The 144,179-nt window shown below is 44.8% G+C and overlaps 1 protein-coding gene and 3 pseudogenes across 2 annotated transcripts; 3 read left to right on the plus strand and 1 right to left on the minus strand.

Annotated features, from left to right (window-relative positions):
• The first annotated feature begins 18,820 nt into the window (after nt 1-18,820).
• On the plus strand, nt 18,821-22,577 carry LOC144783341 (uncharacterized; annotated as a pseudogene).
• Nucleotides 22,578-22,779: 202 nt separating this feature from the next.
• LOC144783342 (uncharacterized) lies at nt 22,780-30,662 on the plus strand (annotated as a pseudogene).
• Nucleotides 30,663-30,864: 202 nt separating this feature from the next.
• On the plus strand, nt 30,865-34,950 carry LOC144783343 (uncharacterized; annotated as a pseudogene).
• Nucleotides 34,951-45,994: 11,044 nt separating this feature from the next.
• HYAL1 (hyaluronidase 1) lies at nt 45,995-99,068 on the minus strand. 2 transcript variants are annotated; one of them, XM_078661265.1, is made up of 4 exons: nt 98,983-99,068; nt 62,321-63,262; nt 48,232-48,321; nt 45,995-46,720 (listed from the first exon to the last, which is right to left on the minus strand). In XM_078661265.1, exons 1-4 carry the CDS (start codon nt 99,013-99,015, stop codon nt 46,409-46,411), a joined length of 1,377 nt encoding a protein of 458 aa, XP_078517391.1. In that variant the 5' UTR covers nt 99,016-99,068; the 3' UTR covers nt 45,995-46,408. The 2 variants fall into 2 exon arrangements, with proteins under 2 accessions (XP_078517391.1, XP_078517392.1); XM_078661266.1 differs by lacking the exon at nt 48,232-48,321.
• Nucleotides 99,069-144,179: the final 45,111 nt, after the last annotated feature.

A 144,179-nucleotide genomic window follows, 5' to 3' on the forward strand; every position in this document is an offset into this window, starting at 1 on the left:
GAGTACGTTTAGTCAAATGTATATGTGTATGTAATATATTTTATTCATTTTAAAACATCTTATGGCTTAGAAACCATATCAATGTTTTTACAGTATTATTTTATACTATTGCTTTTAATGTATGCACTTTACTTAACTATAAGTATTGCAATAATATCGATCCATTTCTCTTGTATGAGAAAAGAGACTGATCAATAAATAACACCTTTTTATTGAACACGCCCGTCTCTTCCTTTTCTCTACATTCTGATGAGACTAAGAATGCACGTACTGACTGAGTAAAATAAATTGCCTTTTGTTCACACGACTCTCGAGATTTACTCTTGATTAGGGGAGAGCAAAGTTGTCATGTTCTATGGTTGTCAGAAACTAAATCCCTTCTTGTCTAATCAGGGAAGTTAAGTCCTCCTTGAACATTCGAGAAAGTTTCTAGTGAACTCTGAGCTAAGCTGGCAAACCCAAAACTTTAAGTCTAGTATCGACAGTAGTAGACCTAGTTAACGTCTGGCCTAGGCCTTTACTGCTGTAGGTATTATTCCAATGCGCAGAGCCTATTGGGATGATAGGAACTACACTACATGGCGCCCAACGTGTTTGGAAAGGGCGATAAAACTAACGTAAGACATTTAGAGTAACTCAGTCGTGCTTTCTCACTCAGACCCCTTTTCCCACAATACTCCAAAGACGTCTGGAGTGGGTGAAAGGTTATATCCGCCAGACCTCGCAGGAGGGAACTCCTATGTATGGTTCTTGGTATAGTCAACGTTGAAGGATACACTGTTCCAAAATATTGTGCATCTAATCTTTGTTTCCATAAGAAACCTGATCTGCAAACAAACAAAATAACCTTCAGGACAGTAAAATGTCAGACAATGAAGAAGAAAGAGAGGCAGTTAGATTAGCAGCTGAACTCGCAGCGGCTGATGCTGCAGCACTAGATGCGGACGGGGATATAATACTCATCCCGGTCATCAAAAGGAGATCTATAACCCTAAAACTTATAGAAAATGGACTGACACCTAGAGGTGGCACAGTCATATTCGTAATTGAGGCACACGAATATCGGCAGACAGAGGTATACTATTCATGGATACATTTTCCAGCAGCAAATGCTGTAACAAAGTACTTCCACTATTACAAAATAGAGGAACCTCCTAATGAGTACACTCCTTTCGAGGAGGTGGAAGTACCACTCAAATTCCAAGAGCATTTGCTCTTATTTGATGGCGCCCTAAAACACAATAATCACATCACCAGGCTCGGTCCTTTAGGTAGACCAGGAGCAACGTGGCCGGTCCTAGCCGGATACACACCACATCCAGACATCAATGGGATGTCTGTAGCAGAGCTGTTAACACAGCTAAAACAATTAATAAAAATTCATAGACAATTAGTACAGTATGTGATGCGGACTTCAACAATTCAGCCAGCGATTAAACTTCCACAGCTGACCCCTCACCAGGGGAACACAAATAAAATTACACCACAGAACATCCAGTCTTGCCTAGGTAAAGTACCGGCTAAACGGGAACAAATACCATTCTGGTTGGCACAGAAAATTACCCAAATAGAGGCGGTGTTTCCTGACACCACCCCGCTAGAAAAACACAGGATTCTGACTATCTGTCTTCCAATGGGAATCGCACCACACATTGAGGACTGTGACACTTGGGGTACAGTCTTTGCTTCCATCTACACAAAAACGCACGGTGTTCCATCCATTTCGGTGATACCAGATGTGCTAAAACAAATTCAAGACGAATATGGTCCGGAACCCGCTTTAACTCTTGGTATGAAATTACTGAAAGACTTCAAGCAGGTCTCGGCTATATTATTAGCCAACATAAAAGGTGAAGCAGCAAACGTGGCGATCCGCCAGAGGTTAAAAGAGACAGATATAGCAGACCAACCAGCTGAAATTGCCAGAATCATAGAAAAATCCTATGAGGAACTAGGTAGAGATAGTTTAGGTGGAATACCAGTAAAACCACAACTGATTGAAAGTCCAGAAAAAATATTTTTTAATAATAATTCACCAAAAAAGAACTGGGATGGAAACAAACAATCCAATCCTAAAGAAAAGAAATTCCAGTCCAGAGGAAGGTCTCCGAGGCGAAGAGAAAAATCTCCGAACCAAAGACACAGGTCACCCCAGAGTGACCCCTCTGGGAAAAGATATAACCTTAGAAATAGGGATAATATAAAAAAAACCTGATAGATATCAAGACATTGATACACGTCCCTCTCAATCTTTTCAGAATTCCTCGCAGAAATCGGAAAGAAGAGGACGATCAGAACAGAGAGAAGAGCACGCCAAGTCCAAAGACAAGGAACCTGCTCAGCTAAAAAAGAAATTACAATTTCCAAAAAAGAAGGTAGCCAGTATCAAGGTAGTTAACAATGCCGAGAATACTGAGGACACAACTGAAAAACGGGGAATGGGCTCAGACAATTCTAGACAGCGCAGCAGAAGTGAGCATAGCTCGCAAAGTCCTTATGAATCATCTGGAGACAGTGGACACGAATGAATATCTTCAAGTGGAAACTGCAGACACCAGGGTTAGCAAACCTCACAAGATATACGAAATAACATTACGTATAGAGGGAGATAAGACTAGGAAAATAAGGGGACTATTTTGGGATAACCTCTCCGAGGGCTATGACATCCTTCTAGCTGAAAAAGACTGGCCACCAGAGTTTGTCAGGGAGTGCCCTCATGGCGAAGAAATAATTATGCCTGCCTTCTCAAATCAAATTCCAATTCATAAAAAATACACACTTGCTAGAAAGTGGGCAGTGGCTCTAGCTCCTGCTTTATATAAAAATCACGTGGGATGGGATGAGGACTCTCCTCCTCACAAAATCCAGTTAAAATCACAACCTACTGCACAAAGGCAGTACCCAATTAAGCAAGAAGCTAAAAAACAGGTAAATGAAATACTAGATCAGCTAGAATACCAGGGGGTGATTGAAACTTGCACCTCACAAATGAACAACCCTTTGTTTCCGGTCTCCAAACCAGACAATTCATATCGTCTAGTTTTGGATTACCGACACCTTAACACATGTTGCAAAACTTTTGCAGTGCAAAACTCACATAGTGCTGCACTAATGAATAACATAGTGCGCAAAAAATACAAAACAACCTTAGACATCTCTAATGGATTCTTTTGTCAAAACATAGCACCAGAGAGCAGATATTTAACTGCATTCTCAGTAAATGGCACTCAAAAACAATTCTGTCGGTTAGCCCAGGGGTACAAGAACAGCCCGGGGGTATTCTCAGCAAGAGTAACAGAATTACTACAACTATATGATGATGAAGCATTATCTTATGTCGATGACATTTACTTAACAGATGATGACTTGGAGACTCACTTGAAAAGAGTGAACACCATAATTCTTGGGTTCGCAGCAGAGGGTTACAAATTCAACTTTAAAAAATCCAGAATTGCCCATCTGACAGTCCTATTCTTAGGATATGAGTTATCGAGTGAAGGCAAAAGCCTGGCTGACAATTTCCTAGAGAAATGTGCCGTACTCCAAGCACCTAGAACACTAAAAAACTTACAGTCGATTCTAGGCTTCCTAAATTTCGGAAGAACATACATTGCAAATTACGCAGAAAGGGTCAAACCCCTTTATGATCTAATTAAACCAGATTTTAAAAGATCCAATTGGACTCAAATACACACAGAAATTTTGAGATCCTTACAAACAGACATGCTAATTAAAACAAAATTAGAAACACGTGATAACACACGCAATCTTGTGATTCGAGTCATCCCAGGGAGATGCGGATTCACATACCTGACCTCTAATGAGGGAGAAAAGGTACCAATTGCATTCAAATCACACTTGTACACTAAGGCTGAAATGAAATTTAGCCCAACGGAAAAAATTCTTACGGCAACACAGACAGCTATAGCAAAAGAACGAGCCCTGGCACAAGGTAAACGAATAATAATCGTGACACCAATACCAGCCCTAGAGGTGGTAACAAAGGCAAGCATTCCAAATGCTAAAGCACTACATCCGAGATGGATACAATGGGCTAATTCTCTTGCTGCAACAGACGTGACGTACGAATTTGATCCTTACTTAAAAACACAAGAATTTCTCCAATATGAATTTGAATGTCCTCCGCCGACCGAAATTCTGCCTCTAGACCACTACGGCTGTATAATATATACAGACGGATCAGCACAACCCGCAGTGGGGGGTAAGCAAGCTTACAGTGCTGCGTGCGCGATCGTTAAAGGTCGCTGGCACGAAGGAAAATTTAAACCAGCAATCACTAAAACACAATCTTTGGGAGATTGTACAGCTCAGCGGGCTGAACTACTGGCGTTCAAGATGGCGCTTGAAAATACCGATCGAGAATTCCCCACACTCATAGTGTGCGATTCGTATTATTGCGTTCAGTCTTACAATGAATACTTGCAGATCTGGCTTCAGAATGGTTTCAAGGATGCGAAAGGTGGCACAATCAAGCATAAAATGCTCTGGGAACAAGTAGTTCTTTTACAAAAAGAACTACCAAAGACTCACGTGATACATACACTGAGTCATCAACGTGATGGCGTTCACGTTGCAGGGAATTCATTGGCTGATGAGGCCGCGAAGGCAGCTGTGCAAACGGCTTCCGTAGCTGCCATCACCCGGTCAAAAACTAAAATAGACAGCGAAATATTACAAGCTGTCAGCGCTTCAGAAAAGGATTCGATAGAAACACTCCCGAAAGGCTTTCCAGTAAAATACTCATACATAACTGATGCAAACAATGTTCCTTTTGCTCGAATCCCTGGAGTGGGGGATAGGGCAATTCCAAACATGGAACATAGGTTAGGACTAATAATAGCGGCACACGAAGGGCTTGCTTCTATCCATGCTGGCGTCTCAGCCACAGTATCATTATTAAAACAGAGATACTGGTGGCCACAAATGAGAAGACAAACAAGGAACTATGTTCTAGAATGTGAGATATGTCAAAAAATGAAAGTATCAACTGTGAGACGACCAGCTCAGACGCCCCTTCTAATCTCGGATAAACCATTAGCCTGTGTTTATCTAGACCACTGTGGTCCCTTACAAAGGGATGGTAACTATAAATATATCCTGGTCGCAGTGGATTCATGCACGAGATTCATATGGATGTGGCCCCAGCGAACGGCTGACGCCAGAACTGTTATAAAAGATTTGCGAGTCTTTATCGGCACATACGCAATTGGCATGCTGCATTCAGACCACGGTCCTGCTTTTAGCTCTCGGGCTTATAAGGAGGCCATGGTCAGCATGGGCGTGCAATTGCGGTACTCTTGTCCATTTCACCCTGAGGGGAACGGAATTGTTGAAAGAAAAAAACGTGACATAAAGCAATCTATAACGGCGAAGGTATTAGGTTCGGGAGCTGGGTGGGTCAAACATCTAATAAGTGTCCAACGTAGTCTCAATAACTTGCCAAGAAATTCTCTGAAGGGATTCAGTGCGTACGAATTATTATTTGGAACTAGGATGATGATCTCTGACATTGATAGTCAGACTTCAGTGGTGAAAGAAAAAAGCTTTGATATCAAAGACCGTTTGGCTATTTTGCAGGACTTAAACAAAACAAGAAAAGACCTGAGCAACATAAAGTTGAAACAGCAGCCAACAACCACTGAAGATCCACCACCTGTCCCAGCAAGACCTGTCTGGATTCCAAAAGTCGGGGATCTAGTCAGGGAGAAGATCGCGGTAAAGAAGGAATTTGGGCCTTCTTACAGAAAAGCAGTTCCTGTCTTGTCTGTCAACGGGACAAGATCAGTTGTACTACCGCCACTTGCTGGTAAAAAGGAGAACCGAGTTGTATCCATCGACCTGGTAAAACCACAACATGTGGCCAATAACAAACAGTAGGCCAAGTGGACTCCCAATAAGTAGCAGAACACCAAGGTTTGCTACCAGTACAGAGGTCCTAACAAAGAGGCTCATCACATTCGAAACGCCTACAGAAGAACAACAAGGACTATGCAACAATGCAATAGAACTCAGACCTCTGAAAACCCAAATAAAAACATTTAGCAGAGACACACCAATCTATAATGAAGTACCAAGTGAAAATGCAAGAAAGAGAAATCCTGAACCAATTGGAACAATTGACAGAACTGCATCCGGCTACTTCATCAACTTCGATGATTTATCTGAAGGCTTCAGTGAATCAAAGACACAGCCATCATCAAAAACCTTTAAAGATAAAGCTAAAGAACTTTTGAAACAACTGAAAGAAACATATCTGATTTCTCCATGGATTGAATTTTGGGTGGGTTTTGGTGCATTTATCCTCATACTTTGGCTCATCATGGTACTTACTTTGGGACGCTTCATTGAGGGAAAATATGCTAAAATGGACACAGCAAGTCAGAAAATCAACTTGATCCTCAAACCACACACATCTTCACACATCGAGAAAAGAGAACTTTCTTCAGTCAACTTCACAGCCAATCCGATACCTGGTGGGGTAGCCTGGGACAACACTGACTATGAAATTTATGGTCCGGTCGAAATCCTGAAATATCCACACCAAATTAAGATCTCATTGAGTGACTTTGCAAAACCAAACTCATTTGCTGATGATTGGGACTTCGAAAGCATTAATAATATGATGTCTGACTTAGTAATGTCTGCTAAATTTACCAAACATGATTATTTGCAGGGTTCTACAAATTATGATAGTATGTATTGCTATAACCACTATGGTAACCATTTTTTACATAGATCTGCACAACCTAGAAATGTTTTAAATTATAATCAATGGGAACATTGTGCTACACCTCCAAAAGGGAGCTCAAGAACCGTTTACGACAGATATTCATATTTTTCAGGTTTTAACACAAGTAATGCTGAAATATTTTATTTTAAATTATCAAACAAGACAGGAACCAAGACCATGATAACCAACACAAAATTGATATATTCAGACTCATTTTTTGAAAAAATGAATACTTTTGGTTTTGATTATTGGGACAAAAATGTTGAATTGAAAAGTGTTTGGGGTACAAAAGAATGGCAAGTACAGGGTATAGAAGCTTTGTTTAGAGCCTGCATGATCCCAGAACAAATGATATTTTTAAATGACACTGTTCAACAAACCACCTGTCTTGGCTTAGCCAAAATCAAAGATTTAATTAAACCGTCTATTCCAAAGCCAATAATGTTTAGCAATAACTCTGATACAGATGAAGAGATAGACGTAAACCATATATTAAACCAAAACAGAACACATCCTGATTGGAAACAGTGGTTGATCTGGCCAACAGATACAAATAACTGTCAAGACAGATTCCTGAACAAAACACAGGGGTTCAAAATGACCAGGCCAGACCCTAGATATCCTCAAAGACATCACCCAGGGATAATAACAACCTACAGTGTGGGCAAATTATGCCTTCAGTGGCTACAAACTTCCACACTGGCAGAAATTAAGCAACACCTAACTTTACTTACTGATGGTGCTGACTTGCATGATTTCATAATGGGACCACGCAAACAGCGTCAATAGCGTTTCATAGCAGCCTCTGTATATGCAGCATACAATGAGGCCTGGAAGGTTACTCAAATTGAAACAGCAGAGAGAATACGGGAAATTGACCGTATTAATTTGGAAAAATCACTTTCTGTAGTGGACAATGGGTTAATGACTCTGTCCTCCAGAATTTTTTCTTTGGACAGCATTGTGTCGTCAGCAATCGATATATTATCGCAAGACTTACTGTTATTACAACACGGTCAGTCACAATTGCGCTCTATTGTACAGCTTGGCTGGACGTTACAAAATCTGCGTTCAGGCTATGTGCCTTGGCGTTTAATCAACACAACGTCACTATTCCAAATCTTTAACCTTACTGATAGACAAATCAGTATGGCACAAAAGGGTGCTGATTATACAATCTTGAGCATTGAAAAACTAGAAAGATTACCAATGACAATGTCAGAACGACCTGTCAGTGAATGGATAATACATGGAATAATAAATATTCCAATCTCAACCTTCAGGTTTCAATACTGCCAAAAATATATACAGGCTGGCATGTACGAGAAATTGGGAAAGGGGTACCTTAAAACAACTTGGAACCTGCCCTATTCACATGCATGTGTCAGTAATAAAGGACAGAAAGTGTTTCTTAGTGGCAACAATTGTGCGATGTCACTAAGTGGCACACTTCTGTGTAACGGAATTAGTTTGCATGGAGCCTGTGAAAGGGAATTCATACAACCTTTCATGTCACCAGCAAGGCGCACCTGCAACAGAAATAGAACCATTCTTTCAAAGACTCTATAATGGGAGTTACATTCTAATTGTAGACCGCAGATGTTGTAGTCTTATGTCCGGGACTCCTTATCTAGTAACTACGACTGCGAAGGTCAAGTGCTGTGGACGCTCATTGTTCCCCAGCTCCTTCCCAGACAGGAAGGCAAGGGCATGGCCCGATTTGAAAATTACTTCTATTCGAATAGATACTTTAAGCAGAATGAAAACAGTGCTTCTTCAGATGCCTACCAGGCTCTCGTCATCAAAAGAAACGTATGATCTACAAGTCGCAAGGACGACTGCAGAGATACATACATTATTATCAACTAATTCCCCCGTACATTTCGCGGAAATCCTGATTGAAATCTTAAATATTTCTGATACCAATGGGGTCTCAAAGGTATTTAAGACAGTATTTTCGATGGCATTAACACCATTCAAAGCCATACTGGGTATTTTTCCAGATTTCGTCCATTCGATTTTTGGCGGACTTCCCCTGATCTTGGGACTAATTGCAGGAATCCTATTCTTAGTCCTTATTTTTCGTTATGGCAACCCATGTCACAGACAAAACTCTTGCGACAAGGGAAGAAACAATCCTAGCCATTGGATACCGGGACCGGATATCAAAAATCCTGGGACTCTCCCGGCTTAGAGACCTGAACATGACTTGGTTTCTATCATTTCGACCAATGTGGCAAAGATGTGTTTTACCTGTATTGAGGTGTCTGCTATGCGGAGAAGAATGCGTGTTAGACACCTGTCTGATGCTACAATCGGATGCGCCAATGGATGCAGAAACATTGTTGAGCCCGATCAAGGTTCATGCTTTGTGCTGCCCTCAAAGGCTACCAATCCTGATGACGGCATTCGTGGAAGCTTCACCACTACGATTGATGGGTAGTGAAGTTCAAGATGAAAGCAGCATCGAACAGGTACGACCTTCTGTCAGTAATACAAATCAGAATGTCAATGGAGACAATCATGCGCATGAATGCATGATTACACCTATTTCCGAGTTAGTGGAACTTTCCCAGGAAGCTGTTGACAGTTTTTTCGAAAGCCTAAATAATAGAGACTTTTGAGCAAGCTCGCACACGGCGTTCCCTGAATTCGGCCTTCAACTTAAAAAATAAAGTCACATGAACAATTTTCACTCCAGTTCACGGACAGCAGTTTTTCCAGCAGCCCCAAATATTTTTGCATATTTTTCGGGACACTATCTTCTGCTTAAAGTAAGAACTATTCTTAGAGAACTAAGGTTTCTAAATTTTAGATAGCTTATAGACATTAGCTGCCCGCTGGTATGTTCACAAATATTTTATTCTGTGATGGAATGGTCTCGAAACTTTTTTCTGTATTTAAGAAACCATTTCATGTGTAATTCTCATATACCAAATAAGCAATAATGTATACAAATGCGTGATTACTTTAGCATTATTCTACAGCTTGAGTGCATACAATATATATGTCTGCAATTTTTCAGTATATTTGGAAATTTCAAAATGCATTTATGTATTTTGGGGTGGTAAGGTATACACACTACTCTATAGTATGTTGTACTATGTTATACTATGCCTAGATTAGTAAATATGACCATAGTTAGCGTGGAGTGGGTGTCATGTATTCCTATAGGTCCTGAATCGATCCCCCTATTCCTGACCCTATTCTAGTTAAACAAACTAACAAGTTAACTAGCAGTCAGCCCATGAGGCAGAAAATCCCCATGATGCAGATACCGTTATCTGACGCAGTCACACTACGGCACAGGAACGTGTTATCTGATTAGGTCATAACGCTTGCGATCTAATTAGACAAGCGATATTCCTCCAGCCCCTGATAAGGCATACGGAGTTCTCATAACAAATCAAACCTATGACAACCTGGGCAAAACCCTGCGGCCATTGTTTTGATTTCACCGAGAACTTTAGTAAAAGAATGTGCTAACGAGCAAGTCGTATGACATCTTTATTGACGTATCTATGTCCATCCTTACGTCAATCTCGGCACCTTAAAGGTATAAATATTACCGATCTTGCCCTATGCAAACACACGCGTGGTGACGAGACGGAGCAGCCATACTTGCCGAAGCCAAGAGCAGAGCAGACCCCGCTGGCAGCAGCCCCGCCTTCCTGACGCGCTGAGAGACGCGCTGCTTTCTCCTGCCGAGAAATCCAGCCCCGGCGTTTCTGGGTAGCCCTCGCAGGCAGCCTGGAATATCGAGACCAGAGAGAGAGATACCATTCCTCATTCATCCTAACTTCCAGGTACAGAACTGAATAACCCCTCACAGAGAATTCTTTAGTTATTCACTTGGCAAAAACAAACTTAACTTAAACTGTAACTTTCTATTCCCGCCCACGTATTAGACTTAGGTCAGGTACACGGGGTAGGCGTATCTAGAAACACCAGTTGAGTACGTTTAGTCAAATGTATATGTGTATGTAATATATTTTATTCATTTTAAAACATCTTATGGCTTAGAAACCATATCAATGTTTTTACAGTATTATTTTATACTATTGCTTTTAATGTATGCACTTTACTTAACTATAAGTATTGCAATAATATCGATCCATTTCTCTTGTATGAGAAAAGAGACTGATCAATAAATAACACCTTTTTATTGAACACGCCCGTCTCTTCCTTTTCTCTACATTCTGATGAGACTAAGAATGCACGTACTGACTGAGTAAAATAAATTGCCTTTTGTTCACACGACTCTCGAGATTTACTCTTGATTAGGGGAGAGCAAAGTTGTCATGTTCTATGGTTGTCAGAAACTAAATCCCTTCTTGTCTAATCAGGGAAGTTAAGTCCTCCTTGAACATTCGAGAAAGTTTCTAGTGAACTCTGAGCTAAGCTGGCAAACCCAAAACTTTAAGTCTAGTATCGACAGTAGTAGACCTAGTTAACGTCTGGCCTAGGCCTTTACTGCTGTAGGTATTATTCCAATGCGCAGAGCCTATTGGGATGATAGGAACTACACTACAAGCTGAGACCCGTGGAGGCGACCGGAAGCGTGGGGCACGCCATCTTGGAAAGACCACGAGACGCTGACCATGCAGCCCACGAGTGACCCTCGAAGCTGTACATCGGGGTTTGAGAAGCCCCAACCCTGAGCCACTCTTGCACCGAAGTTCACCCCTCTACACTCGACGAGTGCTGCGTGGGGCCCTTCTGCTTCTTTTGGCTCAACGCGTTGGCCCGGTCACTTGCCAGCTGGCTTGTGGCCCCTGTGCCGACGAAACTTGAAATACGACTTGCGATTCTGGTTACTTCAGATTTGCACCAGCTCCCCTGAAAAGGAGCCCCCATTCTGACCCTCCTGGTCCGAGTGAGAAGCAATCTTCCGGTTCCGCGTGGATTGCTTTTGCCAAGTGTTGTTTGCTCCAATCTTGAAGCCGACAGCGCCGACGGCGAGAGCCTACGTGGGACAGATCGTGACCTGCTCCTGGACATCGCAGATGCCCCAGAGCCCACGTGACAGCGGAGAGAAGCTCCTCGACAACCACCTGATTGCGCCCGACATTGCCTGGTTCCGTCCTGGTTCCCCCCTGGTCACTGCTGAGTGACCCAGACTCTGTCCCTTCTGCTTTCAGGTACTTTTCGACTTCGATCCACCCTTGGATCCCACCGGACACTTCTCCTTCACAGCGCCTGCAGCCTCTTCAGCTTCAAGCACCAAGAACCAGCGTGACGAAACCCGACACTACTTCGACCCTGTGCACCCGCTTCCTGTGGGTGAGGTAACATTGCAACGCCGGTGTTCCCACACTGGTACACACCTCTAGGGTCTGTGTCTTAAGTTTTGTCCCTCTAGGTTCCGCGGAAGTGTCTTTAAACTCTATTTGTGTAACTTTTACGCACCATTGACTAACATTGGTGCATGCGTGCGCTTTCAGCGCTGCACCCGAATCCCGCGTGCTTTTCCCGACTTCAGCATTGCTTGTCCCGACTGCTCCCAGCGATTCCCTAGGCCCTAGGCCTAACCACTGTTCGATTGGTATCTCTTATACCACTTGTTTAGTATATGGTCTGAGTGGCCCCTCGCCCTCATCCATAATTGTGCAACTTTGTATGTTATACTGTGCTTTTGATTTAACGCTTGTGCCCCTTTATTCATAAAGAGTACTGGGGATTATTTTGAGTAATAAATACATATATTTTTATAATATATACTTGTGTGGTGTCCTTTCATTTGATATTACAGGATTGTGATTGGTAAAACAGCTCGCTTAACACGACCTCTTGAGTTAAGCCTTTAAGGCTGCTTAGTCTATGCTACCATTAAGATAGCTTGTCTATAAGGTTGATTTACAACCAGACACCATAAGGGGATATTTGGACTGATACAAGGTGGTTCCAGAATTGGAAACATCATATATCAGGCCAACTTCTCACACAGAGACTCCTGGATTTTTGAAGGGCAGTGTGTCAGTGGAGTCAAGCGCCAGTCCACAGAAAGTTCAGGGGAACCATCCAGGGCCCACCAGCTGGTCCATCGCCCAGCTTTTTCACAGGAAGCATACGGAGGCCAGCACCACTGGCCATGGAGAGCCCATCCTAGTCCAGGGGGTCAGCTGGAATGAAGGTCCCATGTGCCATTCTTGCAAGCATCAGGTAGCTTCTCCTTCCTGCTGAGCATTCTTTTATTGTCATCGCTCCTAGGACAGGTGTCCTCTCATCTATCTCTACCATATGGAGGGGTGTTTAAGTGAACAGTTCTAAAACTGTTCACACCTGGCCAGTCCTAAGGTGCTGCACCATCACTACACCCTTGCCCAAACCATCTGGTACAGCATTCAGGGACAATTCAATAGGGCAACTTCAAGGTGTCTATGTAAAGAGCTGCCCCGAGAGCCTCCGCTTGTCCTCTAGCTAACACAGCTACCAGATCTCTTACGATCAAAACTTCATAGGCGAACCATTCCTGTGTTGGCTCCTGAGGACAGATCCTATTCTTTTGTTCAAGTGGGCCTGAGCTGTCCGAGCCAAGATGCAGTGTGACAAGTTAATAAACAAATTCAGGTTTCATTCACAGCCCTTCCTTTATAAAAAAAACAGTATTTATATACTCACAAAGAGAAATACAGTACACACTAAGTAATAACTGACTTTGTAAGGTCTGTATTCTAGCCTTTGTCCACACGGGCACCAGTGTCCTGCTCTTCGAACTATGGACTGGGGTTATTCTCCATTTCCTTGAGACAACATCCAGGTTAGACCCAGCTAGAGTATACCAGTCTTTGAAGGCCCACAATGGCTATTTAAAGTCAAAGTGTATTCCAAAGGCCCGGGATGTTCAGCAGACCTGGGTCACGGTCAACATTTTGGTGGGTGCCGGTGATGAGTCGTAGTGTTGTTGCGGCTGGCACATGGTCTGGACCTTCATGGCGCTCCTGTTGGCCTTCGCTGGCAGACTTGTGGTATTGCTCAAGAAAGGTAGCAATTAATAATGCTAGCTCGAATTTAGGCAAAAAATATATATATTTTTGGGTGCCAGGTATGCTTCAATGAGTGCTAGCATTTCAGATGTGTCCTGGGCCGAACTGGGGAATCAAAACCAACTCTGTTCATTCCGCCTCTTCGTTCTCTCTTTTTATCTTCCCATCCATATTCTCTCCCCCTAATCACTTTCTCTCTACCTCCCTCCCTTCTTCTCTCCTAAAGCCCCCCTATGCCTTCCTTAATTAAGGTCGGTAAAGCTGGGAAAGTGACAGAGGCACCAGCAGCAGCCTTTGAAGTGTAAAACCGGCTCCAGCCCACTGGGGATCTGCCTGGTGGAATAAAAGGCCAGCCCAGCCTGCCCCTGTCACCAGAGTCACTTCCTCACATAACTAGAAAATATATTAGGGGTTGTGCCCAAATTACCCTCCCGTACCTGAGCAGGTGACATCAAAAAGATGAAAAAGTAGAAGAAACTGGTACTGCGGTATCAATCAACCATTTAATTACAAACAAGAAATAATTAATTATCCTGTTGTTTACCAATATTATAAGGCATTCATATTCAAAATTTCAAATAAACATATACGCAAGTCAACAAAAAGAGTGTCGCCAAAGATAAACACATATGAAAAAAATATATAACATTACAACATACACAATATCTACAAGTCACAATTACAAACTGTACATTACAGATATAACAATTTATCTATACATACATGTACCCTAAAAATATGTACAAAATTTATAACAGTATCCACTCCTAGCTTCGAGTGGAATACATCCTAACAGGGAAGTCCCACACTATGCAACAGAGCTATCAATTCTCTACCTACAATATATTCATCAGGGTGCAAAGAAACTAAACTTGGACTAAGTTATAGAATGATGGGGACTCCTCATGAACAAGGTGTCGACGCATTCGCGGTCGCGTTTCAGCCAGATGTCTTTAAGGCTTCATCAGGACATGGGTACTATAGCACACAGGACAGCCAGCAGAAAAAATATATATATATGGAATTCCAATCCCACAAGGGGCTGGGTAGCTACTTCGTCCACAAGGGACCAAACAAGTCTGTCAAAGGAGGACTGCAAACGCCCAAAGGTGACGTCCTGTCATGTCTAATGGTCTAATCACAGATATCCACTGGGAAAAGTTCAATTTAGTCTCCTGCCTCTGAATGGGGTCAGGGCACGCCAAATTTCATCAACGGGCATTCGAAACGGCCCCCGTCAACAATCCGTGTGGTCGAGCATAACAGCACACACTTTAGCTCTCAAAACACTTCAATGAACATTCTGGAGGTGCCCATAAACTTCTGTGGACCACTATCATCTTAGTTCTGATACCAAACCCAGCTAATGGGGATTCCTGCAGCCAAGGGTGGTGACAATGTATTTATAAGAAAACCAAGGAAAAGGTACTGCCTCTCCAAATGCCCTAGAGGAGACAGAAGTATGAATGCAATCCAGAGTACAAAGGGGCTGGCTCTAGAATAGTGTAGAAAGTTGAAGACAGGGCAAGGCAGCTTGTAACATAACACACTGCTATCAGATGCATATGTGAGGGAGAGAGGGACTTTGATCGAGGAACCTCTGCAACCCTCCACGTGGAGTGACTAGAGAGAGCTACAAGAAAGCAAAGAAGTCCTTTCCGGAGGGAAGTACCATTTGAGCTAGAGCACTTGAATAATCTAAAAAAAGATAATAAGAATTCAACAGTGAGATAGATGCAGAGCAGTGGACAGTCTTCCACAATTGGTACAAGGAAGCTAATAAATGCAAATATGAGCATAATTTTCATGGGAGAAAAGAGACCCATGTAAAGACTCAAGTTTCAAATTTCCCATTTGAGGGTCAGGGCTAGGACCAGCGTCCATACTGCCCTACCACAGAGCAGGTAGAGCATTTATTACATGTTTTGAGTTTTCCCCATCCAGCTGCAGATGCCTGGCAGCACTATCCGATGAGCCAGCTTCAAGGGTGCCAACTAACAACCTGCATGCAGGCGCAGCGAGCCAGCACAACTAACAGTGAAGTATGATGCAGTGCAGGCAAGAAGAAAAGCTGATGTCACAACATGCTCTTCTTCTAAAAATCTCTCTTGCTTAGCACCCATATTGGACCGACACTCGTATCAAACAGGCACAATCATAACTTGAGATAGTCTATTGAGGAGTGACAGAACTCAAGAGGAATCCCTGAAATGATTTACATACCTCCTCTATAAGTGATTCTGATAGTGCTAATCTTCAGGATGCCCTTTTCCCTTTGAGACAATACCCAGGACAAGAGTTGGCGGGGGGGTGTGAGGGTAGGGTTACCATTCATTCTGTTTGGCCCCTGCAAACCGTATCAATATTAAGAAACAATTGTTTACCATTTGCAAGAAGCCCGTGAAATTCGTTGAGAAAGTTGAAACAGTGTTGAAGGCTTACACATCTAGTTGGGCTGATGTAAAGAGGCATGGTGTGCCAAGTGAAGTTGAGAATTGAATAATGGAAAAGAGTAATTGGCTACGACATACGCCTGAATATGTTGACACTCATGTAGCCGCTATCAATGCTTTACTAAATGCTGTAGCGGAGATATGTCCAGTCAAGGATGACTGGACCAACATTTTGAACTGTACCAAAATAAAGGAAAAATTTCCTGATGGCTAATTAGATTGATTAACGGCTGTAATTAAGAGGAGCTGTTATTTCCCAAACAGCTGAAAATGCGCTGGAAGCGGTGGGTGCTGCGTTTTTTCAGGGTAGGTTGCAGACTAAAAGAGAAGAATGGGAAGGGAATGGACAGATGAAAGTAAAAGGGTGGAAAAAGAGAGTGACTAAATTGCCCCTCCAGAAGGTTGTTGTTTTAGATGCGGACAAATAGGTCACTGGAAACGGTGTTGCCCAATCCAATTTCTAATGTAATTTCCCAAGCTGATCAACCAGAGTGTACTCAAGTTCTTCTTAGCCAATTTCTCCCAAAGTGTTTGCTTACTGCTCTGTTAATACCATGATCCCCATAGACCAAAATAGCCCTTATGTTTAATGTGTGATAAATGGAAAACCTATTTCAAGCCAAATTGAGACTGACCCTAGCCAATCAGCTATGAAATAACCGGAGTTCCCTTCTTTACCTCTCTCTCTCTCTCTCTCTCTCTAGTTGGTCCATCAATGCTGTTCGCATTTTAAATAAAAGAGTACCATATCATATTACTGATCCCTTTTATCCCTTACTCTAGGTCCCATTACTGAGCAACATGCCTGTTTGTTGAGTCCTACCTCTCCTGAAAATCTATTGGGTAGGGACTGACTATGCAAATCGAACTTTTAAGTGAACTAATCATGGTGTTTCTTTGAATGTGAATACAAATAAAATCCAAGCTCTTTTATGTGAAACTACTGATTTGGGTTATGATTTGAAATGTAAAGCTGGTCTGCTTATATCTATTTCTGACATATTTGATCGGATGCCTTCTACTTTGCTGTCTGAACATGCAAATGGTGTTCGTTGTGAATTATCGCAGACCTAGTGAAGATAGAAGTTAATCTAAAGAAGGAACAGTCCCCCATCCTTTAAAAACCCATATGCGCGGTGGCAAAAGTTGGAATTCACATGGTTATCTCTACCTTAATAAACCAAGAGGTCCTTATACCCTTAAAGAGGCCTTACAGGGGGACATGTATAGATGTGTGCAAGATCTTATAGCCATTAATGCTATTTTAACAACCTGTTTTCCTGTTGTGCCTAACCCAGTCATATTGTCTTGTATTCCAGCCACTGCTAAAAGGTACAGTATTATAAAACTCAGTTCTGCCTGTTTCTTTGTCCCATTACTACAGCAGTCATTATTTATTTGAATTCTCATTATATAGGGTGCAGGAGATGTGGTGTTGACTCCCACAAGGGTTTTTTGAGTCACCATCAACTTACCTCAATCCTTAAAGGAGACTTTGGAAATAATTTTACTGTACCTTGACGGTACTCTTGTAGTTTCCATGTAATCATTATGTAACTTATTTAAACTCGTAACTTGCAACTCGCTGTGGTGTAACCTAATGTAAAGCGCTCTGATACCTACGGGTCTAGCCAGCGCTATATGAAACTCATTAAATAAATAAATTTATTAAATAAACTTGTATTGCCAGGAGGAACTATGGTTCAGTATGTAGATTATCAATACAATTCTGTTCTTTCCGTATTTGCTATTTAGGTCACATTATCTCAGCAGGGGAGAAAGCCTTATCTGCAGACTGGATTGAAGCCGTTCAGAAGTTACCAAGTCCTGTCACCATCCATCTTTCAGGTACACACTTTGATGGGGAGGAAATTAAATGAATGAATGAAATGAAAAAGATATTTATATAGTGCAACTAATACCCAAGGGTGTCTAGGCGCTGACTCATGGAGAGAACCGCAGAAGCCGACCCACAAGATCAGAGGTTAAAAAGCCAAGTTTTTAATGCTTTTCTAAAAGCCAGCAATTGGGTTTCCTTTTTTTTTCTAGCAAGAGAGAGTTCCAGAGTCTGGTGGTTTCCACCAGAAAACTACTGCCATCCCATCTAGCTTTTTTAAATTTGGGAACAACAAGGTTGTAAGCTGAGGTAGACCCTCAGCATCCGAGCTGGAAAGTACCATTGAAAATTCCTTTAAAAAAAAGACCAGGCCCATGCTGTGTACAGCTTTAAACACATAGTCTAAGGAAATCTTTTTTCTTACAAATCACAAGGTATATACATTACTGGAAATAGAACTTCATTTCATACGGACCAGAGACCTGCATACGTGGTTAAGGTTGGTTGTCTGCTCCCTCACCAATTTATGCTGCGAAGATCTCACCTCTGTTCTGGAAACAAATATCCCTGGGCATAGGACTACATACGCTCCCGGATTGTGCGTAGTTTGCGCTACTACGCACTATGCAAATTGCACATAGCACAGTGCAAAAACGCGTGTCGGGCATTTTTTGCTTGCTCGCGGTCCTCAACGTCAAGTTGGCGACTGCGAGCGCGCAAAATTAACATCCCGGCGAGACTTTTTCCTCGTTCGTGATCAGCAACATCAAGTTGCCAATCGCGAGCGTGGAACATGAACCTCCCAGTGAGATACTTAACGCGGGGAGGTGAGGTTTCTCATTGCGAGTGGGCGCATATGCTAGCGACCGCTCGCGATGAGAAACTACCAGTACGCGTTGAGAAAGCTGCCGCTCGAGTACAAATCTACTCGAGCAGCAGAAAACGACTGCTTGCACTGTGCAAGATGCCGTCTCCAATGATTGCACAGAGCGGACAAGCATCCAGCACTGTACAATCAGTGCGAACAGCATTTTCCCTACCCTACGCCCAGGGTTAGAAACAAACACATCTCTCACAGAGCTCAAACTAAGCTGGAGTAAACTGGGAGATACTGGAGTGAAGAAGATGTGTGAAGGCCTAAAACATCCTGGCTGCAGACTACAGACACTGGGGTTGGATGGCTGCTCCTTAACTGATTCAGGCTGCAAAGATCTTGCCTCTGTCCTGAAAATAAACCCTTCTGTCATAATACTCAGCTTGTGCTACAAGGAGCTGTGAGGCACTAAAGTGAAGAAGTTGTGTGAAGGCATAAAACATCCTCGCTGCAAACTACAGACACTGAGGTTGGGTCAGAGTTCCTTCACCGGTTCATGCGGCAAAGACCTCGCCTCTGTCCTGGAAACAAACATATCTCTCACTGAACTCAGCCTGAGCGGCAATAAGCTGCGAGACACTGGAGTGAAGAAGTTGTGTGAAGGCCTAAAACACCCTGGCTGCAAACTACAGAAGCTGAGGTTAAGTTGTGTGAAGGACTAAAACATCCTGGCTGCAAATTACAGAAACTCTGGTTGGAGCGCTGCTCCCTCATGGTTCATGCTGCGAAGACCTCGCCTCTGTGCTTAAAACAAACACATCTCTCACAGAGCTCGACCTGAGCGGCAATATGCTCCGAGACACTGGAGTGAAGAAGTTGTGAGAAGGCTTAAAACACCCAGGCTGCAAACTACAGAAGCTGAGGATGTATCAATGCTCCCTCACCGATTCATGCTGCGAAGACCTCACCTCTGCCCTGGAGACAAACACATCTCTCACAGAGCTCTACCTTGGCAGCAATAAGCTGGGATACATTAAAGTGAAGAAATTGTGTGAAGGACTAAAACATCCTCCCTGCAAACTACAGACACTGAGGTTGGGTCAGTGTTCCTTCACCGGTTCATGCTGCAAAGACCTCGCCTCTGTGCTTAAAACAAACACATCTCTCACAGAGCAAGACCTGAGCGGCAATAAGCTGTGAGACACTGGAGTGAAGAAGTTGTGTGAAGACCTAAAACATCCTGGCTACAAACTACAGAAGCTGAGGTTGTATCAGTGCTCCCTCACCGATTCATGCTGCGAAGACCTCACTCCTGCCCTGGAAACAAACACATCGTTCACAGAGCTCTACCTGAGTGGCAATAAGCTGTGAGACACTGGAGTGAAGAAGTTCTGTGAAGGCCTAAAACATCCTGGCTACAAACTACAGAAGCTGAGGTTGTATCAGTGCTCCCTCACCGATTCATGCTGCGAAGACCTCACTTCTGCCCTGGAAACAAACACATCGTTCACAGAGCTCTACCTTGGCAGCAATAAGCTGGGATACACTAAAGTGAAGAATTTGTGTGAAGGACTAAAACATCCTCGCTGCAAACTACAGACACTGAGCTTGGGTCAGTGTTCCTTCACCGGTTCATGCTGCAAAGACCTCGCCTCTGTCCTGGAAACAAACATATCTCTCACTGAACTCAGCCTGAGCGGCAATAAGCTGCGAGACACTGGAGTGAAGAAGTTGTGTGAAGGCCTAAAACACCCTGGCTGCAAACTACAGAAGCTGAGGTTAAGTTGTGTGAAGGACTAAAACATCCTGGCTGCAAACTACAGAAACTCTGGTTGGAGCGCTGCTCCCTCACGGTTCATGCTGCGAAGACCTCGCCTATGTGCTTAAAACAAACACATCTCTCACAGAGCTCGACCTGAGCGGCAATAAGCTGCGAGACACTGGAGTGAAGAAGTTGTGTGAAGGCTTAAAACACCCAGGCTGCAAACTACAGAAGCTGAGGATGTATCAATACTCCCTCACCAATTCATGCTGCGAAGACCTCACCTCTGCCCTGGAGACAAACACATCTCTCAAAGAGCTCTACCTTGGCAGCAATAAGCTGGGAGACACTAGAGTGAAGAAGTAAGTTGTGTGACGGTCTAAAACATCCTGGCTGCAAACTACAGAAACTCTGGCTGGAGCGCTGCTCTCTCACGGTTCGTGCTGCGAAGACCTCGCCTCGGTGCTGAAAACAAACACATCTCTCACAGAACTAGACCTGAGCGGCAATAAGCTGTGAGACACTGGAGTGAAGAAGTTGTGTGAAGGCCTAAAACATCCTGGCTACAAACTACAGAAGCTGAGGTTGTATCAGTGCTCCCTCACCGATTCATGCTGCGAAGACCTCACCTCTGCCCTGGAAACAAACACATCGTTCACAGAGCTCTACCTTGGCAGCAATAAGCTGGGATACAATTAAGTGAAGAATTTGTGTGAAGGACTAAAACATCCTCGCTGCAAACTACAGACACTGAGGTTGGGTCAGTGTTCCTTCACTGGTTCATGCTGCAAAGACCTCGCCTCTGTCCTGGAAACAAACATATCTCTCACTGAACTCAGCCTGAGCGGCAATAAGCTGTGAGACACTGGAGTGAAGAAGTTGTGTGAAGGACTAAAACATCCTGGCTACAAACTACAGAAGCTGAGGTTTTATCAGTGCTCCCTCACCGATTCATGCTGCGAAGACCTCACCTCTGCCCTGGAAACAAACACATCGTTCACAGAGCTCTACCTTGGCAGCAATAAGCTTGGATACACTAAAGTGAAGAAATTGTGTGAAGGACTAAAACATCCTCGCTGCAAACTACAGACACTGAGGTTGGGTCAGTGTTCCTTCACCGGTTCATGCTGCAAAGACCTCGCCTCTGTGCTTAAAACAAACACATCTCTCACAGAGCTAGACCTGAGCGGCAATAAGCTGTGAGACACTGGAGTGAAGAAGTTGTGTGAAGACCTAAAACATCCTGGCTACAAACTACAGAAGCTGAGGTTGTATCAGTGCTCCCTCACCGATTCATGCTGCGAAGACCTCACTCCTGCCCTGGAAACAAACACATCGTTCACAGAGCTCTACCTTGGCAGCAATAAGCTGAGATATACTAAAGTGAAGACATTGTGTGAAGGACTAAAACATCCTCGCTGCAAACTACAGACACTGAGGTTGGGTCAGTATACCTTCACCGTTTCATGCTGCAAAGACCTCGCCTCTGTGCTTAAAACAAACACATCTCTCACAGAGCTCGACCTGAGTGGCAATAAGCTGTGAGACACTGGAGTGAAGAAGTTCTGTGAAGGCCTAAAACATCCTGGCTACAAACTACAGAAGCTGAGGTTGTATCAGTGCTCCCTCACCGATTCATGCTGCGAAGACCTCACTTCTGCCCTGGAAGCAAACACATCGCTCACAGAGCTCTACCTTGGCAGCAATAAGCTGGGATACACTAAAGTGAAGAATTTGTGCGAAGGACTAAAACATCCTCGCTGCAAACTACAGACACTGAGCTTGGGTCAGTGTTCCTTCACCGGTTCATGCTGCAAAGACCTCGCCTCTGTCCTGGAAACAAACATATCTCTCACTGAACTCAGCCTGAGCGGCAATAAGCTGCGAGACACTGGAGTGAAGAAGTTGTGTGAAGGCCTAAAACACCCTGGCTGCAAACTACAGAAGCTGAAGTTAAGTTGTGTGAAGGACTAAAACATCCTGGCTGCAAACTACAGAAACTCTGGTTGGAGCGCTGCTCCCTCACGGTTCATGCTGCGAAGACCTCGCCTATGTGCTTAAAACAAACACATCTCTCACAGAGCTCGACCTGAGCGGCAATAAGCTGCGAGACACTGGAGTGAAGAAGTTGTGTGAAGGCTTAAAACACCCAGGCTGCAAACTACAGAAGCTGAGGATGTATCAATACTCCCTCACCAATTCATGCTGCGAAGACCTCACCTCTGCCCTGGAGACAAACACATCTCTCAAAGAGCTCTACCTTGGCAGCAATAAGCTGGGAGACACTAGAGTGAATAAGTAAGTTGTGTGAAGGTCTAAAACATCCTGGCTGCAAACTACAGAAACTCTGGCTGGAGCGCTGCTCCCTCACGGTTCGTGCTGCGAAGACCTCGCCTCGGTGCTGAAAACAAACACATCTCTCACAGAACTAGACCTGAGCGGCAATAAGCTGTGAGACACTGGAGTGAAGAAGTTGTGTGAAGGCCTAAAACATCCTGGCTACAAACTACAGAAGCTGAGGTTGTATCAGTGCTCCCTCAACGATTCATGCTGCGAAGACCTCACTTCTGCCCTGGAAACAAACACATCGTTCACAGAGCTCTACCTTGGCAGCAATAAGCTGGGATACACTAAAGTGAAGAATTTGTGTGAAGGACTAAAACATCCTCGCTGCAAACTACAGACACTGAGCTTGGGTCAGTGTTCCTTCACCGGTTCATGCTGCAAAGACCTCGCCTCTGTCCTGGAAACAAACATATCTCTCACTGAACTCAGCCTGAGCGGCAATGAGCTGCGAGACACTGGAGTGAAGAAGTTGTGTGAAGGCCTAAAACACCCTGGCTGCAAACTACAGAAGCTGAGGTTAAGTTGTGTGAAGGACTAAAACATCCTGGCTGCAAACTACAGAAACTCTGGTTGGAGCGCTGCTCCCTCACGGTTCATGCTGCGAAGACCTCGCCTATGTGCTTAAAACAAACACATCTCTCACAGAGCTCGACCTGAGCGGCAATAAGCTGCGAGACACTGGAGTGAAGAAGTTGTGTGAAGGCTTAAAACACCCAGGCTGCAAACTACAGAAGCTGAGGATGTATCAATACTCCCTCACCAATTCATGCTGCGAAGACCTCACCTCTGCCCTGGAGACAAACACATCTCTCAAAGAGCTCTACCTTGGCAGCAATAAGCTGGGAGACACTAGAGTGAAGAAGTAAGTTGTGTGACGGTCTAAAACATCCTGGCTGCAAACTACAGAAACTCTGGCTGGAGCGCTGCTCCCTCACGGTTCGTGCTGCGAAGACCTCGCCTCGGTGCTGAAAACAAACACATCTCTCACAGAACTAGACCTGAGCGGCAATAAGCTGTGAGACACTGGAGTGAAGAAGTTGTGTGAAGGCCTAAAACATCCTGGCTACAAACTACAGAAGCTGAGGTTGTATCAGTGCTCCCTCAGCGATTCATGCTGCGAAGACCTCACCTCTGCCCTGGAAACAAACACATCGTTCACAGAGCTCTACCTTGGCAGCAATAAGCTGGGATACAATAAAGTGAAGAATTTGTGTGAAGGACTAAAACATCCTCGCTGCAAACTACAGACACTGAGGTTGGGTCAGTGTTCCTTCACCGGTTCATGCTGCAAAGACCTCACCTCTGTCCTGGAAACAAACATATCTCTCACTGAACTCAGCCTGAGCGGCAATAAGCTGTGAGACACTGGAGTGAAGAAGTTGTGTGAAGGCCTAAAACATCCTGGCTACAAACTACAGAAGCTGAGGTTTTATCAGTGCTCCCTCACCGATTCATGCTGCGAAGACCTCACCTCTGCCCTGGAAACAAACACATCGTTCACAGAGCTCTACCTTGGCAGCAATAAGCTGGGATACATTAAAGTGAAGAAATTGTGTGAAGGACTAAAACATCCTAGCTGCAAACTACAGACACTGAGGTTGGGTCAGTGTTCCTTCACCGGTTCATGCTGCAAAGACCTCGCCTCTGTGCTTAAAACAAACACATCTCTCACAGAGCTCGACCTGAGTGGCAATAAGCTGTGAGACACTGGAGTGAAGAAGTTCTGTGAAGGCCTAAAACATCCTGGCTACAAACTACAGAAGCTGAGGTTGTATCAGTGCTCCCTCACCGATTCATGCTGCGAAGACCTCACCTCTGCCCTGGAAACAAACACATCGTTCACAGAGCTCTACCTTGGCAGCAATAAGCTGGGATACACTAAAGTGAAGAATTTGTGTGAAGGACTAAAACATCCTCGCTGCAAACTACAGACACTGAGGTTGGGTCAGTGTTCCTTCACCGGTTCATGCTGCAAAGACCTCGCCTCTGTCCTGGAAACAAACATATCTCTCACTGAACTCAGCCCGAGCGGCAATAAGCTGCGAGACACTGGAGTGAAGAAGTTGTGTGAAGGCCTAAAACACCCTGGCTGCAAACTACAGAAGCTGAGGTTAAGTTGTGTGAAGGACTAAAACATCCTGGCTACAACCTACAGAAGCTGAGGTTTTATCAGTGCTCCCTCACCGATTCATGCTGCGAAGACCTCACCTCTGCCCGGGAAACAAACACATCGTTCACAGAGCTCTACCTTGGCAGCAATAAGCTGGGATACACTAAAGTGAAGAAATTGTGTGAAGGACTAAAACATCCTCGCTGCAAACTACAGACACTGAGGTTGGGTCAGTGTTCCTTCACCGGTTCATGCTGCAAAGACCTCGCCTCTGTGCTTAAAACAAACACATCTCTCACAGAGCTAGACCTGAGCGGCAATAAGCTGTGAGACACTGGAGTGAAGAAGTTGTGTGAAGACCTAAAACATCCTGGCTACAAACTACAGAAGCTGAGGTTGTATCAGTGCTCCCTCACCGATTCATGCTGCGAAGACCTCACTCCTGCCCTCACTCCTGCCCTGGAAACAAACACATCGTTCACAGAGCTCTACCTTGGCAGCAATAAGCTGAGATACACTAAAGTGAAGACATTGTGTGAAGGACTAAAACATCCTCGCTGCAAACTACAGACACTGAGGTTGGGTCAGTATACCTTCACCATTTCATGCTGCAAAGACCTCGCCTCTGTGCTTAAAACAAACACATCTCTCACAGAGCTCGACCTGAGTGGCAATAAGCTGTGAGACACTGGATTGAAGAAGTTCTGTGAAGGCCTAAAACATCCTGGCTACAAACTACAGAAGCTGAGGTTGTATCAGTGCTCCCTCACCGATTCATGCTGCGAAGACCTCACTTCTGCCCTGGAAACAAACACATCGTTCACAGAGCTCTACCTTGGCAGCAATAAGCTGGGATACACTAAAGTGAAGAATTTGTGTGAAGGACTAAAACATCCTCGCTGCAAACTACAGACACTGAGCTTGGGTCAGTGTTCCTTCACCGGTTCATGCTGCAAAGACCTCGCCTCTGTCCTGGAAACAAACATATCTCTCACTGAACTCAGCCTGAGCGGCAATAAGCTGCGAGACACTGGAGTGAAGAAGTTGTGTGAAGGCCTAAAACACCCTGGCTGCAAACTACAGAAGCTGAGGTTAAGTTGTGTGAAGGACTAAAACATCCTGGCTGCAAACTACAGAAACTCTGGTTGGAGCGCTGCTCCCTCACGGTTCATGCTGCGAAGACCTCGCCTCTGTGCTTAAAACAAACACATCTCTCACAGAGCTCGACCTGAGTGGCAATAAGCTGTGAGACACTGGAGTGAAGAAGTTCTGTGAAGGCCTAAAACATCCTGGCTACAAACTACAGAAGCTGAGGTTGTATCAGTGCTCCCTCACCGATTCATGCTGCGAAGACCTCACTTCTGCCCTGGAAACATACACATCGTTCACAGAGCTCTACCTTGGCAGCAATAAGCTGGGATACACTAAAGTGAAGAATTTGTGTGAAGGACTAAAACATCCTCGCTGCAAACTACAGACACTGAGCTTGGGTCAGTGTTCCTTCACCGGTTCATGCTGCAAAGACCTCGCCTCTGTCCTGGAAACAAACATATCTCTCACTGAACTCAGCCTGAGCGGCAATAAGCTGCGAGACACTGGAGTGAAGAAGTTGTGTGAAGGCCTAAAACACCCTGGCTGCAAACTACAGAAGCTGAGGTTAAGTTGTGTGAAGGACTAAAACATCCTGGCTGCAAACTACAGAAACTCTGGTTGGAGCGCTGCTCCCTCACGGTTCATGCTGCGAAGACCTCGCCTCTGTGCTTAAAACAAACACATCTCTCACAGAGCTTGACCTGAGCGGCAATAAGCTGCGAGACACTGGAGTGAAGAAGTTGTGTGAAGGCTTAAAACACCCAGGCTGCAAACTACAGAAGCTGAGGATGTATCAATACTCCCTCACCAATTCATGCTGCGAAGACCTCACCTCTGCCCTGGAGACAAACACATCTCTCGAAGAGCTCTACCTTGGCAGCAATAAGCTGGGAGACACTAGAGTGAAGAAGTAAGTTGTGCGAAGGTCTAAAACATCCTGGCTGCAAACTACAGAAACTCTGGCTGGAGCGCTGCTCCCTCACGGTTCGTGCTGCGAAGACCTCGCCTCGGTGCTGAAAACAAACACATCTCTCACAGAACTAGACCTGAGCGGCAATAAGCTGTGAGACACTGGAGTGAAGAAGTTGTGTGAAGGCCTAAAACATCCTGGCTACAAACTACAGAAGCTGAGGTTGTATCAGTGCTCCCTCACCGATTCATGCTGCGAAGACCTCACCTCTGCCCTGGAAACAAACACATCGTTCACAGAGCTCTACCTTGGCAGCAATAAGCTGGGATACACTAAAGTGAAGAATTTGTGTGAAGGACTAAAACATCCTCGCTGCAAACTACAGACACTGAGCTTGGGTCAGTGTTCCTTCACCGGTTCATGCTGCAAAGACCTCGCCTCTGTCCTGGAAACAAACATATCTCTCACTGAACTCAGCCTGAGCGGCAATAAGCTGCGAGACACTGGAGTGAAGAAGTTGTGTGAAGGCCTAAAACACCCTGGCTGCAAACTACAGAAGCTGAGGTTAAGTTGTGTGATGGACTAAAACATCCTGGCTGCAAACTACAGAAACTCTGGTTGGAGCGCTGCTCCCTCACGGTTCATGCTGCGAAGACCTCGCCTCTGTGCTTAAAACAAACACATCTCTCACAGAGCTCGACCTGAGCGGCAATAAGCTGCGAGACACTGGAGTGAAGAAGTTGTGTGAAGGCTTAAAACACCCAGGCTGCAAACTACAGAAGCTGAGGATGTATCAATACTCCCTCACCAATTCATGCTGCGAAGACCTCACCTCTGCCCTGGAGACAAACACATCTCTCAAAGAGCTCTACCTTGGCAGCAATAAGCTGGGAGACACTAGAGTGAAGAAGTAAGTTGTGTGAAGGTCTAAAACATCCTGGCTGCAAACTACAGAAACTCTGGCTGGAGCGCTGCTCCCTCACGGTTCGTGCTGCGAAGACCTCGCCTCGGTGCTGAAAACAAACACATCTCTCACAGAACTAGACCTGAGCGGCAATAAGCTGTGAGACACTGGAGTGAAGAAGTTGTGTGAAGGCCTAAAACATCCTGGCTACAAACTACAGAGGCTGAGGTTGTATCAGTGCTCCCTCACCGATTCATGCTGCGAAGACCACACCTCTGCCCTGGAAACAAACACATCGTTCACAGAGCTCTACCTTGGCAGCAATAAGCTGGGATACAATAAAGTGAAGAATTTGTGTGAAGGACTAAAACATCCTCGCTGCAAACTACAGACACTGAGGTTGGGTCAGTGTTCCTTCACCGGTTCATGCTGCAATGACCTCACCTCTGTCCTGGAAACAAACATATCTCTCACTGAACTCAGCCTGAGCGGCAATAAGCTGTGAGACACTGGAGTGAAGAAGTTGTGTGAAGGCCTAAAACATCCTGGCTACAAACTACAGAAGCTGAGGTTTTATCAGTGCTCCCTCACCGATTCATGCTGCGAAGACCTCACCTCTGCCTTGGAAACAAACACATCCTTCACAGAGCTCTACCTTGGCAGCAATAAGCTAGGATACACTATGGTGAAGAAATTGTGTGAAGGACTAAAACGTCCTTGCTGCAAACTACGGACACTGAGGTTGGGTCAGTGTTCCTTCACCGGTTCATGCTGCAAAGACCTCGCCTCTGTGCTTAAAACAAACACATCTCTCACAGAGCTCGACCTGAGCTGCAATAAGCTGTGAGACACTGGAGTGAAGAAGTTGTGTGAAGGCCTAAAACATCCTGGCTACAAACTACAGAAGCTGAGGTTGAATCAGTGCTCCCTCACCGATTCATGCTGCAAAGACCTCACCTCTGCCCTGGAAACAAACACATCGTTCACAGCGCTCTACCTTGGCAGCAATAAGCTGGGATACATTAAAGTGAAGAAATTGTGTGAAGGACTAAAACATCCTAGCTGCAAACTACAGACACTGAGGTTGGGTCAGTGTTCCTTCACCGGTTCATGCTGCAAAGACCTCGCCTCTGTGCTTAAAACAAACACATCTCTCACAGAGCTCGACCTGAGTGGCAATAAGCTGTGAGACACTGGAGTGAAGAAGTTCTGTGAAGGCCTAAAACATCCTGGCTACAAACTACAGAAGCTGAGGTTGTATCAGTGCTCCCTCACCGATTCATGCTGCGAAGACCTCACCTCTGCCCTGGAGACAAACACATCGTTCACAGAGCTCTACCTTGGCAGCAATAAGCTGGGATACACTAAAGTGAAGAATTTGTGTGAAGGACTAAAACATCCTCGCTGCAAACTACAGACACTGAGGTTGGGTCAGTGTTCCTTCACCGGTTCATGCTGCAAAGACCTCGCCTCTGTCCTGGAAACAAACATATCTCTCACTGAACTCAGCCCGAGCGGCAATAAGCTGCGAGACACTGGAGTGAAGAAGTTGTGTGAAGGCCTAAAACACCCTGGCTGCAAACTACAGAAGCTGAGGTTAAGTTGTGTGAAGGACTAAAACATCCTGGCTACAAACTACAGAAGCTGAGGTTTTATCAGTGCTCCCTCACCGATTCATGCTGCGAAGACCTCACCTCTGCCCAGGAAACAAACACATCGTTCACAGAGCTCTACCTTGGCAGCAATAAGCTGGGATACACTAAAGTGAAGAAATTGTGTGAAGGACTAAAACATCCTCGCTGCAAACTACAGACACTGAGGTTGGGTCAGTGTTCCTTCACCGGTTCATGCTGCAAAGACCTCGCCTCTGTGCTTAAAACAAACACATCTCTCACAGAGCTAGACCTGAGCGGCAATAAGCTGTGAGACACTGGAGTGAAGAAGTTGTGTGAAGACCTAAAACATCCTGGCTACAAACTACAGAAGCTGAGGTTGTATCAGTGCTCCCTCACCGATTCATGCTGCGAAGACCTCACTCCTGCCCTGGAAACAAACACATCGTTCACAGAGCTCTACCTTGGCAGCAATAAGCTGAGATACACTAAAGTGAAGACATTGTGTGAAGGACTAAAACATCCTCGCTGCAAACTACAGACACTGAGGTTGGGTCAGTATACCTTCACCGTTTCATGCTGCAAAGACCTCGCCTCTGTGCTTAAAACAAACACATCTCTCACAGAGCTCGACCTGAGTGGCAATAAGCTGTGAGACACTGGAGTGAAGAAGTTCTGTGAAGGCCTAAAACATCCTGGCTACAAACTACAGAAGCTGAGGTTGTATCAGTGCTCCCTCACCGATTCATGCTGCGAAGACCTCACTTCTGCCCTGGAAACAAACACATCGTTCACAGAGCTCTACCTTGGCAGCAATAAGCTGGGATACACTAAAGTGAAGAATTTGTGTGAAGGACTAAAACATCCTCGCTGCAAACTACAGACACTGAGCTTGGGTCAGTGTTCCTTCACCGGTTCATGCTGCAAAGACCTCGCCTCTGTCCTGGAAACAAACATATCTCTCACTGAACTCAGCCTGAGCGGCAATAAGCTGCGAGACACTGGAGTGAAGAAGTTGTGTGAAGGCCTAAAACACCCTGGCTGCAAACTACAGAAGCTGAGGTTAAGTTGTGTGAAGGACTAAAACATCCTGGCTGCAAACTACAGAAACTCTGGTTGGAGCGCTGCTCCCTCACGGTTCATGCTGCGAAGACCTCGCCTCTGTGCTTAAAACAAACACATCTCTCACAGAGCTCGACCTGAGCGGCAATAAGCTGCGAGACACTGGAGTGAAGAAGTTGTGTGAAGGCTTAAAACACCCAGGCTGCAAACTACAGAAGCTGAGGATGTATCAATACTCCCTCACCAATTCATGCTGCGAAGACCTCACCTCTGCCCTGGAGACAAACACATCTCTCAAAGAGCTCTACCTTGGCAGCAATAAGCTGGGAGACACTAGAGTGAAGAAGTAAGTTGTGTGAAGGTCTAAAACATCCTGGCTGCAAACTACAGAAACTCTGGCTGGAGCGCTGCTCCCTCACGGTTCGTGCTGCGAAGACCTCGCCTCGGTGCTGAAAACAAACACATCTCTCACAGAACTAGACCTGAGCGGCAATAAGCTGTGAGACACTGGAGTGAAGAAGTTGTGTGAAGGCCTAAAACATCCTGGCTACAAACTACAGAAGCTGAGGTTGTATCAGTGCTCCCTCACCGATTCATGCTGCGAAGACCTCACCTCTGCCCTGGAAACAAACACATCGTTCACAGAGCTCTACCTTGGCAGCAATAAGCTGGGATACAATAAAGTGAAGAATTTGTGTGAAGGACTAAAACATCCTCGCTGCAAACTACAGACACTGAGGTTGGGTCAGTGTTCCTTCACCGGTTCATGCTGCAAAGACCTCACCTCTGTCCTGGAAACAAACATATCTCTCACTGAACTCAGCCTGAGCGGCAATAAGCTGTGAGACACTGGAGTGAAGAAGTTGTGTGAAGGCCTAAAACATCCTGGCTACAAACTACAGAAGCTGAGGTTTTATCAGTGCTCCCTCACCGATTCATGCTGCGAAGACCTCACCTCTGCCCTGGAAACAAACACATCCTTCACAGAGCTCTACCTTGGCAGCAATAAGCTAGGATACACTATGGTGAAGAAATTGTGTGAAGGACTAAAACGTCCTTGCTGCAAACTACGGACACTGAGGTTGGGTCAGTGTTCCTTCACCGGTTCATGCTGCAAAGACCTCGCCTCTGTGCTTAAAACAAACACATCTCTCACAGAGCTCGACCTGAGCTGCAAAAAGCTTTGAGACACTGGAGTGAAGAAGTTGTGTGAAGGCCTAAAACATCCTGGCTACAAACTACAGAAGCTGAGGTTGAATCAGTGCTCCCTCACCGATTCATGCTGCAAAGACCTCACCTCTGCCCTGGAAACAAACACATTGTTCACAGAGCTCTACCTCGGCAGCAATAAGCTGGGATACAATAAAGTGAAGAATTTGTGTGAAGGACTAAAACATCCTCGCTGCAAACTACAGACACTGAGGTTGGGTCAGTGTTCCTTCACCGGTTCATGCTGCAATGACCTCACCTCTGTCCTGGAAACAAACATATCTCTCACTGAACTCAGCCTGAGCGGCAATAAGCTGTGAGACACTGGAGTGAAGAAGTTGTGTGAAGGCCTAAAACATCCTGGCTACAAACTACAGAAGCTGAGGTTTTATCAGTGCTCCCTCACCGATTCATGCTGCGAAGACCTCACCTCTGCCTTGGAAACAAACACATCCTTCACAGAGCTCTACCTTGGCAGCAATAAGCTAGGATACACTATGGTGAAGAAATTGTGTGAAGGACTAAAACGTCCTTGCTGCAAACTACGGACACTGAGGTTGGGTCAGTGTTCCTTCACCGGTTCATGCTGCAAAGACCTCGCCTCTGTGCTTAAAACAAACACATCTCTCACAGAGCTCGACCTGAGCTGCAATAAGCTGTGAGACACTGGAGTGAAGAAGTTGTGTGAAGGCCTAAAACATCCTGGCTACAAACTACAGAAGCTGAGGTTGAATCAGTGCTCCCTCACCGATTCATGCTGCAAAGACCTCACCTCTGCCCTGGAAACAAACACATCGTTCACAGCGCTCTACCTTGGCAGCAATAAGCTGGGATACATTAAAGTGAAGAAATTGTGTGAAGGACTAAAACATCCTAGCTGCAAACTACAGACACTGAGGTTGGGTCAGTGTTCCTTCACCGGTTCATGCTGCAAAGACCTCACCTCTGCCCTGGAAACAAACACATCGTTCACAGAGCTCTACCTTGGCAGCAATAAGCTGGGATACATTAAAGTGAAGAAATTGTGTGAAGGACTAAAACATCCTAGCTGCAAACTACAGACACTGAGGTTGGGTCAGTGTTCCTTCACCGGTTCATGCTGCAAAGACCTCGCCTCCGTCCTGGAAACAAACATATCTCTCACTGAACTCAGCCCGAGCGGCAATAAGCTGCGAGACACTGGAGTGAAGAAGTTGTGTGAAGGCCTAAAACACCCTGGCTGCAAACTACAGAAGCTGAGGTTAAGTTGTGTGAAGGACTAAAACATCCTGGCTGCAAACTACAGAAACTTTGGTTGGAGCGCTGCTCCCTCATGGTTCATGCTGCGAAGACCTCGCCTCTGTGCTTAAAACAAACATCTCTCACAGAGCTCGACCTGAGCGGCAATAAGCTGCGAGACACTGGAGTGAAGAAGTTGTTTGAAGGCTTAAAACACCCAGACTGCAAACTACAGAAGCTGAGGATGTATCAATACTCCCTCACCGATTCATGCTGCGAAGACCTCACCTCTGCCCTGGAGACGAACACATCTCTCACAGAGCTCTACCTTGGCAGCAATAAGCTGGGAGACACTAGAGTGAAGAAGTAAGTTGTGTGAAGGCCTAAAACGTCCTGGCTGCAAACTACAGAAACTCTGGCTGGAGCGCTGCTCCCTCGCGGTTCGTGCTGCGAAGACCTCGCCTCTGTGCTGAAAACAAACACATCTCTCACAGAGCTAGACCTGAGCGGCAATAAGCTGTGAGACACTGGAGTGAAGAAGTTGTGTGAAGGCCTAAAACATCCTGGCTACAAACTACAGAAGCTGAAGTTGTATCAGTGCTCCCTCACCGATTCATGCTGCGAAGGCCTCACCTCTGCCCTGGAAACAAACACATCGTTCACAGAGCTCTACCTTGGCAGCAATACGCTGGGATACAATAAAGTGAAGAATTTGTGTGAAGGACTAAAACATCCTCGCTGCAAACTACAGACACTGAGGTTGGGTCAGTGTTCCTTCACCGGTTCATGCTGCAAAGACCTCGCCTCTGTCCTGGAAACAAACATATCTCTCACTGAACTCAGCCTGAGCAGCAATAAGCTGTGAGACACTGGAGTGAAGAAGTTGTGTGAAGGCCTAAAACACCCTGGCTACAAACTACAGAAGCTGAGGATGTATCAATGATCCCTCACCGATTCATGCTGCGAAGACGTCACCTCTGCCCTGGAGACAAACACATCTCTCACAGAGTTCTACCTTGGCAGCAATAAGCTGGGAGACACTAGAGTGAAGAAGTAAGTTGTGTGAAGGTCTAAAACATCCTGGCTGCAAACTACAGAAACTCTGGCTGGAGCGCTGCTCCCTCACGGTTCATGCTGCGAGGACCTCGCCTCTGTGCTTAAAACAAACACATCTCTCACAGAGCTAGACCTGAGCGGCAATAGGCTGTGAGACACTGGAGTGAAGAAGTTGTGTGAAGGCCTAAAACATCCTGGCTACAAACTACAGAAGCTGAGTTTGTATCAGTGCTCCCTCACCGATTCATGCTGCGAAGACCTCACCTCTGCCCTGGAAACAATCACATCGTTCACAGAGCTCTACCTTGGCAGCAATAAGCTGGGATACACTAAAGTGAAGAAATTGTGTGAAGGACTAAAACATCCTGGCTGCAAACTACAGACACTAAGGTTGGATCAGTGTTCCTTCACCGGTTCATGCTGCAAAGACCTCGCCTCTGTGCTTAAAACAAACACATCTCTCACAGAGCTCGACCTGAGCGGCAATAAGCTGTGAGACACTGGAGTGAAGAAGTTGTGTGAAGGCCTAAAACATCCTGGCTACAAACTACAGAAGCTGAGGTTGTATCAGTGCTCCCTCACCGATTCATGCTGCGAAGACCTCACCTCTGCCCTGGAAACAAACACATCGTCCACAGAGCTCTACCTTGGCAGCAATAAGCTGGGATACACTAAAGTGAAGAATTTGTGTGAAGGACTAAAACATCCTGGCTGCAAACTACAGAAACTCTGGTTGGAGCGCTGCTTCATGCTGCGAAGACCTCGCCTCTGTGCTTAAAACAAACACATCTCTCACAGAGCTCGACCTGAACAGCAATAGGCTGTAAGACACTGGAGTAAAGAAGTTGTGTGGAGGCCTAAACATCCTGGCTGCAAACTACAGGAACTGAGGTTGGATGGTTTGCACCTCTCATATGAGTGCTCTGGAGAAACACGCAAAGCTCTTCTGAAGAAGCTGTCACAGGGGGGAACTCAAACTCTACTCAGACTGAGAAGCTTCAGTGACCGAGGTCTCTACAACTGAACACCAAAGAGGCACCACACGCTTCTTAGGGCGCAGAAAGGCGAAGGAAAGGCCAATAGGATTGAGGCCTGATGGAAGAGGACTTCCTCAATGAAAGATACCTTATCTGAAATTTCCTGAGTAGGGGAATAGAAAGAGAGAACGGGATAGAGCAGGAAACTGCGAATGAAATTGGTTGCGCTGTTGGCAGGCCTAATAGATATTGAACTAACGGAGGAGTTACATGAGGTTGTAACAGCTGATAAAGAGTGTCAAATAGATGCCTGGGGTTGGAAGATAGACCCTTCTTGTAATAGTGAGTGTCTCCCTGAAAAAGTTCCATGTGAATAGGGACAAAACGCGTAGGCTGTTTCCATCTTGAACATCTTGTTTTATCGGAATACTTAAGCACTTTACGAATAATGATGGAAAAACAATATGAATGTGAAAGAAATGTGCTTTTTATATGACTGCTAGAATTGTTTTGCTGTTACACGTTCGATTTCCAGTAATGTATATACCTTGTGATTTGTAAGAAAAAAGATTTCCTTGGACTTTCTGTGCTCCTCAATGTGTGTATTTGTATGTTTATATTTCTTTTTTTTTCGGTTGACCCAGAAGAGTGAGCACAAACAGGACTTTTGGGACAGATGGTGTGCAGGAGAAATTTAAACCATAACCGTTGTTCTGTTGTGATACAGCCCAGGGAAACACCACAGGAGAGTGTGAAAGTGGGTGACTTAAAGTAGACTAGGGCCACAAATTGTTCCTGATCAGTTAACAATGAATAAAGCAATGTCAACTCTCTCCCCTTTATGCCTAATGCATCTAGACGATCTAGCAGTTGTTTATGATTGATAGTATCAAACGCTGCAGAAAGATCCAACAGCACCAAAGCTGCATTACCCCCTGCATCAGCTGTTTGACTGACCTGTTCCGATGCTGTGATCATCGCCAGTTCTGTGCTGTGATGTTTCCTAAACCCCTACTGAGTAGGGTCAAGATGTCCAAGCTGCTCAACAAAATTTCTATATTCATAGCTTTCTCTACCATTTTCGCAGGTAGGAGGGAGTCTGGAAATGGGGCAATAGCTGTTAAGGTCAGTGTTGTCCAAATTAGTTTTGTTTAATAGTGGAACAATTGACGCAAACATCCACGTATTGGGAAAGATGCCCAAAACAAACATTTGATTGAAAATAGATAAAAGATGTGTGAAAAATGTTTCTGGCAATAGATGGAAATTCGTAGGAGGACAAGGATCCAGACGAGAACCAGATTTGGTGAGAAGAAGCACATTTTTAACTTGATCCATGATCAAGTGCGAGAAAGATGATAAAGTAGGGGGTCTTGAGGGATTCAGTTGGTCTCTTGAATGTCATCGTAGATATCAGCTGTAGCCTGTGAACACAGAGGGAACTGGTCCCAATGACGGGGTCCTTGCAAAATTGCTGTAGACTCCCTTTATCTGATCCTGGAAGAAAGTCGCCAAAGAGTTGCAGAACCCTTGGCTCGCATTAGTGTTTGTGACCTCTGAAGGATTGGCTAACTTTCTCACTGTACCGAACAGTTCCTTGGAAGAATTTTATGATGCTTCTATAGACATAGTATAAAAGCGAGTTTTTCCCTTAAAAATTAGCTCTTTATAGGTCATCAGACTGTTTGTATACTTCCTTATCACTGGAGCCATAATGGAGTCTCCATTTCCTCTCCAGTCAGCGGCACGTTTGTTTTTGTGACTTGAGGGTTTCTGAGAACCATGGTTCTGAGGGTTTAACTCTTTGGTTTACATGGTTGTTTTGGGTTCTAAATGGTCTATTGATCTATGTAACCATTGATCAATAGCAGCTTCATTTGGGTCATTGCTTAAAGACAGAGGTTTCTGGGTCAAGGGTCTGTCCAAGGCTTCTCCAGTGTAGTGTTCCAAGGGCGTATTCATTTGTGGGTTGCTGCCTGACACCATTTGGTGGTAACATATGGGGGTTAAGAGTAAATATAACCGTTTTATGGTCAGACCAGCGGAAGAGAGGGTAGAATCTGGAGGGAGTCATTAATCGAGAATACCCATCCTAAAGATGGCCTACTGAATGTGTATCACCAATAACATGTTGAGTAAGTTGAGTTGAGTATTCCCTATGCTTTCCGTGACATCCATAGGATGGACAGCATCACCATCCTGAGTGTCCTCTAAGTGAAGATTGTAATCACCCAGAAATGTGAAATCGGAAGACTGAGTCAGATGCTGGATAGCCTCCCCCAAAGTATGTAAAAATGCTGCCCAGGGGGCCGATAGATAAGCATACCATTAAACGAATATTGGTTATGAAGTTGGATCTTAGAGGACAAAGCTTCTAAGACTTTGGTATTAATTTGATGGCTATTGCAGACAAAGGATAATGTCTTCGGCTCTGGGCTAAACCTCTCCAAGAATATGTCAAGAAAGTCACCCTAGCATCTTTGCACATGACTAGGGAAGCAGAGAACACCTTTGTAAATCTGAAGCAAGCTGTCGCCCCTGCACTGGGTCTCCTAGAAGTACTCAAACCAGGTAACTTTATACTGGCATGAGAAAAATAGGTTTGCCTCCGGGATTATCGGTGAAGGATCACACAAATCAAAAGAAGGCCTTAACTTACCATTCTTCTGCACTCGATGCAGGCAGCTGGTCTTTGGCCATATTTAAGAGCTGTAGCGGCTGCTGCCGATCTTGTAGTAGCCTCTGCAAACACTGTCCTCATTTCTACCCTCATAGTGGCTGTGCCCCGGGCTGTGCTACCCTTATGCTCTCAATTAAAACCCAATATTAATGCACAGCCAGATAGTCATGGCATAAAAGTCTTCTATTATCTGTCTCACATTACATTGCATTCACATTTTAAACCCAGCTTCCTTCTTGCAGAGCCCAAGACCAGGAGGCCCGTAATTAACTGCCATCCAGCTAAATCCCATATTGATCGCTCTACTGCACCAGTACCCAACTATGATCTCACATTTTTTCTGATGGTTCATGTCTCAGAAGTGATTGGGGTTCGCTGGAAGCTAGTTATGTTGTATGTACATTATATAAAGTTGTTGAGAGTCGATATCTACCTTAAGAGCACTCAGCTGAAATTGCTGAATTGATTCCCATTGCTCATGCTTGTATACGCTTAGCTCAAACGATTGTTACCATATATATATTAACTCGTAGTAAGTTTTCAGAGAGGCTTATGATTTTGGACATTTGGATTCAATGGGGGTACCCAACTTCAGTGGAGACTCTGAGTCCGAATAGCATTTACTTTTGGATTTATTTTAGTAGTTTTGTATAGCGCTAGCTAGACCAAAGGGTATCAGAGCATTTCACAACAGATACATCATATACAATAGTGAACAGACATGAGATCCAGGAGAGTGGGGGAACATGTGGGTTAGGGCAGACGTGGGACTAGCAAGTGGCTACTGGGTAGACGCGCCGGGGGTAGGATCTGATCTTCAGCCAAACCAGAACGAGAATCAAAAAAATAAATAAATAAAATACAATTTAAACATAGAAGGGTTTCTTGAACTGCTTCAGATGTTAGGGTCTGATATTCAACCATACAAAATCGGCCATCAAAATGTTTGTACACAGAGGATATCTTGAGCTGCGACCGTGTTGTCGGACTCGAATTTTAGTAAAGCTGGAGTGACAATTGGGGGACTGTCCAGGGTCTGTCAGTTCCCTCGAGTACGGTCGAGGAAGAGGTCTTTGAGTAGACTCTTGAATTTTGAAAACAAGGGGATTGTTCTAATGTGGGGTGGAATGGAGTTCCAGATTTTAGGTGCGTTACCAGCAAAAGATTTGGCTGTGGTTCTGTGCTTGCGAGTTTTTGGTGGGATGAGCAGTAGAGAGCTGGAGCTCCTGAGGTTTCTGGACTGGCCTGCCCTATTGAGTTTGGCGGCCAGGTATTCTGTTTTGCCTGTATGCAGGGCTTTGTGTGTGAGGCAGGCTGTTCTAAAACTGGCTCACAACTCCACTGGGAGCCATCTGAATTCTCTGAGGGCTGGAGAAATATGCTCACATTTCTTAATTCCGGAGACCATTCTTGCTGCTGCGTTGAGTGTAGTCTTCAAGGGGGCAAGGTGGGTTTTTGCTGTCCCTGTCAAGGTCGCGATCCAGTAGTCTATTCTGGAGAGGACTAATGCTTGGGTGGCTTGTTGAAGGTCCTTGGGTGGGAGGAAGGGTTTTATTTTGTATAGTAATTTTAGGTTGAGAAAGGCACTTTTAGCAGATCTTGAGATGTGTTTCTTCATGTCAAGTTTTGGGTCTAGGGTGATCCCTAGAGCTTTCACTGAGTCTGCCAAGGAGAGGTTACCATTGAGGGCATCGATGGCTTTGAGCCATTCTTTGATTTGAGGGTTAACATCTTTGTTGGAAATGAGTAGTATTTCTGTTTTATCTTGGTTCAGTTTCAAGTGATTGATTGTGAGCCAGTCTTGGACCTCCTTGAGCGTGTTGTTTAGTCTCTGGATGTCATCAATTGAGGTAGTTTCCAGATAGAGCTGCGTGTCATCCGCATATAGATGAAAGGGGATGTTGGATTTTCTGAGTAGAGAGGTGAGGGGTTCAATGTAGATGTTGAAGAGCTGTGGGGAGAGTACAGACCCTTGTGGAACACCTCTGATGACCAGGTGGAGGTCGGATTCGAAGTTTTTGATTTTTATTCTCTGTGATCGGTTGTGAAGAAAGGAAGAGAACCAGTGAAGGACCGTCTCTTGTAGACCAGCTCTTTCTTGAAGAACCCTTAGAGGCAGATTGTGGTTGACTGTATCAAATGCAGCCGATAGGTCTAGGAGGATGAGAAGGCAGCATTGATCCGAGTCGAGTGACTTGAGTAGGTCATCTATGACGTTGAGGATTGCAGATTCAGTGCTGCATCCCTTTCTGCATCCCGACTGGTAGGGGGTCTAGAAGTTTGAGTTTTTCTAGGTGAAGGGTTAGCTGAGGGAGTACACATCTTTTCATGATTTTGGCCAAAAATGGAAGGTTCGAGACCGGTCTGAAATTATTCAGATCTTCTGTGTCTAGACCTGGTTTCTTTAATAGTGGTGTGACTTGCCCTACCTTGAGGCAGTCTGGTACGGATCCAGAGCTCAATGAGCTATTGATGATCTTGCACCCTATTGGAGCTAGGACTAGCTTTAGGTCTTTGGTCAGGAGAGGCGGTAGCTGGTCCAGGGCGTGAGCTGAGGGCTTGGCGTTGTAGATTATATTGACTATCTCTGCTTCCTAGATGGGAATGAATGATGACCACTGTTTTGGAGATTTTACGGAAGCAAAATCTGAACCTGCTGCTATTTAACTTGCGGACTCTGCTCACAGATTGGCATGTTAAACTCATAATAGCAGCATCTTGGTGTGATGTAGGGAGTGTGACTTCTCTCTCTTTGCCCACCCAGATTTTGGACTCAGTTATTGTCAGCAGTCCTTTATTCCTACACCGGATCTTGAGAAAGGGTCTGAGATTCACAGACTATTGATTTTTCTTTTTAGTAAATTTGTTGAGACTTGGAGTAGGTGTGTGAGCAGACTTTTTCGTTGACACGTTTCCGACCTCGTAGTACCGCATAATTGACTGACTTGCAATGGGAAAGAAACAGATGGGATGCATGTCCATGGAGATGTGACAAATCATAATGGTTTTACATCAGAATAGAGGCATTCTGGTGACTACTGGTTAACCACATCACATTGGGTTGTGCAAAGAGTATATGGCTCTCACAGACCCAAAGCGGGTATTATCAGTAGGAGCTATAAACACAAAATGGAGCTTCTTAATAAATAAAAGAAGGGGTCTAACTCTCTCACAAAGGTGAAAGTAAGAAAACTAAATTCTTATATAACAGTGATTCTAACCATTTGCCAAAACTATGTTATTACATTGCATGTACTATTTAATAGGACAACATGCAAATCCTTTGTTCATACTTCAGAAGAGCCTCCACAATGCTCATCTTAATTTGATGGATCGGTCACTCGGCAATGACACAGATAGCATAGTAATAACTGCTCAACCAGAGATGAGTCTGCACACTTGGGTACTTGGCAATCAGTTTTCTACGGCTATATTTAAAAACTTCTAAGCCAATTCTATTTTAAAATTAAAAGAATACAGTGGATCCCGAATTTAATTTAACACAGGATACTACAAAAGGCATTCATGTTGCCTTCTTTACTTGCAAAGTGCATTAGTGAGAGGAGTATCTGTCCTTTAGCACATTTGCTTCCTGAAACCACTTAAAAGTGGACAAATCAAACAGTGGATGATTTGCTGGGATGAGCCGTGTGATGTGGCTTCACTGGGCCTGCAACTGGGACACAGAAGCAGATGATGATTGATAAGTACTTTTACAGTCGCATGTATCCTTTCTTTTCTGCATTTCTCATGATGTTGACTGATGATAAAGGCTTAAAGTGGGGTCCGTGAGACTTGCAGAATATTTGCAGTCAACACCTGTACTGCAGAATGTGATAGATGGACCTGTTGAAGCCCGGTATATGATTAGATTGACTAATGAAACATTTTCTATTTTAGTGGCATTAATGGCGTTAAGTAATTTACGAATAGTGAGACAGCCACCCCGGTTTCCGTAGAGCTCACAAGTTAATACTTGTATGAAAGTACCATGGTAGGCGATAGCGTCCACCCCGCAAAGCGAACGCACCGTATAAATGTAGCACTCTTTGTATGTTTAAGTTCTTTGTTGGGCGCAGCATAGTTCAATGGCTGAGCTGTGTATTGTTCAGGGGGAATTCGGGGGTTCTGGCCCATGATTAGAGATTGGTTCCGAGAAGGGGATCGCAGTAACTACGCTATTGACACATGCACCACAACTCCACTATTCTAAGCTCCTATAGTTTAATCACTTGGAATGTGCGAGGGCTCGGTTCTGTTCACAAGCGGCACAGGGTGCATGTGCAGCTGCTTAGACGTAAGGCGCAGATAGTGTCCTCCAAGATTCACACCTCACCGAGTCAGAAACCGGGAAAGTTTGCAAGAAATGGAGGGGACAGGTCTTCTCTACTAAGTATTCAGCCTTTGCGAGAGGGTCAACCATACGGATTAGGCATGGGGTTTCATTTATAGAGCTGGAACGGCGTACCGATGACCAGGGTAGATACATACTGCTACGCGGGACACACTACGGCTTGCCAGTGGTATTGGGCAGCACCTATGCCCCAAACTTTGATTAAGACAAATGTTTTAATAGATTGAGCACAGTGCTGACTGGGTGGGACCTGTACCCATGGCTTCTAGGAGGTGACTGTAACTCGGTGCCGGATGTAACGCTGGACCGATCACACCCTCCCCTGAACGGAGTAGGAATTATAAGGCAAGCCGAGGCCCATTGCAGCTGGACTGTTGGGTGGGCACTGGGGGATGTATGGAGAATGATGTATGCAGCAAGTAAGGAATCCTCCCTTTTCTCACCTGTCCACCAATTATATACACGCATCGATAGAATGTTTTGTTCCCTTAGTATCGCAGCACAAGTGACTCATGCTAGCGAAGACCTTCTCCATTCATAATCCCCTGGAAATCAACGTTACATGGGGCAGAAAGCCAACCCCAGTTCCCACTTGGAAGCTATGGCCCCAGATGCTAGAGGATGCCCCCTTCCACAGCACGTTGTCCATGACTATCACAAACTACTTCCTAGAAAACTGGAACACTGCCTCCTCTAACCTGATAGAAGGGGATGCGCTCAGAGTGGTGGTCAGGGGAGCTGCGATCAGGCCCCACCGTGGGGGCCAGGCAGGAGACACATAAAAGCCTTGTCAGAGTAGAAAACACACTGAATGAGTTGGAGCAGGCAGCAGCGAGCGACCCAGCCAAACATGCCCCACTACAGGAACTGCGCATACAGCATGCCAAATTGTTAGAAACCCTCTGGGTCATAGACCATAGAGGGTACATACAGCTGAAACACACTGATGCTGACAAATCTAGGGCATTATTGACTAGAATGTTGCGGGATGATCCTACGCCTCCGATGATTCATAACATTAACGTTCGAGGGTTGGGTATGGCCAGCTTGCACCAGGATATAAATGGCGCATTCTGCAAATACTATAGTGCTCTCTACAGCGAGCCAGGACACATTGACACTCCGCTAATTGACACATTTCTGGAGCGACTACCTTATCTGAAGTTAACTGTGGAAATGCAGAAAAGCTTAACAGGTCCAATTACAAAAATGGAAATAAAAGCAGCCATCAAAGGGCTTCCACGAAATAAAGCCCCAGGCCTGAACGGCCTGCCAATAGAATTTTTTAACTCCTACTCAGAGGCCTTGGTCCCTAAATTGAAGGAGTTGCATAATAAAGTGCTAGAATTAGGACACCTTCCGCATAACACAATGCAGGCGTTGGTGGTATCACTTCCTAAGCCGGGCCGGGTCGGCTCAGATCTCTCGGGCTATCGCCCACTCTCGCTCCTAGCAACAGAATACAAGATCTTAAGCAAGATCCTAGCTAACTGACTTCAACCTCACTTACACACATTAATACACAAGGACTAGTGCTGGTTTCTACCGGCGGGCAGCACGTCATATAATATCAAGCGGCTACACCACACCATGGCCACTACCCCTGCAGAGTATGGAGTGGCTGGCTGCATAGCACTAGACCTGCGCCAAGCTTTTGACACTCTCACGTGGGGCTACATGTTCAAAGCCATGGAGAAGTTTGGGTTGCCTCCGGAGTACCTCGGATAGATGCGACTGTTGAACACTGTCCCTACTGAGAGAGCACGCACCGGCAGTCACATCTCACAAGAAAGACAGTGCAGAAGGGCACGAGACATGAACGCCCCCTATCCCCCTTGCTATTTGTACTGGCCATAGAGCCGCTGGCACTTAAATTGCGACAGGTGGCTGGCCCATTAGGGATCTCGATAAGACGATGCAACACACTTGATATCAGCCTATGAGAATGACATCATTATATATCTAGGGGACCTCTCAGGCCCCTTGGAACTGCTTCCTTGTATTTTCTCCAGTTTTGAACAGGTTTCTGGTCTTGCCATTAATGAAGGAAATTCCAATGCCTTTTTCTTGCATGAAGGCACCCACCCAGATGAAATTAGCCGTGGCAAATATATTATACCAGTGGCACATAGCACATTTAAATACCTAGGTAAACATATGTACAGGACACAAGAAGATCAACTTGACAGCAATCTGATGAACGCAATACGTGCAGTGCAGTCAAGGGTCGTACTTTGGTCGTCATTGCCACTATCGGTAATGGGGGTGTGGGGCATATCCAAGATGGTGGACCTTCCCCGATTGTTATACTACTTCGCTAACCTGCCAATATTACCCCCCCCCCCTTTGTATTCCGTACCTTAGACACAATACTGCTAGATTTAATATGGGGCAATGGGCGCCGGAGGGTGAGTCTTAAAAAACTACAACTGGAGCCACACAAGGGAGGGCTGGAAGCTCCGGACTTTAGAGCGTATTACTATGCTGGTCAGTTGCAGTGGCTGTCCTACTGGACTGCGGGCAGGAACCTGCAGGAAATAGGGTACACTACCCGGGACATCGACTCAGGGACACTCCATACACTGTTACTGCCAAAAAGTAAACTTCCCCCCTGTACACCACCACTACTTAAAACCACGCTTCAGCGTTGGAAGAAAGCTTTGATGCACACGCCCGCTCTATTCCTTACGCTGGTATGCTGGACAAGCAGCGAGTTGGGCGGGCGAGAGGGGGGTTAGGAGCATAAGGGAAGCAGCGGGGGAATAGGGAAACAATAAAAAAGACTTACCTGCAGCCATCCCCATTGCGCTCTTCTCCTCTTTACTGCAGGATGGCATAGACTCCCAGAATGCCCAGCTGGCAATCCTGAAGCTGCTCTCACGAATTACAGCAGCTTCAGGATTGGCCTGAGTGCCGTCAATTTGTGCTCCAGGACAGACTGGGAGTCTGTGCCTGCTCTCTCCAACCCAGCTTTCACTGCGTATGACATGTGCAGTTAAGGGAGAACACTACCACTCCCCTCAGAGCAGGTCACCCCCAGGCCCCGCCCCCAAAACTCATCAGGAAAGGAAAAATGAAGCAAGTCTGATTTCCCCCTATCCTGCCGTTTTTTGGGGGGGGCAACACTTCTCCGCCAGATCGGAGGAGCCGCCGCTGTTATTAGTGCTGTTATAACAAATCATTAGACTAAGTTTATGATGATCAACTGGATATTCAACAGTTGTACATCATGAACAAGTCATGGCCAAATAAAGAATAATAATAAAATCACCACAATTCATTAAAACAGTGTAAACTGAACCTAAGAAATGCAAAAACAGTTCTTAATCTCCCAGAAGTACTCAGTAACCCTCTCTTTCCACCTTGCATTTGCAAAACACTTCATTCTTTCATATAGGGGCTTCCCTTTACAGCCCCATAGAAACCACTATGTGTCCGTCATCATTCTTACTGCCATGGCAAGGCCCTCCAAATCTACAACCTTTTTGTGTACGGCCCCAAGACAGCATGAGCCAGCTGCTCAGCCCTCCGCAGCATGAGGCCAGTAAAGTTCCCACCGGACCAAGCGAGCAAGGTCCAGCAGCACTGGAGGGGCCAAGAAAGAGAGACTTTAGAAGGAATTGTTATCTTTGGTGGCCAGCAGTAGGGAGAAGCTTACCGCCTAAGAAGTTGGAAGGAAAGGGTTTTCTATAGTTGCTTACGTCACTCTCTGCAGAATTGGTCTTCCTTTAAAAAAATAATAATTTACAAGATGTACTCCGATGTCGTGAGGACAGCAAGCAAATGTCTCTGTCTGCTCAGGAATCTTGTGTATTAAACTGAAATGTGTTAAATAATAACAAGATTTGACACCAGTTTCCTGTTTGCAAAGTACAATATTCCTATTGACGCTGGACCATTAAGCTACAAAGTATGGATTCGTTTTTAGAACAGCGAAAATGATCCCCATTTCAGCCTAAACATCCTTTAAGTTTTTCTCCTGAAATATCAAAATGTTGACAGCTAGCAGCTTGTTTGAGGGAGATCATATGAAAACAATAATGCTGGCCAAAGTAAATGTCAAATATTGTGTTCTTCTGGCCTGCTGGTTTCCTCATACAGACTCTTGTTCTTCCTAGCTTTGCATTTCCCAAGAGAAAGCCGGAAGCATGAGATAACTGCTGTGAAAATATCCAGCCGTGGTGTTGCGTGGTGCAATTTCAGTCAAATTGTCTCATAAGAACGCTGCACTATGACACATATCACTATTCAATTGGCATGTCCAGCTCTCTCCTTTAGGATTTGGCCGCACACGCTGTCCCTGACCAGCCACTATAACACTGGCATTCAAACCCTTCGGCCATCTTGGTAAGGTCTTCCTTTGTCGGATTTCCCTGTAGCACGAGTCCCCTTCTCCCGGGGGCACGTTTGATGCTGAAGGAGTCAGGGTGGAGGTGCAGGAAAGCAGTGGAGGTGGTATTCCGCCTCACGCAACGCCCATGCCCAGAGCATATTGCTTGGCTGCAAAGAGTGGCGCTGCTGGTCACATTGAGGATGTAGGGGCCCAGAATATGATCCACATACATTTTCACTGCCAGGCAGGACTCCTATAGGAAACAAAGAGAAAACCTATTAATAACAGAAGTGTCTCACATCTGTGAGATATGCAGATTACTAGAAATAGAGGCCATCTTCGACTTACAGAGCATTTTATACCTGCACAGCTCTGGACATGAGCTACTGTGTTGGGGGCAGCTGTCTGCTCGACCTAAAATGCCACCAGACTGTGCAAAAGAGGCCTGTAGAAGGTTCTTGCTTTCTTGGTGTTAGATTATTTGGTCACTTTAGGAGTGAGGTTTAGCTTATTGAGGGCCAGATTTACTAACCTTTCACACACCATAAAGGCAACTTGCTGCAATGTACTGCGTTGGTGAAAGGGAGAGAGTCGAAATGTGCAGTATCTACCAAGATATGGTGCACTTCTCTCTCATAGCGCTGGTGTACTTCAGGCAGCCTAGTGCCAACCTAGGAACCCTTGCACCACAGTGCAAAGGTACCTGTATTACAAGGAGAAATGTTATTATGCAGGAAGGGATAACGTTCTGCACAAAAACAATCTCTTGAGTGAGGCATTTCCCCTTTCTATGTGTGCTACAGAATACAGCAGACATGTAAATAAATGTAAATAATGAGGAGAAAAAAATATTTTTCTCCTTTTTACACCATCTGGGAGGAGTTGCGATTTCACACAATCCCAGGTTTTTGTGTGAAATCCATGGGTGGATGAACTGGAACACCCATGCTCCACCCATAGTATGCCTCACAGCTCGAAATGTAATGCAAGGCAGTGCAAGCAGTTGGGTTCCAATTTCTTTTTTTTTTACAAATCCAGGGAATCCGGCCCAAATAGCCTCTTGTGTGGCTTTGTAAATGACTGCTAGCGTTATGCATCGTGGCTGTGCCACAAAATAAGGACAACCAAGATGCACAATGTTAGTAAATCTGGCCATGAGTTTTTACTGAGGCAGCCACTGTACTGGTGGGAGAGCTCCAAATCATCATGGAGCAGACCAGTAGGCTTTGATGCATTCAACAACTCATTTATTTATTTATTTATTGTTATTTGAAAAGTACATATTTAGCCCTGGGGCCACTTACAAGTGCTTTCTAGGGAAGAAAGAGGAGAAAGGTTACTGTAGATTCTGAGGGGAGAGAATCTGGGAACGTAAATTTCCCAACGATAACGGGTAGGGAAAGAGACAGACCTGCCCTTTGCTACATTAAGTCTCCTTCATGGCAGAGGTGCATATAAGAAAAGTTCACCCACAGAACCACTGCACATGATGGAGTGGGTACAGTTTGATTGGGAATCGACTTTACATCATTAGTCAATTGGTACGGTGAAGACAGTCGCATACTAGTAGATCTTCTGGATTTGCAATAGGTTACACATTTGTGCACTTGTGCATCATTGTGCAGAGGGGTTCAAACAATCACATACTATTATGAACTTGAGCTGGTACAACAGGAACCATATTAGTTGAGCAGTCAGACTTAGCCTTTGTGCAAAATGACTGAAACCTTCTGAGTGCAGAGCTGAAACCTTCTATGCACTTACCTGTGAAACACTGTAGTCCTTGTTCCCCCAGAGAACGATCCCGGCTGCACCCAGAGCTGCACTCTCGCCGAGTGTGTACACCAGATCCTCCTACACGGGGAGACATTCCTGTGAGTACAGAATCCAGAACAAGCTTCGACTGCACCCTGCCTTCTGAACCACTGTAGTCCTGACTTTTCACTATACTAACAAGGATAGTTAAAATAAACAAGCACATGCAAAGCAAGAGTTGGCTGTTAAAGGAGTTTGAGGGCATACAGAAGTTATTGTATCAAAAGATTTTTCACCACAATGAGAGCAACGTTTATTGTTCTAGGACACTTGGAACAATGAGATGGAAAACTCCAAATTTTTGATCCCTTCAACATCTACAAATGTATGCTGTGCAATCACCACAGACAACCCTGAACAAACAAGCCTATTCCTTTCAGCATACTCTATAAATATGATGTGCAGACAAAGAACATTTATCAGGGAGCCCTATACATTTCTAGCTCTCAATATCTTACGCAGACTTCATGCTTTCCCCCCTATATTAAAATAATTATTTACCTGGTTTCATGTAACTTTTCCCACCTTCCTATAACCTTACCTACAATTTCCTTGAATATAAACTGAAACATGAGTAACTGGTGGATTCCACCAATATACCCCCCCACACAATATAGAGTTTTAAATATTGTCTTGCTAGAATATTGTGACTAAAACACCAACTGCCATATTGTGAAGATAAGGAGATATATACATCTCCCATCCTAAAAGTGTTCGGAGGCAATCATTGGCAAAAACATGGTGTAATTCCAAGGTGTTGGAAACCTCGAGACCGCTGCAACCGAATGAAGCAAGGTACTGCTGTCAAACAAACAGTCCGCGACTTCACCGAGAAACGAGTTCACTGTATCGACGTCTCCGGGATGCTCTAATTCGTTATTTGGGCTGGATGTAGGGGCCAAGAAATGAATTTATTGCTTAAATTGATGCCGAGGCAATGAAGTGAACTGTGTAAAGGGCGTGACCAAGTTTTGAAATAACAGCCCGCACTCACCATGAGAACAAGAATTAACGGGGTTGATGAGAGACATTTCCGCAGTTCACAAACAAGATGCATACTGGGAACTGCAGTTCGTGATAAGGCGCAGCAAAAATGTTCTCTCAATTGACTTGGGTCAGCTGTGCTCCCACCAATAGGAGTGAGGCAGCACGTTAAAAATGATGGACAGCAAAACCTCCGGTATCAAAGGCATTTGAGAAAGGCACACCCGCCGAAACGTGTCATGCCATTTTGCAAATAAATGGATTTTCTTGGAGACCCTCTGCTGTGTTCCCTTGTCTGCTTCGTAGTTGGAGAGATTTAGTTTCATATCTATCTATCTATCTATATATTCACTGAAAAAACCATAGGTTTAACACTCGTTATAGTTAGGAATTAGCATTTAAAAAACCTTTGAAATTCACTGAAAAAACCATAGGTTTCACACCAGTTATAGTTAGCTGAACATTTTACTCATACAAAACCATTGAAATTCCCACGTTATAGTTAGTTGGACTCACTATAACTCGCGCGCCCGCAATCCACTGCTGATGATGTCACATATTACATCATTCATGACATGGTCAGTGACATCACTGATGACATCACTGAAGGAGCAACTGCATCGGTGAGGCAGCGACCAGAGCAGCTGATCCCAAATATTCAGCCTATTTTTAATGAGGCCTCCATTAAATGCAAACATTGTGATGCCCTATTTTGTTACGGGGAACAAAGTATTTTGATCATTGCTCGAGCATTAGAGAACCACCGCTGCCGTCCCCAGCCCTAATTTTGATTTTTTTTTCTCCTGTTGAGCAGTTTGCCATTCCCTGTTTTTGTTTTTGTTGAAAAAAAAGAAAAAAGAAGAAAAAAAAAGTTCTTTTTAGAACTACCTCCAATTCTCAAAAAAGAGCTGTATTCTTAAAAAAATGAAAAAGAGTAACTGAAGTGGAGTGCAGTGAGAGAGGAGAGGAAAATGAGTGAGAAAGCAAAGAAAGGGACGAGAGGGGAAGGGAAGTGAAGTAGGGGGACTGAAAGAAGGTGAGTGTGGGAGGTGAGTGAGGAGAAGGAGAGTGAACATGGGGAATGAGGATAAGTGAAGAAAATGTAGTAAAGGAACGGGGGTGTGGAAGGGTAAGAAAAGAGCAGTGATGTTTAGGAAAGAGTGGAGATACAGACTGGATAAAGGCAAGTGAGTGTGAGACAAGGTGAGTAAGGGAGTAAAGTGACAGAGAAAGTGAAAGAAAAAGTGAGAGTAGAAGACTGAGGACCTCATTTATGAGGCCATGCGTCACTTTTACGCTGCCGGTGCGTCACTTTTTGTGATGCAACAGTGGTGTAAAAAAAGGGCCTTGTAGAGTCATATTTACAAAGTGACGCATCTAGGTAGATGTGTCACTTTGTAAACCCCTGCGCCATATTATACCTGCGCCAGGTATAATGTATGCAAAGGGGGCATATTGACGCAAGGAAGGGTCGTAGAAGTGATGCAGTGAAATCTATGAGATTTCACTGCGTCACTTTTAGGACGCCGTTGCGACAAAATCTTGCACCTGCCTCACAGCAGGCGTAAGACTGACGCAGGCCCTTTCACATGGGGCTTGCGCCATGTGAAAGGATGCATTGCTGGAGTTGCGTCACTTTTGTGACACACTCCAGCAATGCGTCACTTTTGCGCTGACAGATACGTCAGAAATACTGACATATCTGTAACTCCTTGCGACATGATGCGTCATACATTAAACATGACGCATCAGGAATGTCTTAAGGAGAGCGCACTGAGAAGTGACGCATCACTGCTGTCACGCAGCGATGCGTCATTTCTCATAAATGAGGCCCTGAGTGAGGGAGGAAAGAAACATAAGTGAGGGAGTGTGGCTGTGTTATAGGGAGTGAGCGTGATAGAAGAGGAGTGACAGACTAAGGGGTCAGAGAGAATGAGGCTAACACAGAGAGAAAGAGGGAAGGGGAGTGTAGAACTAAGAGGACAGAGGGAGTAAGAGAAGGAGTTAGTGAAGTGGAGTAAGGGGAGTAAGGGAAGAGAAAAGAGTGAAGGAGCAAAAGAAGGAAAGAGACAGGAAGGAAAGTAAAGGTTAAGGTCTGAAAGAAGGTGAGTGTGGGAGTATGGCTGAGTTATAGGGAGTGAGCGTGACAGAAGAGGAGTGAGAGACTAAAGGGACAGAGAGAATGAGGCTAACAGAGAGAGAATCAGTTAAGGGGAGTGTAGAAGTAAGAGGACAGACGGAGTAAGAGAAGGAATTAGTGAAGTGGAGTAAGGAGAGTAAGGGAAGGGAAAACAGTGAAGGTGTAAAGAAAGAGAAGTGAGAGGAAGGAAAGTGAAGGAGAAGGTCTGAAAGAAGGTGAGTGTGGGAGTATGGCTCAGTTATAGGGAGTGAGCGTGATAAAAAAGAGTGAGAGAATAAGAGGACGGAGAGAATGTGGGTAACAGAGAAAGAGTGAGAAAAGGGGAGTGAGTAAGTTAGAGGACAGAGGGATTAAGAGAAGGAGTTACTGAAGTGGAGTAAGGGGAGTAAGAGAAGGGAAAAGAGTGAAGGAGCAAAGGATGGGAAGAGAGAGTAAGGGAAGTAAAGAATAAGGTTTCAAAGAAGGTGAGTGTGGGAGTATGGCTGAGTTATAGGGAGTGAGCGTGACAGAAGAGGAGTGAGAGACTAAAGGGACGGAGAGAATGAGGCGAACAGAGAGAGAATGAGGTAAGGGGATTGTAGAAGTAAGAGGACAGAGGGAGTAAGAAAAGGAATTAGTGAAGTGGAGTAAGGAGAGTAAGGGAAGGGAAAACAGTGAAGGAGTGAAGGAAGGGAAGAGAGAGGAAAGAAAATAAAGCAGAAGGACTGAAAGAAGGTGAGTGTGGGAGTATGGCTCAGTTATAGGGAGTGAGTGTGATATAAGAGGAGTGAGAGACTAAGAGGACGGAGAGAATGGGGGTTACAGAGAGAGAGTGAGAGAAGGGGAGTGAGTAAGTTAGAGGACAGAGGGATTGAGAGAAGGAGTTACTGAAATGGAGTAAGGGGAGTAAGGGAAGGGAAAAGAGTGAAGGAGCGAAGGATGGGAAGACAGAGGAAGGAAAGTAAAGGAAAAGATCTGAAAGAAGGTGAGTGTAGGAGTATGGCTGAGTTATAGGGAGTGAGCATGATAGAAAAGGAGTGAGAGACTAAGGGGACGGAGAGAATGAGGCTAACAGAGAGAGAATGAAGGAAGGGAAGTGTAGAAGTAAGAGGACAGAAGGAGTAAGAGAAGGAGTTAATGAAGTGGAGTAAGAAACTGCACATTTTAATTGCTTGTACTTTTGAACACTTTGAAAGTCACATAACATTCACCCATCCCCCCAGTGCTCCTTCCCCTGTTACCATGGTAACTCCCTCCTCACCCAGCACACAGTTCAGAAGTACATCATACTATGTTGAAAAAAAAAAAAGCAGCAAGGGTGTTTGACCACTCAATGTACCAGCTAATCATGTGCAATGTTTCTTGAAATGACTTTTCCTCAACCATTGAAATGACTTCTTTCAAAAAACAAAAGCATACACCCTAGTTTTCATGGAGAATGTTAAGAAAGCACCAATCATTTTTTTGTTTTTCAAGTGCACTGATCTCAACCACTTTTTTTCATAATCAAACTGCCATTTCATTTCCACAACTCATCTGACTAGAAGCACATCTACCTTCAAGATGCCAAAAGTCTGGTTTGTGGGTCATAGCTTTGTCCACTCAAGTCAAAAATACGCAGCTAACAGAGGTATTTACAACCTTGATTTAACAAATGTGGACATTGTATGGATTGGACAGAGAGGATTGACGAGTCACCAATTGATACCATTAGTAAAATCCTTTATGCATCTTCCACACCCTGACCTTATAATTGTGCACTGTGGTGGAAATGCCCTGGGCACTTTGACTGGGGTAGGTCTGGAAATGCTTTTAAAGGACATCTTTGGGCAATTGATGTCACTTTTTCCAAAAACTGCCTTGGTATTTTCTAATATATGCCAAAGGCAAAAATGGAACTGGTCCAACCAATTTGGTCCACAGATTGAGAAAGCAAGGAAGCATGTGAATACATCTGTTTCTGCTTTCCTCAGAGACTATGGTATGGGTTCCATTTAACACAACAACTTGCGTTACAACATGCAAGACATCTATAGGAGAGATGGTGTGCATTTTACAGATGAGGGGAATAGAGTTTTCCTCTTGAATATAAGACTCTGCATTCGTACCTACTTGTAGGTACAAAAAACACCCACATAACACAACAGCTCTTTTCAGAGCTACCCTACCTCTAAGCACTCTAAATTATTTTTTTACTATAATTTTTTACACTGTTTTTCCCTGTGGTGCGCTCAGGGTGCACGTACCGGAGAGCGCACTTGGGAGCGCACCCAGCGCTTACCCCGCGAAAATTTAAAAAAAAAACAGTTTTTTTGCCCTTCAGGGTCCTTCTAGGCCCTCCTCAGAAAACCTAGGGGGCCAGGGGGTGTCTACTCTGCCCCCTTTTAATTATTTCCCCCTTTCTTTTTCACCTCTTGTGTCTCGAGTCTACCGAGACACAAGATGGCGGACTCTCCGGACTGTTTAGAATGTTGACAGACACCCGACAGCCAATCAGCTTTTCGTTCGCGCACTACCGTAGCGCGCCGGGTGCGCTCCCCGGTACGCGCACCTGTGAGCGCTCGGAGCGCGCCTATAGATATATATGTGTTTTTGAAGTTAATTTTCAAAAAAACCACTGGAGCAATTTTCACCAAATATAGCAAAGGCACATCTGCGTACCAGTCCCTAAAATTTTGCCAAGTTGGCGTAATTCCGTTCAGCGGTTCGGGCTGTAGACTTGTCAGACCGTCCTATGGAAATTAACATGGGGAAAACACGTTTTGGGACCCCCCTTTTTTCTCAGCCCCCACTTCACGAATCCCCCCGAAACGTCCAGGGAAGGAGCAGAGCGGAGCTGGCCAAAATTTTGGAAAATTACACGCAAATTCCTCAAGCGGCGCCAGAGTTATTCCCAATAGAATGTTGCGGATTTCCTATGGTAGCCAATTCTAACTATAACTACCTACTGGCGACCACCAGTAGGTAATATATATGTATGTATATGTATATATATATATATATATATATATATATATATACAGAGAGAGACAGAGAGAGAGAGAGAGAGAGAGAAACATTTTAATACACACAAAAGGTCATGACCTAATTAGGGGCCCCATTATTAAATAAAGTCTCAAAAGTGCACCCATGTCCTTGCATTAAGCGCAGATATACTACTTTTGAGAATTCACAAGAATTTACACAAGTAGACCAAGAAATAGTACTCCTAGAAAATATTTGTGAACTGCTTTTCAGCATGAGCAAATATCCAGGTGTAGATTTTTCTCATGCGAAAATCTGAGTGTTTGCAAGTTCACTTTTCCTCCAACCTTTTCTTTCCCAAACACTGGAAAACGTTTTATGTCTGCTATAGTCAGGAGTAAATTTCCAACCTTTCTGAGTATGGGAAAAGATTAGAGAAGAGTTGATGAAAACCCTTAAAACATGCAAGTTAGTTGGTTTGCACAGACTCAAAAGGGCATTCCAAACCTGAACTGTTGCTTACCATTACCTTGAGCCCCAGTATATAGATCTGCAGAAACGTATCACCATAAGGGAATTGCTAGTATTCAAACCCTACTATGGAAGGAGCCCTAGCATAATAAGAGAGGCTATTTCAGAGCTTTTATATATAATGAGATTGCTGCCATAATTTGTCATCACATTACATGGCACAAAAGGGACAAGTAGATTTTGTTACAGGACAAGTAGATTTATGAAGCAACCTGCCCCATGGACAGGAAGATCTTTTATTAAATTCCAGACCCCTGCCGACCAAAGCTGCAGTTTAGCACAATAGTTTGACAGGGTGGGTAAAGAAGGGAGGGCCAATCAAAAGAAGAACCTCATGTACAAAAAGCCATGGGCATCGCGTATAGACCGGTATAATGCAAGTACTTTTAAGAGTCCCTGTAACAAGCAAGACAGACATTCTACAGATGCTATGGCACAGAATTAAGGGCTATGTGGTAGCCTTGACGGAGGTAATTGCCGTAGTCTAATCTAAATGATATTATAGACACTGTGTGAGCTGATATTTGGGCAACAAGAAAAGCTCCTGACAGATTTGGACAGGAAATGTTAGCAGTAATCTGGATCCTCTAGTTTCACACCATTTGTAGCCATGCCTCCATTATCAAAAAGTTGAAATTGCAGAGCTCCTGATTATCTTCAGTGTCCAAAGGAAAAAAGTTACTTACCTGTAACAATAGTTTTGCAGCTTGTAGTGCTGTTCAAATGCTGAACACATTTCTAAAAACAAGCATTTGCAATGCAATAGGTCTCGCATTAGGAAAGTTTGAGCTATTGGTATTGTAAATGGCAAAGTTTTTATTTATGTTTTTTTTTTTTAAATAGCTAAATTAATAGCTTTGTCATTTACAATGCCAATAGTTATAACTTTCGCAAATATGATACCTATAGCATTTGTAAAGCAATATGTTTTGTATTTACATGGTCGCTGGAGATACGAAACACCAAGCCCTCAGAATTCATGCAAACGGAAAAGCTCCTTAACTGCATTTGATATGTTATCGCCATTCATAAATTGAGGGCGAGCATATGGCAGGGGGGGAAGGCGCTTTGAAATGACTGCTTTAAGTAACAGCTTTAACTGGGTCTCTGCTGTACCAAATGAGCTCGTCGGCTTAAATCGCTGATTGATGATTTCAGTAAGAGTATTTGCCAGACGCTCGAATGCGTTCATTAGATGTGCGCGTGGTGAGCACATTTTACCCGGAATGAGGAAATGCGGCCATTAGTGAGGGGGTTATACGCTTCCGTTCTGACTGGTGGATTTGACGAAGGCTCGAGACTCACGCGCTGAACCAGAGTAGTCATGTGGTGCTGGGGCATAGAAAGGGCCGATTGTGCTTGGACTCCTACTTCAGCAGATGGGCATCAGGCGTGCAAGGTGGACAAAGTGCTTATGAAAACCGGTGCACTTCAATCGAATCGCTATTCCCCGTCCTCTGCTTGCGAATCTATGGGTTCACAAAATGTTACGGAGCGGAGGTCCCTGAGCTAATTAGCAGAGACAACATTGAATGAATAATTAATGCCAAACTTCATAATGGGTGAAAATGAATGCCAAACTTCGTGAAGGACGAACACTTAGTTGGATCAACTTCTTCCTTGAAGCTAATTCTCATTACTCTAAAAGGCCACAATTCTTTTCCTAAACTCTCTTCAATGACTGCTGAGAATTCGCAAGCCTCCTGAAACGTCTCACCATAATAGTCTTTTTTTATATCTTAATTTCGAAAAAAGGTTCCAACACTGCACAGTAAAATCAAAATCAAAATAAACACCATAAGCCTACTGAAGAAATGACCAAACAGGAAAAGCGCGCTTGGCATTGGCACGTAACTCATGATTTTCTGAAACCTGTAAGCAGAAGCAATGGCAACTGAAACACACAAGGATACACATGTTAGAGCCCCCGATTTAAACAAGTTAAGCATTCGTTGCAGTATTCTCTTACCTTACAACAACTGCGAGGGCAGGGAAATCTTCGCGTGCTGCAGTCCGTCCAGAGCTCGCGCCGCCGGCCTGCGACCAGGAAGTCAGGCAGGCCGGGCGGGACAACCGGAAACAGGAAGTAGGAGGGCGGGAGCCTACCCCGCCTCCCACGGAAGAGCCGCGATTGTTTGGAGCACCGGAGCAGGCAGGAGCCTACTCTGCGCCCCGGTGCCGAAGAAGGGAGGAAGAGTCCTGCTGCCGGTGAGAGCCGCTGCACCAAGGAAGCCGGTGAGTGGGGCTTCGCTTTGTTGCTGGCCTGCGAGGGCGGGGGGGGCATGTGTGTGCGCGCGCGGCGGCGGGCTGTGTATGCGTGCGTGCGTGTGTCTTGGAGTCTGTGTGTATGCGTGTGTGACTGTGGGGGAGGAGGAGGGGGTTGCCTGTCTGGGTGCCTGTCTGGGTGCCTGCGTGTCTGTGTAAGTCCGTGTGCGCGCGTGTGTGTGTCTGTGTGCATGCATGCGCGTTAGGCTGGCTTGCTGGGAGTATGGGAGGGAAGTGCACGGCGCGGCGCAGGACGGAACGTGCGCGTTCGCGCACACAAATCCAGGAAAAAAGCGCAGACCACTTTCTTGTCCCTGCTTACCCCCAGACTGATAACTATACGTCTCCAGCTGGACACATGCATCCTTTGGATGCATTACCAGCGAGACCCAGCCAGCTGGACACATGCATCCTTTGGATGCATTACCAGCGAGACCCAACAAGTAGGAACTGATGAATCACTTCCTAATAAAATGTCTCCACAGTCAAAGAAACGTTTAGAAAGTTCCACCCTCGGCCAGTAAAGACTAAAGCGAAGTGTTATTCTATACATTCCTGGGACTTTTTTTCAGTGAGCGGCACTCCGATTGACAGCACAGCATGCGTTATAATATACACAGTAAGAGGACTAGGATGACACATGTATATTAACATTTGGCGGACATCTTTCCAATGAAATGTAACTGTTATAGGAAACAGAGCACAAGTGTGCCTATACAAAATAGCAAATCCTTTTACCAAAGTATTATTTTTATGTTTTCTTGTTTTTGAAGGGAAATATTAAATGTGCTTGTACTGGAAAATAAATGATTTATTTTATAACAGTGGCACAAGATTTCTGCACTTCATTTTTGTATATCAAAGTATATCATTATTGAATCAGTTTACCAAATTCAGCTGTGGACTTTAATATCACAATATAGGACTTCTGTAGCTTCGGACCCTGTACATTCACCCTCTGAAATGGCCTACATGTAGACCCACACTGAAGCTGCAGCGGGATGATGACTGTAGTTTCAATCGTTGCTCTGTGAAGAGCCTCCAGGCAAAGCATGGCAGCTCCACCCACAGTGCCCTCCTGATTGGCTTTTTCAAACTGCGCTGAAGTGTGGAGCAAATGAGTGGATCCTGGGGATGAGCAGCTGGGCATTCGAAGAGTAGCTTAGGACAATCAAACAGCTGATCAGAGCCCGCATAGCAACAGGAACGAGGAGAGGCGATGGGTTCGTGAGCACAATGTGTAAAAAATATAAAAGCGGGCGCTGTGCTAATACAAAGCACGGCGCCTGTGCAGTAATTTAAAAATAATGCTGAAAGCGGACGCTGTGCTAAAATAAAAAGTACGGCACCCGTGTATATAATTTAACATGTGAATGGCGGCACAAAGGCACGTTTCCGAGGAGAGAATTTTTTTTTATAAAAGCAGGCGCAGTGCTAATACAAAGCACGGCGCCCCTGCAGTAATTTAAAAATAATGATGAAAGTGTGCGCCGTCACCCTCCAAACCATCCTAGATCGGTCCTTGTGACCTAACCAACGCACCGGGCCGGTATCCGCACCAGAACAGGAGGCGAAGCAATGGATTCGCCAGCACAAAGTGAAACCAGCTGAAGTAGCCCATGTCGTGCCTGCAGCGAGAGAAACTCATTAAACAAACAAGTCCCGCGGCGACCCGGAAGCTCTTGGCCGGCCGGCCAATCCGGTTGCGGCCGACCGGAAGTCCCGCCTCCCGAGGTCCGCGAGCTGCCGGCGCATGGAGCGCCCTGCCTGTCCGAATCAGCCCGGGTCCCCAGGAGGGGGCCGGGGAGAAGGAGGAGTGTGGCGTCTGTTGTGGGGCTCCTCGGACCTGAGGGAGCCCCGATTGTGAAGAGGAGACGAGACGCGCCGTGAGGCGCGGAGCGCGAGAGGAGCCCGCCGGAAGAGCGCAGTCGGTGAGTGGGGCCCAGGGCTGAAGTGAAGTGCGTGCGTGCGTGCCTGTGTGTATGCCTGGGAGTGGTGGGGGAGGGGGAGTGTGTGCGCGCGTGTGTGCGTGTGGGAATGTGTGTGCGCATGCGTGACTGTGTGATTGAGAGAGAATGCGAGGTAGGGGATAGTGTGCCTGTATGTGTGCCTGTATGTGTGTCGTATGCCTGCGTGTGCATGCGCGCGCCTGTGTGTGTGCGTGCATGCAGAGGGGTGGGGGCTGCCTGTGTGTGTGTGAGCAAGGGATTTGATTCGCGCATGCGCAGCTACCAGACGCTCGCTCCCGAGGTGAAATCTGACCTCGTCAAAGCGCGCGTCTGGTAGCTGTCCACTCTCCTGAATACGGGCCACATTAGGTCTGTAGCAGACTCTCAATGCTCACGCATTGAGAGTAGTCTGCTCGACCTAACTAGGGTTGAGCTTTTTTTTCCGAATGAGTTTTGGTTTATAGGTGATACCTCTCGCTCAACCCCACAACGCACCAGAATATAGATTCCACCTCGGATTGTTGTTTCCACCATCAGGTTCGGACATATTCCTCAGTGCTTCATTCTGCTGGACGTGAACTCTACATCTCAAAAGTTAACTTATATTAAAAAGTGAGCTTTATGAGTAACATGGGCTGCTGAATGCTTATCTGCATTTCTAAGGACGAACTTTAGGTTGTCAACATAGCCGAAAGACTGCCAAGCAGTGGATCAAGATATCATAATCAATGGTGTTACCTGTCACTGACAGATATGATAGTATGACGGCCCTAACCAACTGTTGTAGTAACATGTATTTCTTGTGCAGAGCAACAAAGGCAGTATGTGAATTTAATGCATAGTGTGAACAGTGATGTCCCTAACTGTGTGCATGTTTTTTGTTTCTAAAGCTCCTCCTGGGTGAATGGCGGGTTTTGCTTTACTGTAAGTATAAACAAGGGGTTCTGTGCTGGCTTAGTCTTGATGGAATGGAGTGAAAACAAAAGTAGGTTAACTGCAGCAGTTGTATGACGGAACAAACAGGGAAATATTCTGCATGCCTTTACCATGCTTTTTTTACCCTGCATTTTTTTTAGATCGCATAGGCTTTCACAACGTATGCCTTTACCCCGCATTGTAAACACATACACATATATACAATGTATTTGTGGGGGGGAGAGACCCCCACGCCCCTGAACTTACCTTAAATGCATGGTAAAGGCATATGTTTTAAAAGCATATTCGTTCTACAAACATGCGTGGTAAAAAATGCATGGTAAAGGTACAAAGTGGTAAAAACCCCGTTCTAAATGCTGTTTCCTGTTGCAGCAAGCAATAATTGGTCTTGGGATTATAGCAGTGGCAAATAAGGAAACAATTAGGACCAAGTCCTGTGCACACGTTTAGGGTATTGGTTTTAGTGCAAAAACCACTATTCAAAGTACTTTTTGAATAGTGTTTTTTACACTAAAACCAATACCCTAAACGTGTGCACAGGACTTGGTTCTAATTTGCAGTGTGGGTCCTGACCTACATACTCTTAAGGGTTTTTGTTTGGGTTTGTTTCCCCTGACCTGGTAGCACCGTATTCATTGCTCACATCTGACACACTCAATTGCGAACTTGCTTGAGCGCCATTTTCTTCCTGTCTTAATCTATACCCTCCACCGAACCAAAATAAGAAAACAATGTCTGGGCAGGTCCTAGATCTACATCCAGAACAATTTTACAAAATGCCCTGAATTAACAGGAGACTTGGTCCAGTGTTTTTCTCATTCTACACCCGGGCACTACACCAAAGCTCCATCTAACGGAGAGCTAACCAAGTACCTTGCACCTGCTTATAAATTCGTTGCTAATTCCAGTAGGAGGTAGTTGGTCTACTGTACAAAAGAAACATTGAAATGGAGTCACCTGAAATTTACCTCATGCCCAATTGCCTCCGTCTTCCAATCCCCTACCAGGACCAGTGAGTGACATGAAAGTAATATAAAAGGAGTTTGCAATTGTGATACCTAAACAACGCCCAAATGCACCCTCTGCCAGATGATGAACAGTAGCACATGCAGCGTGAAACATTTTTGTACATACTAAACCAAGAAGACAAAGCCATTTCTTGCTCTACATTACGTTCTAACACAAACTGAGGTTAGCAAGAGTTTGATGACAAAGGACCCTTTATTCTAATTGTGACATTGGTCTTCTATCACATTCACTCGATAGCAGTTTTGAATTGTCATTAAACCACACACACTCTCACCCCCCCCCCCCCCCCCCCCAAAAAAAAGTGTAACCAACTTTGTGGAAATTCTGGAGATCATCTCTCTGGAACAAGCAAAGACTGCAGCTAAACCAGTCAGTAAACATGAAGACCTGCTGAACAGACGACTGACTTAACGGACCAAAATACAAACATCACAACACCACTCAAGTTTGCACACCACCAGATCCAATCGGTCAACTGGATCCCACACACTGCTGCAATATAGACAGCAACTGTATCATGAATGGTTGCCACTTGCCAAGAAATGTCAAAACTTCACCCAACAGATGATCAGCCGATCCAGCCTACACAAACAAAACAACCTCTAAGCACTAACCTAATTAAACTCCGTCGATGCCTGGCATCAGAAGCTTGCAGAAACTGCACTCGTCTGTAAGTTAGGAGTGTTGCCTGTTTACACAGATGGCTTTCCCAAAGCTCAAGACACAGTGTTAAGGAAGTAAAAGAATGCACCTTACAGAAGCATTGTTGCATGAAACGCCCTCTGTGAGGACCATGTTATCCATATCAGCCAAACACTGAGCTCAATACCAGGTCTGAAATCATGGTTCAAGAACAACAGAGCAAGAAGGTGAAAGGTGGTAAGATAAATAACCTAAATAAATGCATAACAAAATAGTTAAGAAATATAACCTTTCTTCCTTTGCCCTAATGATGTTTGACGAACTCAAGGAAAAGTTATTCTATCGAAAGTGTATATGATGTTTTGTTGGAGTGCTACTGTATTCCTTAGTACTGGGAATGTAGACCCCCACACACACATCCCATCTGCAAAGCACCATATTCTGATCGTAGGTGCATTCCACAGACCTGGCTGAAAACAACAGTGCTTCAATCCAATGGATTCTGAATTATACCAAAGCCCTATTCTATGCATTCAACATGACGCCATAACAAATTAATGAATCTGTTTAAATGCCGGTGGTGGGAGATCACTCATACAGGCCACAATATAACTCTCACCTCTGCAAGGAAGTCCATGGTGTAGGTGTACACAATTCGGGCATACGGCAAGACTGGCAGTGTCCCATTTCGCAGCTGTGCACCAACTCGTTGGGCCTCTTGAACCCTATGAGCAACAAATTTCTGAGTGTTGTTGGATAACTTGAGATCTTTGTCTAAGTAGATCTCTGGGTAGAGAACTTGGCTTTGGTTCCAAAGCCAGCTCAGCTGATCATTTCTCTTCCTGTCGATTTCTGGACACTCACCCGTGTAGTTGAATGTTGAGTTCTTATACTCAAAGTTGTAACAAGAAGGGAAACCAAAAAAGCCCCACAGACCTTCAGGTCTCAATTTTTGACCAAGTGCCAATGTCTCTTTCATGAAGGCCCGCGCTGCAGCCTCAAATTCCTTTTGGGCTTCTTCCACTACCCGGACATGTGGCCAGTCCGGATGCCGCTTTGAGACCAACTGAATAGACTGATCTACGTAAATCTTCATCTTGTCCCAGTTTCGCACCCACAAAGGGCGCCACGCCTCCCAGTCCACCACCGCTAGGCCATAGAACGCTGGATTTAAGATGGCTGTTTCAACATCTTTTTTGGTTTTTAGAAGGTGGTGTATCAAGCTGGCCCTTTGTGGGATGCCCCCATTGACAGCAGTGCCATTATTAGTGTAATATGGGTAGTATCCAAGCTGCGTACTGTAGAAGATGACCATGTTCTGCCCAGCAAAAGACTGGTTTGGGTTGAGCACAATGTCAAAAACACTCAGGTCCAGCTCAACAAGGTACTTCTCCTGGCATTGTTGGGTGGGAGCATTCCAGACCGTAATGAATGGTCGGTCCATAAGAACTGGTTCAGCAGAGTAATACAATGTTTGGCTCGAAAACAGGAACATAGAAATCAATGAGAGGAAAAAAAGCACCAATTCCATTTTCAGGCACTGAAGACCATTACATAGGACCTGAAGGAAAAAGTAAGGAAGAAAATTAGAGTAGCAATTAGAAGCCTGGTTTTCCCTCCCCACTGTATTATAGAATTCATGCATCTGGAATCTCCCCAACCAGTTCCATAGAGAAGGGTGAGCATCAATTGGTAAATAACAACCAGCTAGGTTGGGGAATTTAACATACTCAACATCAATATATGCTTTATGGGAGTAACCCATTCAGTCTAAAGGTCTGACCATTTTGAAGGGAGAAGTACATTAGCCTATAGACAAGCCTACCATGTACCGGTCTGCACCTGCACTGCTGGCCTTTAAAGGTGAAAGCCTTTAGAAGAAATAAAGGATTTCTTTATGGGGTAGGCCCGTTCTACTTAGACTACCTTTTTTGGCTTGCACTCTGTGAAGAAGTAACCAAGGAATTACATTTATTTATTGAAAGGGTTACATATCATTTTCATTGCTGAAAACCCTCTGGGGGCTCACGTTATGGATTTGAAAAAACAACTCCAACAATGAACTAAAAATCCTTAAGAACGGGTATGGTAAGAGTGAGACAGCTTGGGTGCAACATATGGGCAAGAAAATAATTACCAATAATAATCAGGAGTTAGGGGATTGTAAGGCACCTCAATCCCTGTCTGTGGGACGTATTGTGTAATAAATGGACAGGAAGACCACAGGACTCCATCACCTGAGAGAAGAGGTAGGTGATCAGAAATACTAAAAATAAGGTTACGAGCAACTCCAAAATTGTTTACAAGTAGCATATTATTTCTTGTTGCAGAATTTCAAGAGAATAGTTTTCCTCACACAGTTCTATGGGATAGTATTGCTTCAGGCACTCGCTTCTAAAAGATTGAACCACAATATTAGGTGGCATTCTTTTTCTGTGGTACAGTGTTTATACTGCTATCTTTGGCAACCTTCTTAGAGTCATTCACCACAGGACATCAGGACTGATTTATATGTTGGATGGAGATGGAATTTCTTTGCAGTGGCAATGGAGTTCCACTTCCCTTCACCCCCGCCAACATTATGGTCCGTCTGCCCTATTTAGAATTGGGCGGACAATAGTTTGAGGATGGCGGAGACTACTCTGTATCTCTTGTGTTCAAACCCTCTGATAGCCCTTCTCCGTTGGGTAATTTGAGGTTTGGCTGTCTGTCCACTCATCTAAATTAGATGGACCTGGTTAAAACTGATTTTCAAGGGAAACAGCCTTAACAATGCAGGCTGAGCCATGTGTGCCGTTTCAAGCAAGCCGAACCACGCTTACCATAACCACGCATATGCCTTAACCCCGCCAATGTGAGGTTAAGGTAGTGCGCGGTCTAGATACTGGAAGGATCGGGAGAGTTCGCTGTCAGGTAAGTGGGGCTGAGGCCAGATTTTGGGGCCTGGGGGTAGTTTTCGGGTGGGGTGGTTTTTAGGGCCCGTGGGGTCAGGGTTTATAGGTCAGGGGGCAGGGTATTAGGGCTCAGGGCGGGGGGGGGGCGGTGTAGTTTTCAAGAGTAGGGGTCACCTTTTAGGGCTCAGGGCGGTCTTGACTGGGGTTGGGTTCGTTTTTTAGGGCTTGGGGTAGAGTTTTAGGGCTCAAGGCGGGGCTGAAGGAAAAGGAACAGTTTTCATGGTTGGGGGCAGGGTTGTGATCTTTACCACACATGTACCTTTGCCAATCATGTCTTTACTATGAAATTGCGTGGTACAGGCATGTTTGGTAAAAGGAGCTGTGGTGATTGAGACCGCGTGTTTCAAGCATGCTTTGTTGTGACATGCGTTGTATCATAAAACAACCGATTTTTAATGTCCACCAATGCCAGGAAATAACTGCCGGCAAGGAGTATTGAAAGTGCTCAATGCCCGCTCACCATCGGAGGGAACTCCCATGGCGAATTGGGCAATGTTTTTATTTTTAGAATAAAATAAAAGCTTTGGGAGTTTCTTTTGAAGAAAAAATAAAGTTGTAAACTTGACATGTTGATGGAGTCGTCCATCAAACTTACAATCAATTGACAGGAATCGCTGTGACGGAGGTTCCTACCAATGCCACAAATGTCCGCTAGGCTAGCGGATATTACTTTTTTCAAACTAAATTTGATTGATTTGCAATCAAAAACAGGACTTGAAGGGCCAACATATAAAAGAGAAATAAAATGTAAGCAAAATAAGCATAAACGAAAGCAAATACCTGCTCACCTAGCCCCATCCCACCTCCCACCCACAATATGACAAGGGCCTTACTGATTTATTGATGTAAATTAGAAATATTTCTGAATGATGTACGGTATCTAATGGTCACATTTTCTTTCATGTACCTATATTTCAGATAGCTTCTCAGGCACACAAATATTCTGTTGTCCTTCCAATATCTTTACTGGATAAATACATAGTTACATACACGTTTCTTCTATCTTCATTTCTCCTATGGTAAGCTTCGGAGAGATTGTACTTAATCAAGTTAGTAAAAGAATTCACCAATTAAAAAAATAAAATAACACTGCATTGTAACTCACACACAATCTAGAATATTTTACGAAACCTAACTTGCTTTCAAACTATGTGTTCAAGTTAGCTTTTAAATGTATTTCTTGGCTCAGTCTTAAACATTATGGTCTGATTTACCAAAACATGTTAAAAGTATTACATACATCAGTTACAACTACTTATGGTCACAATCCACAGTGTTGTTACTAATCAGAAAACACAGCATATGTATCTTTGCTCGTTTCCTCATAAGTGTATTTTGAAGCCAAACAGATGTCTGATTCAGTCGTGTATTAATCCCTTCGCTGCAGGGGTTATTTTCCCGCTGTGCTGGGGGGGGGGAGGGGGGCGCACACAGCGCCCGCATGCTCGGCACAGCGCTCCTGTGCTCATGACGAGCTCAGCTCGTCACAGGTGCATTACCTTTCGTGGAACGCTCAGCACAGCAGGGGTATTATCCCAGCATGCGAGCGTACCACGGCTCATGACGAGCTGAGCTCGTCATGAGCACCGGAGCGCCGTGGCTCATGACGAGCTCAGCTCATCATGAGCATGGAAGAGGTTATGTATGCCAGACAAAGTAAACAGGGATATGTGCATGATAGTCATGGCAAAGCTCCCTCCCACCAGAATATCTACCAGTATGTGTAAGTAGTACACCTTTCTAGCCTAATGAATCTTGTAAAACAACCACTGAATTAACTTTTACTTTTTTTTCATTTCACTTAAAATTATTTTCTTTAACATGTTTTACAAACCCTGAGTGAAAATGTAGTGCACAGGAGCATTTTCCTAAACTTTCAGCAGTGCTGAAGTGTGTGTTAAAGGTGTTTACAATCACGTATCTAGGGCCTGGATTCAAAGCCAAAAATGTTATCAAACCTAAGACTTATGCCTGTGTATGAGTAACCGTATAACTTCTCAAAATTCCAGGAGTATTCCTGGCAATCTGTCACTGTCCCAGATTGCAATGAGTAAGCACGCGCATGACCAGCTAGACACGTGGAAATTACAGATGTACATTTCTGCATTCAGAAATGTAACCCAAAAGTGGTCTTTTTCTGCCCCTGCAGTATATATGTTCCACGTATAGAAACGCCTTAGCCTACACATTTATCAGTTGTGAGTATTTTCCCTTCCGATTCCCACCCTAAAAGCGTATTCTTGTCTTACCTTAAGAATAGTACCTGCTTTGAGGGTCTAGAGCATGGGGGGCGCTATAGCAATTTATTACGGGTTTTGTTGTGCTCAGGACTGAGAGTGTATAGGGGATAGCGGTGGGGTAATTCCTCCAATATGTTTCTGGAGGCTTTAACTGCTGCTCTCAGTAGGATGCTGGGATCGGGTACTGATCTCCTGTATTCAGTGCAGGAGAAAATAAGTTTGTTTATCCTGATTCACCTTTCCTGACCCCTGCAGCTGCTTATCAGATCGGGCTGTGAGGCAGTGTTCTATGAACCTAGTAGGAAAGAAAATGTAAGACTATTTGTTCTTATTTTTAAAATCTGCAAAGGCCCAACAAATCACATACTTTGTGTATGCTTCATTTATATTGTTGTTATCATCATCATGGCCATGGTTGCAAGACAACAATAAAAATGTCCAGATAACTGGTGATTAATGATTCTGCTGGAGAGCAATCCTTTGTCTGCTGGTAGTTTTGAAATGCGGATAAACTGTATTTTATGTGGATAGCTCAGTGGGTTACTACCTTTGTCACAGAGATTCTTGTGTTACTTGCAGTTCAGAAGTAACAATCCTATCGTAGGACAGTGACCTATGAACTTTCATCAAAGAGCTGCATACAAACCTGAATGGTATAGTTAGAACTTCACTTTTTTAGAGCATTATAGTTAGACTTTCCCTAGTCTTTCATTATTCTAATATTGCTAAACAGAGTTTGTTTTGGCAGATATACATTTTTATTAGTACGGCCAACCCCCCCTGCCCCTCCCCCTAATCACTGGGGTATGCTTTAAATCCTGAGTTTGTGTTTCTCCAGACCAAACCCTCTTAACATATACTGCCCCCCTGTATGAATGACATGTAATTCCTAGACCTTGTATGCCTTATTGGCTTATGTGACATTCCCTATAGACTGATTTACATAGTTGTATGATTCATTGTCTCTGTATAATGTGTGTGTGATGTTAAGTACTGTGACACTCTAGACTGATATGAGTAGAGCTATACAACAAATGATATGCATATGAGAAAAGGGCTATGGAGAAATGAAGGGCACTGTTGGAGGGTGGTAGTAATGGTATCTGCGGAGAAAGAAGTAATAGGTGGGGCTCCCAAAAAAACTTTCGCACTAGCGCTGAAGCCGGTTCTGTCATGGCCTTTGAGTTTTTGTTTATTTAATTAGCAGTCAGGTCATTGGGCAACTGTGGAACATATTTTAAACTGTGTGTATTGAAGGTGATTTTACTAATGTTTTTTACCAAGAAGATTGAAGGTGGCGCTGTGAGGAAAATAATTTTTTGATCAACAATCATTTTTAATAGGACTCCATTGGTTTTTGCATTGCCATCTCGTGGCAAACACTTTTCACAGAACCCACCTGGTCGTTTTTCCTGATGTACGAGGAAAATTGTATCAGCACGACAAAAATCCATTTTTGCAGGCCTGCATTTCTGCCCAGGAACTGCCACCCGCCCAACCCCCTGTTCTCTTCAGTTCATCAGAAAGCCACATGGCCCTCACCCCGAGTGAATGATTCATTTTTCCTCACCTACTCTCAGCCTGATAAAACATCCTTGACACAGTGATCAGGTTGTCTAGACAATGGTCTGACTGCTGGACTCTAATCAGGGTAAATAAACAAATGACTTGAAAGACCAGGCTTTGATCAGGCAATTGAACAATGACCTGAAAGAAAGAGCCCTGATCAAAGCAGAGTGGACAATGCTCTGTGTACCAAGCCTTGACAAGGTCACCAACTACAAGCATAGAGTGGACAATGCTCTGTGTACCAAGCCTTGACCAGGTCACCAACTACAAGCATCACCTTGATCAAGCTATCAACTACAAACACTGCCCTGATTGGACAATGGACTGACAGCCAAAAGAATGGTATGAGAAATGTATAAAAGGCTTGTAAGCTACAGAGTAAAGTAGCAGCCTTCTGGGTTTTGTCTCTGACTAGCTTGGGACTCTGTTCCATAGCCCGGGCTATTGAATAAATCTGGGTTCCTTCTGCAGACGAAGGCTCCTGTGTCTCCTTTTACTAAGTATGCAAGGCATGGAAGACTAGGGCAGTTCCCCCGTCGCCGAGACCCAGTGAGTGGGTTATTCCGGTTCTTCAAATGGCGGCCCAAATAGGGACTCCACGAGTACGGAGGTCAGGCCCGGTGGACGTGAGGAGGTGCACGGAGAGACTCGGACGGAGGCGCCCTACCCGAGGATTCTTGTATTCCGGTAGACCGAACGACTCACCCGGTGTTCCTCCCCACCCGGTCTGGGCCACTTGACCGCCTTCTCGCTGGAGTCCCCTAGCAAATAATTTCTGGAGCAGGACACAGCCCTACGTCTGCAGAAGAGAACTACCCCTGTAAGGTAAGGGTGGACTGATCATCCACCAAGTCTGTCTGTTATTGACTTTCGCAAAAGCCAATTTGTTATTGACTTTTGCCAAAGCCAAGCAAGCGAGGTAAATTTTTCAAAACCCGCTGGTGTCTGTTCTGTATGAAATCTGTATGAATAATTGACTTTGCCAAAGCCAAGCAAGCGAGGTGAATTTTGTACCCGCTGGTGTCTGTTCTGTATGATTCCGCTATTTAATTGTCCTTTGCAAACGACAAGCAAGCGAGGTGAGTTTAAGGAACCCGCTGGTGTCTGTTATCTGTTTTAAGCATGCCGGTCAGTAGTAAGTTCAAGAAATTATGTTGTTGTATGTGTACGCAGGACTCCCAGCTGGAGGCGGCTTGACCGCTTCCTCCAGATGGGACCCCTGGCCATACAATGTATGTTAAACATGGCCCTTCTGCCATAATGTTTTCCTCCTTATGGGTAAAATATAAGAAACGAAGCAATGTGCCCTCCTTGCAGAAATTCCAAGTAAGGATTAGGGTTTGTGCACTTTGCACTACACAAATAAACCAAAACACTCTGATCTTCACTTCATAGCCCTCATAACTTAATATTATTATTTTTTTTATTGAAGAAATTTGATATTGCAGTGGCCCAAATGCTCAAAGACGCACGACGACGGACTGTCTTCAAATGTATCCTTAATTCACATTTCCAGCAGTCTTCAGAAAGTACTAATACTGGCCACAGCAACATCTCGAGCCATTGTTTTGGGGGAAGAGCTGAATAGTTTCTTTCATTGCACGTTTGTAAAGCTTTGCATCGTATTCCAAACAATAACACAGGGTTTTAGGCACAGGCAAAATACCATTTGGGAGACAATAACCTTTCAGCACGCTTGACCGGACACATTAGTTAGAGACCGGCCATTCTTTGTGTACACCAGTCAGTCATTCGGTGTTGATAAGTGGGTCTCTGGCTGCCTTCATTTGTCCATTTGTAGACAGGAAGAGTGATGACCCTGTTTTTTTTTTTCAAAGCCTTCCGAGTGGAAAGAACACCTTTTCTGTAGTTGATATTAGACTTTTATTGTAATGGAGCCATTTAGTCACCCTACGCAAACACCGTCAGCCAGTCCTGGACTTTTAGCCTGCCCTGCGGTGCTTTCTGGGACTTGCAGTCTCATTGCGTTAAGTGGTACAGTGAAGATTTCAATCCCTTTGAGTGTAGGCGCTTCTTGCAGAGAGGCACGAAAACGGGGCCTGGCTGCAGCCATGGTCTCAGGAAACCAGGCGAGACTTAAGGTTTTACTAAAAGCTGAAGCCTAGAGTAAATGTTTAAGCTTGTGGAGAAGTGTTTGTTCCCCGCCCCAGGGCACATGTCGATGAAGCAATGTCTAGCACTTGAAATCAGCTGCCCTCGACCACGGGTCAAACACCGCCCGCAGTTACCATCACGAAACCCGGCATCACCTTTCACTTTAAGGGGTGAAGCGCCCTGTGGCACCACGTGCCTCACTTTAAGTTGGAAAGGTTAACCTTACCAGGCCGACCGGTTTCCGCGTGTGATTTTAGCTTTAGAGAGCACTTACTTAAAGAGGCTTGCAAAATGGCTGGAAAGAAAAAGTGATTTAATGTTCTACTGTTACACTCTGGGCTTTCCTACTGAAAAACAAGAGATGTAAAACCCGAATAGTCTTTAAACGATGTTTACTGACATTTTTAAATGAATGAAAAGAACATTGCTGAGGCATTTCCCCATTTTAAGTTTCAACGCGTTGAGGACTGGAACCAGAAGCAATAAACAAAGCAGTACAACTTAAAACATAAATAACACTTTCAACGCACTCTTAAGAAACAATGGGGCCAGTTCACGAATGGTTTGTTCCAGAGCAAAGGTGAATTTTCACAAAATGTGGATTCATTAAGTTACACGGAGGTATGTGCTTGCATCCGTGCAATGCAAGTGCTATGGTTTTGGAGTGGTGCGCTCCAGGGGCTAAGCCTTCCATATTTATAAAACATTTTGTGTGGCTGTTGATTGCATCCATGGGATGCTTGATGCGAGTCAACCCGCAGGATAAAGATGTGAGGACTGACAAGAATTGTCATGTGGCAGTCATGATGACTGGGCGCCACCTGTCAACAGTTTTCCTCTGCCTCTCAGCGGTAGAGAACTGACATCTTCAGGAGGGCACTGGCCATGTGCCACCCAGAGCAGAGCTTTGCCTGAATGTACAGGGATTGTGTGTGTGTTCCTGGTGTCAGGCCATGTCCAAGCATATGTTACGGTGCTTCTGGTCCCCAACCTGCCTAGTTTTCCAGTGTAGCAGAATGGAGAAGGGTTAAGCAGTCTTTATAGGGAAAGTAAATATAAAAAACATTTACTGCTAACTGTGTGAGTTGTGATTGGACGAGTATATGCAAATCAAGATCTAACATTTTAGTCCAGGTCTAGTGCCGGTGGTGTAGCAACGGAGTCTTAGGCACTAAAGCAGGCAAGGAATGTAATGGTAATAAAAAAATAAATAAAAAAAACAGCTATAAATGGGTGCAGTGGGCCCTTCACATCACTGGACCCCAGTGCCACTGCACAAGCTGCACTACGGATTCATACTGCCCTGTCCAGTCCTTCCATACAGGGGTGTTGTGTAAGGCGGGGGGCGCTGCAGATTATTCTCCTTTTCCTCCTTTTACTTTTCTGAATACTGTCAGTAGTGTGGATATTAATGCATTAGCAGACACACTGACAATCCTGGACAGTGATTGTGGGAGTTCTTCATAGGGAGACTCGTCGTGGTTGTCTTCGCCCTGAGATGTAGTCAAACTGAACTCTTCCGCACAGGCTGTACTTGTGTGTGTATACACAACAAGAGACTCCTCCTTCAGGACACATCTTTCATTACAAGCGTGACTTTTTGGGATAGTCAATTTTTCTTATTTCCCTGTTTATAAGAATTTCATTTATTCATATATGTCACCGTGTCAGATTCATAAAGAGACCACACGTCAACTGCCACCACAAACCCCACATTCCATACAGTTAAAAAATGTGAGGAGGAAGAGAGAGCACCTCACGGAAGAACCGCCACGAGGGGTTACTGGCTAATGATTACCAGTTTTACCCACTTATCATCATTGGTAACTCTCACTTGTGAAAGGAAGAGAAAAGAAAAGAAAAGAAAAGGAAGTGAAATCAACAGATAATTTCACTCCTCAGGAGACACAAATAATAACTCCCACTTGTACACACATCAACACAAACACCCCTCGTGAAAAATCAGAAGTGCAGTTTTCACCACTAAAATTGAGAAGCTTACGTAAAGGGGTGGGGGGGAGTTGGGTGGGACAAGGTTTAGTCATAAGGCGACAATGTAATGCGAATGTAACATGATTATTGATGTACTAGAATGGAACACCTGGGATTTCAGAGACAATCGGAAAGATTACATGTTAATTAGCCGACAGTTAATGGACGAAAACGAGAAAAGGCTGATGGAGGATAATGTATTCAAATGTACAATGTAATATCTGATACAGTCATGAATAAAATGTTTTTTAAAAAAAATAATTGAGAAGCTTGCTGGCCACTTTGACTTTTATTCTGGGCTGCAAACCTTTCAAACTAAAATTGGTTTCTGTTGTACCCAACCTAATATCGAATTGCCAACATGTTTCGTTGCTGTCTTGTTTCGCAACTTCATCAGGGCTTACAGGGGTTCGTCCTTTCACTCATTCCACAGTGTTTTTCAATTCAACACCTTGTGGTTATTGAAATTGCAACATACCCGCACACCTCTTGTCAGGGTCTTCGTGTCAGATGATCACGTTTCCCTGCGAAACCCAACGCGCTGCTGGGGTTCGCTGCCGCGTCCCACCGGCATTTAGGAGCACCGACCGTACGTGTGTGTGGTCAGGGAAAGAAAATGGTGGAAAACTGCGTTGATTGCTTTGGGTGTCTCCACGCCACTGGCTTTGTTTACAGATGAGGCCTTGAGCTAACATGTCTGCATCGGTTCATTTGGCTATCCATTGATTTTGGCTGAGCTTTTCCTATGCGGACTTCTGTGGCATCATGAGGCGAAGACAAGAACTGCTCATATTGACTCCTGTATTTATGCTTTTTTTTTTGCAGCTTCCCTGAATTGTTTTTAAAGCTGCTTCATCACAAACCAATTGAACAGGAGCTGAGCAGATTGGGGTGAGATGTTCCCTCCTCTGTGATAGATGACGGGGCAGAGTTGATAATTTCTGGTGGGACAGGCCACTAGAGCTGCACTTTGCCCTAATCTCCTGAGGCGGAAAGCCGGGAGCGACGCTTGCTGCTAAAAATTGTATTTTATTTGAAAATCTGTGTGAATTTGTGTATTTTAACCCACTCTGCCCCCCTCCCCCTGCACTTACCTGTGTCACTGGAAACAGCGGATCTGAACGCTGTCTGGCACAGGACTCACTCGCTCGCCGCCATCGCCGGCCACGAGGAGACTAGGACACGCCCCCTCCGGGTGGCCACGCCCACTTTGACTTAAAATCCTTTAAAAGCGCGCTCTGACCACTAGAGCTGCACTTTGCCCTAATCTCCTGAGGCGGAAAGCCGGGAGCGACGCTTGCTGCTAAAAATTGTATTTTATTTGAAAATCTGTGTGAATTTGTGTATTTTAACCCACTCTGCCCCCCTCCCCCTGCACTTACCTGTGTCACTGGAAACAGCGGATCTGAACGCTGTCTGGCACAGGACTCACTCGCTCGCCGCCATCGCCGGCCACGAGGAGACTAGGACACGCCCCCTCCGGGTGGCCACGCCCACTTTGACTTAAAATCCTTTAAAAGCGCGCTCGGACCACTAGAGCTGCACTTTGCCCTAATCTCCTGAGGCGGAAAGCCGGGAGCGACGCTTGCTGCTAAAAAATGTATTTTATTTGAAAATCTGTGTGAATTTGTGTATTTTAACCCACTCTGCCCCCCTCCCCCTGCACTTACCTGTGTCACTGGAAACAGCGGATCTGAACGCTGTCTGGCACAGGACTCACTCGCTCGCCGCCATCGCCGGCCACGAGGAGACTAGGACACGCCCCCTCCGGGTGGCCACGCCCACCTCAACCACCCTCCCTTTTGTGCGTATAAATAATGTGTCAGTTCAGGGAGCGCAGCGGACGGGCGCAGCGGGCGCGCCGTCAGCGCGCCTTTGGCGCGCCAAAGGCAAGCCCGTCTGGGCCCGTCCGGGCCCAGACGGACCTAGGCCTAGGGACTCTGCCAAACTGCACTCATGACCGTGTGGTGTACTCTGGAGAGGCGCTCCGCGCACTCCAACCTCAGAAAGACCTCGCTTGCTACCACACGCACATTGAGGGCACACCCTTCTCCAACTGTGCGCACTGCAATCCGACCCCCCGGAGCTCAACTAAATCCGAACTAAAACTTGGACTCCTTAATTGCCGCTCCCTTCCCAAACATGCCCTTGAAACCAACCTGCTAATACAAGATCTGGGTCTTGACCTACTTTTTTTAACTGAGACATGGCTATCAGATAGCTCCGATTCAGACATCGTATCGGCCCTCCCCACTGGGTACCTCTGCCAAGCCTTACATAGACCAAAAGGGAGGGGAGGGGGGGTTGCCATAATCTTCAGGGACAAATATACCTGTAGAACTTCCAATGCCTACATTGAGGACTGCGAGAGTTGTCAGTTCTCCCTCCAAACCTCCCCAGCTCACTCTATGTCAGGGCTCTTAATTTATCGGCCCCCAGGTCCGCCCGGCAATTTCATCAACGCCGTCGTTGAGTCAGTGTCACAACTAGCATCTGCAACCTCCAACTTTCTCATGTTAGGTGACCTAAACCTCCATTTCATGGACCCTTCGGACCGGACAGCCTCCGACCTTCGGCTAGACCTGATGTCACTCGATATCCGATTGGTTAACAACGAGCCTACCCATGAGAAGGGACACCTACTGGATACCCTCTTTACAAACGTAGCAACTATCACCACTAAACCACCCATGCCCCTTCCATGGACGGACCATTTTCTGGTCCCTATCGCCTGGGAAATTTCCACCATGAACCTCCCTACCACTAAAATTCAGGTAACCGACAGACGGTGGCATAAACTTACACCGGGGGAATGGGCCACCGTCCTTGCGGAATCCACCCCCGAGCTCTCGACCGACCCTATTACAGCCGATAAGCAGCTGGAGGAGTGGATTACCGGCTCCCTAGACACACTCCTCCCTAAAACAGTGACCTTTAAACATCCCAAACGAATACCAGCGGCTCCATGGTACACCCCAGAACTCAAAGCTCTGCGCCAAGAGTGCAAGAGAACAGAACGCTCTTGGAGGAGAAATAAATCGAAGAGCGACAAAGATAGCTACTCGACCTCCCTTCTAACCTACAAAACCACTATACGAAAAACCAAAAGCGCGTTTTTTAAGGAAAGAATAGAGAAAGCGGGATGCTCTAGTAAGGAATCTTATGTCATCCTTAAAGAGCTTTTAAAAACCCCAGAACAGGGACCAAGACAACCCACAGATCCCAAAGCTGATCAGGAAAAATGCCAACAATTGGCGAACTTCTTTCATAAAAAAATCCAAACAATTCTTGACTCAATCCCCCTTACGAAGTCATGTGATGAAAACGATCCCCCATACCTCTCAACACCTACTTGTCTCTCCTCTTGGGGGCAAGTCACAATGGAGGAGGTAGGAAACACGTTGAATTCCATAAAGAGTGGATCTCCCAGGGACCCTGCCCCTTTCCGGATTCTTAAGGAAGTAGCTCCCACGATTACCCCCCCCCTGACACACCTGATCAATGCCTCACTCCAACAGGGAGTTGTACCCCCGAGCTGGAAGAAGGCCGTCGTAAAAGCCTTACTCAAGAAACCCTCCCTCGACCCCGAAAACTTGGCCAACTACAGGCCTATTTCCCTACTCCCGGGAGTAAGTAAGATCGCTGAAAAGTTGGTCAACAGGAAACTCTCCCAGTTTTTGGAGAGTAACAACAAATTAAAGAGCTCACAGACGGGCTTTCGTCCAGGACAGGGCACTGACATCGCCCTCCTGGCCGCGGTTGAGGAAGCCAGAACATTGCTTGACGACGGAGGATCAGTGGCAGTGATCCTCCTCGACCTCAGCGCGGCATTCGATACCGTCAACCACCAACTCCTCATCAAAAGACTCAAGAGAGTAGGGGTGGAAGGCTCTGCCCTTTCTTGGATCTCATCCTTCCTAGATCAACGGACCTATCAGATCTGGGAAAAGAACGCCCGCTCCTCCGAAATTCCCCTCCAATGTGGCGTGCCTCAGGGCTCCTCCCTGAGCCCCACTCTATTTAATATCTATATGTCCACATTGGAGGAGGTTATCACCCCTTTCGGAGTGAGCGTCGTCAGCTACGCCGACGACACACAACTAGTGGTGTCTCTATCCCACCCCAGACAACAATCAGCAGACTTATTTAACTGCCTTTCACAGGTCCATCTCTGGATGAACAACTCAGCCCTAAAATTAAATGGGACAAAAACCGAAGTTTTACTCCTCGGTCCAAAAGGGCTCACACTCTCCCCGAACATCTGGCCAGCCTGTATGGGCCCCCCCCTGACCCGAAAGTAGAGGTAAAAAGCCTAGGGGTATGGCTTGACTCGGACCTCTCATTCACTGTGCAGGCAAACAAAGTAGCCGGGACCTGTTTCGGGCTCCTGAAATCACTAAGGAAAGTCCTGCCCCTTTTGCCCTTTAACTCCCAAAAATTGCTTATTCAAGGCTTGATAATCTCAAGGCTTGACTATAGTAATGTGATCTACCTAGGTGCCCCTGAGGCGACCCTCACCAAGCTTCAAAGGATCCAGAATACTGCGGCCCGGATTATCACAAATACCCCTGCCAGAACCTCCGCCAAACCTGCCCTCAAACTCCTCCACTGGCTTCCCATAAGGGAGCGGGTCAAATTCAAGGCCTTGTGTCTAGCTCACAAACTACTTCAAAAGCAAGGCCCCCCCGCTCTCAGTAAACTTATCACACCCTATAGACCCACGAGATCTCTCCGGTCGGACACAGAAAACCTCATCACCACCCCCAGATTTAAGAAAACCCGCTCAGGCGGAAGACGCTTTTCAGTCCAAACCGCACGTCTTTGGAACTCGCTCCCCCGCGACCTGAGACTAGAAACACGGTACCTTCACTTCAGGAAGCGGCTTAAAACTCATCTTTTTCCCCAATGATTCACGCCCACTCTAAACATTGACCCCCTGCCCCCCCCCTTTTTTCCTTCTTTAACCGTCCCGAACCGGCCCAAACCAAAGAGATAGGGTGCCTAGCGCTGGGATACCTTATGGTGACTATGCGCTCTACAAAAATAAATAATAATAATAATAATAATAATAATAATAACAGGCGAAGTTATACATTTCTCGAAGCACCTGCCTCTCGTCAGGAGCGACAACACCATTGTTTTATGGCGGTTTTAGTCCCGCTGTTATGATGGGCTTAAGAGATAAAGGAGACGGTCTGAATTGACTGCTAATACCAGACAAAGTACATTTTGAAACCCCTGTGACCAGCGCGCGAGTATTCAACCTGGGGAAAGAACTGGTAATTAAGTAGCACGTATTGCGGGGAAAGATGTTGTCTGCAAGAGGGTCAGGAGTGGTTTCCCAATGCGGACTAGTTTTACTTTACAATTATTGAACAGCCTTTGACAAATTCTATTTCCCAAACGTCTGTTTGGTATTTCTGAGCCCACTGCACACCTTGGCTGCCCTGTTCTTCGCGTTACTGCAGAAAGTCTGTGTGCACTGGTCACATCCTCCTAACATCATTGTTCACATGCTTTAGTGGCGGAGCTAGTTCAAATGGATGGGGTTTAAAATATCTATTTTAAATGCCAGATATTTATTTTGCCTGCACTTCCGTGCCCAGTTAGATGCTTCATTTCCCAAACCTAACTTATCGGCCATTGTCAAACCTCTTTTAGCTCTATATGCCAGAGGGAGGTCTCCCATGGACAACTGTAGCCCGAGCCCTCCCTGGATGTTTACGCGCAACTGCTGCTGCTGCACTTATGTTCCGCCAGAGCGCAGGTATTGTTATGTCTTCATCCTTGACCTTAATTGTCCCACATGCAGTAGACACCTTGCTCAACCACACCAAGACACAGTACCTCACTAGCGCATTACTAACAGGATATGAACTAACTCTCTTTGCCAGCCGCATTAACATCAAGAGATGCACTGTACTAAACCCCGCCACATTCAGCATTGGGTATAAAACAAAAATGTCATGTAGCTAAGCACCCCCAGTCAGCAGGTCTAGTGGAGGTCTACAATGGCATCCTAAAAACTAAAATGGCCAAGATAGTAGCCAAGACAGGTGTTACTTGGGTTGATGCTCTTCCCTTAGCCCTACTGTCCACAAGAACAACGGCCCACACCAGAATCGGCCTATCTCCCCATGAAATTGTGTACGGGAGGCCTGCCAATGTATGGGGTGTCCCGCGGCCTAAAAAAACTGTCTGACGTTGAATACCCTGTATTAACTGATTTTCTGTACAGTCTAACTAATACCTTTCGTACTCTTTACAGAAACAGTCCCGACGTTTGTCCCATTCAGCGATGCCAGACTGCATTCCACATCCACTGAAGCGGAGAGTGACAACGTCCAAAGAGGAAGGGTGGAGCCCTCCCTTAACACTGCTCAGCATCAAGAACTGTTTCCTGAGCATACCGTCTCTGCTTCCGACAGGTATAATCTACGTTCCAGAGGGAAGGCTTGCCCTGAACTTCGCCAGGTGCCAAAGGCTGTAGGGCTGTGATCCTCCCAGGCTGAGAGTAGTGCCATTTGTAAGACTGAGGTAAACCATAGGGGCCCTCGGCCACTGCATCTGGTGAAACAACCACCAATCACAGACAGCCACTAGGGTTCCCTGGCTTAGCACAATGGCCGCCTTCCCAAACACCCGTATCCAGAAACAAGATGCCAGTCTCCGACATAGCAGATGCTTCATGGTCACCGTGGTGACGCTGTTTGTCTCCCTCCTCCTAACTATCCTTCGTTGGCTCTTACTGATCTGTGGTAAATAAATAATTAAATACCTGTTCTATTTTTGACTAGATATACAAATAACAGATAGCTCAATAAATAAGAGTTAAGATTCGAGGTAGCTGGAGTTTGCAGGTTTTAATCAGGCATAAAGGGCAGGAACAGGACAACCTGCACGGGAAAAGGATGGCAGGGCCCGGCAGCTGCCGGGGCAGGATCTGGGATGAGCGCGCTAACTTTAATAACAGTGCATAACATATATATACTAAAACAAATTACATTGCATTCAGTACAGTAGGCGTAGCAGTGGGCGGAGTTTGTAGCAGTCGCGAAAGATAAGGCATAAAATGGGTGTAACAAGAGGCGTGTACAGGGCGTATACATAGACATGTGATGTAAACGTAACAGAATATGTCATAAATGGGGCGGAAACATGGAGGGGGCTACCTAAGGAGCCGGGACCTCTGACCTAGTGGTGCGCGCAAACTGGCAATGACGTGTTACTAGGAGGAACTGGGGGCTATGACTTCTGTGCTAGAAGAGGAGACTAAAGTCTGGAGTGTCAGAGCGACATGTACCTAAACACTATCTAGTATCTGATGTTTAGAGAACATGTTGATAGAATCCAAAAGTTATCAGGGCAAAGGCTAACAGACTCTAAGACTGGTGCATGCATTATTCTACATGTAGTGCGGGTCGAGGAATATTCGATGACCATTAATACAGTATTTCTCTTACATGGAGACATAAAGGCTAGACCATGACGGAAACTATTGATGCAATTCAGTAGCTTAGGAATGCAGAGAAGGAGGGCTGGACTGATAACTAGAATCATAACATACTCTTGGCAGACTGGGAGGCAGAGCCAGGCCGAGCCGGGCACTGTGAGGCAGGAAGTAAGTGAAGGGTCAGGGATGCAGGTGGGGGCTGTATCGCTCCTCAACGAGGGTTCAGGAGACAGGAGCTGAATCTGGTGTCCGGGCCCTTTTGAGGCCTAGAAACGGGGACTTTACTCTGAATTAACGTGCACACTGTGAAACGTGGCAACATAGGTTTACACAGGCCTAATACTCGTAGCTTTCACGAGAACTGGAAACTGGCATACTAGAGTTGGACACAACTATAATTGCGTCTTTAATCGATCATAAGGGAATACATATGCATATTAATCATGCACATATAACATAGGATGGGGAACACGTAGGCACATATAACATGGCAAAATTTACTTTTCCACATTCCCTCCTTGTGCCCTACGTTTCCATCAGGAAACATCAATATTCATGATACCATCTATCATTTCATATAGCATCATTTGCTCGTCTCGAATTGTCTTGGAACGGGACTTAGGACTAGGAATACAAGAGGTAGCACAAATGCCGCAAATCGCAGGGCCACATTGTAAACAGAGGCAGCAACTGAAAATGATCATTACTGCTATACCTAGGAATGACAATACTTTCCATCCCCAGACAGAAATTATACTCCAGAGCCAACCGGACCACGTCCAGGTGCCTGGATTCTGGTGTAACTGATGGGCAATTTTATGAAGTCTGGTTATAGCTGAATAAACAGACGGCGCGTTATTAGGAATGAAAATGCAGCAACTAGATCCGATGACTCTACATGCTCCTCCTCTATCGGCCAGTATGACGTCAAGAACGAGACGATTTTGGAGCACGACAAATCTCATAGCAGATTGCTCTTCGGTTAAGTTACCTAGAGCAGAAGTAGTCTCATTCACTACTGCTTCAAGGGTTCTGGTTAACCTACGGATTAACTTACTATTCTGGATAGGTCCTATAAAGAAGAAGAAGCCTTTATTAAAGTCTTGATACTGTTCTAGGGCAGTTTCAGTTTGATCGACAATTGGGGACTCGATCTCCCTTTTATGTCTGACGTGTACTAGATGTGTGTTTCTATGATAATCAGACGGGGCTAGAAAAACTGGTGGCAGTAGGAAGGCAATGTAACAGGTTCCATCCCAATCGAGGGGCAGACGAACATATGCGGTCTGACCACAAACAAAATAAGAATGACGTGAGGCTTTGAAAATAGATTTCCCACTGTCACTATACTTGACAATAGTAGTACAATCACTATGTCCTACATGTGCGGAACCATTCTTTCGGACACATAATTCGCCTTTGACTGGTAGTACTGAAATAGCAGGCAGATCTGGAGTAGTATCAGACTGAACATTCAGGACCATAAAATTCGAAGAATAATTACCTAAATCATATACTTCATTTTCTAGATCTAACCCTGTTCTATGGGTGAGACCTTGCTTGTCTGGAAAACATGTTCTATTTAGAAGGGACATATCATTTGAGGATGACGTTAAAGTGGACCATGCTCCACACAAACCATTATGTGAAAATGGATAAGGAAAGAGTGGCAGAACTCCCTTCGGTGTCTGGAAAGGGGGGAGTCGACCACACACCCAACAATTAGTAGCATTGCTGGTCTGGTGTGAATAGTGTAACATTCTAATGAATGTATTATTTCTCATAGCAAGACGATAGGATAGCTCGTGAGGAGGCAGATCACTAAATGTGTGCTCTACTGTAGCATTAGAAAACTTATTTACATGAGAAATTGGAAAACATAAATGTAATGCATAACTTGTGCAGGTAACCATGAGACTTAGAAACAATATAAAACTTAGAAAAACGATACATCTGATAGAGTTTTGACTAACTCTCTCACTATGCGGGTCTTTCTCATACATGTCAGAAACCTGTCTAACCGTTTCACCCGAGGGGGACTTAGACAATTAAACTGGCTGACTTATTTTACTAGACCGGAGTTTTAACTTATACTCCTGCTGTGGAGTTTTCTCTAACAGAGGAACTTTCAAATCTGGATTTAGATTAATGTCTTGTTTTAGGCAGTCTTTAGAAATGGAACAGTCTTTGGAATTGTCATTAAAAGTCTTTTTCCGGATTCCATGAAATTTCTTGATATGCGACAGGTGGACCCAACCCTTGCGGCCTTCCAACTTCACGGCCGTACGGGTGGTCAGGAGGACTAGTCTCGGTTCCTTCCAACGAGGCTCCAGCGGACTTGAACGATCAAAGTTCCTGACGAGTACTAGATCTCCTGGAATGACCTCGTGCGGTTTCACTTCAGTATTGTCTGGAAATGCGGCGGCAACCTGTGAACGACAAGAGTGTAGGGCAGACATCAAGGAAGCTAGGTAATCTGTCAGCATATTACTGGAAACATCTGTAATACTGCGGGGTCTAGGTGTACCCCACATATTTGGGGGGCGGCCGAATACGACCTCATAAGGGGACAGACCTGATCTGGAATGTGCAACCATGCGCATATAAAATAAAGCGACTGGCAGGGCAACTAGCCAGTCTACACCTTTCTCTTTACAGACTTTGGATATGCGGATTTTCAGAGTCTGGTTATGTCTCTCTACGAGACCTGCTGCTTCAGGATGGCGTACACAATGAAACTTCCACTGGTACCCTAACAGAAGGGACACATGCTTCATTAGTTCAGACGAGAATGGCTGGCCGTTGTCTGAATACACGACCCTAGGGAGTCCATAGCGGGGGAAAAATTCACGAACCAACTGCTTGGCAGTGGTCGCGGCTGTGTAATCTGGGACTGGATATGCTTCTGTCCACCTGGACAAAGCGCATACAACTACAAGGACATACTTGAAACCTCGACATCGCTCCATCTGAATATAATCCATCTGGAGGACCTCAAAAGGGTGGTCAGGAGGTTGGAATCCCCCTTGTTCCACCGGGACACTTTTACCTGGATTGAACTGGCAACATATCATACAGGTACGGACTTTCTGCTTGGCTGCAGCTCGTAAATGCTTGTTGAACCAAATGTTCTGGATACTGTCTAACATGGCTTTTTCTCCTAAATGTGCAGGACTATGTGCGGTATTGATAATGACTTGAACCATTGAGTCGGGGAGAAACCATGTGGCTTTTCCCTTCGTCAACCATCCCTGATCTGTCTGGACCCCTCCTTGTTCGGACCATTTCTTGATTTCATCGGGAGTAGCATGTAACTGTATATCTATGACATCTTGTGTAGGGTCCTTAACTGTCATACATGTAGTCGGATCTGGAGTAGATGTCTGTGTCGTGTTAACTGGAATGTCTAGGGTCTGGGCTGTAAGCTTGGCTGTTCGATCTGCTAGATCGTTACCTTGGGAAATAATGTCAGTGACTTTCGTATGTGCTTTGCACTTCATGATAGCGATAGCTGTCGGTAAATGTATTGCATCTAACAGAGCTTGAATGAGAAGACCATGCTGAATCTTGGTTCCATGAGAAGTCATAAAACCTCTTTCTTGCCAGAGCACTCCAAAGTCGTGTACGACTCCGAATGCATAACGTGAATCTGTGTATATGTTTACTTTCAGGTTCTTGGCACGTATGCAGGCTTGGGTCAGAGCGACTAGCTCTGCTGCTTGAGCGGACAGGGTGTCAATACGGTGTGTCTCTATAACTTCAGTGTCAGTAGTCACTGCATACGCGGCTACTAGTTCTCCTGTACTTGTTCTCATACATGAACCATCCACATAAAGTGTCAGGTCGGGATCTGGTAATGGCATGTCTGTCAAGTCTTGTCTTGGCTTGGTCATGGTGTTAACAACTTCCACACAGTCATGTGTGGCAGGATTTGAAGTAACTTACGGTAACAGTGTAGCAGGATTTAGAATGTTGCAGCGTCTGATTTCTATGTGTGGCTGGAACAGTGTCAATTCATAACCTGTTAAACGCGCAATAGTCAAGTGCTGAGTCTGTGTTCGGTTTAAAAGAACTTCCACGGAGTGTGGAACTTGTACTGTCAGGGAATGTCCTAACACTATGGAATCACTTTGTCTGATAGCTAGTGCTGTGGCTGCAACTGACTTGAGGCACGCAGGCAGAGCCTGGGCCACTGGATCTAATGTGCTCGAAAAATAAGCACAGGGCTTGTATTGTCCTGCTTGATCTTGTGTGAGAACAGATAATGCTGTACCTTCACGTTCAGTAACAAAAAGTGTAAAAGGCTTACTGTAGTTCGGTGTTGCTAGAACAGGTGCTTGACATAAGGCTTTCTTTAACTCATTAAAAGCAGGTGTATGTTCAGATGTCCAAGGGAGGACAGTCGATACGGCTGCCTCCTGTGTCGTTAACTGTATCAGTGGCTTGGCTAGAAATGCATACTGAGGAATCCATTGTCTGCAGTAAGAAGTGAGGCCGATAAAAGCTCGTACCTCTTTCTGGGTCTTGGGCTGAGGAAGACTCGCTATTAACTGGATACGATCTGGTGTCAACTGCCTACCCCACTTGGACAGTAAGTGTCCTAAGTAGACCACTTGCTGGACACAGAATTGAAGCTTCGAAGGGGACACCTTGTGCCCCATCTCGGCTATGAAATACAGAACTGTAAGTGACGCACGCTCGCAGTCACGTTCAGAACGGGCTGTGATCAGTAGATCATCGACATACTGGAGCAGGGCAGTGTCAGTTGGCATGTGAATATTGTCTAGTTGTCTCTTGAGTGCTTGACTGTAAATGCTAGGACTTTCTGTGAAACCTTGAGGAGCTCGTGTGAATTTATAACTCCTTCCATTTAAACAGAATCCGAAAAGGAACTGGCTGTCTGGATGAATCGGGACACTGAAAAATGCATTTTTGAGGTCTATGACAGTGAAAAACGTGGCTTCGGAATCAATGGCTGTCAATAGGGAAGAAATATCTGGAACAACTGGGTACTGGGGAATGATACATTTATTAAGTTCTCGAAGGTCAATCACTAATCGATATACTGGAGGTGCATTTGGATCAGTACGTTTCATGACTGGAATGATAGGAGAATTACATACATTGGAGTCGGTTTCTACAACCACTCCTTGAACAATAAGCTCATCAATAATTTTGGATAAGGCTGCTACAGCCTCAGGTGGTAATCTGTACTGTCTGATTCGTGGTAACACTATACCTGGTTTCAGAGTCACACGATGAGGTGTGATGTGCATACAACCAACATCAGTTGGACCTTGCGCCCATAGATGCTGCGGGACATTCAGTAGTCTTGGATCAAAATCACGTAATACATAGTGACCTTTAAAGTCTCTTAAAAACAAACGTATTCCTTCTGGGGAGCAGCAAATAACTGCACCTAATTCCTTTAATGTCTTGATGCCTAACAAATTTTCTGGACATGACTTCGTGAGTAACAAATCAGTAGTTCGGGACAATGGACCTACCTCTAGAGAAACTGGTTTTGAAATCTCGTTTACAATTGGCTTTCCTGAAAATCCAAGGGAAACATTTCTAGAGCCTGAGAGCGGAGCCCCTGGAACCTTGTCATGACTGATAGTAGTCCTACTTGCCCCTGTATCAATCAAAAACTTTCTGTCTTTCCCTAATACTTGACTGTGAACATAGGGACCCTCTTGATCTACAGGTATCTCGATGAGAGGCAAGCCTACCTCCCTCTCTAGGCTGTTTCATGAATACTGCTGATAATCTGGATACTCGGACTGTGCATACTGGTACATCTGCTGTGTAACATGCTGTGTTGCAGCGATAGGCTGCGGTACTGTAACTGTCTGTTGTGCATTCTGTGGTGACTGAGAAGTCTGTGAAACTTGTTCTTGTCTAGGCGGACGTGGTCTTTCTTTAGTCTTACCAGTAGCTATATTGTGTTTCAGAACTGCACATTCGTTTATAAAATGACCTGGCTGTTTACAATAATTGCAGGTCCCTTTAACAGGAACTGCAGGATGACTGGCTTGATTCGGACCCCTCTTCTGACTGTCTTGTGGAACAGTTTGTGCAACTAATACTTTCATTTTCGTGTCTTTCATACGTTTCCTTTCGTGTTCTTGCTCTTCTCTGATTCTATTCTGGTGGTACTGGAGCATCTGGAGCATTTGGGACGGTGTATTAGCTTGCCAGGTACTTTCGACTTTCAGAACTCGGTTTTTAACTTGTGGACTTGAATTCTCGACTAGTTTAGTAACAAAAAGATGAGGGTATGACTCGCTACTCGTCTTCAAACCACTGTTAATAATAAAGCATTTCTCGAATCTAGAATAAAAATCACTAGTGTCTTCGTCTTGTTTCTGTTTACAGGCTGAGATTGCATCCCAGTCTTCCTTTTTCGTGGCTAGTAATCTTGGCAAAACTTGTATTAACAGTTCAGGTAATTCTTTACATTTCTCTCCTAGACCGGTACCTGGTACACGTGTTTTATCTTCAGCTTCTAGAGCTGCCCAATCTATCTTTTTCTCTCCCACCTCCCATTCTTTTTCTTTGAGCTTTTCATATATGCCCGCAGGCAACAGGACCTTTAACATTTTAATGATATCTGGATACGTGTATTCTCCCATACGGAGCATGTCTTTTAATTCTCGGTGGAACCCTGCTGGATCTTTATCGTGACAGGGAATTAACTTTTTCATCTCTAAGAGTTCCATCTTTGTAATCGGGGTGTAAACAAATACTCGTTCTAGATCACCACCCGTTGTCCTAACTGGATGTACTTCTCGTAACGGATGTTGTCTATCTATGTAAAACGGTTTACTTTCTGGAGGTGAGACGTGAACAAAATGCGGATTCAGAAACATTCGGTATTTGTGGCGCTGTTCTAGAATGATACTAATTAAATCAGTACCTAGACCTTTCCATCTATACTGGAGTAGCTCGTTCAGAACATCATGTAACGGACCTGGATCAGAATGCTGACCCTCATACAGTGTAATGAGGTGCTGGATCATATACATACCCACCAGTCGCTGCTCGGCTGGGGGCAGTTTCAGAAACATTTGTGCCACTATTTCATCTGGAAAAGTGGTAGAATCAGTAGCCCATCGGACTGCTGATCGGGCTAGTTCTTGTTCATGCATGGTACTAAGTTCACTATAACCGATTCGTGATTTCAGAATGTGATCGGTAGCTTGAAATACTTGTTCTAGAGAACACTGTTCTGGTGCTGGAAGAGAGATAACTTTCTTGTGTTCTAGACGTGAATGTCGGTCGGAAAGTCTAGTTCTACCTACATACGCTATTCTGGAAGGATTCTCGTCGTCTACCTCTTCGGTAGGAGAGTTGTCTTCTTTCTCGCTTACTTGTGCTGCTTTGCGTTTCTCGTGTAACCTTATTATTTCCTTACGAATTTTCTTGTACATACTCTCTATACAACTGAGTGTCCTGTGTCTTCGCTCGGCTATATGATCACTCCATTTTGTCAGAACTCTCATTTCGGTCGGATCTTTATCTGGATAATCTTGTTCCCTTATTAAACAATTAATTAGAAACTTCAAAAGCATGAGCTGGGTCTCAGCTTTCCTTTGAGACATGGCTTCGCCAATACTTTCTGGGTCCTCTCCTGTACGGATGAAACGATATATTCTGTCTAGATCTTCTTTCATGTTCGGTAGGGTGTCCAAATACTCGGTCACCCGTCTTACACGCAATGAATATATAACCATATTATCATCACCTGGGACTGAATCATAACGGCATTCGGTGAGAGCTCGCCTGATATCTGCAACGGACTGATGTTTGGGCGTACGCTGTAACGCACGTTCATGTAACTCGACTGACGTTACACGTTTGTGTGGCGGCGGGGTACCAGGAGGACCTCCCCCCGCGGCCCCTAAACTGGAATCGTCGACTGATACTCTTCGTGCTGGCAGAGTGACCGATGTAGCGGGTACTTGTACTGTAGGCTGGACCGGGGGTACCGTAACAGGTGCTGTAACAGGTGCCCCGGTGGCTGGAGGAACAGGAATTACATTATTTACAGGAGCTGGCGGAGCAGGATTTGCATATTCGGGGACTGTGTCGTCCAAGTAGGACGAGAGAAAAATATCAGCTGCGGTCGGTTTATGACGTAGCTTAGTCGGAACTAGTGGCGGCGGAAAATTACTGGATGCCTCCGGGGTTGCTTTTGGCAAGCCCTCGGCAAGAAGAGGGTACATACCCTTAATAAGGGCATTCCTCTGTCTGTCTGACTGTTCGGCTTTAACTCGTTCACCTATTTCGATTAATTCCCTTTCTTGGGCTCTTTCTGAGGATTCTCTACTTAATTCTGCTTTTCTGAATTCTTTTTCGGTTCTTTTATGAGATTCTTTGCGCCATAACTCGATGGCATCTTTCTGGGACTGTCTGGATTTCTTTTTCCATAATGCTTCTTCTACTCGCATGATGCACTCGGCATCCCATGTACCTGATACACGCCATCTATATTTCTCTTCTAGATCTTTAGTATACTCGACCCATAAGTCTAGATATAATATGGCACTTATGCCATGCTTATGATACATAAAATGACCCGGACTGTCCCTAGGCGGGACAGGAACTGCTTCCTCGAGCAGACCTTTTCTAGTTCTTAACTGACGTAACTTTGAGAACAAAGGCATGACTTAGACTAGAATACTGAACACAATACAATACACGATAAACACAATAATAACTTGAGACTGATCACTCATACCACGACATTGAAAACACATGAAATAACATTAAAATAACAGTTCGGACAGAAACATTACCTGGAATACTTGAGAACAGAACACATGAATTTCTCGAGAACAGAACTTACTAGAATTACTAGATGCACTGCTGAAACAGTACGAAACATACCGGTCCCATAAAGAGACACGTCAGGACCCGCATCCACCTAGGTGGACACTTCGTGTTGGATTTGCGTACCCAAACCCACGGACCAGAGACAAATTAATTGACCCTGTCTAGATACTACCCCAGCAACGGTACTCACCGGGCAGCAAGAACGGAAGGCCTCGGACTGGACTGGACTGCTACGACGACGGACTACGAACTTCGGACTTCAGTTACGGGTGGGCCTCCGGATACCTCGGACCTTGGACTCTCGGCTTGGGCTCTGGTCGGGACTCGCCGCGTTCCTCCACCGCCTCGTCTGGATGCTGGACCGCAACCTCCTTCTCCTCCGTGGACCTGAGGGATACTTGAAGCAGAAATATCTGCCGGTGCGCAGGATGGTTCCGTCACGGCTGCAGAGGGTCAGGGGGCTTGCGTGGCTTCTCCGGCGCGTGGGGAAAGGGCAAGTCCCTATTCGGGCGCCATTATGTGGTAAATAAATAATTAAATACCTGTTCTATTTTTGACTAGATATACAAATAACAGATAGCTCAATAAATAAGAGTCAAGATTCGAGGTAGCTGGAGTTTGCAGGTTTTAATCAGGCATAAAGGGCAGGAACAGGACAACCTGCACGGGAAAAGGATGGCAGGGCCCGGCAGCTGCCGGGGCAGGATCTGGGATGAGCGCGCTAACTTTAATAACAGTGCATAACATATATATACTAAAACAAATTACATTGCATTCAGTACAGTAGGCGTAGCAGTGGGCGGAGTTTGTAGCAGTCGCGAAAGATAAGGCATAAAATGGGTGTAACAAGAGGCGTGTACAGGGCGTATACATAGACATGTGATGTAAACGTAACAGAATATGTCATAAATGGGGCGGAAACATGGAGGGGGCTACCTAAGGAGCCGGGACCTCTGACCTAGTGGTGCGCGCAAACTGGCAATGACGTGTTACTAGGAGGAACTGGGGGCTATGACTTCTGTGCTAGAAGAGGAGACTAAAGTCTGGAGTGTCAGAGCGACATGTACCTAAACACTATCTAGTATCTGATGTTTAGAGAACATGTTGATAGAATCCAAAAGTTATCAGGGCAAAGGCTAACAGACTCTAAGACTGGTGCATGCATTATTCTACATGTAGTGCGGGTCGAGGAATATTCGATGACCATTAATACAGTATTTCTCTTACATGGAGACATAAAGGCTAGACCATGACGGAAACTATTGATGCAATTCAGTAGCTTAGGAATGCAGAGAAGGAGGGCTGGACTGATAACTAGAATCATAACATACTCTTGGCAGACTGGGAGGCAGAGCCAGGCCGAGCCGGGCACTGTGAGGCAGGAAGTAAGTGAAGGGTCAGGGATGCAGGTGGGGGCTGTATCGCTCCTCAACGAGGGTTCAGGAGACAGGAGCTGAATCTGGTGTCCGGGCCCTTTTGAGGCCTAGAAACGGGGACTTTACTCTGAATTAACGTGCACACTGTGAAACGTGGCAACATAGGTTTACATAGGCCTAATACTCGTAGCTTTCACGAGAACTGGAAACTGGCATACTAGAGTTGGACACAACTATAATTGCGTCTTTAATCGATCATAAGGGAATACATATGCATATTAATCATGCACATATAACATAGGATGGGGAACACGTAGGCACATATAACATGGCAAAATTTACTTTTCCACAGATCTTCCATCCTGTTACATCACCGACTCCTACCCCGACTCCTGCAGAACCCAGTGGGGTTGGAAGGTCCTCATCTTCCTTGCATTAGGAGTAGCTGTCCTGGTCTCCTGCTGTTTGTGTTTTCAGTGCCTGCCAGTACTCTGTACAATGTGTGTGCAGACCATCAAGCCTCCGCCATCAAACATTCACAACACCAATATGATGGTAATGATCCAGCAAGAAACAGATGGCCTTATGAACATTGACATTTCCTAAAGTATTTGCCACTCTATGGCAAAAGGAGGGCCTGAGGAAAATAATTTTTCGATCAACAATCATTTTTAACAGGACTCTATTGGTTTTTGCATTGCCATCTCGTGGCAAACACTTTTTGTAGAACCCACCTGGTCGTTTTTCCTGATGTACAAGGAAAATTCTATCAGCACGACAAAAATCAATTTTTGCAGGCCTGCATTTCTGCCCATGAACTGTCACCCGCCCAACCCCCTGTTCTCTTCAGTTTATCAGAAAGCCACATGGCCCTCACCCCGAGTGAATGATTAATTTTTCCTCTCCTGCTCCCAGCCTGATAAAACATCCTTGACACAGTGATCAGGTTATCTAGACAATGGTATGACTGCTGGACTCTAATCAGGGTAAATAAACAAATGACTTGAAAGACCAGGCTTTGATCAGGCAATTGAACAATGACCTGAAAGAAAGAGCCCTGATCAAAGCAGAGTGGACAATGCTCTGTGTACCAATCCTGGAGCAGGTCACCAACTACAAGCATAGAGTGGACAATGCTCTGTGTACCAAGCCTTGACCAGGTCACCAACTACAAGCATCGCCTTGATCAAGCTATCAACTACAAACACTGCCCTGATTAGACAATGGACTGACAGCCAAAAGAATGGTATGAGAAATGTATAAAAGGCTTGCAAGCTACAGAGTAAAGAAGCAGCCTCCTGGGTTTTGTCTCTGACTAGCTTGGGACTCTGTTCCATAGCCCGGGCTATTGAATAAATCTGGGTTCCTCGTGCAGACGAAGGCTCCTGTGTCTCCTTTTTACTAAGTATACAAGGCATGGAAGACTAGGGCGGTTCCCCCGTCGCCGAGACCCAGTGAGTGGGTTATTCCGGTTCTTCAGCTGGATGGTTGCTGATATGAGGCTGGTGCCTAATGTTCGCTGTGAGATAAGGTGGACAGGAGAGGGATGTAGAAAAGTGGATAATAGGGCCTGGAAGTAGCCTGTCCTGCTGGAATTTTAGGGTTTGCACTTAGGTCCAGACATTGCTCTTACTTTCAAATAACTCTCCACATGCTCTGTAGACACACAGAATCGATCCGTTGTATCATGGTGACTGTTTGCACGTAGATAAGATCTAATCCAGGGCTTGTAGGCTACAGCCAGAAGCGACAAATTTGGCCCGCAGTGGCCCACCCGACTGCACCCTTGGCCCACCCAAATACAAATTGCTGGAGCCGGGCCTGCTGCTAGGAGAAAAAACACTGCAGATCTCTCTCCCGCTGCTCCTGACTGGGATAGGAGAATCCAGCTGTTCAGGCCTGTGATATCGCACCATATGTTCTGCATCTTTTTTTCTGGAACTTTTGTCCTTAGTTGAACCGCAGGGTGGAAAACGTGAGTCCCAAGTCTCCGCAACAACATTAATGACGGCCACAAGGAGCCCACGAGATTTAGCAAGTGTGCTGGTTTGGGTAGTGAATTACAAAACCGACATTTGATATTACAGTGTCAACCTGTAGAACAACGCTATTCCTTTAAGAAAAGTACTGTGGCAGAGTCTCTAAAGCGAAGGGACGCTTGCATCAAATTGACAACACACCAAGGAGTGTATTTTTTTCGGGTATTTTCCCTTACGAATAACTCGCGGTATACTAGACAAACCTTCGGTTTCTCGACATACTGCAATTGAGAAACTATCTAATCAGATTTGACGTTTTTCACTCATTCCTTTCTTTTCTTCTCCTCCCTTGTTGTCACCCTTATCCTGCAGCTCACTTACAATGGAAACCACGCACTGGGTCTCGGGCCCTGCCGGGTCAGAATTATCACTGGCGGAGCGGTGAGCTGCCCCTTTTCTTTTAGAATTCTTCCTCTTCCCAACTACCTCAGCCACCTTTTCCCTCCTACAATGCCACCCCATAATTTTCGCCTTTCTTTCTCCACCTCTTTCTTTTTCATTCAGACTTCCTATCTTTTTCTTGCCTCAGTTGCAGGTAGGATTTTTTCCATTTCTCATCTTGATACACATTCACGTGAGATTCATCACATGTGAACTAAGGGCACCAAGCATGTTTGTGATCCGTCCGTCACATCTCGTTCACCTAGATCCACAAACAAATCCCTTATAGACATTGCATGATTATTTCCCCTTCTTTAATGCTTTCATGCATATGTCGTCATCACACTACGCGATTCCCGATTGAACTTAGCTCTTACCACTTTTTTCACCAACTGAATAAACCAAGATACATCATACACTCCGAACGTTTCACCTAGAAAATTCTATGTTCTGGTCTCGCACATAAGTGGATGCAATGTTCACAGTACTCACGAGACATCATGTCAGATGTTCTATTGTTATCTTTTGTATCTTTCCCAGCCCTGAGGAGTCGCGGAAAAACTTTTCCAAATGCGATGAAACGCGTGTCGGCGGGCTGGTTTTGAAATAATTAAAGGACTAAACTGTTGCAATACTGTACAGGAAACCCCTGTGTTGTTTTTTAGGTCGAGCGTAGCGAACGGACCTCTTGTATACTTTAGTATACCTATATGCTAACTGAATAAGTGGACACGAGACGGACGCGCGCATTTTCCGTCTCGGATTTGTCCGTGTGAGCGCGCTTCTAAGACGCGCTTGCGCAGACGCACAAACAGCCCCTGCTTTCGCTTTGCTTTGGGATTTGGCGGGCCCCTCCCGGGCCGCATCAGCCGCTGGGCGCGATTCGCAGTCCACGCTGATGTGCACGCTCACGCCGTGCCTACGACGCGCGCATGGCGGTCTTTCACTTTACCTTGTTTTTTTATTGAAAAAACAGTAGTGTGCCTAAGTAATATACTTTTTGTCCCCTTAACTTGCTTGAAAAATAATAAAACCACTCTATACATTCAACTGCCGCACGTGAGCGGAGGATAAAAATGCGCTCTCACTCGCAAGTATTACCTGCAAATAGGCGGGAAGCAAACATTAGCGGAGAAGCTGCTCTTTAGAGAACCGAAGCATTTCCACTCACTTTGCGCTTCTTCCCCGTCATTTGGCCTCATGTGCAGTCGGAATTCTCTTCCCTTTTACCGAGAAGCACGTGGTTTAAATGTGAGGAAAAAATGGAAAGGGCAACTGCACCCCCCCCCCCCATCCCATTGCACGGGCAGTGCGTGCTGTATATAAACACGGTCAGCAACAGTGGTAACATTCCTTGTTTATTATTCCTTCCTCCGCATCGCTGGTTCGCTCTGCCTCTGTCTTGCTCGCTCCTCCACAGCGGCCCTTATTGTCACCTCAGCTTACACTCACCCCTCCTTTCTCCCCCTTTAATTCTGCCGCTTTGTTAGCAGCTTGTCATTAACTTTTGCATTGTGGGCGTATTATGATTATGTTCCTTAGGGAAGAGTAGTGCTGGTTCAAGGTACATTGTGCGCGCCCACGTTACTCTGGCCTCGTCTTAATTTGCCTCTGTAAATAATTCAAATTTAGCACCTGGGGGGTTGTAAGTTACCTGTAAATGTGAAGCAATCTAATTTTAGTTTCTGCTTTGACGTTTCCGAATTTAAGTTTGTTTTCATTTATCTGAATAAACCTTTTACGGGCACAGTTGTAACTGTTCTCACTGTGGATACAATCACGTTTGCAAGCGCTGCTTCTAGTTCGAACATTTGTAGACAGCGCCTACACTGAGCATGTTCTTGTGCTAGGGGCTTAATTTTAGCCGGGGTCTACCGGTGCGCTACCGGTGTGTACTGTTTCTTATCACTGCAATCTATCTCCGTTCCCTGGCTCCTCACCCGCCCCCTTTACTCCTCTCTAAACATTCCTTCCCATGGCGTTTGGATCTCGGGAGAGAGCAGTGGCGCACAGCTGCATTCCTCCCCTGTTGTTGCGGATTTTATCACTAAATAACACAGTGCTTTGATTGGCGAATTTCATGCCTATCTGTGCTCCTCACCTTCGCGCATAATAAAGTGTAATTCATAAAGCACATTCGGTACCCGTCCCTGTGTAGGTCGCAATAACTGACTTACTTTAATAATTGGGTGGCAATAGTAATATCCAACACTCCAACATGTATCCAAGTGAGCTGAGCACGTTGTTATGACTACTTCCCTTTTGACAAACTGCGATACATACTGAGATAAAGGCACACTTCCACGTCTCTCTGGCCTTCTTTTAATTTGCCTCTGTAAATAATTAACATTTAGCACCTGGTGGATTGCGGGTTACCTGTAAATGTGAAGCGATGTCATTTTATTTTCTGTTTTCACGTTTCTGAATTTAAAAGTTGTTTTCATTTATCTAAACAAACCTTTAACGGGCACAGGTGAAACTGTTCAAGCAAATTGATACGATAATGTTTGTAAGCGATGCTTCTACTTGGAACCTTTGTAGGCAGCGCCTAGAATGAGCGCCTTCTTGGGCTGGGGGCTTAATTTCAGTAGGGGTCTACCGGTGGGACTGTTGGCACTTAATGATTAACACTTGCATTCTGTGTGTATTATGATACATATTTCTTATTTAGTCAATTCAATTCAAAATCTTTATTTCGGTACACTTTTTCCACAAAAGATACATTAAAAAGCACATACATATACATATTAGCTCAGAGCATTAAACTTGATTTGCATGATTAAACAATGACAAGCAGGGTGTATTACAATTAGCAAAGATTCGGGGAGACAGTTTCGTGGGCGATCATTATTACATGTAAACCTTCTATAAATAATTAGGAATATAAAAAGGCATATATACAAATAAAAGGGACGTGACCCCGACATTCCTACATTTAATAATAATTAGTGTCGGTTGAATGAGTAAACAGTCTACCAGTTCATTTATAACCATAAAACATGGAGCAGCTTGCGTTTTTTTTTTTTTAAGCAACAAGAAATGTATACTAGGTTTTTCAGCATATGATTTAAACTAGCTCGGTAAAATTACAGAATCAGTAAAATTACTGATTCTGTAATTTTACATGCCCTTACATCTCAATATCCACATACCGGTCGGAAACGGCCGAAAATCGGTATTTTCGGCCGTTTCCGACCGGTATTTGCCTACCTACATCGGGCCCTTTGTTTCTCTTTTTATTTAACTTTCTCCATGCACCTAATACTTGTTCACTTGCACCGTGCTGTCACTTGGAGCACATTATATCATATTTTGGATAAACTATAGTTTTTGTGTAGTTGTGACAAATCTATATATATAGCTTATTTTGAATTTTATACAAGTGTTTACTCTATATAAATGTTTTCTTTTCATTTGGTGCAATTGGGGTGGTTACTGCTTGTTTTTTTATTTCAGCACTTCGTGGGAGACCATTTGCTTTCTTGCTCCCTCGTTTGTATACCGCTTCCCACTCACAACCACCAGTATTTTATTAGATTCTTATTAACATGCTTTCTTTGCATTTGTATAAATCTCTTGTTATAAACCTTTTTTTTTTTTTTAAACTCCAATAATTGTGGGGAGCTTTTGAGAAGCACGTCACTGCTGATTTCACTGAGTGAGCTTGTGATCTTGTGCATGCTGAAGAATGCTAGTGTTCTCTTTTTTTCATTATTAATTTCTGTAGGGGGTGTTTACCAAACAACAGAGTAAATCATGGAAGCACCCTGCTTTACTCCTTTGTGAGGTCTCTGAAGCCTTGCATCGTCTTCAAGGCGCTGTGTAAATGCACCCTGCATCTTCAAGAGTGTAGTGTGGTGCTATTACTAAACTCGTTCTTTCGTTGTCCACTTTTGAGTGATGTATAACATTTACACAATAGTACACTACACAAAGGGCACAAATGTAGTGTCTTCTGTGAGGATGACTCTGTTTAGTCTGGGCCCATGCAGGCTTTCAAGACCTGCAATTTGTGGGACTACCGCGTGTAATGAAAGGACCCATATCTACAAAAATATCTGTTAAGTTTCAGCATGTATTTTTCTATCTATCTATCTATCTATCTATCGCCTTCACTCGATCTATCTATCGCCCTCACTCGATCTATCTATCGCCCTCACTCTATCGATCTATCGCCCTCAATCTATCGATCTATCCATCTATCTATCTATCCATCTATCTATCGCCCTAACTCTATCTATCTATCGCCCTAACTCTATCTATCGTCCTCACTCTATCTATCGCCCTCACTCTATCTATCTATCGCACTCACTCTATCTATCTGTCTATCTATCGCCCTCACTCTATCTGTCTATCTATCTATCGCACTCACTCTATCGCCATCACTCTATCTATCTATCTATCTATCTATATATCTTTCTATCTATCTATCGATCGCCCTCACTCTATCTATCTGTCTAACTAGCTATTGCCCACACTCTATCTATCTATCTATCGATCGCCCTCACTCTATCTATCTGTCTATCTATCTGACTATCGGCCTCACTCTATCGCCCTCACTCTATCTATCGCTCTCACTCTATCTATCGCCCTCACTCTATCTATTTATCGCCCTCACTCTATCTATCTGTCTATCGCCCTCACTCTATCTATCTATCGCCCTCACTCTGTCTATCTATCTATCGCCCTCACTCTATCTATCGCACTCACTCTATCTGTCTATCTATCTATCGCCCTCACTCAATCTGTCTATCTATCTATCGCCATCACTCTATCTATCTATCTATCTATCTATCTATATATCTTTCTATCTATCTATCGATCGCCCTCACTCTATCTATCTGTCTAACTAGCTATTGCCCACACTCTATCTATCTATCTATCTATCGATCTATCTATTGCCCTCACTCACTCTATCTATCTATCTATATATCTATCTATCTATCGCCCTCACTCTATCTATCTATCACATCACCACAGCATCACTCAGCATCACTCAGCACCACCACAGCATCACTCAGGGGCACCACAACATCACTATGCGCTACCACAGCATCACTGAACGCAACAGCATCACTCGTCGCCACCACAACATCACTCAGCATCAATCTGTGCAACCATTCAACAACAACTGGTTCAAATATGTTCTCTCATGTTTCAAGCTTTATTACAAATGTCACAAAAAGATGTTAATATTTCACTTCTGTTCTTGGATTTTCGTGAAAATAAAATACATAACATAATCTTCACAAAAGTTATTTACAAAAGTTTAAGCTATTGCCATTATAAATTACAATACATTTTATTTAAGTATTCATTATTTAAAAAAATTAAAAGCCATTGTTATTTGTAATATCAATACATCTAAGTCACGTAAATACAACACATATTGCATTACAAATGCTACAGGTGTCACATTTGCGAAACTTAAAACTGTTGGCATTGTAAATGACAAAGCTATTAATTTTGCTATTTTCAAAAACCAACACATAAATAAAAAATGTGTCATTTACAATGCCAATAGCTCAAACTTTCCTAATGCGAGACCTATTGCATTGCAAATGCTTGTGTTAGCTTTGTTCTCCTATATATGTGTGTCAACATAGACACAATTGTATCTATTTTTATTGTTGTGTGCATTGGGTAATGTTATATTACTTGTATCATATATCTGGATGCAACGACAGAAACAGCAAATCGGGTGGCTCACTCTGTCTGGTAAGCAAAGATTTATAGCTTGCTCTTTAAAGCCACGCCCTTAATTGCATTGGCCACGCCCCTTTGAGAGACTCCCCTCCCCCAGTTTTTCCATCCCACTTAAAGCCCTCCCTACAGCACACTGAAGTATCTGAAAAGTGACAGTAAAACTCCAAAGCTAAATACTGAGTGAAAACGAATGGACAGTTCTGGGCTTTACCGAACAGCGTTGTCCAAGTTCGGACGCCGACTCCCAAACAAGTACCCGAACATGCTGTTGATTAGACAGGCAGGACTGATAAACGTTTGGCGCTGGTTATGAGGCACTTGGTAGCTATGACTAAACACGTCAGAGCTTCTTTGCCCTGTTACCATGTACAACACTATTCCGTGGTGCCAGGACTCACACTTAAAAGAATAATACAACAAAACAGAAAAAGCAAAGTATACAACAGAAACAAAAAGACATTAGTTACAGTAAGTAACCCACAACAAAGGATTCTTCCAAAAGCGCCCAGCATTTTGCAAAGGAAAACCTACTTAATATGACATACACGTACCACAATTCATCAATCGTGGTGCCCCTTATATCCATTGGGAAAAAAAAAGATTTGAAAAAGTACTTACCAACAGTGACCTGAACGAAAGAACACGGATCATATGATGATACGTGTAGGGAAATCACTCCTTTCCTGTCTGTAGTCTTCTGCCCCGCCCCTTGGGAGAATATCCAATCCGAAATCAAGCGTAGGCCGAGGCCCCGCCCCTTTTCCCAGCACAGACGGATTTGCCGTGGATGTACAAGGGGCAGGCTACTGCACAAATGTAGACAGCACGAGAACACGCCCACCCAGGCAACGGATGCTTCTTAGAAATGAAATGGAAACTGAAAACAATAATGATAAATACATTGCTGCACGAGGCTTCCTGTCTAGTCATTTCCTTTACTGTGTCGTTATCAGATGCTTTAACGCAATTGGATCTAATGAAGCAAAGCATTAATACCAGACAGACTTCTTTCTATATTAACGATGCAGGTGGTGTGCAATTTACTGAGAAAAGTCACTTTACGGTGGGGTTATATAATCAAAGAGAGAGGCTGGTGCCTGTCCGATGCAACACATGGCTCTATCACCAGGCTCTATTTGCTTATGCTCTATATGCGGGGTGGGAGCAATGGAAACATGCGGTGTTTTCCGCATAATTATGGCATTGCTACATACTCCCATCATCTGCTGCATAATCTGCTGATTATAACAAAACAAAACAAAAAAAGAATTCAAGCGCAATTGGATCAAAAGTTACTTAAAACGAGGCTACCCATATTGTCATGAAGTGGAAGGCCTTAAAAATTGATGGGTCATCTTTCTGTTGCTTGTTGCAGTATTTGAGTATCAAAAAAGTATTAATGAGGTGAAACCTTTGCCCGGACAATGCTATCATATGTAACAAGAATTTACAATGCAATAAATCAATAGCGAGATTTTGAGCTACTGGCATTGTAAATGGCAAAGCCTTTTATAATATTAAAAGGCATTGTCATTTACAATACCAATAGGTCAAAGTGTCCGTGAAGCGGGCACCATGCTCACCAATAAAGTTTAAAAAAAAGAAACAGAGCGTGGTGTCTCTGAATCGGGCGCCGCGCTCAACGCTATAGTTAAAAAAAAAAAGAAACTGAACGCCTTGTCCCTAAAGCAGGCACATCGCTCAGCATGCAAAAAAAAAAAAAAAAGGTGAGAGTGATGAAGCAAGATTTCGCATATTACGCGACTTGCTTGAATTCATGAACCTCGAATAACATTTAATAAAATAACCCAACCTCTACGTCTCACTAATTTCCCTTTTATTTTATACTTGGGGTGTCGTAGTGATGCTTGCCTATGTGTTTTACTAACTTCGTAACCCTTCTCTTTAAAATGGCCGCCGCTTGGGGATTTTCTACTGCGCATGCGTTAGTCACACTCACGTGACGTGACGTAGTTGCAGTTCTGGTGGGAATCTGTGCACATGCGTACTTGCCTCTAAAATGGCTGTCTGTATACTCACATGGTGAAGCTTACGCTGATGCTCTCGTATTATTGTTTGTGGAACTAATTCATAATAGCATAGTATATTTTTATAGTAAGAAGTAGAAAGTATCAACTCATGATATATTGTAAAATCATTTATTTCTATGTTTTAATTTGTTTTCGCTTCCTTTCCATGTACCGCGATAATTGGGGGGTCTGGGTGAGCCGAGAACCATCTTGAAGGTCCTTTCTGCGCATGTCGCGCAGCCAGGGGGAAGTCAGCCTTGGACAGTGGAACACAGCCAGCTGGCAGCCACAGTCAAGATGCTCATGTGAAAGCAACCTCTGACCCAGCAAGATGGAGTCGACTGTCCTGAAGTTGCTACAATGAAATTTCTCTATTGTATTCTGTGTATTCTCTCATGGGAACCCCAAACCTGCTAGGCGGTTCCTAGATATGTAAATAGGGACTTGTAGACGTAAATTCTGATTGGTGTGCTGACCTATCCTACTTGGGGACCAATCGAAATTTGGGATTCTGACACTTTGCAACATTGGGGGGTGGTACACTGACCCAAAAACAGTATAACTAGCCTAGGTTTAGCTAGAGAAATTGTCCGACTTGTCTGAATAGCTGACCTGTCTCTGACCCAACGCACTCAATAGGTGACTGATACAGAAGTGCTGCGGAGCACTCTGTCCGAAATATACCATAGACTCTGGAGGTTTTACTGAACCTTAAGTGCTGGCGAAGCACTTTGCTGGAATTTTCGCTAACCCAATCGGGGTTCTGACTAATAGCTGCAGAAAGGGTGGAGCGCAGGCGTTGCTTCCAAACTGTGGGTGCTGGTCGTGCCTTGGTGGTCCTGTCCTGATCCTAATCTGGGTTTCCTGTCCTGTCCTGGGGTGTCCATTCTGCACCTGCTGTCCCATTGATGACTGTCCTTCCTTGGGGTATTTCCTGTCCTTGACTGATCCGTGGCCAGGGTTGTTCTTCACACCATTCTAGGTAAATATATATAGGGCTGAGAACTCTATTACTGCACCTTTCTATTTTCTGTCTTTGCTTTAATAAAGACATACCTTTGCATACGTTAAATTTCCATGCTTTCCGCAACTTACTATATGAAAGTCAAGTTTTATTTCCATAGCATGTTCCTATGTTTCCCTACCTTTTAGAGCACATTTTTCTCCATACTGTCTCTTGAATTATAGATGTGGATTATAATTTTCTCCTGAACTGAGTCGAAGTAACGGCATTAGAGTTATAGCGTGTTCCACTTTTTACCCTTCCTATAGATTTATAGGATTCCTAAGTTCCACTCATATTCATAACGTACATCCCCATAGTATAAGTCTAGCATATGCATAAGTTGCTTATTCATAGAGGTCCATTCTTGAAATCCCATTTCCAAAAAAACTGCATAGCACATTCCATGTTCCCATCTCATATTAGAATTATAAATGGTTGCCCTAACACTTGTTCTATATGGTTATGTGATTTTCGTTATCTTGATTATTGATTGCCTCTTGACTGTAAACTTTATGCTATCAGAAACTGATTTCTAGATAAAACTCTTAAAACTTCCAGTTGTCTGTGGTTAATTTATGAATACAGAAGAAATATATGTTGGTATTTGTATTTTGCCTGCCTTTCTTTCACAGCTTGCTCCCTGATCCATTGTGGTCATAGGTACCCGTAACAGTGGATTGGTAAGTCGGGTACACTAGAAATAAATAGGAAGGAATCAGGGTTACTGGTAGTAGAAAGTAAGGTCACCTGATTAATGTATATGATAAAGTGAAACTTATGGGCCCGAAACGTATATGGTAAAATTGATTGGTCGGGTGACCTGCGATCTCTATCAGTAATTTTCTGGTAGCAGAAGTATGGTTAGGGACTAGTTAAATATGGTAGGACTAGTTAAGCTAGATAGGTTGGATGCTGCTAAATTTTTATGATAACATTTATTGCTGCTAAAATTAAACGTTTTCTTGGACTGATCACCCACGTGAAATGTTTTGCTTTGAAAAATTATGAAATGTTTTAAATTGTTTTTCTTATTATTGTACTGATATATGTATTAACCCACTCGTTAAGTAAACTGTTTAGTGTTTGTCTGGAATCCCCGGGGAATTGAATAGCGAGTGGTGAAGAGAATCCACTGCGCTTTGAGGTCACTGGCCTAAGGAAGGTTAGTGCAGGTTAGGCAGAACTGGAAGCACTAACTAGGGTTTTTTCTGAATGTTTGTTTGAATAAATGATAGCGACGAGATCACTGGCAAAACTTCAATTGTGAAAAAATCCTAGTGAGGATCACACCGGAAGGAGTAGCAGGTTCATCGGAGCTTGGGTGATAGCAAAGGGGTTCGCTGGTGAAACTTTAGGCTCGGTATATATCCTGAAAAGAAGTGGATGAGTCAAAGAAGTAGCAGGTTCCCTAAGGCTTGCGTGAAGGGTAGGCGGAAGAGATCTATCCGTAGTATATGAAAAGTAAACGGAAGTAGTTTTACTTGCAGTGAAACAAATCTTTGCTGTCTAGACACTTGGGTACAGTGGCGAATGTGTATTCGTTTGTAAAATAACAAAGCACTTCCACTTTAAGAAAGAAATAAAAGTTTCCGTGACCTTGTGAAGGAGGGAGTCAGTTGCGGAGCTGCTCTGACGTCACTCTGTGCCGCGCTGGGATTGGTAGACGCAGCGGGTGTGTAGTGGAGCTGGAATTGTAAAGGAGGGGTGAGTGCCGAAGCGTGAGAACTATCTCACGAAAAGGCCGCGCACCCATTGGTCGAGCTTATTTTGAAACCGTGCACTCCATTGGTCGCATGTAAATATAAGACGCATTTAGATTGGAGGCGATTTTGTAAACAAAGTCGCTTGCGGAAAAGTATATGTGGCATACGTATACTCCGGAGACTAGACCTGATCCAAGATACCTAGGGTTTGGAAAAGATAAGTGGAAGACTAATAAATACGACATAATGTACGGAAATAAGAGAAAATTTTCACTGGTAAACAAAGTGAAGAATTATTTCAAAAAGGACAAGCCTATTAGAACTCGGGAAGGTGTTATCATTCCGCCACCTAATACTCCCGCATCTTTCATGATGTTTGATAAAGGGTACCACTCGTGTGTATGGTTAGAAAACTGGGCGGAGTATACCAAGGATGACGGAGTTTTGGCTTTTCCGTTAGAAGGTACATTTAATGGCAGGATTCTATTTAATTTGAGAACCCGAATGAACGATCTGCATCCCAGACCTAGATTAACGCAGTACGAAGCAATAGAGGAATGGGAGATTGAGGCTTTTGAGAGAGACAAGCCCCAAATGGATAAAGGGTTAACAAAATTCTATCCGAAACTGAAACAAGAGACCCGAGATAAAAAGATGAAACAGTGGAGGCAGAATATGATTGTAGAAGGGTTGTTTCCAATGATGCCGATGGGTGGTCCTCCAGCGGGGGAGAAGAAAACAGAAAAGTGCAAACATTGGGTACCCATTGGGGAGTCGGATGACCAATTGCTAGATGACCTGTTTATGAGAAGTCCGCCTCCTTATAATGAGAGAAATAGACCCTCTAGTGAAGGGAATACTTCCCAACAACCTCCGTGTCCGGAAGGGAATAGAGTTGTAAACCCAAGAGACAGTTGCCAAATGCCTGCTTATAATGAGGGCCTAGGACCCATAGGTGCTAGAGATACCTGTTCAAGAATACCATTTAGTGGGGAGTCAAGATACTCAGGTGAGAGAGATTTCAGTCCCAGACCACCCTATGAGGGTGAGGCAAGACCCCCAAATACAGGGAATCCATTTTCAAGATCTCCACATACAGAAGAACCAAGATCCTTAAGCACTGGAAGCTTGTTCCCGAGACCCAATTATGGTGAAGGACCTAGTATAACGCACCCAACTGCCCCAACATTGACTCCGCAAATGGTACCTGAAATAAGCCTGGATAGGCTACTGCAGGAAAGAGAGCGAGAGGCTCTAGCCCAACAGAGAACTGAGATAATTCAGAAAATTTCCCAGTTAAATACAAGTCCTGAAGCATTGACAATTCCAATAACTATTGGACCTGTGGTTCCGTTGTATGGGGACCGACAAGGAAGTCCAAAAACTCCAGTTATTATCCCAATTATAGCACAGCCGAGACCAGAGCCCTTAATCGTAGATGACCAGACAAGTGAATGCGAGTCTGAGGTCTCGCTAATGGATCTGCCCATTGGCAATGCAGGGAAAAGATTGCAGAAAAGGCATAATCCTTTCAATACAAGAGAGATTAAAATGGAATCAACTTCGGGTACTAAGAGTGTCACGTTAGTGACTCCTGAAGAAATTGAAAGATGGAGTCGAGAATTAGAAAAACAAACTCCTCAGACGAAACCTTTAGATATCTACAAACTGAGAGTAGAAATAGAAGAACTGATGGCAGGTAATGTAGGCTTAGATAGATTAAATACCTATTCTGAAGAAGCGCTGTTGTTTATAGTTAAGAGTCTTACCCGAAATGCCCGAGTGCTTCATGAGAAACTAACAGACACGGCGGCTAGTATGGGAATAGATATCTCGAAATCAAAACCCTTGCAAAAACCGTATAGAGCAGATTTCTCAGACAAAGATTTGGAAAGCCTGAATGTGTCTGGGAAAAAGGCACAGGTCAAAGAATTGTTGACAGTGTTGCAAAAATGGGGAGATGTAGAAAGATGGAAAGCCAGATGGGCCGAAAAGAAAGATGAGGCTAGATCCAAACAGACGACTCCTGAATATGTTCTAAAAGAAGCTGATAAACCAGAACAGTTGTACCCTATGCGCGAAGTGCCAGGTGGAAAATATGTGCACGTTCCCTGGTCCAGACAGGATATTGTGTCCTTTACCAATGACTTTCCAAAACTGAGAGAAAAGCCTGTGGACTGGTACAGGCAGGTGGAGAGTTTTGTAAAGGTGCAAAAATGCCTATGGAAAGACTTGGATGGGTTTTTCGACATAGTTGTTCCTGTGGATTTATGGACCGAATGCAAGATTGCCATTGGTTGGCCTAGTGAGGAATACCCGAGGGACTCTAAAACAGGAGCTCCTTCTGATGAGGTGATGAAAAAATATGAACAAGTGATGTTACACTTGAAGCAAAAGGTGCCTGCAAAGGAAACTGATTGGACCAAGATAGATAGAACCACGCAGGAAAGGGATGAGACTGTGCACTCCTTTTATGAGAGACTGTTACAAGTGTTTAAAACGTACAGTGGTATAGATAACATCGAGATGAAGGATATGACCCACTTCATTTACAGGTTTGTAAACGGTTTAAGACCCGAAATTTGTCAGTGGATCAAAGACAATAAAATATGTTGGCAGTCTAAGAAAATGGATGAGGTCCTACGGTATGCAAAGTACTGTGAGGACGAGATGGCAGATAAGAAAAAGGCACTCAAGGAGAAGGTTATGTGGGCACAAGTGAAGCTAGTAGAACAACAGGAAAAGCAATTGAATAAGATAAATAAGAATACCCAAAATCAAGGCTCTGGGGGTGGAGGGAAGCCCAAAGTAAAAATGAGCAGAGAAGAAGCTAAAAAGAAATTTCCCTGCCACCAGTGCGGAGAAATCGGGCACTGGAGAGACGAGTGTCCATATTTACAGAATGATAATACACAAACCCCTGATTTAACTCCACAGACGCAGAATGAGAAACCAAGAAAGACCCAGCATCAGGTAAAAGCAAGTCAATTGCCCCGTGCGCCAAAACCGAATTACAAGGGAAAATCACCGCAGGGTGATGACATCCAGATCTGGGGAGGCAATGAGAATAGAAATGCAGCAACTTCGCAGTGTCTGTTAAATGATACCTTTTTCTGTGATGATCAATACTGACGGGGCCTGAGAGGGGAGGACGAGGAGTGTGTGCTTGGCGTCTCCTTGCCGGTAGACCAGTCAGGGCCATACATCGAAGGAAAGGTTGATGGAAATGATGTCACCTTTCTATTGGACACTGGTGCTACCCGTTCTACTGTAAGAACAGCAGACGTTCCAAACCTACCCCTCTCGGGAGAAGCGATCCAAGTAGTGGGTGTGTCTAATCAATTGATTAGTACCCCAGTTACTGAGCCCATGGAAATAACAATAGGTAACTTCAAAGAAATGCATATATTTGTAGTTTGTGATACCAGTCCAGTAAACTTACTGGGACGTGATTTGTTGTGCAAAATTAACTGTACCATCTTTTGCACACCAAAAGGCGTCGAAATTCAAACCCCTGACGAAGATGGCATATACAAATTAATGCTAATCAGACCAGACTCAGAAATTAAACAAATGACTGTACAAGACTTACCTGAAGAACTCCAAAAGACAGTGAAACCAGAAGTATGGGACTTTACTGGAAAGGATGTAGGGTTAATGGCAAATGTAGACCCAATAAAAATAGCTATGAAAGAAAATGCAGTTTACCCCAATGCCAAAGGTTACAAAATGAGTGCAGAAGTGAGGGCAGGAATTGCCATCGAAATAGATAGGTTGCTAGAAGCAAACATACAAGAAGTGATGAGTAGCCCCTGTAATTCACCCATAATTGGAATCAAGAAACCTAGTGGCAAGTACCGGGTAGTGCAGGACCTGAGAAAGGTAAACAAGATTGTGGTTTCTTGCTGTCCTATTGTCCCGCACCCAGCAGTAATCCTGTATCAAATCCCTTGGGATGCTGAGTGGTTCACCGTGATTGATTTGTGTCACGCATTCTTTTCAATCCCTTTGCATCCAGACAGCAAATTTCTTTTCTCATTTGCTTTCAACAGTCACGTGTACGTTTGGAATCGGGTCCCTCAAGGGTACACCGAAAGTCCCTCTATCTTTAACCAGATTCTAAAGAAATGCCTTGAAACGTTAGTGTTACCTGGAAATTCTGTCTTAGTGCAATATATCGACGACCTCTTGGTGGCGTCTAAAAGTCATAGAGATTGTGTTGTTGACACCATTGCCTTACTGAATCACCTAGGTGAAAAAGGACATAAAGTGTCCCCTGACAAATTGCAGTTCTGTACAAAGTCAGTGAAATATCTGGGGCACCAGATAGAAAAGGGCATCAGGAAGGTTACCTCAGAGAGAGTCAGAATAATTCGGAACATGCAGTTACCCCGTACTCAGAAAGAAATCAGAATGTTCCTTGGAGTGGTAGGTTACTGCAGGCAATGGATTGTGGGATTTGCAGTCCTAGCAAAGCCTTTGATAAAAATGACAAAGAAAGGAGCAAAGGACCCAGTGGAATGGGATGATGAAGGTTTAACTGCCTTTACTAAATTACGAGAATGTCTGTGTACAGCCCCTGCATTAGGGATGCCTGATTATTCTAAAGAATTTGCTCTATTCTGTGACACACGAGATAATTGTGCACTATCAGTCTTAACTCAGGAGCACGGATTGACTAGACGTCCAGTGGCATATTTCTCTGCCACATTGGATCCAGTGGCTGCTGGATTGCCTGGATGTCTGAAAGCAGTAGCTGCAACTTGCACGAGTTTAGAACAGAGTGAATCTATTGTTATGGGACATCCTGTAACTGTGTATGTTCCACATGCAGTTGTAATTTTACTGACCCGAACTAAGACCCAGTACCTCACCCCTAGTCGGCTGACTAAATACGAGAGGATTCTCGTGGGTGCTGCAAATGTAGTCATTACTCGGTGCAATATTCTGAACCCAGCCACCCTGCTTCCTGACTCCATGATTCTAGAAGCCCAGGGAGAGGACGAGCATGACTGCATTGACCTGACCGAATTCAGTACTAAACCACGCCCAGACATTAAGGAGGTGCCTTTGTCTGTGGAAGATGAAGAATTTTTCGTGGATGGCTCATGTATGAGACACGAACTTGGAGGCCTAATTGCTGCTTATGCTGTAGTCTCACTAAACCGTATTGAAGAAGCATCCCGTCTATTTGGAGTAAAGTCTGCACAGGTAGCCGAATTAATTGCATTGACAAGGGCCTGTAAATTGGGGAAAAACAAAAGAATAACAGTATATACTGACAGTCAATACTGTTATGGGGTTGTGCATGACTTCGGCCAATTGTGGCTACAGAGGGAGTTTCTGACTTCTTCAGGTACTCCCATTAGAAATGGTAAAATTGTACGAGACTTACTGGAGGCAATCCAATTACCAAAAAAATTGGCAGTAGTCAAATGTGCTGCTCACAAATCTGGCACTGATCCTATAACCTTAGGGAATGGATTTGCAGACCAAGTGGCCCAACATTGTGCCCGAAATGACATGTCTGTAAATATCAAATTGGGGGGACCTGGAAACAGCTGCCAACTTATGATGTTTGAGGAAGTGCCTACCTGGGATGAGTTGAAAGAGTGGCAGCATGCTGTGCCATCAAAAGAAAAGGAAAAATGGAGGAAACTTGGTTGTCGACCGAGACGTGAGGATGGTGTCATTGTGGGCCCAAATGGTATGCCTGTGTTACCTAGACTTGTTACACAAAAAAGGGTTAAACCCAGTAGAGTCAAGGGACCTGGGTGAATATGAGATATACGGGAGAGGGGTCCCAGACAAAGAACAAGTGATTACAATTTCATACACTTATTGCAAAGATACAAATAAATGAATGCAAAAAGATTTATTTCAAAATTGCATTGTTACCTTTCATTGGTTGGATTTCATCAACATATATTTCAACAAAATTTATGTATATGTGCCCACATACACAACATGGAAGGGGGGTGAAGTGAAGGAAAGTGCCAAGGATAAAGTAGGATTCGGGAAATAGTCAGAATCATTCGTGACATGTATATATCATGACTTCAAAAAACAATGTTGATGTGGTTCCTTAGAACAAGGACCACAATATTGCGCTCGTCTAGAGTCCAGAATTTTAGTGGTGTAGACCACCTAACTCTCCTTCAGCTGCTTTGGTCTAGCTTGGGGGTGGGAGTTGGTGAAAATGTTATAGTCTACGTTTCGACCCAAAAGGTGCGTAGGGTAGCAGTCCTTACAAAAGGGTCTTCTTCAGGACAGAATGGTTGTGGGTGGGCAACCTCCTAAAGAAATAATTAAAAGAATTTTTAGTACACAACCTCCTTGTTGGTACATACAAAGCAGGCGGTTAGTTAAAAAACGTGTTGTCATCTATCCACAGAACACAAAGTACATGGTAGATCAATTGGTTGGAGATGACCTCCAGAGTCATTTAAGTACATTGTCGACTCACCTAACACACACAAGGAGAGAGACCAAAATAGATTAGTGGTCCTGGATGTTCACAAAACTTGTAAATTGTTCCTATGTAGGGATTACAAGAAGGATCAAGATCAAAGATTAGTCTGACAAAACGGCCCTGAGTTTTAGTTTAAACACTCTACAGTTTTAAAAGGGGTAACCACAGAGGGTTAAAAAAATGGCAACATACCCATTTACAACCTATTCATGCTGATCAAGTATAAGGAAGACGTGCCTTCCGAGCGCTTGTCTGTACTATTGGAACACGAGTCTAAAGGAGTCGTCAAGGACCTATTGTGAAATATAGTTTAGAAATTAATAACATCATACTACATCCATCGCAAAAATACTATCGATAATACGCTTGTATTAATGGGGTACCTTTTTACCCATTCACAACCAAGTATTCATACCTAGTACCTCTAATTCAACTTGTAAGCTGCGTTCGCGTGGCAGGAAAAAATTTGCCTAGATCGCTCAAAAGGCAAGGAAAGTTCGATATAATGGCTCTCAGGGTTACCTGTTTATTAAAAAGACATGCCAGTGTTTAAATATACAATTATAGTTTTTTGGTATATAAATTCAACACTTGCATGGACAGAACCTACCTCAACAGGAATAGAGAAGCGTGGTAAGGTACTCAAAAATTGCCACTGTAGCCTGTAAGAATCTAGGGGAGTCTTCGTCAGAGCCTCTATGGTATTCCTCTAACGTTAGAAGGATTTAAAATACGGGGAACGAAGTCAAAATTGGTATTATCACACAACACTAAACACCAAACACCGCAAACTCATCTGAAAGATTAAAAGCTCACCTTGAGAAACAGATCGGATTTGCATCAACAGAGCCCTACTGCAAACACAGACAGGTTGGAATTACTTCACCGTGTCGTGTAACTCTAGAGTTGGAGAGGTCAAAATAAAGGGAGGGCGTCAGAGTGAACTGATATTATTTTGCAAGGCTTAACGCCCGGAGCGCATTAGGAAAAAGCCAGCTCACCTCAATTTAAATTTGCACCAATGCGTAGGGATCGATGAGGACCATCTATAAGGCAAAAGGAAAAAGCCCGAATTACCGTCCGGGAGGGTTTCAGTTTTGTCGCGAACAACTGTTCGCGACATTGGATGGTGCTGGGGATTGAGACTGCTGCTGACCAGGTGCTGGCCCTTACCAAACAAATAGCGGAATTGAAGGCAATCATCTCCGGTGACAACACCCTCACCAATTCAAAAGAGGCTCTATCTAAACTTGTAGCCACATTACAAGATTTTGAGACCTTTACCATCAAGAAAAAGCTTGAAAAATTAGCTAGAGACCTGAAGTTTTACGATAAAAAGAAAACGTACCCCTACCTATCCGACGATTACCATCGACAGGACCAACAGGGCCGTTTTATGAACCGTGGCTACAGAGGCGGCAGAGGAAGAGGTCGTTTTACCACATTTTCTGATTCGTCCTATAGCTCTGGTGAAGATTCAGATCAAGCCGGCACGAGTGGAGCATACGGTTACCAGGATACTTACCGACCCCAATACCAGTCGAACTCTTTTTTAGACCAAGGTACATGGAGACCGCCCCGCGGACGAGGCAACAATTGGAACCGCGGCTCCGGACGGGGCCAGCAGGGTCCACCGATACAATGGGACAACGAAAGTGGCCGAGGTCGTGGGATGAAACAGGTTCGATTCCCACCGGAGGAACACGGCGAACGCTCGACCAGACGCAAGAATTACAGGTGGTGAACAAGATCGACACACCAGTGATTAACATATCATCTCAACAATTCACTGAGGAAGAATTGAGAGTCCTAGGAAGAGGTTTGTCTTTTGTTCCGACGACCCCTCCCAATGGCTTTAATACACTGATGGAACTTTCCAAGTTCTTTAGAAAAATAAGATTACGGTTTTTCTTTAAGAACAGACCACTATCCCAGATGAAATCCACAACGGGGTTCCGTGTACCATCGACTTTTGTACCTCCAGCCAACACAATGAGCCATCAAATATTGGCGTATGAGAGCATTGTTACTGGGGAGGTGAAAAGGATCTTGAGCGATAAGACGTATGTGAAATACAACATAAAAAAGACAGAAAGAGCAGCCCTTGAGACTCTGAAATCCAACTGCAATATTGTTGTGAAGCCAGCAGACAAGGGTGGGGTCATCATCATTCAAGACACTGCTAAATACAAAGAAGAAATCTGGCGCCAACTAAATGATGGAATCAGTTACCAAAAGCTAAACTCTGATCCGACTAAAGAATTGGCGGCTGAGATCCAAAGAGTAACACAGGAGGGGCTCCAACAAGGCTTCCTTACGGATCTCGAATATCAATATCTCAATCAGAGACATCCCCGTACTCCAACTGTATACACCTTACCAAAGGTGCACAAGGACATACAGAATCCCCCAGGACGGCCCATCGTCTCTGGGTGCGGTTCCATCCTTGAGCCTCTCTGCCGCTATGTGGATTTCTTCTTGAAACCACTAGCTGAAGCAACCACTACCTACCTGAGAGATACCACACATGTCATTAACCTGGTAGATGCAAAACCATTCAATCCAGAAGAGGAACTATTGGCAACATGCAACATTGTGTCGCTATATACGAGCATTCCTCAAGAGGAGGCACTCATGGTGGCCACTATAGCCCTTGACAGCCGCGTAGCCCCTGTACAAGTACCTACCAATTTCATCATCCTTCTGCTAAAAATAGCAATGATGAGGAACTTTTTCATTTTCCAAAATGTATTTTACTTGCAAACAAAGGGCGTGGCAATGGGGGCAGCCTTTGCCCCAGACCTGGCAATTCTGTTCATGTCGTTTTATGAAAATACCTTTATCATGAACCACTGCAACCCTTTTCAACATCAGATACGCATGTGGATGCGATATATTGACGACGTTCTGATCATATGGAACGGAAATGAGGCTGACTTGAATGGGTTCCATTCTTGGCTTAACCTCCAGTCCCCGGATATCCAATTTACAATGCAAGCTAGTAACAACAGAATTGATTTCTTGGACATCAGCATAATAGCGGAAGAAGGGACACTATACACCACACTCTTCAGGAAGCCTGCTGAACGTAATTCGCTGTTACTATACTCAAGCCATCATCCACGTAGTCTTCGGGACAATTTACCTCATGGACAGTTCCTTCGAGTTCGGAGGAACTGCAGCAGGAAGGAAGACTACATGGTACAATCTGACATACTGATGACACGCCTAATAGAAAGAGGCTATCCCAAACGGCTTATCAAACGTTCAAGGAAAAGAGCATGGTTTAGTCATCGTGAGACGCTCCTGGAACCATCTACGCGCATGGATCAAAAAGAAAAACGCATGATATGTGTTACCACATTCTCAACGAAAAGCCATGAAATAAAAAAGACCATTAATAAACACTGGGGTCTAATAGGCAACGAGTTGGAAATTAATGATCTACCCATGCATGCCTTTAAAAAGGCTAGATGTCTGAGAGATTATGTAGTATCGTCCTTCTTGGAATGCCCAGCGGCACCCACCCTAGCCTCATGCTGGAAACAATCACCTATAGTCGGACACTATAGATGTGGGAGTTGTAAAGCCTGTCCCTCCACTATTCAATCAAAGGACTTTACGTTCAAAAACCACCATCACACCTACAAGAGCCACACGAACTGTAACACCAGAAATGTGATTTATGCAATAATCTGTCCCTGCGATTTGATATACGTAGGCCAAACCCAACAACGGGTGAAAGCTAGGTTCCTTACACACTGCAGCCGCATAAGATGCAAAACACCGGGGGCACCACTAGTAGAACATTGTGAAAGAGAAAACCATCTCCCTGAAACACTCAAATGGGCGGTTCTGGAACATGTGACGCTAGGCCCCAGGGGTGGCGATTTATCTAGTGTTCTTAATATCAGAGAAATGAAGTGGATTCATATTTTTAATTCTGTAACGGAGGGTTTAAATGAATCTGAAAGTAGTTTCGTACAGTTGGCTAACCTCTGAGTTCACAAGTCTATACCTTCTTGAGAGATTAATGTACTGGACCAATTTTGGGTATTGTTTTTCACTAACCTGTGAGTTTTGTGCGCATTACCAAATGGTCACCCTAGTGTCAACCAAGGCTGTTATACAGTTGTACACTGTGAGGTTTTCGTTTACATGCCTGATTACTATGTAAATCATGTACCAACTCCGAGAAGTATATTTATTGATTCCGAAGAGCTGATTATAGTTACTGAACCAAGGTATGGGTCCCGCTATCCTGTGGGATTGGTGTTCATTGAGAGAGTAAAGCACTGGAGTCACTCTTATTTGTTTTGATAATGCCTTTCACTAACCTGTGAGTTTTGTGCGCATTACCTTATGGTTACCTCTGTGTCAACAAATGCTGGTATACAGCGATACACCGTGATGTTTTTTGGTCACACGGTTACAATTTTACATTTTTTACATGCCTTATTATAATGTGAATTATGTACCAAATATAATTATCAATTTTTCTGAGTTTAATTATATCAATGGACAAAGGCATGGTTTCACTATCCTGTGAGATTGGTGCCCATTTGCCTCTTAATAATGATGTGCTCGGTTACACCGTGTTAGAGTATTATATTTACTGTAAATCTTTTGGAGACATCATTTATCGGTCCCTGCAGAATCCCAAATTTAAGGGTACAATATGCACCATCGAATCGTTTTTCAAGAGTCGTGTTTTCTTATATCCCTCTGATGTCGAATCAGTAGAGATTAGTCTTTCTACCGTCTCTATTAAGAATTCTGAGTTGAGGCCACGCCCCCTTCTTTCCAACCAGGAAGCTTTCCTGGTTAGTGAACGCTACAGAGACGCGCTGGTGAATCATACCGACGGCTGTACCGGTGGTTGAGGTGAGATGTTCGAGCGATGAGGGGCTCTTTAACCTAGGATCGCTCGGTCAACGGTGATACCTGTCCGTATGAGCCGGACGGTAATTCGGGCTTTTTCCTTTTGCCTTATAGATGGTCCTCATCGATCCCTACGCATTGGTGCAAATTTAAATTGAGGTGAGCTGGCTTTTTCCTAATGCGCTCCGGGCGTTAAGCCTTGCAAAATAATATCAGTTCACTCTGACGCCCTCCCTTTATTTTGACCTCTCCAACTCTAGAGTTACACGACACGGTGAAGTAATTCCAACCTGTCTGTGTTTGCAGTAGGGCTCTGTTGATGCAAATCCGATCTGTTTCTCAAGGTGAGCTTTTAATCTTTCAGATGAGTTTGCGGTGTTTGGTGTTTAGTGTTGTGTGATAATACCAATTTTGACTTCGTTCCCCGTATTTTAAATCCTTCTAACGTTAGAGGAATACCATAGAGGCTCTGACGAAGACTCCCCTAGATTCTTACAGGCTACAGTGGCAATTTTTGAGTTCCTTACCACGCTTCTCTATTCCTGTTGAGGTAGGTTCTGTCTATGCAAGTGTTGAATTTATATACCAAAAAACTATAATTGTATATTTAAACACTGGCATGTCTTTTTAATAAACAGGTAACCCTGAGAGCCATTATATCGAACTTTCCTTGCCTTTTGAGCGATCTAGGCAAATTTTTTCCTGCCACGCGAACGCAGCTTACAAGTTGAATTAGAGGTACTAGGTATGAATACTTGGTTGTGAATGGGTAAAAAGGTACCCCATTAATACAAGCGTATTATCGATAGTATTTTTGCGATGGATGTAGTATGATGTTATTAATTTCTAAACTATATTTCACAATAGGTCCTTGACGACTCCTTTAGACTCGTGTTCCAATAGTACAGACAAGCGCTCGGAAGGCACGTCTTCCTTATACTTGATCAGCATGAATAGGTTGTAAATGGGTATGTTGCCATTTTTTTAACCCTCTGTGGTTACCCCTTTTAAAACTGTAGAGTGTTTAAACTAAAACTCAGGGCCGTTTTGTCAGACTAATCTTTGATCTTGATCCTTCTTGTAATCCCTACATAGGAACAATTTACAAGTTTTGTGAACATCCAGGACCACTAATCTATTTTGGTCTCTCTCCTTGTGTATGTTAGGTGAGTCGACAATGTACTTAAATGACTCTGGAGGTCATCTCCAACCAATTGATCTACCATGTACTTTGTGTTCTGTGGATAGATGACAACACGTTTTTTAACTAACCGCCTGCTTTGTATGTACCAACAAGGAGGTTGTGTACTAAAAATTCTTTTAATTATTTCTTTAGGAGGTTGCCCACCCACAACCATTCTGTCCTGAAGAAGACCCTTTTGTAAGGACTACTACCCTACGCACCTTTTGGGTCGAAACGTAGACTATAACATTTTCACCAACTCCCACCCCCAAGCTAGACCAAAGCAGCTGAAGGAGAGTTAGGTGGTCTACACCACTAACATTCTGGACTCTAGACGAGCGCAATATTGTGGTCCTTGTTCTAAGGAACCACATCAACATTGTTTTTTGAAGTCATGATAAATACATGTCACGAATGATTCTGACTATTTCCCGAATCCTACTTTATCCTTGGCACTTTCCCTCACTTCACCCCCCTTCCATGTTGTGTATGTGGGCACATATACATAAATTTTGTTGAAATATATGTTGATGAAATCCAACCAATGAAAGGTAACAATGCAATTTTGAAATAAATCTTTTTGCATTCATTTATTTGTATCTTTGCAATAAGTGTATGAAATTGTAATCACTTGTTCTTTGTCTGGGACCCCTCTCCCGTATATCTCACCTGTGTTACCTAGACATCTGCTTGCTTCTATGGCCCGATTGATACATGGAAATTCACACATGGGTAGGGACGCCATGGTCCTGGTTTTCCAACAAACATGGTACAATCCGAAGTTCAGGAAAGTAGCAGAGTCACTCCGCCAGAGGTGCTTGACATGTCAGCAGTTCAACGCTGGGAAACGAACAGTCGTTGAACTAGGGAAAATTGGAAAATCAGGGGGTCCCTTTGTAAGAGTACAGATTGATTTCATCACCCTGCCTTGCTGTGAGGGAATGAGATATGTCCTTGTCATTGTCTGCCTGTTTTCAAAATGGGTGGAAGCCTACCCTGCTAAAAAGAATGACGCCATAACTGTCGCCAAATTATTACTGCGAGAATTGATACCTAGGTTCGGGGTGCCAGTCACAATTGAATCAGATAGAGGCGGACATTTTCAGAATGAAGTAATCGATCAGCTCTGTAAAGCCTTCCAGATCAAACAAATACTGCACTGTGCATATCGTCCAGAGGCTTCTGGAGTGGTGGAACAAATAAATGGCACTATAAAATCAAGATTAGGAAAGATGTGTGAATCTACTGGCATGAACTGGGTAAATGCTTTACCTCTTGTTCTGATGGGACTCAGAAGCATTCCAGACCGAAAAACAGGCCTGAGCCCCCATGAAATCCTGATGGGAAGAGTAATGAGACAAGCATGGGTACCAGGATACAAACTGTTAAGCATTTCTGATGATATGGTACTTGAGTACTGCAAGCAACTGGGTGACCAAGTGCGTTCTATCTCTCGCCAGATTGGGGAAGACGCCGTCGCCAATCCAACAACTCCAGTCCACAAATTGGTTCCTGGCGACTGGGTTAGAATAAAGAAACATACTCGTTCGAGTTGCCTTGCACCGAGGTGGGCAGAACAACGCCAAATAATATTGGTGACCACGACAGCGGTGAAGTGTGCAAGCGTTCCAAGGTGGATCCATGCCAGCCATACACAGAAGGTAATTCCAGGCGAGAAAACTAACGTTGAAGGTTGTCCAGCTGAGGGGTCTCCAGATGATGGTCCTGAAGTAGCTGATGACGAACAACCGAGCACCAGTCAAGATGATTGGATACCCATAATCGATCTGACTGACGACCCCATCAGAACAAGAAGTCGAACACAAGCAGATAGAGAGTGGGATAGAAAGGAAGAGACAGGCACAGGCGAAAATCCTCGGATCATTGAGATTCACGTCAAACCTGAGGAAGAAGAAGGTCAGACAGGGACAGAGCAAGTAATTGACACACCTCCTCAAACTCCTGAAATTGAAAAGGGACAGACTAGAACTAGTGAAAAGGTTCATGCGGAAGAAAATCAAGGGATCGAAGTGCTTGAACAGGAACAGATAGAACTAGAAGAACGTGTTCAGGACACAGAAACTGAAGCACCCAAAAGCCAAATCCAGTACACACCTGAACAAGGCCAGCTTAGCGACCAGGCAGAAGACACTGAAGTAAGACCTGAGACTAGTCAGACAGGAAGGGAAGAAACAGAAGCAGAAGTGCCACAAACCAATGAAAATAAAAGACCAATAGAAGAAGGCCATACCACAGTGCCAGCTAAAAGACTCAAGAAAAAGAAGCATATCGAACCAAGATATATTAAAAGACTGAGACTAAGAATAAAAACAGTAGAAGAAAAACTTGCAGAAAGGAGGAAAAGTCCTCGAATAGCAGAACAAGCTGGAGAAAGCTCCAAAAGAAGAAGTGATCGAATAAAAAGACTGAACGAAAAATACCAAGATCCTGAATGGACGTATCTGATATTGGAGGAATTTGAGGATCTTGATATAACTGACCAAAGTGACGAAGAACAGATTGCTGATCAGTCTGCTGAAGAAGAAGAACCAACCTGAAGTTGCTCAGAGTAAGCTGCCTGTGCAAAGTTACAAAGAGGGGTTGAAAACTTCTTCTGAACAAAAATGTCTGATTCAAATGTGAATGGAAGACCTAAACGTAGTTGTTGTAAAACATGCTGCCAAGTATGTTTATGTAGTATAGCAATAGTACTGATCCTTTGGATAGGACTAACTGTAACCCTTCCTTCCCTGATGAGTAAAAACCCAAGTTTGTACCCGAATAATAACTTACCTGACGACACTGTAGAAACACATACTAAGAATGCACCACGAAGAATAGACACCTTGGACAAACCCCTGAGCCTGAAACGGAGACAGTTAACTTTAGAAGCACCAGATGAGGAAGCATTACACTTTAATAAGATTAAGAACAAGACTCATTTAAACATTTTCGCAAACTTATTATTACATTATGTAGAGACCATGGAAATAGACGACTGTTATGTCTGCATGAAGCTGCCTACTTCCGTAGCTGAAGGTGTGACCTATCATCACTTACCCTTAACGTATGGAATTTCCTGTAGTATACTGACTAGCTTATTTTACAAGAAAGGACCCCTACAGTATTCCTATTCAAATCATTTCATTTTCCAATCTTTATTTCGACCATTTGGTCATAAAAGATACACATACAGTAAAATCACATTAATCTATCACAGTCAATAAAACATCAATGCATAATTTTAAAATTAAAAACCCAAACAATACAGGTACTATTAAGAAGTGAGCGATTCTACAGTCTACCCAGCATTTTTTAAAAGACGACTACGCGTATGCCAGACATTCGTAAAGAATTTGGAAAGTGCAAAGACAGTCGGGCCGGAAACATCACATTTTAAAATCCTGTACATCGGTGCATATTCCCTGCCACCCAAATTCTTAATCAAAGGCAGCAGCCAGTACTTTCTGGCTGCCTTATATGCTGGGCAGAAAAAAATCACATGCAAATCATTTTCCTCTTTGTCAGCGCAAAGAGGACAGAACTTGGTAGAAGGGACCTGTGACCAAGTGCTGGAAAAGGACCGTAAAGGCAGTGTGCCGTATCTCCACTGGAGAAATAACTTTCTAGTGAGTATGGGATATACGGGATCAAGAGCTTTCTCAAATGTATAGAGATCCTTAGTTTGCAGAAATATGGAGGAAAGGGACCCCTCTGTCTGGGTAGCTAAAGCCCTTACCCTTTTGTGTTCGTGGTACAGATTCGCCAAGACTCTCTTAGAGATTCTTGGTGCTGTATTTGCTGGTTCAGTCCACAATTCAGGGAGCCCCAAATCTGTGCAAGCTGACTGGATATTTTGGACCCAGGGAATACTGAGCGCCTTAGGGTGTTTTAGTAGTTCGACCAGTTCTGCCCTGTAATCGACGAGATCGTCGCTGCTCCATAGCCTGCGCCAGAAGGCAATGGGTCTTAGACTTTTCTCGTCAGCTAGTGGCCGTAGCCCTAAGTCAAGCCTCAAGGGGAGAAGCGGGGTGCTGGGGGGAAGTGCGGTGATTTGTCTTAAAAACCTATTTTCTGTGCAAGACAAAATCCGACATGGGGTGTGGCCCCACAATTCAGCCCCGTATAAGATCGCCCCCCTTGCCTGTGCCTTATATATCTGAATTAGGGCCCCCAATGGGCGATAGGTCGACCCGGTCATCATCCGGGAAATACCCCCGGTGATTTGTACTAGTTTGAGGTTAGCCCTGGTTAGATGGCTCTCCCAGGTCATATTTTCATTGAGTGTCATGCCTAGATATTCGAACGTGGCTACTCTTTCCAGTCGCGCTTCTCCCAGTAGGGGATTCGGGCGCTGTTTGGGGCTTGGGTTCAATACCATATATTTGGTTTTTGTGGCATTGATTTCCAGCCCTCTATCCTGACAGAAGGCCACAAAGGCATCAAGTATCCTTTGGATGCCCATAGGTGTTTTGGATACCAACAGTGTGTCGTCCGCAAACATTATTGCGGGCACACTGTTGCCATTCAGTTTAGGGGCATCTGTATAGTCGGTGGCGTTTAGATGAGTGATTACCCCGTTGACGAAGAGGCAAAACAGGGTCGGCGCCAGCACGCAACCCTGTCTTACCCCTCTGCCCACGGGGAATCTATCAGTCAGCTCCCCCGACCTCCCACACCTCACCTGGGCATAATTGTTGTGATGCAGCCTCTGCAGGGTCAATAGAATGTCTGATGGAACGCCCATCCCTGCTAAGATAACCCAGAGTTTTCCCCTGGGCACGAGGTCGAGGGCGGCTCTTAAATCCACGAAAATCGTGTACAGACTACCGCCCTCGAACCTCACTGTCCTCCAGTAGATCAAGTTCAGTCTAAAGACCTGGTCCACAGTCGATACCCCTTTCCTAAAACCTGCCTGATATGGACTGAGGGCGCCCACCTCCTCAATCCATTCCTGAAGCCTGTTCAGAAGAACCCTGCCGAACAGCTTCTGTGCTACATCTATCAGGCTAATTGGTCTGTAGTTGGCTGGGAGCAGGGGGGATCCCTTTTTGAAAATCGGGACCACCTCAGCCCCCAGCCAAGTACTGGGGATTTCCATCCCACCGAGGACACCGTTAAAAAGAGCTGCGAGGTAGGGCGCCCAGACGATGATCTCCTGTTTGTACAGGTCTCCCGGTAGCCCGTCCAGCCCAGGCGCCTTCCCCGAAGCCAGGCCTGAAATAGCAGCAGTAACCTCGCTCAATGTTATTTGGTCCGACTGCAAGCCCTGATACGCCGTATCAATTGACACAGGGAGTTCTCCGGACTCAGCGCTATATAGCGACTGGAAGTGGGCTTGCCACACTCCAGGAGCTATATTAGGCTCCACTGCCGAATGTAGACTCCCTGATCCCCCATTCACCATTCTCCAGAAGAGGCGTTGATCTTGTACTGCTAGGGCCTTTGTGAGCTCTTCCCACTGATTTTCCTCCCATTCTATTTTGGCCTGTACAAGAAGCTTCTTATAGGCTTGTCTACATTGCTTAAGATGTTCCCCTCCTTTACCCTCCTTGATTACTCCAAGGAGTTCTGTTTTGGCCCGTCTGCAGGCTATGTTATACCATTGTGCTTTGCCTTGGGACCTCTCTCTTGGCTTTCGTGCTTTACGTGTAAAGTGGGGTGCCGTCGCTTTTATGAGTTCTTTATGGGCATCAAACAGTTTACTCCTTATGTCTGTATTGTTTGCCACACTATCCAGGTTCCCAACAATTTCCAGGATGGGGGAAATCTCTGCATAAAGCAGTGGGAGTTTGTCCTTATTTGTGACCATATGCTCCCACCTAATTCTTCTCCTGGTGTTGTCTATAAGGAGTGTGGGATAATTCCCTTCCTCATGGGTCTCTATGCCCTGGGGTGCTGGGTGTACAAGGTCTAACTCGAGGGCATTATGGTCACTATCCGTCCTATCAATTACCCTAAAATCCTGTATTGTTGACCACCTCGCTAGTTGAACCAAAATATAGTCCAAGTGTGACTCCCTTCCATGGCGATTGTAAGTAATTTTGCCTGGTGTATCGGAGTTGGTTCGCCCATTACACGCTCTGAGTCCGTACCTTAACGTGAGGGCAGTAATTTGCAACGCTAGTGGGGTCCAAGCTTTCGGAGATGGCACATCAACCCCTGGTACTGCCCACCTATCTTCTTCTTCTGATAGGAACCCTTCCTGTAGGCCGGGGAGCGGCTCAAAGTGAGAGTTAAAGTCTCCACCCACCACATAATATGAATCAGTCGACAGTTCAGATAAAAAATTCGAAAGTCCATTAAAAGTCGGTGATTCTTTTGCCTTTCCCATTGGCCTTGAATAGATATTGACCAGCAGGAGGTTAACTTTATTTGGCCATGTTAGTGAGACCACGAGGATGTCATCAGAGCTACATGGGAGCCGTGTTGCCACACAGCCCAGGTGAACAGCAATCCATGTCACAAGGCCCCCCGATGGTCGACCTTTGCCTTCCCACCTAGCTGGGATAAAAAAGGATGAGTAGCCTTGATGCCCATAGTCCTCTCTGGCCCAGGTTTCCTGGAACATACATATGTCGCCAGTTTCTATGTACTTTCCCCAGGCCGGCTCTTCCAATTTATTTGCTAATCCCGCGATGTTCCAGGAGATTATCCTCAGATGTTCGGAGGTGGGAGAAGTCCTAGCATAAAGGATGGAGGGGGTAAGTCCATGGTCCAGTTGTGTTGCGGGGCCTGTGGCTGGGGCAGGAAAGAATGCATGTGGCTCCAGGGGTCCCGACTCCCCCTCACCCACAGGGAAGGGAGCCATAGTTATCCGCTCGACAGCAACTACTCCATCAGTGGCTAGGTGGAAGGATTCAATTCGACCGTGGTCTAGGGCAGATGAATCATTCAATGGGCCGGAGATTGCATCGGGGGACACAGTGGGGGGATCCAGTGGGCCACAGAAGCCCGATACCCCTGGCACAGACTTGCAGACGGTAAGTCAGTCGACCCCGTCCAACCCGTTTAGACAGTTGAAGCGATTGAAATCGCAGAAAGGTGTGTCCGGCGGTTGATAGTACGGGCGTTGAACAAAGCCTTTATGATTGTGTCTATAATCCACCCTTGTCCAGTCATCGTGTATTGGGGACTGGTGCCTGGGAGTTGGGGGAAAGAAAAAGGATACTCGGAGGGTCTGTATGGTGGAATCAAGGGATCGGTTCATTCCTCCACAGATATATCGAACCGTGCCCGGGTCTTTAAAAGTTACCAAGATGCAGTCCCCCACTATGGTTTTCCTGGTCTTCCCTAGCCATGGAACCCTTCTGACCATGATGATCTCGTTATTAAATTGGGGTGGCAGGGGTCGGTTTCAGTTGAGCCATTTAATTACCTTTTTCTTAAGGGATTGATAATCCTCGTTTTCTCCTGATCTTAGATGGGGGGCACCAGCTAGGACCACCATTAATCTGTTAGCCTCAGGTGGGAGGTCTGGCCTCCGTGGTCTGGGAGTTGGGCAAACGGGCGTGTGTGGGGGAGCATTAACCTGATCTGGGTTTGTATGAGTTGGCTCTGTTTGTGAACTATGTGGGGCAGAAACCACCGGATCAATATGTCTGTTACTTTGGTTATTGAGCCGTGCTTGGAGTTGGACCGCCATGAGGGGTTGCAGAGGGACGGCAGGTGTCATGCCACTGGAGGGGGCTTTATTAGCATTAGTTGCGGGTTCTAATTTAGAAGGTTCCCCAGCCGAGGAATGAGTTTCCGCTAGCTTAGTCTGCTTGCTTACTAGAGTACTCAGAGTGGTAAGAGAAGTTTCTAGTAAGGTGAGCCTAATCTCGACTTTTTTTAAACTGTCGGTAATGGGCTGCAAAAGGGAGCGGAGTAGAAATTCAATGCTTCCCTTAGCAGAAAGTGAGTGGTTTGAAATCGGCGTGATAGCCTCTGGCTCTTTAGTGGTGGCAGATGTGCTGGGGTTTGAGAGCTTAGGTGGCGGCACTCTCTCCGTAGTTTTCCCCGGTAAGGTGGTGTTAGTGTGTTTTTTGCCAAAGTCCAGATGTGATATTTTGGGTTTCCCCCGCCCCCCTGCTGTTTTCCGAGCCCGTTTACTGGGTGGGGGCCTATGTATCTCTGCCAAGACGTTTAATTTAGGCTTGCTCTTAATAGCCACTAGTGTAGGTTGGGTTTGGGTTACCAAATTAACCGGGGTGTGAGAAATCTCTAGGGGGGCTGGCTCTGTGTTTTTGGCAGATGCTAACCCTGAAGTAGAGGGAACTTCCCTTAATAAAACAGGGAAATCCTCTAAAGTAGAATTATCTAAACTAGTGGTTAGCGCACCTACCTCTTGAGTGGTGGGGTAGGGGATGATATCTAGCGAGGGCCTAGTTTTCATAGATTCAATGGAGCGCCTACGCTCCGCCCTACGTTTTTCAAGTGAACCTTCCAAGTCCGCCTCTCCTTTGTTGGGTTTAAAGTAGTTGTCCAAAGTCCCAGAGCTGGAAGCACCATCCCTTAAGGGAGTTTCCCGTAGTGGAGGCGACGGCATAGCCTTAATTTAACGCTAAGGGGAAACAAGAAACAAGAAAGGGGGCCCGGCCCGGCCTCCTGCGGCCCCGGACGGCCACAGACGGTCCCGCCCTTGTCCCGGGCTTCTCCCGGCGCCCTCCCGCGCGCTCCCGCGCAGCAGGGCTCTCAGCTAAAGATGTAGTAGCGGTAAAGTAAGGGGAGGAGCCCTGATTATGAGGCGTGTGGGGCTGGGCGGGGCGGTCAGGGAGAGCAGGCCAGCTGTAACGGCCAAGGCAACCCGGGACTCCTGGGAGACTGAGTCCGGGTTGCAGCTCGCAGCCCTGTCGCACACTCACCGCCCAGCAGTACAGCACAGACCTCGTTTGCCCCCTTCTGCGACGCGGGACCCGCGGAGCGGGTTCCGCTAGCTGTGATGGCAGGTAATTAAGGAGGAGAGAAGTCCGTGGTCCGTAGCAAGCAGCAGGCGTCCTTCAGAGTCCCAATGCAGGTAGAGAATGCAGCCGATTATGAGGCGTGTGGGGCTGGGCGGGGCGGTCAGGGAGAGCAGGCCAGCTGTAACGGCCAAGGCAACCCGGGACTCCTGGGAGACTGAGTCCGGGTTGCAGCTCGCAGCCCTGTCGCACACTCACCGCCCAGCAGTACAGCACAGACCTCGTTTGCCCCCTTCTGCGACGCGGGACCCGCGGAGCGGGTTCCGCTAGCTGTGATGGCAGGTAATTAAGGAGGAGAGAAGTCCGTGGTCCGTAGCAAGCAGCAGGCGTCCTTCAGAGTCAAATCATGACGTGACTTTTTCTGAACTTCCTGTTAGAAGAGACCTAAACCCTGTAAAGACAACTAGAAACGTAGCTAAATCCATGGGTGATTATTTTCTAACTGTAGGAAAAATTAATATAGATGATGCACATAAAAATAACCTGACCTGTTCTTTACATGAAAAGGAAAAGGAATTCCTGGACATGGTAGAGAAGAGAAGAGAGAGTTTTCAGAAGAAAGCCAAAGATAGGAACCATAAAGTTCCTAAATGGGCCGAAAATATAGAAAGTACCTCAGATGGTGGAGCTACTGCTGCTATGCTCCTTGACTTTGAGAAAAAAGGGAAACTCTGTCTTAAAAGGGAAATGACTAGTTATTATAACAATGTTTTCATCGGTTCCAGTGAGTGCGAACATAATTACAAGGTAATTGGAGGTTGGGGTTTCAAAGATGGGACAGAGCCTGTGTTTCCTGTAATCTATTTTATTTGTGGGAACAAGGCTTACTTCAAATTGCCCGACCATTGGTACGGGAGTTGCTACTTTGGTATTGTCTTCCCAAAGATATACCATGTAAGAAAAATCACTGGAAGCAATGAAGAAACTAACCCATTAGTGCGCAATAGAAGAGAAACTGCTGGAGAGATTGTAGGAGATATTTTTAGCGCAATAATACCTGCAGTGGGAGTGGTTCTGAACTCGAACAAACTTTGCAAATTGTCTACAGTAGTAGATCGGCTATCTACCGACACTGCTGGGGGTTTCCTGATGTTCAATACCGAAATGGTTGCGATCAGATCAATGGTTTTACAGAACAGACTTGCGCTTGACACCTTATTAGCAAAGGAGGGCGGAGTCTGCAGAATCTTGAAAACGCAACATTGTTGCACTTACATACCTGACAAAAGTGTAGGAATTCAGAGGTATGTGAGGAACATTACAAATTTGGAAAAAGAACTTAAACCACTGGAGGTTTACAATGCCTGGAAAAGACTCACTGATGGTCTCTCTGCTGTAGGTCATTGGTTCGCCCAATTAGGTAAAGGTTTATTGTTTAAAGTACTGATGCCAATTGCCATAATAGGTTTCATCATATTCCTTATATTTGTCTGTTGCAAATGTCGTAAGCACACCAAAAGATACACTGTAAATAAGAGAGGTGTGAAAAGAAGTGTGGATGAACTAGAATTGGAAGAACTGAATAATCAGATTTACAAAAGGGTGAAAAATTCTCACCCTAACAAAGATGTGAAAGAGAAATTGAATCGAATGCTGGAAGAGATTGAGATGAACAAGGTGTGAGAAAAAGTTGGCATCTGGTTCCATATGGTTTGTGATGATAGTAAATATCATCAAAGAGGGGATTGACGAAGCAAGATTTTGCATATTACGCGACTTGCTTGAATTCATGAACCTCGAATAACATTTATTAAAATAACCCAACCTGTACGTCTCACTAATTTCCCTTTTATTTTATACTTGGGGTGTCGTAGTGATGCTTGCCTATGTGTTTTACTAACTTCGTAACCCTTCTCTTTAAAATGGCCGCCGCTTGGGGATTTTCTACTGCGCATGCGTTAGTCACGCTCACGTGACGTGACGTAGTTGCAGTTCTGGTGGGAATCTGTGCACATGCGTACTTGCCTCTAAAATGGCTGTCTGTATACTCACATGGTGAAGCTTACGCTGATGCTCTCGTATTATTGTATGTTGCACTAATTCATAATAGCATAGTATATTTTTATAGTAAGAAGTAGAAAGTATCTACTCATGATATATTGTAAAATCATTTATTTCTATGTTTTAATTTGTTTTCGCTTCCTTTCCATGTACCGCGATAATTGGGGGATCTGGGTGAGCCGAGAACCATCTTGAAGGTCCTTTCTGCGCATGTCGCGCAGCCAGGGGGAAGTCAGCCTTGAACAGTGGAACACAGCCAGCTGGCAGCCACAGTCAAGATGCTCATGTGAAAGCAACCTCTGACCCAGCAAGATGGAGTCGACTGTCCTGAAGTTGCTACAATGAAATTTCTCTATTGTATTCTGTGTATTCTTTCATGGGAACCCCAAACCTGCTAGGCGGTTCCTAGATATGTAAATAGGGACTTGTAGACGTAAATTCTGATTGGTGTGCTGACCTATCCTACTTGGGGACCAATCGAAATTTGGGATTCTGACACTTTGCAACATTGGGGGGTGGTACACTGACCCAAAAACAGTATAACTAGCCTAGGTTTAGCTAGAGAAATTGTCCGACTTCTCTGAATAGCTGACCTGTCACTGACCCAACGCACTCAATAGGTGACTGATACAGAAGTGCTGCGGAGCACTCTGTCCGAAATATACCATAGACTCTGGAGGTTTTACTGAACCTTAAGTGCTGGCGAAGCACTTTGCTGGAATTTTCGCTAACCCAATCGGGGTTCTGACTAATAGCTGCAGAAAGGGTGGAGCGCAGGCGTTGCTTCCAAACTGCGGGTGCTGGTCATGCCTTGGTGGTCCTGTCCTGATCCTAATCTGGGTTTCCTGTCCTGTCCTGGGGTGTCCATTCTGCACCTGCTGTCCCATTGATGACTGTCCTTCCTTGGGGTATTTCCTGTCCTTGACTGATCCGTGGCCAGGGTTGGTCTTCACACCATTCTAGGTAAATATATATAGGGCTGAGAACTCTATTACTGCACCTTTCTATTTTCTGTCTTTGCTTTAATAAAGACATACCTTTGCATACGTTAAATTTCCATGCTTTCCGCAACTTACTATATGAAAGTCAAGTTTTATTTCCATAGCATGTTCCTATGTTTCCCTACCTTTTAGAGCACATTTCTCTCCATATTGTCTCTTGAATTATAGTTGTGGATTATAATGTTCTCCTGAACTGAGTCGAAGTAACGGCATTAGAGTTATAGCGTGTTCCACTTTTTACCCTTCCTATAGATTTATAGGATTCCTAAGTTCCACTCATATTCATAAAGTACATCCCCATAGTATAAGTCTAGCATATGCATAAGTTGCTTATTCATAGAGGTCCATTCTTGAAATCCCATTTCCAAAAAAACTGCATAACACATTCCCTGTTCCCATCTCATATTAGAATTATAAATGGTTGCCCTAACACTTGTTCTATATGGTTATGTGATTTTCGTTATCTTGATTATTGATTGCCTCTTGACTGTAAACTTAATGCTATCAGAAACTGATTTCTAGATAAAACTCTTAAAACTTCCAGTTGTCTGTGGTTAATTTATGAATACAGAAGAAATATATGTTGGTATTTGTATTTTGCCTGCCTTTCTTTCACAGCTAGCTCCCTGATCCATTGTGGTCATAGGTACCCGTAACAGTGGATTGGTAAGTCGGGTACACTAGAAATAAATAGGAAGGAATCAGGGTTACTGGTAGTAGAAAGTAAGGTCACCTGATTAATGTATATGATAAAGTGAAACTTATGGGCCCGAAACGTATATGGTAAAATTGATTGGTCGGGTGACCTGCGATCTCTATCAAGAGAACACGCAGTCAGTAGCGGTCGGCAGTAGGAGTTACTGCAGGGCGGTGACGTGGGCAGGGGGAGGGGCAGGGTGGGGGGTAGCAATGTATGGATTACGGAGTTTTACAGGTAAGTAAGCATTTAAATAAATAAAACGAATTTCGTTGCGCGCACTGCATCACATTTGGTGATGCAGTGCGCGCAACGCAATTCGTTTTATTTATTTAAATGTTTACTTACCTGTAAAACTCTGTAATCCATACATTACTACCCCCCCACCCTGCCCCTCCCCCTGCCAACGTCACCGCCCTGCAGAAACTCCTACTGCTGACCGCTACTGCACGCAGTGTCTCTGAAGCTGATGCCGTGTTCTTCACAAAAGTAATAATAAAAAAAGTCATAGTGCGGTGAGTGATGTGGGGGTAGGAGACAGCCGCTTTTTAAGTTTTTTTTTTTTTTTGCAGAGTTTTATATAGCGCGAACTAGACCCGAAATGAATCAGGTATCAGAGCGCTTTACATAGCACCAGTTACGTTACATGAGGACACGCATTCATTTTAGGCACGGGGAGATTAAGTGATTTGCCCAGAATCACAGGAGGTTTTTGGCGTCGTTACCGAGACTCGAACCCAGATCCCCAGGTCTGAGGTCCGAGCGCTCTATATGAAAGCGGTGGGAGCGCTACAAATACAAAGAAGCATTTGCAATGCAATAGGTCTCGCATTATTTAAGTTTGAGCTATTAGCATTGTAATTGGCAATTGTTTTTTGCTTTGTGCTATAGTTTTTTTTTTACATAAAAAGCTACATATAAAATATGTTTTATTAAATTTATTTATGCAGTATCTAAATTTTGTTTGCATAAAAGAGTACAATAATATCTTAGTAAAAAAGTCAAATATTTTAATGGTAATTCACCAAATGTTCATTTATGTGTTGGTTTTGAAAATAGCTAAATTAATAGCTTTGTCATTTACAATGCCAATAGTTATAACTTTCGCAAATGTGACACCTATAGCATTTGTAATGCAACATTTGTATTTACGTGACTTAGATGTATTGATATTACAAATAACAATGGCTTTTAATTTTTTTTAATACTTAATAAAAGTGATTGTAATTTATAATGGCAATAGCTTAAACTTTTGTAGATAACTTTTGTGAAGATTATGTTCAGTGTATTTTATTGTAACGAAATCCAAGAACAGAAGTGAAATATTAACATCTTTTTGTGACATTTGTAATAAAGCTTGAAACATTGAGAGAACATTTTGTGCTGTGGTGGTGCTGAGTGATGCTGTGGTGGTGCTGAATGGGGCTGTGGTGATGCTGAGTGATGCTGTGGTGGTGCTGAGTGGTGCTATGGTGGTGCTGTGGTGGTGCTGTGGTGGTGCTGTGGTGGTGCTGTGGTGGTGCTGAGTGATGCTGAGTGATGCTGTGGTGGTGCTGAGTGATGCTGTGGTGGTTCTGAGTGATGCTGTGGTGGTTCTGAGTGATAATGTGGTGGTGCTGAGTGACTGTACTCACTGTCACTCTGCACTCACTGTCACTCTGCACTCACTGTCACTCTGCAGTCACTCTGCACTCACTGTCACTCTGCACTCACTGTCACTCTGCACTCACTGTCACTCTGCACGCACTCTGCACTCACTGTCACTCTGCACTCACTGTCACTCTGCACTCACTGTCACTCTGCACTCACTGTCACTCTGCACTCACTGTCACTCCGCACGCACTCTGCACTCACTGTCACTCTGCACTCACTGTCACTCTGCACTCACTGTCACTCTGCACTCACTGTCACTCCGCACGCACTCTGCACTCACTGTCACTCTGCACTCACTGTCACTGCACTCACTGTCACTCTGCACTCACTGTCACTCTGCACTCCCTGTCACTCTGCACTCACTGTCACTCTGCACTCACTGTCACTCTGCACTCACTGTCACTCTGCACTCACTGTCACTCTGCACTCACTGTCACTGCACTCACTGTCACTCTGCACTCACTCTGCACTCACCCTGCACTCACTGTCACTCTGCACTCACTGTCACTCTGCACTCACTGTTACTCTGCACGCACTCTGCACTCACTGTTTCTGCACGCACTCTGCACTCACTCTGCACTCACTGTCACTCTGCACTCACTGTCACTCTGCACTCACTGTCACTCTGCACTCACTGTCACTCTGCACTCACTGTCACTCTGCACTCACTGTCACTCTGCACTCACTTGTATCTGTCTGTCTTTGCTTTATTTTTTTTATATCTGTACATGTCTGAATTAGCTCATATGTGCGTGAGTGCTTGTGCGGTCATATATGTAACAGTAATGAATGTAACTGCATGAACGTGTGGGTTTGTGCTTGTGTGTGTGCGCGTATTGGGGTAACTGTGCATGGTGTGGATTGCATGTTAGCATGTAACCAACTGATTTTGGCCTCAGAAGTTCACATGCCCACAATTACAGATTTCACTCACTGGATCAGGCTGAAATCCTGAGCCAACTGAAACGCCCACCAGTAAGCTGTAACACAAAGACAAAAGACCCACGGGCATTTGAAGTTCCACATGTTTTCAGGAGTCAGCAGCCAATTTAAAACACATTTATGCAAATACGCAAAGAAAACTTCCAATCCTGCATCTGAACTTCAGTAGCAGGAACAGGAAGGAGAAGCCAGACAGGACCTGCAGTGTTTAAGAAAGAAAAGTCTGAAAGTAACGGGGGGAGTGGGTGGGGTGCAAATGAATGCTGAAATAAACAATAGAGGAAAATCAGGAAATGTACTTGCTGCTCCAGAATTGAATGCAGTCATCTGTAAATGAAAAGCAATATTAAACACTATTGCATACTGGATCATCGGCAATGCATTGTGATTGGCTAGAATGTCAATTTATACGTATCTGAGGCTTTCGACACACAACAAATCAAGTGTAACACCTGCCTCGATTTTGAGGAAAGTTACTGTGTATGAAAAACTGACACTTGCAAAAAAGCTAATCCTGAAATGATACCACTGACTGACTGCACTGGACTCTACGAAAGAACTGACAGTGGTAACATAACGTTTTATAAAACTTAAGAATTCATACATATTTGTGTGCATTCATCAGAAGTTATTTCATATAGGTCCCGACTGCCACAGCTTGTGCGCAGTAAAAATTCAACAGTCTAGAAAACAAAACCCATAAAAGGTAAAACTGCATTATATTGTATTTGTTTTTTGTAAAGGTGTATATAATATATATATATATATTTTTTTAAAGAACCTTGTATGCTATAATGTATATGGGACAAACCATGTTGGGTTTTTATCAGGTGGAAGGGTTTATTTTCCATGGGGCAGGGATGGCAAGCACTTTGGTCGAGTACATTAGATCCTGTATACCTGACCCTTATGATCCAGGCTAGACTATAAATCAGTACACTCACCATCTCTAGAGGCAATAACAATGTTGTGTGTAGACTGCAACTTAACGAATAATAAACATACAAAATATGTAAACCTCAGTACAACAGCAGCTGTCATTTAAAATCAGTGCTCATTCACACTTGTGGTAATCAGCTCAGAAATGAAGAGTTGCAATTTATCATGGCATTAAATTAATGCCAAATGCCGTACTGTACCATGAATACAGATTACTACCGGCTATCCGCGGTGCCAAACAAGGGAACCACTTTTTTTTACTGCAGACATGCAGCAGTGCCTCAACCCACTGAGCAATTTCACGGGTGGGTTGTGTCTGATGATCTGTGGTTACGGCAGGGTTAATATTACACGGCACAGCAGCTCGGAATGTATCAACCTGGGGAGGATGAAAGCTTCCTCTGGCGAGGCAAACCTTGTGCGGCAGGCACACAAACCCACCGAACTATCCTGCTGGCAGTGTCAGTAAATGGCTGCCACGTGCGCTACGCACTTGTGACTTGGACAGACTTTCTGCTTTTACACAAGTCTGGCGGCCTGGGGGCTGCGTCCCGGAGAGTGGGGGCAGAAGAGGAGTGTGGGGGCGGGGCGCGAACACAGGCACCCCCCACAGGATTAACGCACCCCGCCTGAATGTAGCAGCTCACACAGATGGCATTCATTATCCGTCTATCAACCCACTCACGAGACCGAGAACTTGTGCTCCGTGAATTTCTTGGACCCGGGATCGAGAAGGATGGACAAGGCCATTCGCTGCTGTTAATCTGCTATCCCACATGACTGCCCTTTATCACCAGGTTCTTAAATGGAAGTTAGACCGATTGCCTTCTCTGCAGCGTTTCGCAAAGGGAATAGATCAGTCAGCAAGCGAGTTGTAACAAGCTGCATGTGAATACAACAAGCACTGCCATGGTGATAAACATCAAAAAGCACCAAATACTCACAATCGAGGAACTTACATTTCAGGATGGCACAGTGTTTAATTTCCTGCTTACGAGAACAAGTAAATGAGATATCTGATGTTCTCACATTCAATAATGTGACATTATTACAGGGGGTTAGGCACACCGTAACAGACTGCTATTGCAACACATAAACCCACTGAAAACCCTCACCCACCCTCCGTATCCCCGCCGAAAAACCTACATCCAGGCACTAAAGTGAGCGTGGGTGTCCTCAACTTGGGAGGGGGGAGGCTATGCGCGCTTAATGTGCGAGTGTAGAGGTAGCATGTGAGTGCAAGGGGTGCCAGTACGTGGTGAGTGTGGGGTGTAATTAAATATAATGAAATGAGCACAAACTCCAAGTTGTCGTCCTCCTGCTGGGCTCTCACCTTCCTATACCACGCAAACACCAAACTGCCCATCCCCCTGCTCAAGCCGCCGGCCTCTCCTTGGAACAAGCATGGCGCGTGCTGCAGTCCGCCGCCGGCCTGCGACCAGGAAGTCAGGCAGGCTGGGCGGGACAACCGGAAACAGGAAGTAGGAGGGCGGGAGCCTACCCCGCCTCCCACGGAAGAGCCGCGATTGTTTTGAGCACCGGAGCAGGCAGGAGCCTACCCTGCGCCCCGGTGCCGAAGAAGGAAGGAAGAGTCCTGCTGCCGGTGAGAGCCGAGGAAGCCGGTGAGTGGGGCTTCGCCTTGTTGGGGGGGGCATGTGTGTGCGCGCGCGCGCGTGCGGCGGCGGGCTGTGTATGTGTGTGAGCGTGCGTGCGTGTGTGTGTGTATGTGTCTTGGAGTCTGTGTGTATGCGTGTGTGTGTGTGTGACTGTGGGGGGTTGCCTGTCTGGGTGCCTGCGTGTAAGTGTAAATGCGTGTGCATGCATGCGCGTTAGCCTGACTTGCTGGGAGTATGGGAGGGAAGTGCACGGCGCAGGACGGAACGTGCGCGTTCGCGCAGCCAAATCCGCCTGCTAAAGCTCGTGACAGTTTTTTGTCCCTCATTCCCCGGCATCGGACAGCTTTAAGTCTCCAGCCCTGGACGCATCCTTCGGATGCGAATTCCAGGGCGAGACCTAAAAAGCAGCCGCCATTGTTTGTCCCCATTAGTCAATAAACAACATAGTGCTCACCCACATATGACGCAGATCGTGTAAGAAGCCAAGTAAAAGGTCCAGTCCTTATGGGTCGTAACAACTGCATACAAGGCGGTACCAAGGAGGGACTAACAAGCCTACTTACGAATCAGATGCCTTTGGTTGAGCAGAAGTTGTATGCTTCCGCTGGAAAAGGTGATGTGGCCTACCAGATACTGCCATGGTTGCTGTCTTTAGAATTAGTTCATAACCTCCACGTCAGTCTTCCTCACCACAGTATTTACACAATGAGCTTTAGCCTTCATACCGAAACTCCCAAGTTAAAAAGTTAACGTTCTAGCCTCCCATCCCTCCTATATCCCTTCCTCTTCGCCCTACATGCCATAAAAATGAAGCCCGCCCCAATCACATCCTGTTTTTTAGTTTCTGCAAAGTCTTTGCAAGTGATGCTTCAATCAAGTTTTCAGGTACGATTGGGGGCAGAAGTCTGGCTTTAGCAGACTCATGATGCCCAGCAAAGTCGAGGTTCTTGCGTTAGCAGACCCAGGTACTTTGCAATGATATCGGTTGGGGTGTTTGAGAGCCCGGTTGGGGTCTTTAAGATATTTATGTGCCCATTTGTTCTTCGTTACCTAATGTGGTCCTGATTGAGCGCACTCAGGTAGTGGGGGTAACTGTGTTATTCTTCCCGCTTATTGTCAGCAAGGTAAGATGACTCCTGCTTGGCCTGGATCACATTAGGGTGCTGTCAGCTGTGTGTGCTTGGCATGAGCAGGCGTAATCAGGCAGTCTCCGGGGAAGCGCGGGAATGCGCGGGCCAGCGCCTGATGCTGCTCATGCATGTTGGATCAAGCGTGAGCAGGCACTTGGCCCCGGAATTTGTTTTGTGTGCATGTCTATATACATGCTTGTTTTTATGACTTCTTGTATTAGGGCAAAGAGCGCATCGCTTTATGGGATGGCTGCTAGATGATTCTGGTGCTTTTTGTAACATCATGCTGAATTACCTAGCAACAATATAAGCGGGAAGTGCTGGGTGTTCATTGCATTCCTCAGTGATTATGGAGACTGGTTGCAAGGCTACAGTGAAAACCCACAATGTGGAAGAGTCTGAGGTTCCTTAGGAGGCTCCTTCTTTGGCTGTTATACAGCAGACCATCCAAGCAGCGGTGACTGCGGCTTTTCATGAGAGGGAGCCTGTCCTTTCAATTAAGAAACCTTGTCTGGAGATGTTGGCCCCTGCTGTCTTTGATTTAGTTGTGCAGGAGGAGAGTGAGGATTTCTTCTGACAACACCAGCATAATGAACCTGAATCCCTGCCACTCCATTCTCTGTTTAAGAAGGTAATAGAGGTAATAGCCTGAGCTCCGCTGAGCCGCGGAACTCTTTGTGTATTTTAGAGCGCATTATCGGGCTTCCAAGGGCGCTGAACGTCACATTATCTGTTTGAACATGCGGTGAGTGGAAAGACCGCTTGTGCGCGGATAGTCATTTTTGGCAATTTCGCCCTGTGAGAGACGCGAGTGGCGGCTATTTTAGGTCCCTGCTATCGCGTCTCGATTTTCAGTCAGCTGATGCTGTTTTTCTGCCGCTTTATGTGTGGTCTTCACCCAGTATGCTTGCTGTCTCCGTTTTTCATCATCAGTCTGCATTTTTTCCTGCTGCAATGTGTAAGCCACTGTTTTTTGCCACCTGGTAATGACTTTTAGCTGTGTAAACAAAGAGAGGTACGCAGTTCCCCAAGTGTGGTATACCCAAGGAGTGAAATAGGGGGAGCCAGGTGCACACGTAGGAAAGAAACACAAGAAAGGGGGAGGGAAATCCTCCCTTTCGGGACTAAAACCCTCACACACCCAGCAAGCTAGGTGTCATGCTTCATCATCTGGGTTTTGCTCCTCGTCAAACTGGCGGTGCAATGTCTGACGGGCACCCAGATGGGGCTCTTTAACAGAGATCTTCTGTCCCTGCCAGTACGTGCATGTGGATATGAGGGCCCTAGTGGGGGGTGTGTAGATGTGAAGAAGTGGTGGTGATTAAAAAAGGTTAGGTAGTCCACTGTGTGTCTTTTTAATGGTGTGGCTATCTACCTTAATAAAAACAGTGGGGAGAGATGACTTCCTGATTCTAAGATCCAGAGAAGTATACTCTACCGGGTGGTCGGGTAGTGGTTGGTCAACATGTTTCATGCATACGTTCTGAAGGATACAGCGCAATTCATCAGGACCTAATAGCTATAAGACTATCTACACGCTGTGGAAGGAGAAAGATTAACTACTCCACAGGGAATTCAAGGGTAGGCCGAAGGTCCTACCACTTCTCAGTGGAACTCCACAGGGAATTCAAGGGTAGGCCGAGGGTCCTACCACTTCTCAGTGGAACCTTAAAGTGTACCGTGTATGGCTTCAACGGTCTCCTCCCGTGAACCGGGCACTTCGAAAGCAGGTGCCCTTGTGCCAGAGCACGTTGCGTCAGTCAACCTACCCTCACGAGGCACGGGGTGTAGGAGCTCCTACACCCCGTGCCTCGAAGTGCCCGGTTCACTCATAACGGACAATATATCCACACTAGATTTGAGGTCTCCTGTGACATTTTGTTGCATAATCTCTTCCTCTATTTCGACTGGTGTTTTCCGGTATAATTTACAATGGCTAATGAGTCTCACATCGCAAGGTCCTCTATATCTGGGACAAAACCGAAAAGACATAAAAATGACCCGCCTTCTCCCATTCATTCTTCTCAAAATCCAATTCTTGATTCAATAATGGATGAAGTACGAGGTCTTCCACCATTTATGCCCACGACCAATGAAAAGTTAAAACAGATTGAGGAGAGATGTATTGTTATGGAAAGTAAGGTTCTGGACTTGGAACAACGTGTTAGCGATCTGCAAGATGTTTCATCAAAGATACCTCTATCGGAACAGGAAATTCATAAGCTAAAAATCCACGCTGAGGACCTTGAAAACCGAAATCGCAGAAATAATCTACGTCTTTATGGACTTCCGGAAAACATTGAAGGTGCAGATATGGTATAGTTTCTTCAGAAATTCCTTCCAGAACTTCTAGGTCTTCAAGTGTCAGCAAGTCCCCTCAATATACAAAGAGCTCATCGCCTTGGTCGTTTAAATCCTAGCGCTACGAAACCACGTGCAATCATCATGCTTTTTCTAAAATTTACTGAGCTGATGCATGTGCTAAAGGCTGTAAAACTTAAATGTTGTCTCATTTGATCTGGCCATAATCTGTTTATTTCCCAGGATATCTCTAATTCAACGAATGCTTGTCGTAAAGAATTTCTTGCTTTACGTCGTCAAATGAGACAACTCAGAATATAATATGGAATCCTCCATCCTTGTCTCTGCAAGATAACCCATGGTGGTCGAACACACTCCTTTGATGACCCGGAAAAACTCAAACTTTATCTTCAGAATGTCTCATCTACTGGGGTGGACACTAATACTTGATTTTTCTAATTTTTTAAGAACATTGTTTTGCATCTATAATAGTATATCTTTTATTAGTGTTCTCAGTATATTTGGTTTTTTTCCCTTCTCTTCATGACGCTCTATCTTCCTTTTTTCTCCTATTTCCTTATTGCTGAGGTCCATGCTCTCTGGCGCCACTCTATTCCTTTTTCTTCATCTCCTTTCTTTGTTACAGTTCTGGCTGTTATGCCTTGATCTGTTCGCTTATCTCTTTCTTCTGCTTCTTTTCTTTTCTCTCTCCCTCTTTCTCCTTTTTCATTTTTCTTTTCTTTTTCTCTTCCTTCTTTTTGTATCATGTTTTTATTGGTTTCTGGTTATCTCTTTTGCTCTGATAACTATATTCAACTTGTTTGTGTATATTGGTACTGTGTGTTTTTCTGTAACATTCTCCTTATATGAATCTTCTTTGTGGTGTTTTATTTCCTGTAGCTGTATTCCTGACGTGCATCAACTCCATTCGTTTTTTTACCCTCCTATCCCTCCATTATGTGTAAGTTCGTCACGTGGAATGTTCGTGGTCTTGGGAATCCCATCAAAAGACAAAAGGTATTGACTCTCAGGTCTCTTTTCTTCAAGAAACTCATTGTACTGAAACTGAATCACTAAAGGTGAAGAGGCATTGGGTGGGTCAAGTTGTTTATTCTCCTGCATCTAGCAAAAAAGTATGTGTCGCTATATTGTTTCATAAGTCATTATCTGTACAAATTTTATCTACTCTGATGTCGATGGACGCTGGGTAAATTTTGGGTAGCAAATCCCTGCTTCCTACTATTCAAACCTCAGAAATTGGCTCCATTTTTATTTCTGACCAAGCACCGGTTTCAAGTTTCAAGTTTAAAAATTTGTATAGCGCACTACTCACCCAGAGGGTCTCAAGGCGCTTGAGGGAGGGGGTACTTTACTTATCGAATATCCAAGTTTTTAGTTGTTTTCTGAAGGAGAGGTGGTTCTGTGTAAGGCGGAGGTGGGTGGGGAGAGAATTCCAGGTCTTGGCCGCTAAGTAGGAGAAGGATCTTCCCCCCATGGTGGATCTTTGGATGCGTGGAATTGCGGCGAGGGCTTGATTGGACGATCTTAGTTGGCGGGTGAGGGTGTAAAAGGACAGGCGCGTGTTGAGGAATTCGGGTCCTAGGTCGTAGAGGGCTTTGTGTGCATGGGTGAGGAGGCGGAACGTTATTCTCTTGTTGAGGGGGAGCCAGTGGAGGTCTTTCAGGTGACCGGAAATGTGAGCTTGGCGGAGGATGTCTAGATGAGTCTGGCCGAGGCGTTTTGGATGCCTTGGAGTTTTTTCTGTAGTTTGGCTGTGGTTCCGGCGTAAAGGGTGTTTCCGTAGTCCAGTCGGCTTGTGACCAGTGCAGGGGTGACCGTCTTTCTTGTTTCGGTGGGGATCCAACGGAAGATTTTTTTGAGCATACGTAGGATGTTGAAGCAAGATGATGAGACGGCGTTGACTTGTCTGGTCATCGAGAGGGAGGAGTCCAGGATGAAGCCCAGGTTGCGTGCGTGGTCCGTCGGTATGGGTGCGGGTCCCAGGGCCGGTGGCCACCATGAGTCGTCCCAGGCGGAGGGGGATGATCCTAAGATGAGGACTTCCATTTTGTCCGAGTTCAGTTTTAAACGGCTGTTCTTCATCCATTCGGCTACTTCTTTCATCCCTTCATGTAGGTTGGTTTTGGCGGTGTTTGGGTCTTTGGTGAGGGAGAGGATCAACTGGGTGTAGTCTGCGTAGGAGATGATGTTGAGGTTGTGTTGGCGCGCAATGGATGCGAGGGGACTCATGTATACGTTGAAGAGGGTGGGACTCAGTGATGATCCTTGTGGTACGCCGCAGATGACTTCGGTGGCTTCTGATCTAAAAGGGAGGAGGCGGACTCTCTGCGTTCTTCCGGCGAGGAACGAGATGATCCAGTCCAGTGCTTTTCCTTGTATTCCTACGTTGCTGAGGCGTTGTATAAGGGTGCTATGACAGACTGTGTCGAAGGCTGCGGAGAGGTCAAGTAGGATGAGGGCAGCTGTTTCTCCGTTGTCCAGTAGAGTTCGAATGTCGTCTGTTGCTGCGATGAGGGCGGTATCGGTGCTGTGTTTGGCTCTGAAGCCGGACTGTGAAGGGTCGAGGGCTTTGTTGGATTCGAGGAAGGCGGCGAGCTGATTGTTGACGGCTTTTTCGATGACTTTTGCAGGAAATGGGAGGAGCGAAATGGGGCGGTAGTTCTTAAGTTCAGTAGGGTCTGCTGTGGGTTTCTTCAGGAGGGTGCTGAGTTCGGCATGTTTCCAGCTTTCCGGAAAGGTAGCGGAGTTGAGGGAGCAGTTGATGACGTCTCGGAGATGGGGTGCGATAATGGAGTTAGCTGTGTTGAAAATGTGGTGGGGGCATGGGTCGGTTGGCGATCCTGAGTGGATGGTGTTCATCAGGCGGATGGTGTCTTCAGTGGTGATTGGGTTCCAGGCGCAAAGGTTGTTGGAGGGGGGTTTTAGTTCGGAGGTGGGTGGGGTGAACTGGTCTCCAAAGCTGTTATGTATGTCAACGATTTTGTTGTGGAAGAACGAGGCTAGAGAGTCGCAGAGGTCTTGGGAGGGAGTGATGTCGTTGGTGCCGGCGGTGGGGTTGGTAAACTCTTTGACGATGTTGAATAGTTCCTTACTGTTGTGGGCGTTGTTGTTGAGTCGATCCTTGAATGCTGATTTCTTGGTGGATCAGATCAGTTGGTGGTGTTTGCGGGTGGCGTTCTTGAGGGTGGCCATGTTGTCAGTGGTTGGGTTTTTTCGCCAGGCTTTTTTCGAGGGTGCGACAGATCTTCTTGGATTTCTGAAGGTCATCATTGAACCAGGGGGCTTTTTTGCTACCTTGTTTGGTTTGATTGTTTTTCAAGGGTGCTAATTCGTCAGCACTGTGAGTGATCCATTGTGTGAGGTTGGTGGCTGCTTGGTTTGGGTCCGATGAATTGGCAGGAGGGTTTTGGTGGAGCGATGTGAAGAGCTGGTCGGTGGTGATTTTGTTCCAGTTTCTGCGGGGAATTGGTTGTGGGTGGTTGTGGGTCGTAGTCTTTTTGTAGTTGAAGTGAACGCAGCTGTGGTCCATCCAATGGAGAGCTGTGGTGTGATTGAAGGAGATGTGCTTGCTGGAGGTGAAGATTGGGTCGAGCGTGTGCCCGGCATAGTGGGTGGGGTGTCAACAAGTTGTTTGAGTCCGAGATTGGCGAGGTTGTCCAGAAGGGTGGTGGTGTTGCTGTCGTTGTTATTTTCCAGGTGGAAGTTGAGGTCTCCCAGTAGAATGTAGTCCTCGGAGGGGAGGGCGTGTGGGCTGATGAAGTCAGTGATGTCTTCGCTGAATTGTGTGCGTGGTCCTGGTGGCCTGTAGAGGAGGGTGCCTCTGAGTGTGGACTTGGGGTCGGTGTGGATCTGGAAATGAAGGTGTTCGGTGGCTGCGAGGTTATCGTCGGAACTGGTCGTGATACGGATGGTGTTCTTGTGGACGATGGCGATGCCTCCTCCTGTTTGGTTGATGCGGTCTTTTCGGATGATCTTGTAGCCGTCCGGGATGGCTATGGCGATGTCGGGCGCTGATGAGGCGTTCATCCAGGTTTCTGTAAGAAAGGCGACGTCCGGCGATGTGGTGTCGAGTAGGTTCCAAAGTTCAATGGCGTGTCTGTGGACCGAGCGGGTGTTGAGCAGGATGCACTTCAGGTGGTTGTTGTCGGAGCTCTGTTTGGAGTTTGTGGATTTGGTGTGGGTCCTGATGCAGTCGAACTTGCAGGAGTGGCAGGTGAAGGGTCCATGGGTGTGTCCTGGGGCGGCTTGGTAGCAGTTTGGGAGTTGGCCGGGGTTAAGTGCTGAGAGGGTTGCGGCTTCGTACGTTATGCGGGTGGAGTGGAGTTTGCGGGGAACAGGGGGTCTGGCGCTGGGCGCGGTCCAGGCGCGGACAGTTCATGCTGTGCTAGACCTTTCACTTACCTCCTTTCAATTTAGTCGCTGGAAACGTAATAATTTTTTATTATCTGATACTGTTTACATCAAAGAAGCCACTAATTGTATTAACACATTTTTTAACTGTAATAATCCATTGGACATCTCTGTCTCTAATAATTGGAATGCCTTCAAGGTCTCTTTTCGTGCCTTTACTATTTCAGATGTCTCGAATAAAAAGAAAGCCGCGCGGACAAAATATAACGACCAATTACAACATCTTAAATTGTTAGAACATACATATTTTACTTCTAAATCGCCTTCCACTCTCCATAAATTGATTACGGCCAAATCTGATCTTAACAAATTGGCAACAGTTGAAGCCTGTTATATTCTCCTTAAAATTAAATCCAAATATCATGGTGGTTAAAATAAAGCGGGTAAGATGTTAGCCAATTATTTGAAAATCACATCTGAACGTAAAAATATTGGTCCCATCTTAAATGAATCTACTAAAAAAATTGTACCATCGGATGAAGATATTGCTGAGGTTTTTCATGACTCCTATTGATCTCTTTACTCTGATGACACATTTCCCACTACTCAAAATTTGGACACCTTTTTCTCGGGTCTTCCTTCTCCGCCTTCTTTACCTGATGAATTTAATGCATTAGAGAGAGAGGTCACGACTCAGGAAGTAACAAGTTACAAGTTTTATTTATTTATGATAACGGAACTCTGTCGAGATCCACATAACAGTTTGTCAATAAAAAGAAAAAACGACATTAAGTACATAATCAAAAAGAAGAGAAAAAAAAAATATATATCAGTACAATGTTAAAAAACATTTGAAAAAAGAAAACAATTTAAAGCAAAACATTTCGTTTGGGGGATTAAACATAGCTACAATAAAATCATAAGCAGTAAAAATACCCAACTGAAAACACAAAGGTTTTAACCATTTACGTCTGTGAACCATAAGGGCTGGACAAACAAAAACAACATGGTATAGATCCTGGGAATGAAGTTTACAAAAATCACAGATATCTGTACCACCATGCCATTTAAACAATAAACAATTTAATGGGAGTAAATCATATCTCAACAAAAGAATAAATCGCCTAACTGCATGAGGAAGATTCCAACCTAAATATGGCTGAAGTTTTTTAATTTCACAAGAGTTGCCGAAGGGGAACATTCCTCTCTTAGATTTTCGGATCATACTGTCAGTTCTAAAACTCAACTCCCAAGACGTAGTCTTTAAGGATAGCTTTAGTTGGGGAGCTGATAATGTAAAAAGACTTTGTTCATCTATCTGTAGTAAAGAAATTGCCTGTCTAAAGTTCCTTACGATGGAGGAATAGACATTATAGGAACCCAACAACTCATTTTTTATTTGAAACCTCAGGGTGCCAGGCTTTCCTTCAGCTATATTAAAAACCCAACGCACCACACTCGCTACTGCCTGGGACCGTGCACTACGCAATCCAAATTCTTGTCTTAACGAAGACGTAGAGCTTGCAGTATTTACAGAAGCTAGATTACGAAGAATTCTTCCTTCAATAGAATCCAAGAATTTCCAGCATGCCATGTCCACTATTTCCAATCCGTAGATTAGGGATGCGGGGATTTTTGCCCGATAGACTTCGAGTAATATGGAAAAATGCCTCCGACCTGTCGCTTTGTATAAGGAGATAAGACTCTTCCCTTGAGCGAGAGCTTTCCTACCACTTTTCTCTGTATGGGTTTTTTCTGAAAGATTACTCGTGACTATCTTCCCAAGAAAGGGGTAGGATTTAACTACTTCTAGTCTCTCAACCCCGACAGACCAGTAATAATCGTTATATTTAGGTTTTCTCCTTCCACAGAAGCACATTATTTTACTTTTTGAGGTATTAATTTTTAAGAAATGGGCCTCGGAGTAGGAGTTCAAACCTTCCAAACGACTATTCAAGCCCTTTGGGGTGAGATCCAGAATTAAAATATCAGCGGCATACATTAAGCATGCAATGGGTGATCCCCCTAGTACAGGGGCAATACCATTGCTAGTAGATAATATAGCTTTTGGTAAGTCAGCAATGTATAGGGAAAATAACAGGGGCGCCAACAGGCAGCCCTGTTTAAGCCCATTATTGGTAGATATTATTCTGGAAAGTCCTCTATCACCACCCATTAAAACTCTGCACCAGGTGTCCGTATGGAGTGCCATTACTAGTTTCAATAAGCTCGGGGGCATTCCTAACTTTATTAGCTTACTCCAAAGCAAAACTCTATCCACCTTATCAAAGGCCGTAGAGAAGTCAATAAATGCTCCATAGATACCTCCTCTACGGACTGTGACATATTTTTCGATTAAGATTTGGAGAGCAGTAAGATTATCTAAGGTACCGTGTTGTTTTCTAAAGCCGGTCTGCTCTAGGGGGAGAATTGCGGACATGGCCACCCAGTCATTTATAGAATTCAATAGACATTTGGTGAAAACCTTGCCTATGGCGTCTAGGAGAGCTATTTGTCTATAGTTTTCGGGTAAATCCCTGACGCCCTTTTTGTAGATAGGGATTAACAAGCTCCCTTTCCAAGAATGTGGAACAATGCCCTTAATATAACAAGCTTTAAATACAGGGTATAGAATTTTCCCCCATAAGGCACTATGGGTTTTCAATACTGAAATTGGAATTTCATCTGGGCCTAAGGCACCGGACGAGCGGAGAGCTTTAATTGCGGCTTCAATTTCTAATTCAGAAGGAGGATCATAAGGAAATAGATCTTCCTGCAATTTATTAAGGTCAAGCTCCTCACCATTACTACTATATAGACCCTGAACAAAGTCTACCCAAGTCTGCTCATTTATTGATATCGGAGAAGGTCTGGATCTCACCCCACAACCCTCCCCGATTAATGACCAGAAGGTCTTAGTTCGACCACTCTTAGCTGCTTCACGAAG

Source organism: Lissotriton helveticus, chromosome 9, assembly GCF_964261635.1.
Source record: "Lissotriton helveticus chromosome 9, aLisHel1.1, whole genome shotgun sequence".
NCBI lineage: Eukaryota > Metazoa > Chordata > Amphibia > Caudata > Salamandridae > Lissotriton > Lissotriton helveticus.

Coding starts and splice junctions, on each gene's coding strand:
- HYAL1 (XM_078661265.1), bottom strand. CDS start 99,015: ATGATCCGTGTTCTTTCGTTCAGGTCACTGTTG. Junction 48,322..62,320: donor CCATGGACTTCCTTGCAGAG/GTGAGAGTTATA, acceptor CTCCCCGTGTAG/GAGGATCTGGTGTACACACT. Junction 46,721..48,231: donor AGGACTACAGTGTTTCACAG/GTAAGTGCATAG, acceptor TGTTTCCTATAG/GAGTCCTGCCTGGCAGTGAA.